At 40.5% G+C, this 119,280-nt stretch overlaps 2 protein-coding genes across 5 annotated transcripts; both read right to left on the minus strand.

The window, feature by feature from the left end:
• Nucleotides 1-22,391: 22,391 nt before the first annotated feature.
• On the minus strand, nt 22,392-76,755 carry eif4e2 (eukaryotic translation initiation factor 4E family member 2). Of its 3 annotated transcripts, none has more exons than XM_059944553.1 (7): nt 76,682-76,755; nt 70,284-70,398; nt 64,733-64,867; nt 59,966-60,070; nt 52,774-52,926; nt 40,022-40,158; nt 22,392-26,150 (listed from the first exon to the last, which is right to left on the minus strand). In XM_059944553.1, the coding sequence occupies exons 1-7, from the start codon at nt 76,708-76,710 to the stop codon at nt 26,111-26,113; spliced, it is 714 nt and encodes a 237-aa protein (XP_059800536.1). In that variant the 5' UTR covers nt 76,711-76,755; the 3' UTR covers nt 22,392-26,110. The 3 variants fall into 3 exon arrangements, with proteins under 3 accessions (XP_059800536.1, XP_059800542.1, XP_059800547.1); XM_059944559.1 differs by having other exon boundaries at nt 22,393-26,150; nt 76,570-76,734; XM_059944564.1 differs by lacking the exon at nt 22,392-26,150 and having other exon boundaries at nt 40,018-40,158.
• Nucleotides 76,756-81,935: 5,180 nt separating this feature from the next.
• On the minus strand, nt 81,936-118,693 carry capn10 (calpain 10). 2 transcript variants are annotated; one of them, XM_059944600.1, is made up of 13 exons: nt 118,539-118,693; nt 115,765-115,966; nt 113,275-113,406; nt 106,229-106,416; nt 104,832-105,049; nt 104,568-104,709; nt 103,586-103,752; nt 101,313-101,605; nt 100,324-100,526; nt 99,657-99,909; nt 95,720-95,916; nt 94,950-94,995; nt 81,936-83,849 (listed from the first exon to the last, which is right to left on the minus strand). In XM_059944600.1, the coding sequence occupies exons 2-13, from the start codon at nt 115,903-115,905 to the stop codon at nt 83,820-83,822; spliced, it is 2,010 nt and encodes a 669-aa protein (XP_059800583.1). In that variant the 5' UTR covers nt 115,906-115,966; nt 118,539-118,693; the 3' UTR covers nt 81,936-83,819. The 2 variants fall into 2 exon arrangements, with proteins under 2 accessions (XP_059800583.1, XP_059800592.1); XM_059944609.1 differs by lacking the exons at nt 115,765-115,966; nt 118,539-118,693 and having other exon boundaries at nt 106,229-106,830; nt 113,275-113,291.
• Between the last annotated feature and the right edge of the window lie 587 nt (nt 118,694-119,280).

Raw genomic sequence — 119,280 nt, forward strand, 5'->3', positions numbered from 1 at the left:
GTCCTCTTCTCAATACATTGACTTACAGAGACCAATGAGCCAAAAGTTCTCTTCATGACCCTATCTACCTGGGATGCCACTTTCAAAGAATTATGAAAATTTTTCCAGGTGCTTTTGTTCTACCACACTCTTCAGTGCTCTACTATCCACTGTGTAAGTGCTACCCTGGTTTGTATTCCCAAAGTTCAACACCTCACCCTTATCTATATTAAGATCCATCTGCCATTTTTCAGCCTATTTTTTCCAGCAGATCTGGATCCCACTGCAAGCTTTGAGAGCCCTTCTCACTGTCCTTTACACCCCCAATCTTGGTGTCATCTGCATGTCCTCATAAAATAGAAGAGGCTGAACTACTGAAAGAAATGTGACAAGCCATTTCATTATGTGCATCAGATATTCTTACTTTCAGTGCAACTGAATCTGCAAAGCAGAGGGTGATGGATCTAATGCCAAGTCCTCCACCTGATTTCATGTCCACACTATGTTGTGGGTAGGGGGGCACTGGGTTACTTATAACATTATGATTTCATAAATTCCTTATGAGAAGCAATTCTTTCTCATGGTGCTAGTGCTGTCATCTCCTCCAGGCAGATGGGAAAAGCAGATATGAATGCTGAGTAGGGAGGCTATCCCTATTGCAGTCCATTTCCTCCTATTCTTTCTGTTTTGCTTATCTGCAGAGTTCACCTATATATAACAACCATATAACAATTACAGCACGGCCCCTCAAGTTCTTGCCAAATGCTTACTCTCACTTAGTCCCACCTATCTACACTCAGCCCATAACCCTCCATTCCTTTCTTGTCCATATACCTATCCATTTTTTTCAAATGACAGTATCGAACCTGCCTCTACCACTTCTACTGGAAGCTCATTCCACACAGCTACCACTCTCTGAGTAAAGAAGTTCCCCCTCGTGTTACCCCTAAACTTTTGCCCCTTAACTCTCAACTCATTTCCTCTTGTTTGAATCTCCCCTACTCTCAACGGAAAAAGCCTATCCACTCTATCCCCCTTAATAGAGGTATTTTAAATACCTCTATCAAGTCCCCCCTCAACCTTCTACGCTCCAAAGAATAAAGACCTAACTTGATCAACCTTTTTCTGTAACTTAGGTGCTGAAACCCAGGTAACATTCTAGTAAATCTCCTCTGTATTCTCTCTATTTTGTTGACATCTTTCCTATAATTCAGTGACCAGAACTGTACACAATACTCCAAATTTGGCCTCACCAATGCCTTGTACAATTTTAACATTACATCCCAACTCCTATACTCAATGTTTTGATTTATAAACACCAGCATACCAAAAGCTTTCTTCACCACCCTATCCACATGAGATTCCACCTTCAGGGAACTATGCACTATTATTCCTAAATCACTCTGTTCTACTGCATTCTTCAATGCCCTACCATTTACCATGTATGTCTTATTTTGATTAGTCCTATCAAAATGTAGCACCTCACACTTATCAGCATTAAACTCCATCTGCCATCTTTCAGCCCACTCTTCTAACTGGTCTAAATCTCTCCGCAAATTTTGAAAACCTACTTCATTATCCACAACGCCACTTATCTTATTATCATCTGCATACTTACTAATCCAATTTGCCATCCCATCATCCAGATCATTAGTGTATATGACAAACAACACTGGACCCAGTACAGATCCCTGAGGCACACCACTAGTCACCAGCCTCCAACCTGACAAACAGTTATCCACCACTACTCTCTGGCATCTCCCATCCAGCCACTGTTGAATCCATTTTACTATTTCAATATTAATACCTACCGATTGAACCTTCCTAACTAACCTTCCGTGCGGAACCTTGTCAAAGGCCTTACTGAAGTCCATATAGACAACATCCACTGCTTTACCCTCATCAACTTTCTTAGTAACCTCTTCAAAAAGTTCAATAAGATTTGTTAAACATGACCTTCCATGCACAAATCCATGTTGACTGGTCCTAATCAGACCCTGTCTATCCAGATAATTATATATACCATCTCTAAGAGTACTTTCCATTAATTTACCCACCACTGATGTCAAACTTACAGGACGATAATTGCTAGGTTTACTCTGAGAACCCTTTTTAAACAATGGAACCACATGAGTAAAAGGCCAATCCTCTGGCAACATCCCCGTTTCTAATGACATTTGAAATATTTCTGTCAGAGCACCTGCTATTTCTACACCAACTTCCCTCAAGGTCCTAGGGAACATCCTGCCAGGACCCGAAGACTTATCCACTTTTATATTCTTTAAAAGCGCCAGTACTTCTTCTCTGATCATCATAGTTTCCATAACTACCCTACTTGTTTCCCTTACCTTACACAATTCAATATCCTTCTCCTTAGTGAATACCAAAGAAAAGACATTGTTCAAAATCTCCCCCATCTCTTTTGGCTCCACACATAGCTGTCCACTCTGATTCTCTAAGGGACCAATTTTATCCCTCACTATCCTTTTGCTATTAATATAACTGTAGAAACCCTTTGGATGTATTTTCACCTTACTTGCCAAAGCAACCTCATATCTTCTTTTAGCTTTTCTAATTTCTTTCTTAAGATTCTTTTTTACATTCTTTATATTCCTCAACCGCCTCATTTACTCCATGCTGCCTATATTTATTGTAGATCTCTCTCTTTTTCCAAACCAAGTTTCCAATATCCCTTGAAAACCATGGCTCTCTCAAACTTTTAACCTTTCTTTTCAACCTAACAGGAACATAAAGATTCTGTACCCTCAAAATTTCACCTTTAAATGACGTCCATTTCTCTATTATATCTTTCCCATAAAATAAATTGTCCCAATCCACTCTTTCTAAATCCTTTCTCATCTCCTCAAAGTTAGCCTTTCTCCAATCAAAAATCTCAACCCTGGGACCAGTCCTATCCTTCTCCATAATTATATTGAAACTAATAGCATTGTAATCACTGGACCCGAAGTGCTCCCCAACACATACCTCTGTCACCTGACCTATCTCATTCCCTATCAGGAGATCCAACACTGCCCCTTCTCTAGTTGGTACCTCTATGTATTGCTGCAAAAAACTATCCTGCACACATTTTACAATCTCCGAACCATCCAGCCCTTTTACAGAATGGGCTTCCCAGTCTATGTGTGGAAAATTAATATCTCCCACAATCACAACCTTGTGCTTACTACAAATATCTGCTATCTCCTTACAAATTTGCTCCTCCAATTCTCACTCCCCATTAAGTGATCTATAATACACCCCTATAAGTGTTACTACACCTTTCCCATTCCTCAATTCCACCTAAATAATCTCCCTAGATGAGCCCTCTAATCTATCCTGCCAAAGCACCGCTGTAATATTTTCTCTGACAAGCAATGCAACGCCTCCCCCCTCTTGGGCACCCCCCCCCCAATTCTATCACACCTGAAACAACAAAATCTAGGAATATTTAGTTGCCAATCACACCCCTCCTGCAACCATGTTTCACTAATAGCTACAACATCATATTTCCAGGTATCAATCCATGCTCTAAGCTCATCCACCTTTCTTACAATGCTCCTAGCATTAAAATAGATGCATTTAAGAAATTCTCCACCTCTTACTCTCTGTTTATCTCTAACAGTGCAGACAACTTTATTATCTTTTTCTTCCTTCTCCCCTACATCTTTGGTCTGAGCACTCCCCTTCTCTATCACCTGCCTATCCTCCCTCACTCACTCACTGTCTACTAGCTTTTTCTATTTGTGAACTAACCTCCTAGTCTCTTCAATTTGAATCCCACCCCTCAACCATTCTAGTTTAAAGTCTCCCCAGCAGCCTTAGCAAATCTCAGTCACACCTTCCCCAAAAGAGGTCCCAATGATCCAGAAACTTGAATCCCTGCCCCCTGCTCCAATCCCTCAGCCACGCATTTATCCTCCACCTCATTCCATTCCTACTTTCACTGTCACGTGGCACAGGCAGTAATCCCGAGATTACTACCTTTGCGGTCCTTCTTCTCAACTCCCTTCCTAACTCCCAATATTCCCCTTTCAGGACCTCTTCCCTTTTCCTACCTATGTCACTGGTACCTATATGTGCCACGACCTCTGGTTCCTCACCCTCCCACTTCAGGATATCTTGGATGTGATCAGAAACATCCCGGATCCTGGCACCAGGGAGGCAAACTACCATCTGGGTCTCCTGACTGCGTCCACAGAATCACTTATCTGATCCCCTAACTATGTGGGATGTGGGAAGTCCCCTATTACTAGTGTCTTCCTCTTTCTTTCCCTACCCTTCTGAGCTACAGGGCCGGACTCTGTACTGGAGGCATGGCAAAAAGTTGCTTCCCCCTTGTAGGCTGTCCCCCCCAACAGTACTCAAACAGGAGTACTTATTGTCAAGTGGTACAGCCACTAGGGTACTCTCTAGTACCTGACCCTTCCCCTTCCCTCTCCTAACCATGATCCACTTGTCTGCCTCCCGTGGCCCCGGTGTGACCATCTGCCTGTAACTCCTCTCTATCAACTCTTCACTCTCCCTGACCAGAGTCATTGAGCTGCAGCTCCAGTTCCCTAACACAGTCTCTTAGGAGCTGCAGGTTGGTGCACCTGGTGCAGATATGGACATCCGGGAGGCTAGGAGACTCCAGGACCTCCCACATCTGACACTGAGAACAGCAAGCTGCCCTCACACTCATAATTCCCCCTTTCCTCAAATAACAGGAAAAATTGAAAACTAAACCTACCTTGCCTCACCCGTTTCCGCCTAAGGCCGTTGAGCCAAAGCCCTTAAACCCTCACTCTGCTCCTGGCTCACTCCGCTGCCCGCTGTAACAGGCTGTGTTCCTTTTAAATCTTCCGCGCTTCACTGCCCAACGTCACAAGCCTGCGCAGTCCCGCCTCTCTTAACTCTGATGAGAAGAAGAAAATATCAAAATGGCTCCCGCTGCACTCCCGTTCTGATTCTCAGACTTCCTTCTCCAAAAGTCCTTCTTCTCCTTCTTTCTCCTCGTGGCTTTCAGATTCTGAAATCATTTCCTCATGAATGTGGTTTTAGGCTGACCTCTCTGATGCGCAGTGGTGATCGACACATTGGGAGTCGGCAAGAGGCTTGCTTGCCACTGTTTAGAAAGACTGTATGCTGAGAAATTAAAGACATGAATTTGATAGGGAGATCAGTTCAGGCATAAGGGTGTGGCCCAGGATATTTCCCCAGAGGATCTCATTTACCTCACTTTTAGGAGCCTTTGCAAAACTGAGTCAGCAAGTTCAACATTCATCAGACTTCAGATAGGATGCAGTGTTTCTGAAGACTCTGTGACTGCACAATCATTGTTGACAAGCTTATCCTTTGCCTGCGCTCCAAGGATCCCTGACTCACCTCAGACAATCAATCATTTCCAAGAATGAGAATTCCAGTACTAGATAGCTGCCAGTAATGAGTATGCCCGAGGCCAGATAAAGGGTAAGATGTGACTCCTAGTTAGAATTACATAAAGAAACATAGTCACCAGCTTTGCTGAAGTGCTGTGAAACAGAAGTCATCTGACAATGAGAGTATGTGGCATTATATGTACACCTACAAGTCATTAACAAAGGGAGACTATTTGCAAAATTGTCTTTAGTAGTAACTTACAGATTGTGTATACACTTATACCTGGATACACATATTGCTATAAATACAAAAAATATTACTGAGTTAGTTATTTATTTGAATACAAGTACAAAAAAAAAACTCCCTTATGAAAAGGAACACATGCAACATGCAAAACAATGCTCTGCCTTACCCATTGGCAGAACAAGTGAATACTGGAAATCTTAGGTCCTGATAGAACAACAAAATAGCTCACATTGCCCGAAGTACACAAGCATTAAATTTTAAATCTTTACAATGGCAATCATTATGAAAATTATTTAGTTCTTTGTTCATGAGTAACTTCTATTTCATGCTGTATGAAAGTTTGCTTCTCTATTAGATTTCATACCATACTTTGTTAATGGCAGCGGTTCACCAGAAGAAATAATAATCTTTACTTAATTAACATTTATTTAAAGAACTTAAAGCATCCTCAATTTTTAGGCTGTGCCTTTTAGTATTCAACTTCACCTCATCTCAAAATAGCAGCTTGTGTGGTTAAGTTATAATACATCTGGTTGCAGATTATCTAATAAATAGAATTTTGCAAGATTAATCACATTGATATTGAACCAATTGAATTTCAGATATATGCATATTCTGTTGAGGTATTTGAAATTTGTTTTTTGACAAAAAAAAATCAGAGCATTTGCTTAAAACAGAATTTACCTTCATTCTGTAAAATTGCAGCAGGAAGATATTATATCAAGAGAAACTAAAGAGAATTCTCTGCTTAGAATTCAAGCATGTAAAAACAAATTAAAATAATATGCTTTCTTCCCAAGTAAAAAACCTGTGCAAACATTTACATGTTACGAGCTTGACTCATTCTTGGATGATATAACTCCCTCCTGTATGGGAAAAGTAGCAACAACCTTGTAAATCCTTTTGGCACCCTTTCCATTTGATAACATTCATTCATTATGTGTCATTTCATTTGACAAGGTCAGTCATGGTCTTGACCATGATTGTTCTTGGCAAACTTTTCTACAGAAGTGGTTTGCCATTGCCTTCTTCTGGGCAGTGTTATTACAAGACAGGTGACTGCAGTCTTTTCTCTGCAGCAATTCTCTGCCTGATGTCATTGGTTGCATAACCAGGACTCGTGATATGCACCAGATGCTCATATGGCCATCCACCACCTGGTCCCATGACTACATGTGACTCTGAATGAGAGGCTAAGTAGGTGCTATACCTTGCCCAAGGATGGAATACCTTACATCTCCTTTGTTACAGACGTATCTCCACCCTGCATCCACATCGTTCTTATAACAGGGTGACCCAGAACTGTATACAGTTCTCCAAATGTGGCCATACCAACATCTTGCAAAATGATTTTATCAACATCAGTAATATAATGTCTCAGCCTCTGTACTCAATATTCTGACTGAAGAAGACAAGTGTGCCAAGCATCTTCTTCAACAGCCAGACTCACTATGGCAGCACTTTACAAGTATGGGTACCTGCAACCTCACATCACTCTATTCTATAACACACCAAAAGGCCCAACAATTTACTGTGTAACTCCTGCCCTAGTTTGTCTCAAAATGCAGCCTCTCACATTTATCTGATTTATACTCCATCTGCCATTTGCCAGCCAACTGACCCAGTTGATCAAGATCCATTGTAATCCTTGATAACCTTCTTTACCGATTTTAGTGTCATCCACTTAATTACAAATGATGCCACTTACATTCACATCCAAATCATTAATATTAATGGTAAACAAAAGTGGATCCAGCACCAATCCTCACAGTAAACCACTAATCACAAGCCTCCAGTCAGGAAAAAAAGCCCTCTACCACCACCCTCTGTCATCTACCATTGCACCAATTTTGTGTCCATTTGGCTAGCTCACCCTGGATCCCATGTGTTCTAACCTTTCAGACCAACACACCATGTGGTACCTTGTCAGAAGCTTTGGTGAAGTTCACATGGATGAATTCACAGAAAATGATAAAGAAGCAGTGGTTGGGAGCGTGGAGGTATGGGTTAGTGGTTGGAGGTGTTGTTCAGCTTTACTCTTGGGAAATGTAACTGTTTTTGAGTCTGTTAGTCCAGGCATAGATGCTATGAAGCCTCACCCCTGATGGGAGTGGGACAATCAGTCCTGGAACAGGGTGGGTAAGATTCTTCCTGATGTTACTAGCCTTTTTTCAGGCATCTTTCTGTATACATGAAACAGCATTCTGACATGTGCACTGGTTTTCTAGATGTGTCAGGGCCAGGTGCATGACAGATGCAATGGCATCTGTTGTAGAGTGATTCCATTGGACATTCACTAATACACTTAACAATGTGTCAGGAATGGAGTTTTTAATGTGTGCTGTTATTAGCCATTCAAAGTACTTCATGATGGTTGACATCAGTGCCACCGGGCAAAGGTCGTTTAATTCTGAAGGTGGAGAATTCTTTAGTACCTTCTAGCATTGTGAAACTGAACTGAATCTTCTGGAAAATTTTAAACGACCCAGATTTATTCTAATATATTCAGAATTGTCCTGCATTTCCCACAGTCCTAGTTAGTGTTACTCTGATTACTAGGAAGCATATTGCTTTTTGCCTGATTGAATCTTTCATTATAAAAATAAAATAGAGTGTGTTATAGAAACTCCTGCAAACTGATAAAGAGTGTGAGAGAGTTAGTAAATATAGAACATAAAACAATACAGCACAGTACAGGCCATTCAACCCACAATGTTGTGCTGACCCTTAAACCCTGCCTCCCATATAACCCTCCACCTTAAATCCCTCCATATACCTGTCTAGTAGTCTTGTATATTTCACTAGTGTATCTGCCTCCACCACTGACTCAGGCAGTGCATTCCACACACCAACCACTCTCTGAGTAAAAAAAACCTTCCTCTAATATCCCCCTTGAACTCTCCTCCCCTTACCTTAAAGTCATGTCCTCTTGTATTGAGCAGTGATGCCCCGGGGAAGAGGCACTGGCTGTCCACTCTATCTATTCCTCTTAATATCTTGTATACCTCTATCATGTCTCCTCTCATCCTCCTCCTCTTCAGAGAGTAAAGCCCTAGCTCCCTTAAAGTAATGGTATTCCTGCATTCTCCTTTTTTTTAAACAATTGAGAAAAACCAAGCAGAAAAGTCTGCAGTAATTACACAATTTGTGCCTTTAAGACTCTTAAAAAGGGAGAAGCACATTGAAAATGTGTTAGGACTACCAAAAGGAAAGACAAATAAAGAATACGAGGTATCATTGAATAATATAGTTCTTTCAAATACTCCAAGGCAGCACTCAGACCCTATCGGGACACATTCAGAAGAAGAGAAGGGTTGGTGAAAGCAGGATGTGAAAGAGCAGTGGGTAGGAATTTCTTCCTACAACACATCTCTCCCCAGAGACATGGGGACAAAGGAATATACATGAATCCCCTGCACTGCCATTACTTCACTAAGTCTACCAGCTCTGTATAACAGCAAATGTTACAAACCAAGCGAATGAAACATGCCTCACTTTTCACCTGTAGATTAGATTAGTTACTGTATTGAGTTTAAACGGTTGCAATCTATGTAGAATAGTTAATTGACAGAAGCAGCAGACATTGATTTTAGAAATAACCTATTTTGTATATTACAGTCCATTCTACATCTACATTATTAAAGTTAAAAGTTCAAAGTAAATTTATTATCAAAATACATATATTTGTTGCATACACAGTAAATCCAATAACCATAACAGAATCAATGAACGACCACACCCAACAGGGCAAATAACCAGTGTGCAAAAGATAACAAACTGTGCAAATACAAGGAATAATAATAACAACAATAATAATAAATATATAAGCAACAAATACCAAGGACATGAGGTGAAGAGTCCTTGAAAGTGAGTTCACAAGCTGTGGGAACAGTTCAATGATGGGGCAAGTTAAGTTGAGTGAACTTATCTCCTCTGGTTCAAGAGCCTCATGGTTGAGAGGTAATAACTGTTCCTGAACCTGGTGGTGAGCCCGTAGGCTCCTGTACCTTCTTCCTGATAGCAGCAGTGAGAAGAGAACATGACCTGGGTGGTGGCATCCCTGATGATGAATGCTGCTTTCCTGCAACAGTACTCCGTGCTGATGTGCTCAATGGTGGGGAGGGGTTTACCCGTAACAGACTGGGTCACATCCACTACTTTTTGTAGGATTTTCTGCATTGGTGCTTCTAAACCAGTCTGTGATGCAGAGAGTCAATGCACTCTACACCACACATATATAGACATTTGTCAAAGTTTTAGATGTTACACTGAACCTTTACAGACTTCTAAGGAAGTAAAGGCGCTGCCATGCTTTATTCTTAATTGCATTTGTGTGCTGGGCCCAGGTATACTATGCATCTTTAATATAATGTGTATAGAAGAAAATCACATGCCAAATGGTAGTATGATTAGAAAAGCTGGCAGAACACACAAAGGGGGAATAAGCCAATTTTTTTTTTTTTTGGTTATGTAGAGAAAAAAGGAGATTTCAGATTTTGAGGGAGGTAATAAAATAATGGAACTCTCAAGACTAGAGTCATAGGATTATATGGCACAGAAACTGGCCCATCAGCTCAATTTCTCCATGCCAACCAAGTCGCCTTCCTAAGATAGTTCCTTGCCTAAAATGGCCCATATCCCTCTAAACGTTTCCTATCTATGTTCTTGTCTAAATGTCTTTTAAATGTTGTATCCATCTCTCCCCTTACTTCTTGCAGCTTGTTCCATATACCCTACACCCTCTGTATGAGAAAGGTAAGAGAACAAAATTTCTTGCTAGCACAGAAAGCCCCACAATCAAAGATCCAATAAACACCAGATATTCTCTCTTCTTGCCCCTCCAAATGTGGAGATACAAAAGCCTGAAAACACATACCACCAGGCTCAAGGGCAGCTTCTGTCCCACTGTTATTAGCTTATTGAGTAGTGCATAGTACAAAAAGATAGACTCTTGACCTCACAATCTACCTTGCTGTAGCATTGTACCTTATTGTCCAGTTGCACTGCACTTTCGCTGTTACTGTAATACTTTATTCTGTATCCTGTTATTATTTTCTTTAGCACTTCCTCAGTGCACTGTTTGTAATGAAGTAATCTGTATGGATGACATACAAATCAAGACTTTTCACTTAATCTTGGTACATGTGAAATTAGTAAACCTATTTACAGATTTTCACATTACCATCAAATACGACATTCAGATTTAATCACATCTATTTTGATTTCTTTGCTATATATCTCTTCCTTTCCTTTTGTCAGTCTTCCAAGTTCTCCTCTTCTCATTATGTAGGGACAGGGGACAAAATCAGTATCAATTTTTTTTGGACAACAAATCCAGAGTCATGGATCCATAATGCAAAGAACACATTCAAAGACCATTATGTGAACATTTGAATTTGATTTAAAGAAACTGAAATCATAAAGATGGAAGCAGTTAAAAAGATCATAATATTTATTATTGCAATCCATGCTCCCACTCAACCCCACCTCTTTCCAATTTGTCATGATATTTTAGGAAAGGGATCTGTAGACATTACCCGTCGTTGTCTCCAGTTCCACACCAACCAAATACCCTCATAAATGCTCTCTGAGGTAATTTATTCTCAGTGTTATTTGGTAACAGCTTTTCATGGAATTGTTCCTATTTATGACTTACATGTGATCCTGGGAGGATGGACACAATAATATCTCAACAAGGTGAATGCTAATATGTGACTTCAAAAGGTTACATCGTTAATACCTACAGATGGAATGGATTTTCTTGAGGTGAGCATACATGTCAGAATGGGTGCTTAGACATCACAGGGTCACATAGTGGTGCAGCAGCTTAAGCTGAATTAAGTTGAATCTTGACTTTGTATGGATTCTGTGAACTTTGTACATTTGCCGTGTAAGTGCATGAATTTCCTGGGTGCTCTGGTTCCCACACATATCCCAAGCCAGGTGCTGACTGGTTATCGCTGTTTGGCTATTGTATATTCTGAGTGGCTGGAAGGGAAATAACAGATGGGCATAGGAAGGAGTGGGACTGATGTGAATGTTCTGAGAGCTGGGAGAGGCTTAATGGGCTCTATCTGTACTGTAAGAAAATATGAATATAATAAGAATCCCCAAAAACACTCAAGATAGATTAACAATTAGCTTGCTGTCTTCGTAAACTACAGTAGACCATAAGCCCTAAGACATAGGAGCAGAATTGGGTCATTCAGCCCACTGAATCTGCTCCATCATTCTATCATTGCTGATTTATTATCCCTCTCAATTCCATAATCCTGTCTAATCAAGAGCCTATCAACCTCTACTTTAAATATATTCAATGACTTGACCTCCACATCCATCCATGGCAATGAATTCCACAGATTCACCACCCTCTGCCTAACTGTGCCCTCTGGTCCTAGACTCACATTATAGGAAACATCCTCTCCACATCCACTCTATCTAAGCCTTTCAATATTCAATGGGTTTCAATGAGATTCCCTCTTATTCTTCTAAACTCCTGTGAGTACAGGCTCAGAGTCATTCAAGGCTCCTCATACATTAACCCTTTCATTCCTGGAATCATTCTCATAAATCTCCTCTGGACCCTCTCCAATGCCAACAACTTTCTTCTTAGATTAAGGGCACAAGCTGCTCACAATACTCCAAGTGTTGTCTGACCAATGCCTGACAAAGCCTCAGCATCACATCCTTGCTCTCAAATTGTAGTTCTCTCGAAAAGAATGCTGACATTGCATTTGCCTTCCTTACCACTGACTCAATCCTTAAACTTGAGGGAATCCTGTACAAGGACTCACAAGTTCATTTGCACCTCTGATTTTTGAATTTTCTCCCCGTTTAGAAAATATTCTATGCCTTTATTCTTTCTTGCAAAGTGCATTGCCATATACTTCCCTACACTATATTCCATCTAAGAGCTATTTGCCCATTCTCCCAATCTGTCCACGTTATTCTGCAGACTCCCGTTTCACAACACAACCTGCTCTTCCACTTATCTTTGTATCACCTGCAAACTTAGCCACAAAGCCATCAATTCCATCATCCAAATTGTTTACAATTTCTTAACTCTACCCATAAGGATTCTACACCTTCTGATCCTATGTCACCTCTTTCAAAGGATTTGATTTCAATTTTTACAAACAAAGCCGACCCACCCCCTCTGCCTACACTTTCAATGCAATGTGTATCCTTGGACGTTAAGTTCCCAACTATGATCTTCTTTCAACATGACTCCACGATGGCCACATCATACCTACCATTCATGATGTGCTACAAGATCATCTGTCACATTCCATATATTGTGTGTATTCAATATAACACCCTCAGTCCTGTATTCATCCCCCTTTTCAATTTTGCCCCATGTTACACTTCAACTCATCCCAGTGACTGTAATTTTGCGCAATCATCTATCTTTTCTCACAGTCTCATTGTACAATGCAGTTACTTGTATACTAACTGTCCCGTCCCTAGCCCTTTCACTCTAGTCTCCACCCCCTGCTGAATTAGCTTAAATTCTCCACAATAGATCTAACAAACCTGCCCAGAAGGATATTGCGTTCAGGTTTAACTAGTTTATTTTGTACAAGTCATATCTTCCCCAGAAGAGATCCCATTGATTCAGAAATCTGAAACTCTGCCCCCTGCACCAGTTCCTCAGCCACTCATTCATGTGTACTAGCATCCTATTCCTGCCCTAACACATGGTACTGGGAGTAATCTAGAAATTAGTTCCTTGGAGATCCTGCTCTTCAGCCTCTTCCCTAACCCTCTATATTCATTGCATAGGGCCTCTTGCCCCTTTCTACCTCTATCATTGGTGTTAATGTGCACTACAACCTCTGGCTGCTCACCCTCCCTCTTGAGAATCGTCTGCAGCCACTCTGAAACATGGTGGATACCAGGACCTGGGAGGTAACACACCATCCTGGCATCTCTTTTGAAGCCACAGGATCTCCTGTCCATCCCCCTAACTGTTGAGTCTCCTATCAAGGGGAAGTAAAGGGACACCAGTCCTCATTGAGGGATCAGAATTAGAAAGTGTGAGCAGTTTCGAGTCCATGGGTGTCAAAACCTCTGAAGATATTGATGCAATTACAAAGATAGTATAACAGAAGCTATAGTTCATTAGGAGTTTGAGAAGAATTGGCATGTTACCAAAAACACTCACAAATTTCTACAGATGCATCGTGGAGAGCATTCTTACTGATTGTATCACCATCTTTGGAGGAGCCACTGCACAGGATCAGAAAATGTTGCAGAAAGTAGAAAAGTCAGTCAGCTCCATCATGGGCACTAGCTCCACAGCATCTAGAACATCTCACAAAGGCCACACTTCAAAAAAGCAACATCCTTCATTAAGGACCCCCATCACCCAGAACATGCCCTCTTCTCTTTGCTACCATCAAGGAGTTGGTACAGGAGCCTGAGGACATACACTCAACATTTCAGAAACAGCTTCTTCCCTCCACCATCATATTTCCCCTCACCATTATAGTTAACCCATAAACACTACCTCAATATTTTCCCTCTCTTTTTGCACTACTTATTTAACTTTCTTTTTTTATATGTACTTCCTATTGTAATTTATAGTTTTTATAATGTATTGCAGCACTGTACTGCTGCCACAAAACAAATTTCACAATAAGTGCCAGTGATAATCAACCTGATTCTGATCACTAATGCTCTACTTGATTTTGCATAGAAACATAGAAAACCTACAACACAATACAAGCCCACAAAGCTGCGCTCACCATGTCCCTACCTTTACCCATAGCCCGCTATTTTCCTAAGCTCCATGTAGCCATTCAGGAGTCTCTTAAAAGACCCTATCGTTTTTGCCTCCACCACCACTGCCGGCAGTTCATTCCACGCACTCACCACTCTCTGCGTAAAAAACATACCCCTGACATCTTCTCTGTACCTACTTCCAAGCACCTTAAAACTATGCCCTCATGTGCTAGCCATTTCAGCCCTGGGGAAAAGCCTCTGACTATCCACAGGATCAATGCCTCTCATTATCTTGTATACCTCTTTCAGGTCACCTCTCATCCTCTGCCACTCCAAGGAGAAAAGGTCGAGTTCACACAACCTATTCTCATAATGCATGCTCCCCAATCTAGGTATCATCCTTGTAAATCTCCTCTGCACCCTTCTATGGTTTCCATGTCCTTCCTGTAGTGAGGTGACCAGAACTGAGCACAGTACTCCAAGTGGGGTCTGACCAGGGTCCTATATAGCTGTAACATTACCTCTCGGCTCTTAAACTCAATCCTACGATTGATGAAGGCCAATGCACCTTTGCCTTCTTAACCACAGAGTCAACCTGCACAGCAGCTTTGAGTGTCTTATGGACTCAGACCCCAAGAGACTTCTGATCCTCCATACTGCCAAGAGTCTTACCATTAATGCTATATTCTGCCATCATATTTGACCTACCAAAATAAACCACCTCACACTTATCTGGTTTGAACTCCACCTGCTACTTCTCAGCCCAGTTTCGTATCCTATCAATGTCCCACTGTTACCTCTGACTGCCCTCCACACTACCAACAGCACCCCCAATCTTTGTGTCATCAGCAAATTAACTAACCCACCACTACACTTCCTCATCCAGATCATTTATAAAAATCACAAAGAGTAGGAGTCCCAGAACAGATCCCTGTGGCACACTGGTCACCGGCCTCCATGCAGAATATGACCTGTCTACAACAAACTTGCCTTCTATGGGCAAGCCAGTTCTGGATCCACAAAGCAATGTCACCTTGGATCACATGGCTCCTTAATTTTTCAATAAGCCTTGCATGGGGTACCTTATCAAATGCCTTGCTAAAATCCATATACACTACATCAACTGATCTACCTTCATCAATGTGTTTAGTCCCATCCTCAAAAAATTCAATCAGGCTCGTAAGGCATGACCTGCCCTTGACAAAGCCATGCTAACTATTCCTAATCATATTATGCCTCGCCAAATGTTCATAAATCTTGCCTCTCAGCATCTTCTCCAACAGCTTACCAACCACTGAAGTAAGACTCACTGGCCTACGATTTCCTGGGCTATCCCTACTCCCTTTCTTGAATAAGGGAACAATGTCCGCAACCCTTCAATCCTCCAGAATCTCTCCCGTCCTCATTGATGATGCAAAGATCATTGCCAGAGGCTCAGCGATCTCCTCCCTCGCTTCCCACAGTAGCCTGGGGTACATCCCGTCTGGTACCGATGACTTATACAACTTGATGCTTTCCAAAAGCTCCAGCACATCCTCTTCCTTAATATCTGTATGCTCAAGCTTTTCAGTCCTCTGCAAGTCACCCTTACAATTGCCAAGATCCTTTTCCGTAGTGAATACTGAAGCAAAGTATTCTGCTATTTCCTCTGGTTCCATACACACTTTACCACTGTCACACTTGATTGGTCCTATTCTCTCACGTCTTATCCTCTTGCTCTTCACATACTTGTAGAATCCCTTGGGGTTTTCCTTAATCCCGTCCACCAAGGCCTTCTCATGGCCCATTCTGTCTCTCCTGATTTCATTCATAAGCTCCTTCCTGGTAGACTTATAATCTTCTAGGTTCCTATCATTACCTAGTTTTTTTGAATCTTTCATAAGCTCTTCTTTTCCTCTTGACCAGATTTACAGCAGCCTTTGTGCACCATGGATCTTGTACCCTACCAACCTTTCCCTGTCTCATTGGAACATAGTTACTCAGAACCCCACGCAGATATCCCCTGAACATTTGCTACATTTCTTCTGTACGTTTCCCTGAGAACACCTGTTTCCAATTTATGCTTCCAAGTTCCTGCCTGATAGCCTCATATTTCCCCTTACTCCAATTAAACGTTTCCCTAACTTGTCTGTTCCTATCCCTCTCCAATGCTATGGTAAAGGAGATGTAATTGTGATCACTTTCTCCAAAATGCTCTCCCACTGAGAGACCTGACATCTGATCAGGTTCATTTCCCAATACCAGATCAAGTACAGCCTCTCTTCTTGTAGGCTTATCTATATATTGTGTCAAGAAACCTTCCTGAACATTTCTAACAAACTCTACCCCATCTAAACCCATCACTCTAGGGAGATGCCAATCTATATTTGGGAAATTAGAATCGCCCACCACAATGACTCTGTTAACATTACTCCTTTCCAGAATCTGACTCCCTATCTGCTCCTTGATGTCCCCGTTACTATTGGGTGGTCTATAAAAAACACCCAGTTGAGTTATTGACCCCCTCCTATTCCTAACTTCCACCCACAGAGACTTCACACACAACTCCTCCATGACTTCCTTCTTTTCTGCAGCCGTGACACCTCTGAGCAACAGTGCCACGCCCCCACTCCTTTTGCCTCCCTCCCTGTCCTTTCTGAAACATCTAAAGCCTGGCACTTGAAGTAGCCATTCCTGCCCCTGCACCATCCAAGTCTCTGTAATGGCCACAACATCATAGCTCCAAGTGCTGATCCACGCTCATCTGCATCATTCAAAATACTCCTCGCAGTAAAATATACACATCTCAAACCATCAGTCTGAGCACGTCCCTTCTCTATTATCTGCCTATCTTCCCTTTCACACTGTCTCCAAGCTTTCTCTATTTGTGAAACAACCTCCTTTTCCTCCATCACTTCAGTTCAATTGTCACCCCCCAGCAATTCTAGTTTAAACTCTCCCCAATAGCCTTAGCAAACTTTCCTGCCAGGATATTGATCCCCCTGGGATTCAAGTGCAACTCATCCTTTTTGTACAGGTCACAACTGCCCTAGAAGAGGTCCCAATGATCCAGAAATCTGAATCCCTGCCCCCTGCTTTAACCCCTCAGCCACACATTTATCCTTCACCTCATTCTATTCCTATACTCACTGTCATGTGGCACAAGCAGTAATCCTGAAATTACTACCTTTGAGGTCCTGCTTCTCAACTTCTTTCCTAACTCCCTGTATGTAGTCTGTTTTCAGGACCTCCTCCCTTTTCCTAACTATCTCACTGGTACCAATATGTACCATGACCTTTGGCTATTCTCCTTCCCACTTCAAGATATTGTTGACGCAATCAGAAACATCCCAGACCCTGGCACCTGGGAGAAGCTACCATCCACGTTTCTTTCCTGTGTCCACAGAATCACCTATCTGACCCTTTAACTATAGTCCCCCATCACTGCTTCCATCCTCTTCCTTTACCTACCCTTCTGAGCCACAGGGCCAGACTCTGTGCCAGAGGCGCGACCACTGTTGCTTCCCCCAGGTAGGCTGTCCCCCCACCCCCAACAGTACTCAAGCAGGAATATTTATCGTTAAGGGGGACAGCCACTGGGACTCTCTAGCACCTACTTCTTGCCCTTCCCTCTCCTGATTGTTACCCACTTCTATGGTCCTGGGGTGACTACCTGCTTATAGCTCCTCTCTATCACCTCCTTACTCTCCCTGACCAGAAGGTAGTCATTGAGCTGCATCTCCAGTTCCCTAACACAGTCTCTAAGGAGCTGCAGCTCGATGCACCTGGTACAGATGTGGTCGTCTGGTAGGCCAGGAGTCTCCAGGACCTCCCACATCTGACATCGAGCACAGCAAACTGGCCTAATACACATACTTTGTCTTTATTTTAAACAGATAACCTACCTTGCTTTGACCCCTTATTGCCTAAGCCCCATTGAGCCAAAGCCTTCCTACTCTGTCACCCACTCTTTTAAACACTTCCCGCTGTTGTCACTGGCTGACCTCCACGTGCCCCCTTCCCTGCTGAGCCTCAGTCAGCTACAGTGCCACTGGCCTGACTGCTGCTGCTGTGCCCTGATAGGTCATTCCCCCCCCCCACCCCTGCAGTATCTGGTATTCTTGTTGTTGAGGGTAACGGGCACAGGGAACCCTGCACCAACTACTTACTCCCCTTACGTCTGATGGTCATACATCTATTATCTAAAGTTTGCACTCTGGGTGTGACCATCTCAGTAAGGATCTCAACTATGAGGTTTACAGCCTCATGAATGATCCTGAGTACCTTCAGCTTCAGCTCTAGTTCCTTGACCTTGTCTGGCAGGAGCTGAGGTTGCGTGCACTTCCTGCAATGTAGTCATGGGGAGACTGTTTGGAACCCTGAAATCCTATATCTTACAGGAGGAGCATTCCACTGCCTTAATTACCATCATGCCTCCACTTGTTATATCTCTAACTTCCCAAGCTTAAGCTCCAGCCTGCACCTGTTCTTGCACTAGCCTGAGGAGCCAAAGTAGGCTCTCCAACAATGGCCACTCCGTTTACACCTTGCTTCTTTTTATTGGCCCCTGCTGAATGAATGCCTAAGAGATTGCTATGATTGCAGCCTGCCAAAAAGTTCTGAAAGGGCCAGAGCTCTTTTTAAACCTCGCACTGCGAGGTTTTCTCGAATGAGCGAATGAGTTCTCTTGATGATTGAAGCCTGCCAGATTATAAGTTCAGAGTTGTACAGTACAGAAATAGTCCCTTTGGTGCATCACATCTGTGCTGATTCTTTTGTTCATCTACATTAAACTCATTTACATGCATCAGGACTGTATCCTTCCATGATTTGCCTAGTTGTCTGTCTAAATGTTTCTTAAACATAGTAATTATATCTAATTGTACAACTTCCTTCAGCAGACTGGTCCAGATATCAGCTACCCTCTGTATAAAAAGTATATTCCTCAGATGCTGTTTGAAACAGCTTCCTCTCACCTTAAATCTGTGCCTCTTGTTATCTATCCAATTTATGCCTTATAATTTTATACACAACTATCCTCAGCCTCTCTTGCTCAAAGGAGAAGAAGCCCAATCTATAAATCTCTCCCTATGACTAATGTCCTCTAATCCAGGCACCACCCTGGTGAATCTCCTTGACACTCCACAGCAACCACATCCTTCCTACAGTTTGGGGACTAGAACTACATATAGTGCTCCAAGCACAGTGATTACAATAATAAAGCTTGCTTTTATGGTTGGATTTTCCTCAAATTATTCCTGGCTTCTGTCCTCTTTGTGCAGCAAACTGAAGCATTGCAAGCTTTCAGAATTGAATACTGGGAAACTGTGAGAGCAAAAATTAGAGTAGACTTCATAATCAGACCATAGATAACTAAAGAAAAAGTCAAAGGATTTTTAACCATGTAGTACTGTTCACAACCATAACCCGGCTTTGAAATTTAACCACTGTTAACTTCAGAAATTCAGTACCTTATTTCTCCGCAAATATAAAAAAAAGATCATGAGCAAATTAGTGGATCAGGAATCTATATTGACCAGGATTTTAGAGAAAATTTACCAGCTCTTATTTGAAAAAATGGCAAGGCATACATTTTGCATTGTTAAAATTAGGAATGATTTTTCAGTTAAATGATTCATCTAAAAGAAAGCCTGGCTAACAATTCGGGCCACCATTAGTATTGCCTTGAAATGTCAACCTAAATTGTGTTCAAATCACTGGAGTGAAGCTTGAATGCACAACCAGAAGGTAAGAATATTGCCAGTAATTGACAGCAGAAGCCTATTAATAAGAAAAAAAAAGACTCCTTGGTTAGTTGCAAGTTCTTTTAAAAAATTATGCATTTTTACTGACAGAGAAACTGCTTACCACAACAAAGATCATCTTACTTCCAGTAAGATGGTAGCGTGTGCAAACACAGTGGTCTCTCGGGGCCCAACCAAAGATTCATTTTTCTTTGTAATATTGTGGCCTAGGGAAAAGTACACACTCAGCACAACAACTACTTTTTCAGGTTTTAATTCCTTTAACTGTTTTAGATGTTTAAACACCAGAAAGAGGGTCTTAAAACAAAACGAATGACTTTACAATCAGGTGCTGCCATTACAATCTCTGTTTAACCTTCAATCCACACACTTGTGTATCCACCAATTGCGTATGCAGTATAAAAATACAAAGAAAATCGCACAAAACTAATACAGTACTAATATGGTACTAATACAGTAGTGACAATTCTGAAGAAACACAATACAAACAACACTAGAATCCCCCCAACCCTGTATCTTATACATAGCAGCAAAAAATGTAAGCGATTACATCTCATCTAAGAAGTCTACTACTTTTTAGTACACACGTGCTGAACCCCCTGGAGATTAAACATTCACATTAAGCGGTTACATGCACAATCAGTCATGATACAATGAAGTTAGACAAAAGGTACACTTTGGCACAACTTTTACAAGATATTGCCTGGTAGTTAAATTACAGGAAGACTGACCTACTTGGCTGGTAAAGAACTTCGCAAGTCGCTATCCAGTGTCGAGTTCTTCACTTGTGAAAATCTAAAGCATCTACATGTAAAACATTTCAAATTACCGATATTCTCGAGTCACCAACAAGCATAAACGAATTCACAAGGATATTGTAAATTAAAGCTCACCTTTCCTTACCACGCCTAGCACCTCTAGGAGAACTTGAAAACAAAATGGTCTCCCCACTATCCCGCATGTGCGTAATGACATCACCATCTCCCCTTAAAGGCACAGACACCTATTCTAGCATTACCTGAATGAATGCCTAAGTACACTTTTAACGATACTGAATAGCATACGATAGTCACCCAGTTACAGTCAAATTATGTTTTTTATGATCCAAAGACAATTCTACTCCAAGAATACTGGGTACTTCAGGGCTACGCCATCAGTAAGCTGCTCGTTGATCAGAGTAGCTGGACTGATGGTGGTGGCGGAGCCCACTGAGGTGTCAAAGGGGTCAGCCGAGGTGTTAACGAGACGGTCAGGATATCAGAGGAGCTGGTCAGGAAATCAATGAAAGATAACCACATCAATATATCTAAATATTTCAACTCAATTAAGCGATTCCAGAAATGGCTCTAAATGATTTTCAAGTGTAAAATTAACAATGAACTATTTCTTCCCAATTGTTTTATTGAAAACAATCAACTATTATCCTTAACCAAATTAGAACAATGAACACAAGAAAATCTGCAGATGCTGGTAGTCCAAAGCAACACACATTAAATGCTGAGGAACTCAGCAGGTCAGGCAGCAGACATGAAAATGAATAAATATTATACATTTTGGGCCAAGACCCTTCTTCAGGACGCAGAGCAATTAGAGCAATATCATCTGTATTTTGACTTTGGAATGTCATTGAGTTACAATGTAGGTTTCAAACCTATAGTAATCAAAAATAAAGCAGACCAATATGGAATAAAAAGCAGAAATTTTGAAAAACTCAGCAGACAAGCAACATCTGTGGAAAGAGGCACAGATAATACTTTATATCTCAGATGATTCATCAGAACCAGGAAAACGACTTTACTAAACTCACTCTTTATTTGCCTACATCAGGTAATATCAAATAACTAATTATTTTGGCTTAGTGCTCCTTTTTCTATTTGTTGCTGAGCAGGTTCTATGGCCTTGCTATTAGCGACAAATTATGCAAACAAAGCAGCGTAATTGGTCATAACTGCTATCACTACATTTACTCATTTAATCTATCAGTGATATTCCCTTTGTTTTATCCATCCATTCACCAACTTCTCTGCTACTGAAAACTGTTGTTTTGTAATTCTAAAACAGTAAACTGATTCAAGTGAAAACGAGAACTGAGAAATGCTAGTTAAACTTCATCTTTTATTTTAAATGTGCTGTGTACATAACATGTGGTAGCATGTTGTATGCAATTCATGTATTTTTTACCTCTAATCCATAATGAATTATTGAAACAAGAATGCTTAATCAAACAATATATTTACAATATTAATCAAATACTACTGAAATATTAAATACACAACAATTTTCCCTACTTAGCTATAAAATCCAACACAATAGAGAATTCATCTCAGCTATTTGGTTAATAGATTCTTGATTGGTCAGGGCATGAAGGGATATGAGGAAAAGGCAAGAGATTGGGGCCGAGAGGGAAATTGGATCAGCCATGATGAAATGGTGGGGCAGACTCAACTGGCCAAATGGCCTAATTCTGCTCTTATATCTTATGGCTATATACAAACATCCACAGCATATTAAATTTTAAATTGTCCCATTTAGGTCAAAAAATTTAATCGTTGTGGAGGATTTTTTCATTATTGTGGGCTAACGCCTTTCCTGACAAGGGGGATCACTCTGCTTGGCAGGTGAGATTTGTGGCTGTGAAAACAATTTCAGGTTCTGGAGTCTCCTCTGTGGAGGTTGTAGGAGTTGACTCTGAGACTACAGGAAGTGGTTCTGACAGCTCTGGACACCTTTCTTCTTATAGTTTGTGCATCTTGATCTTGGGAAGGTGCATATAGTTTACTGGAGTATTCTTTTATTAATCCTTCCATTGCTCCCTTTATAATCTGATTTCTCCTCTTGGTTTCCTCATCTGCAACATCCTCTGTTTTTGTATCTCTATTAACTCCTTTCTTTATGGTCGTCCATTCATCCAGCTGGGTTCTGGTCTTTCCATCTACCCTTACAAGCAGCTTTTTGTCTCCCATTTGAAATTCATGCAATAACCTTATTGCACACAGAGTAGATTCTGTTCCTTTATATTCATTCACAAAAGCTAAACGTTTGTGACTTACTTCAAGCTTCTTGAACTCTCTTACAGTGTTTTTCAACTGGGGTCCAGCAAGATATTGTGATTAAAAATATATATCATTATTTGAACTTTGCACTACAAGCAATGCTAGTGCTCGCAGTGGTGGGCAGTGACCGAGCAGCCCTGTTAGCAATCTCGTTAGCCCAGTATTTGGATGGGAGATAGGGAAGCCTGTTGATAATTGGTCAGCGCTGCATTGCATGGAGGGGAGGATGATAGACTGATGAAAGTAAAATGCATTTTCCGAGCATTGAACGGACTTGCCCAACTTGGGCCGTGACATCAGCCTCTCCCTATGTAAAATACACAGGGGTATTTTATTAACCCCTCCACTTTACAAACATGCCTGATGGTCTAATGTGGCAAATTTTGAAGAGGAGGTGCAAGATGGAAGAGGAGGATTCTAGGCCTAAGCCCATGGACAATTCTGATAAGGTTAATGATGAAGAATTAATCTTCTGAGTCATTTCACTGCACTAATGCAACAACAGACACATAAATGAGTTTTGTCTTTACAATGAAAGCTACTTATCAAAGGAATGGTGATCCAAGTTGTCCTATTCCATTGTGCCTAGTCTCCGGCAAACAGCTTACAGATACAGCAGTGACTCCAGCAAAATTGAAGACACTTAACAAGTCACAGCCATATGACATGTAAAACTGCTGATTATTTTAAATGGCTATTGGAATCTCTAAGCAAACAGAGTAAAGTTTTAGTTAATAAATTCAGTCAGTGAAAGGAATCAGGAGCAAGTTATTTAGTAGCAGAACTTATTACCCAGAAAAGGAAAAGTCATAGAGTTGGTAAGATCCTAATTATGCCAGCATGTAAAATTATAGCAGGTAAAATGCTAGCACAGGATATCATATGAGAAATTGAAAAGGTTTCACTCTCAAACAGTATGATAGGTCAATGTATTAATGACATGTCACATGATACTGAAGAGGTTTTGTGAGATAAACTGGGTCTTATTGAAAATCATCTGGAAGAACTGCAGAACAAAATTGAACACCATCTTTCCTCCCTTTCAACACAAGTGTGTGACTGGGTGAGGGATCCTTTCTCTGAATCTTCTGCTCAGCCTGAAAACTTGACTTTGAGAGAAGAGGAAGAACTTTGTGAGCTGCACACCCTGTGCACACCATTTACTTTTGTCTGGTCAACATACTCTTTTGTATGTATTCTACTTTGTTGCACTTTCTATACATTTCATTTTAAAATCTGCATTGATCTGCATTGTATGTGAGCCCCTGCCACAACAGTAACACAATTTGTTCAGCCAGGCTGGTTTCTGTTTACACATTGCAATTTTGTTCATGCTCATTTTCATTTCTGACTGCAACTGAATTGTGTCTCTGTCTGCTGTTTCCACTGAAACAATGATTTCAACTAATGTGAGCTGTGCTTCAATTAGAAACCATTTTAGAATTTTGTCTAAGATGGAAATACCTGCCATAGAGGGAGCACATAGCAACACTGATGGTTGATGTGGTAGATATCCTGAGTGAGAGTAGAGTAAGTAGAGCAGGCCCGTATCCTCCAGTTTGATAAAATGAGTGGAGATCTCACTGAAACTGTCAAATTTCTAACAGGATGGATGCAGAAGTACATTTGTCCTATCTAAGGAGTCCAGAATCAGGAGTCACACCTCAAAATCAAAGCACCACACACAAAATGTTGGAGCAACTCAGCAGGCCAGGCAGCGTCTATGGAAAAGAGCACAGTTGACATTTCGGGCCAAGACCCTCAAAATCAAAGTTGGCCATTTAACACTGAGGTTTCTTTTTTATGTTTATTGCATGGTGAAACTATGCAATTGAATATGTTCATAAATGAAATCTTAGATTACATTCTTTGCTAGCATTGAACATTAACAGAAGATTCTGCTGATGCTGGAGGAACTCAGTAGGTCAGGCAGTATTTATCGAGAGGAATTAACTGATGTTTCGATCTGAGACCTGATGAAGGGTCTCAGCCTGAAATGTCTACAGTTTGTTCCTTTCCATTGATGCTGCCTGACCTGCTTTGTTCTTCTGCATGTTACAAAAGAAAATCCAAGTATACTTTGTAAGCATGCTGTTATAAATTACTTCAACCATGGTACATTACATTTCAAGAGTACAGAAAGACAAAAATGAATAGCTGCAAATTCCCCATCATACCACATACATAAAAACGATGATACTGAAGTCCTCTATTATCCAAGATAATATTGCCTTTTCCGTATTGTTAGAACAAAAGATAAAGGAATTGAATAACACCACAGATATGATCTAATATTATGTTCTCCTTAAAGTAGCATTTTAATTACATGTAACCATTTAAATAAAAGATTAAATAGTCTTTTCCTTTGTCATGGTTATTTGGTTGTCTTTTGTAATAACTGTGCAACTTGTCATTGAAGACCTCTAGGCTAAAGTAAACAGATGTCAGAATTAACACACAACACAAAGCTTTCAGTCATAAAGTGCTGTTTATTGGGAAATAGCACCAGACAAGTAATGTGGTATTCTTTCTGAGTCCAGGGTAAAGATTTGAGTTGCAGCAATTTTTCCATTAAAAAAATTGAGAAGTTAACAAAATAAATGATGAAAATAACTTACAAAGATGAATGACAATGAAATGATAGGAATTAGGTGAAACCAGCAAGCAGACTCATTTTCCCCATATCTAACACAATGTATTCACAAAACACCAACATTTACAATAGTCACAATTTTTAAAACTAAGGAAGCAAAACTCAATAGAAACAGTATACATTAGCATAACAGACCCAGCCTGGCTTTAAACAAAAATGCAATTCATTTTGTGAAAACAACTGAAAATAGAGTAATTCTTCCCAGAAATAACAATGTCCTGTTGTTATTTTCTAGGATTCATATTGAGCACCATCCCATTCTGAAGTATTGTTAATTTAAAAAAAATATGGTTACTTCTTTAAAACAAAGCATGCCATACCTTCCAAATTAACAAATAAGTGTAATGAAGATCTCATAAAGTGATTTTTGTATTTCGAAAGCTTGAATTGTCTCTGTAAAGGAAGAAGAGAATACGTTATTGCTCTTTACAATTACATCTCTGCCCGAGACTTTAATTACAGAAATAAACTACTAATTGTTCTAAATATTAACTCATTAATAAGGTATGGAATTATATTCACTATTGTGAGAGACTTAAAAAGAACATCAGTAACAGCTTCTTAATGCAAAGGAGGCTGCGGCTTTGGAATGATCTGCCAGAAATAATGGTTGAAGTGGGTACATTAGAAATATTTAAAAGTCATCTGGATAAATACATGAACAGAAGTTTAGAGCTATGGGTTAAATGCAGGCAGATGGTGCTATCTCACTGGGAAACACAATGGGATGAATGAATTGGGCAAAGGGTCTTCTTCCATGATGTATGACCATCACAGCATGAGATTTTAATTACAGATGTAAATTAATGATGATTACAATATTTATGTATTAAAATGCATTCAATTTTACCAGCTAACTTAAGAATTTTTCAGATTGTTGAATTCTATTTGCTAGTTGTTCAGAATTTCCCTGGCATAGCATGCTTAAATTATTTACAAAAATAACGAGTATTTGAAGATTTTCAGTCAAAATGCATTCCCTTCCAGCCACATTAGATAATGCACTGTAAATTGACTAAATTATAATTGAATTGTAAATTTTGAATAACATTCATCAATAAATAAAAGTTACATCTTACTCTGGAGAGGTGGTATCGGAAAAAAATAATAAGATGCCTTGTCACAGAAAATGAAATTGAAAGAATCCTCCAGAATTTGATATTATACAAATTATGTCCCAAATTTCCATGTAGAATACCTCAAGTTACATCACTGCTCTTGGTTCCTTAAGGTCATTAAAGCCAGAGTGGGGGCTAATGGGGATAAGCTCCCACTACCTATTAAATACTCCCAGTAGAGCGCTTCTTAAATTGTCTTTGCCTACCAACTCCAGCTCCCGGTCTTCATGTGTGGCTTAGTTACTAAACCCAGCAGAACTGTTTCTACTGACAGGAGATTGGGCAAAGGCAGGTTATCTGAACCTTAAAACCAGTTGCTCCCAGCAGATGGGGCTCATCAGTCATGGTTGGCAACTCATTCAGGACAACCTTGATCGCCATAATTTACCGCTCTGGCTTGCGGATTATGTAAACAGCTAGGACACCATGACCAATGGAGGGCCTCTCTTATAACTGCTCCTTATCATCATTATTTCCATTAATTCAAAAGGGAATAAGCTATTATCACAAAGCACGACATAAATATTTCATATTTCCTTTGACACGTCATTGGCTCATCAATTCTATACCAGATCACAAAGCAATTCTATTTCCCAGCTAATTTACTCCGCAACCTATTCTCTCCATATTCACATCAACTGACTACCCCCAGTCCGAAATTCTACTGCTCATCTATAAGTTCAAGTTTAATTGTCATTCAACCGTACAAATGAATACAGTCAAACGAAACAGTGTTCCTCCTGAGTCAAGTGCAAAACACAGTTCCAAAAGCACACAGCACATATTGTTATGAGAGCATAAAAATATACAGTCAACAAAAAAATATAGCCCAAGTCCCTGAGTGGCATGCTCTGAAGGTTGATGGTGCATGGGATGTTTTCCTGGTACAGCTCGTTTTTCACCCAACGAACACTGGAGAGCAGCACCACTCACAATTTACAGTGACCTGTTAACCTACCAGCTGACACCTTTGGGGTATGGGAAGACACTGGAGAATGGAGGAAAGTTATGCAGCCACACAGAGAGCATTGGAAGCCAGGAATGAATCTGGGTCACCACTCCTTTACATTGCAGAATGTCCAAGGCTCTTAAACAAGAGTGATGTTATGTTTGTCATTAAGAATACTCCCTTAAAGAATACTGAAGCTAACAGTGTGACATGAGAATACAAAAGAATATATAACAGATGGCTAAGCGAATTGAGTGCAAATCCAGAAAGGAGGTGATGAAATAAAGCCAAGAGGAGTCACCAGCTAAGAGCAATTTTGTCTGATTTTACTGAAAGAATAGCAGTGAGAAACAAAGGAGTTCCAGGACAGATCGTTGAAGTACTTCCGAGATAACAGTGTGGCAATGGGGAATGGAAATAGAGACAACTTATTCTCTCCTTCATGGTGTATCATGCCAGATTTGTTTAATAAAAACACATTAAAGAAATGCCTCAAGGGAAAGTGATTCCAAATTAAAGATAAGTTAAGACAGTTAAGGTAGGACAGGGCAAACAAAATATTTGTAGTATAAATTCAATGAAGGAAAAAGATCCATCTAGAAGTTCAATATTTAAATACATATTTCAGCATATACACCTAAAAAGTTGTTTTCCCCACAGTAAAACATGATAACTATTTCTGGAATGGAGTGAGGGTAGGATGTTATGGAACCCTAGAAATCTTTGGTAGCAAGTTACCCTGCACCCTAATGCAGGGTAACTTAGGGACATATGGAATATCACCAATTATTATGCCATGTCCCTTTGGAATATTTTGCAGTATGTGAAGTAAACACTGTTGGATACTACAAGGGCACTAGGGTCTTCCCAGCATAGCACCAGAACACAACATCTGCAGGTACATACTCCAAATACATATACTCCCATTTCTACCTTACTGCACTGAATCCTCCTACAACTAACACTTAAATTTTGGGGAAGATGGTGGAGCTATCCACTGGCATGTGTTTATGAACGAGAGTCCATACAGCATTTTCTTAAATTAAAGGATATGAAGCACAATAACCTAACAAAACAGTATTAGTGCAAGTTTAGGCAGACACATATAACAACATCTTAAATGTGAGTTATATTTGAGTAGTTCAACAAGATGATAATTACCCAATAACTGAAATTCATATTTGACTATAAAAATATTCTCAGAATAAAATAAAATATCTAAATCAAATGTTTCTGAATGCCCAAGAACACTTGATCTTAATGTTCACAAATGGGGATATAGTAAACATTAACAGGAGCTAAAAATCTTAAAGGATTTAATTTTGCATAATCAAGAACTTGAAACATATCCCTATGGTAAATAGAATGCATTGGCAATCAAGTGCTCTAAAACAGAATTCTAGAAAATAAAGATTGTTAAGAAATTTCACAACAAACAAAAAAATTTAACTTGTCCACTTTCTCAATGCCATTTTCTAAAGGTTACCTTTTCAAAAATTCTGCAAATTGCACCTCTCAACATGCAGAATAAAAAATTTAGTAGCATGTCTCACATTTTTAAAAGGGATACTCTACAATAATATAATGAAGTGCTGATGAATCGCTGAAAACTTCAACTGAACCCAAAAGTACTAATTGTTAGTTACTAACAGAACTGTACAAAAGACATTTTGCAATCTGCACTCATGTAAGTTTCCAACAACTGAAGCCCTTTTGTTTACTAAGAAAATTTCTGCATGCCTTAGTCTTATATTTTTCCTCAAGTGTTACTTGTCTGGCCAGGATCACAACCAGGTAAACTAGCCATGACAGTTAAGCAAATGTTGGTGCCGCAGGGAAACAAAGCTTGGAGCTACAATATTATCCCATGTCATTTAAGATTTCCATAATATGATTAGTGTCCACAACATTAACATAAGGTCAATCATCAAAATCCCTCTATCCTTTTGATTTTATTCTGAGATTAAAGTATAATTGAGGATTTAGCTGATTTACAAATTGCTGTTTATCTTAATGTAAAAACAAAACTGCAAGTGTTAGGAAAGCAACACAAATATAAATAGCATTTTAACTTTTGCACTGTAGTATCTCCAAAGGAAATTCTTATGCTTCTGTTGTAATCTCATTACATACTGTGGCATGCAAAAGTTTGGGCACCCCTGGTCAAAATTTCTATTACTGTGAATAGTTAACCAAGTAGAAGTCAGCAGCCATGGGTCCTCTGAGCAGCTGCCTAGCACTCTGAAAATTAAAATAAATGATGCCCACAAAGCAGGAGAAGGCTATAAGAAGATAGCAAAGTGTTTTCAGGTAGCCATTTCCTCAGCTCGTAATGTAATTAAGAAATGGCAGTTAACAGGAACAGTGGAGGTCAAATTGAGGTCTGGAAGACCAAGAAAACTTACCAAGAGAACTGCTCTTAGGATTGCTAGAAAGGCAAATCAAAATCCCTGTTTGACTGCAAAAGACCTTCAGGAAGATTTAGCAGACTCTGGAGTGGTGGTGCACTGTTCTACTGTGCAGTGAAACCTGCACAAATATGACCTTCATGGAAGAATCAACAGAAGAAAACCTTTCCCGAGTCCTCACCACAAAATTCAGCTTCAAAAGTTTGCAAAGGAACATCTAAACAAGCCTGATGCATTTAGGAAACAAGTCCTGTGGACTGATGAAGTTAAAATAGAACTTTTTGACCACAATGAGCAAAGGTATGTTTGGAGAAAAAAGGGTGCAGAATTTCATGAAAAGAACACCTCTCCAGCTGTTAAGCACGAGGGTGGATCAATCATGCTTTGGAATTGTGCTGCAGCCAGTGGCACAGGGAACATTTCACTGGTTGAGGGAAGAATGAATTCAATTCAAAACCAGCACATTCCGGAAGCAAACATCACACTGGCTGTAAAAAAGCTGTAGCTGAAAAGAGAATGGCTTCTACAACAGTATAATGATCCTAAACACACCTCAAAATTCTCAATGGACTACCTCAAGAGGCGCAAGTTGAAGGTTTTGCCATGGCCCTCACAGTCCCCCGAGCTGAACATCATTGAAAATCTGTGGATAGACCTCAAAAGAGCAGTGCATGCAAGACGGCCCAAGAATCTCACAAAACTAGAAGTCTTTTGCAAGGAAGAATGGGTGAAAATCCCCCAAACAAGAACTGAAAGACTCTTAGCTTGCTACAAAATGCTTTTAAAAAGCTGTGATACTTGCCAAAGGGGGTGTTACTAAGTACCGACCCTGCAGGGTGCCCAAACTTTTGCTTCGGGCCCTTTTCCTTTTTTATTATTTTGAAACTGTAAAATGAGGAAATAAAAAAGTAACCTTGCTTAAAATACTAAAGAAATGTGTCATCTTTAACTTTATGCCTTTTGGAAATCAGGTCATCTTTTACTCGATTAGCTATTCACAGTAACAGAAATTTTGACCAGAGGTGCCCAAACTTTTGCATGCCACTGGCTTCATACTGTGTTATAAATTTTCTATGATTCTGTGACCTTTTAATTTCAGAATCTTAAGATTTACAAACCTGAGCTTACATGGATCAGTATCAAAAGTAAATTTCAACCAGACCAAAATATGTTAAGCAAAAAGCAGCCTGCATCTGCAGCAAATCACCAACACATGGCAGTAATTACAGGCAGTCCGTGGGTTATGTACAAGTTACGTTCCTGAGTCCGTCTTTAAGTCGGATTTGTATGTAAGTTGGAACGAGTACATCGGTATTATTTAGCGTCAGTTCGTCAAATGTTTGGCTTAGTATATAGTATATATTTTACCTTTCTATGTATATATAATACTTAAGAAACATATGTATTCCAATAATTAAACCACTGCGTTGCTTAGAAATAATTGTAGCTTTCATCGGGGCAGGGCCTTTCACATGCTCCATTATTCTCACTTTATCCGTTATCCTTTAAAATTGTTCCGATCGTTGACCGCCTGTAGCCTAATGCTTTTCCAATGACCAATGGCGTTTCACCTCTTTCCAAATGCTTTATTATTTCCACTTTATTTTCAATTGCGATCGCCTCCTGTCAATGGAACAGGAACACTGCAGGTGGTGGGTCCCAAGCTCCGCCGGCTCCCAAGGTCCGCTGGGTCCTAAGGACCACCGCTCTGAGACAGGTTAAATGGGACAAGTGGGGGCTGTGCTGGGTTTGGGTATTTGATCCTCCACAATATTCTGCGTGGAAATTTAAACTGGAGGTGGCAGTGTTCTTACTTTTGGGGTCAAGTTGCAAGCTCGATATCAACCTGGCACAGATGGTACGGGAGTCACTGGATTGACATCAACCCGGCACGGGAGTGGTCTGTCACTGGATCGAAGTTGGGAACCCCAGCGCTGATCTCACTGCGCCACCAGCCGACCGGAACGGGGGTGGGGGGGGGGGGGGTGGGGTCAGGGTGAATCTTACTAAGAAAAGTTTAAGCCAAATACAAAGTTAAACACTCAACAGTGTCAACGGCAATGATTTAAAATGACGGACGGCGTCGTGATCTGACTTAAAATGGCAGACAGCATTTTCCGTCCTCGGTTAAGTATGAGTTGTCTGTAAGTCGGACGTTCGTAACTCAGGGACTACCCGTATGTAATTTGTTGGTTTGTAAATCAAATCACAAAGCAAATCCAGTCTCAGAAAGATCACTATATTTTTTTGGAATAAATCAATGCTGCGAAAGAACAAATTGAAGATTAGACCCTAATATTTTAAGAGTGAAACGTCGTATGCAAAAAAAATCACAGTACAGGCCCTTCAGTCTTCCTTTTAACATACTCTGACATCAATCTAACCCTTCCTTTCCACATAGCTTTCCATTTTTCTTTCATCCATATGACTGAATCTTTTAAATGTACCTAATGTATCTACCTCTAAACATCACTCCTTGCAGTGCATGCCACTCTGAGTGAAAAAAAAAACTACCTCTGACATCACCCCATTCTTTCCTCCAAACATCTTAATATGGCCTCTCTTATTAGCCATTTCCACCCTGAGACTAGATGGGGTAGAGTTGTCAAATGTGTTCAGGATTCTAAATTGGAAAAAGGCCAATTTTGATGGTATCAGAAATGATATAGTAATGGGTGGATTCGGACAGGCTGTTTTCTGGCAAAGATGCACATGGTTAAGTGGGAGGCCTTCAAAAAGTGGAATTTTGAGAGCAAAAAACTTGTATGTGCCTGACAGAATAAAAGGTAAAGTGCAGGGAACCTTGGCTTTCAGAAAATATTGAGTGCTTTGTAATGAAAAAGAGGTGGTACATAGCAGGTATAGACAGGGAGGAACAAATGAGGTGCTTGTGGAGTATAAGTATTGCAAGTGAACACAGAAAGAAATCAGGAGGGCTGAAAGAATGCATGAAGTTGCCCTAACAGACAAAGTGAAGGAAAATCCCAAGAGATTCTACAGATATATTAAGAGCAAAAGGATTGCATTGCAAGGAACAAAGCTGGTCCTCTGGAAGATCAAAATGGCAATTTTATGTGTGGAGCTAAAAGAAGTGGAAGGAAATCTTAAATAATTGTTTTGCATCTGTAGTTACTCAGGGACAGACACAGAGCATATAGAAGTGAGGAAAGCAGCACCAACTTCCATGGCCCCTACACAGATTACAGAAGTGGTATTTACCGTCCAGGGGCAAATCAAGGTGGATAAATCCCCAGGGCATGACAAGGTGCTCCCTCAGACCTTATGGGAGGCAAGTGCAGAAATTGCTGAGGCACCTGCAGAGATATTTAAATAATCCTTAACAACAAGAGAGGTATTAGAGGATTGGAGTACAGCCAATGTTCCGCTGTTTAAGAAATGCTCTAAACATAAACCAGGAAATTATAGGCATAGTGAGTCTGATAACAGTAGTGGGAAAGTTAATGGAAGGTATTCTAAGGGACTAGATATAGGTATTTGGATAGACAGGAACTGATTAAGAATAGTCAGCATGGCCTCATGTATGGCAAGTCATGTCTAACAAATCATAGAGTCTTTTGAGGAAGTTACCAGGAAAGTGGATGAAGACAAGGCAGTGGATGTTGTCTGCATAACCTTTAGCAAGGCACTTGACAAGGTCCTGCATGGGAGACTGGTCAAGAAGGTTCAGTTGCTTGGCATTCAAGATGAGGTGGTAAACTGGATTAGACATTGGCTTTGTGGGAGAAGCCAGAGGATGGCTGTTGTTAGTCATCTATAAAAACAAGTTGGATGTCAATGTGGCTAACTGGATCAGCAAATTTGCAGATGACACCAAGACTGGGGGTGTAGTGGACAATGAGAAAGGCCATCGTGGCTTGCAGAGGGATCTGGATCAGCACGAAAAATGGCAGATGGAATTTAATACAGACAAGTGCAAAGTGTTGCACTTCAGTTAGACCAACCAAGGTAGGTCTTACATAGTGAATGGTAGCGCACAGGAGTGTGGTAGAACAAAGGGATCTGGGAGTACGGGTCCATAATTCATTGAAAGTTCCATCATAGGTCATAAAGGAAGCTTGGCCTTCATAAATCAAAGTACTGAGTGCAGGCCAAAAATGCTGGAGAATTCAGCAGGTCAGGCAGCATCTATGGAAAAGAGTAAACAGTCGACGTTTCAGCCCAAGACCCTTCTTCCAGCATCTGTGGATTTTCTCGTGTTTGTGATTGAGTACAAGAGATAGGATGTTATGTCAAAGTTGTATAAAATCTATCCATTCTATCCTTTGGCCTTAATAGTCACATACTTACAGATACTAATTCCAATGTTTCAATGGTAAAAATCAAATGTCTTCCTCAGAGACAAGTTAATTAAATGTCAAGTCCCCTTGGAGACACCTCCTTATATACCCTCTCAAGTGAGCAGTGCATGGGTGGGGGCTTAATGCTCTATCCTGATTGGCTAGATCAGGATTGCCTATAGCTGATTGGTTAGCTTGAATTGACCTTGTTCCGATTGGTCGATTTTTTTAGGCTAACCCCTCTTTAGGAATGTGTGGTCCCAACCTGGAACTATTTCTACATTCTTAGAGCCTACATTTGGGTCCCCCATATGCTCCATCTCTAGTGATTCCCTAATCTTTCTCTTGTAGGCACAGGCATTCTCTGTCTTGCCAAAGATCTTGGCCTCATCAAACCATGGTCTACATGAGCATGACAGGCAGTGTTCAGTGAACCCACTTTGTTCTGCTCTCAAGTTTTTAAAGGCACTCTGATGTTCTGCTATCCTGGTCTTCAATGACCTTCCAGTCTCATCAATGTATTCTTTTTGGCATGGTGATAGAGGTATGGAGTATATACCTCCCTGACGCAGTTCCTTAGGCCTCCTAGGTGCTACTTGGTTTAGCCTTCTTCTAATTGTGTCCTCACTTTTTTCCTATTAACTAGACACTATATTTTGGCAAATTTGTCTTTGCTTTTCAGTTAAGTTGCCACTGTGTGGCACAATTACCATCCTATCTGGAGTCTGGAGGTTGTCTTTGTTGTACTCCATTCCTTTCTCAATTATGTGCATAGGGTAGCCATTTTTCTTGAATGTTTCTCTGACCTTCTTGCACTCTTCCTCCTTTGCAGCTCTAGTTGTGCACAAGATATTTGCTCTTAGTGCCATGCATCGAACAATGCCAAGCCTTGTCTTCTATGGATAATTTGACTGGAAATTCAGGTACTGGTCTGTGTGAATCTTCTTCCTGTCAACTCTCAACTCCAGCTTGTCTACCATCCATTTTACCATAACATCTAAAAATGGCAAAGTAACTTCACTTTCTACCTCCATGGTAAACTGTATGGCCTTGATCTGATTGTTTAAATGTGTTAAAATGTCTCTAATATTCCTCCTGGCTAATGTTTCCATAGGATAAATGTGTCATCCACATAGTGCAGACATAAATCTGGCATTTTAGTTGTCGTAGCCGAGGCTTTTGTTTCAAGAGCAAACACAAGGAAATCTGCAGATGCTGGAAATTCAAACAACACACACAAAATGTCAAGTCCTGATGAAGGGTCTTGGTCCGAAACGTCGACAGCACTTCTCCCTATAGATGCTGCCTGACCTGCTGTGTTCCACCAGCATTTTGTGTAAGGCTTTTGTTTCAAGGCTGTCCATGAACAAATTGCAAAGTACAGGAGATACAGGAGGTCCCAAGGCCATTCCATCCTTTTGTTTGTGGAAATTTTCACCAAACTAAAAAACTATGCAAGATGCACAAAATAGAATCAACTCCAAGATCTGGTCTAAATTCAATGATGTCTTTCCTTTCCATGAAGCATTTTTTATTCATTGCCTCTTCTCAAGCACATCATTCCCTGGTCTATTGGCGCACTGGTGAATAAGCTAACTACATCAAAGATCACCATGCACATTTGTGGATCAATTCAAAGGTCTTTAATCTTTTCCCCAAAGCTTCTACCATTTGCCACATTTGATGCAATGCCACTCTGCAATGGATTTAACACCCCAACTAAGTATTTGGCAAATGGGTGTGTTGTTGTTTCAATGCAACTCATAATTGGCCTTAATGTTATTCCAGGTTTGTGTATTTATGGCAAACCTTAAATATGAAGTGATTTACACTTCCCTCTGATCTGATTCCAGGAAGCCAATCAGTAGTGGGAGCAGAGCAGAGCAATGAGCTTTCTCACTGGTCAGCGACGATTGTTTAAAAGGAGAGCTTCGCGGGCATTCAGGCTCAGTCAGGTGGGAACTTGAACATCATAAAGCTCTGTCATACTTTCAAGGAAGTTTGAAATATGAAATACAATTTCTATCTTCTTTTTGGCAACAATGAATGCATTCAAATAAATATGCAAACACAAACACTAAATAATGCAAACATTCAGTAGGTCAGGCAGCAGTTAACATTTCAGGTCCACGACCTTTCATCAGAACCAAGTACTTCCAGATATAGTGGTGCTTTTTTCTTCAGATTTGGAACACCAGGTCTTTTTTGTTTTGATTGCTGATAAGTTTAGAACTTTGTTTAATGATAGGTATATAGATTGTTTACAGCAAAAGCTGGAGTTTATACACTCATCCTCTATCAAACAGAGGTTAAATGACATATCCGAAGAGGTAATTATTCTGACAACTATCAGACTATGTTCAGAGTGAAATACTATCAGCTGCACTGAATTTACATGCACTTAGTCACTAGAGCATGAAGATGAAGTACCATAATTAAACATTCAAGAAAATTAAACTACTTTCATGATGTCAACATCACCATTGTGAATAATAATGGTGCCGTTTCATTACTAAATAAGTGTTTAAACAAATTACAGCTCACTTGTTTTTAATTATCACTTACAGCTATTAAAATACTCGTATACCCTTAGTTCTGATTACTTTGAAAAGAGTACGTTGAGTTAAATAAGTATAAAAAGAAACTGACATTTTTTGCAAAAATGAAGATCCAAATTGCAACTTTATTTTAAAAAATTCTAAAGATTGATATGCCATTAAATTTCTAAACATGCATATTTTGTTTTTTTCATTATACTTCATTCCACATACCATGAGTTGATTATCCCACTTGAAAATGAATGACACCTATTCTCTCAAGACTGAGTCATCTGATCCTGTACTTCCTAAGTAACAGTAGACCCAAGAAACCATCTCCCAGTTTAGCAGTTCAGTTTTCTCTTGCTGTTAGATAAAAGTCCTATTGCTTTGCTGTGAAGATCATATCGAGTATTATATATGATACTTGATATGATCCTCACAGCAAAGCTACAGAACACTGCAGAACGAAAAAATGGCAACATTTAAAATGTTGGAAAGCAGTGACATCACAAAATCTTCCATGCAGTAAAATGTAAAATTTATTCCTTAGATTTATTAAAAGTTGCACAATAACTTAAAGCAAATTATAACCTACATCTTATGAACAGCAAAGTACAGAGTTAATATCAGTTGTTGGCAAAATTGTTATGTGAAGCATTCCCATACACGTTACCTCTGTATTGCTATTTGCACCTCTGAAACCAGACCCAGAATGTTTTAAGCCCAATGAGAAACAAATCTATTCCAAGCAAGGCATGCAATTAGTTCATAAAAGTGAATTAATCTCTACTAAAATGGGAAACAACTTCTTTTTAAACCACTCAAACATGGATTTAAAGATGCCCTAAACTTCAAACCTAGTCCTATAGAACACAAAGGCCTAGATTTCCATAAGAAATGCTAGCAGGCATTTTTTCATACTTTTGTTTTAGGAATTTGGGAATTGTATTTGCAAGAATACACAAATAATTGGATGATGGCCTTACACTGAGGTTTTGCTGATTACATCTCTTTGCTGGACTCCTCATGAACCCCAGTTACAGAACATTAACATCCAGCAGGCTTTGACACTTATAGCATTGATGTTTGTTGAACTTTGTCATTAGGCAGAATTACTGTATGTAAAAAAATGTCAATCATGTTCTAAGCCAATTTGAAATAACCTCTAATAATGGAGATTTAAGTGCTTAACTTTTAAAAACAATTGTTGTTCTTGAAAGATTCCAAATGTTGGACATTTAAATATTCAATGTTCTTGACAGCTAACTAAAGCCGTGGCAAGGCTTAGCTGGCTGTTAGTTTCTCAATGTATGTAGGCTGTGCTCATTCTAGCTCTGCGACATGATGGCCTATACATTCAGAAAGTCGTGCACTGCAAAACACTCTGCTGATGATGTGGGAGAAGTTTCGTTGAAGCTACAGCTGGAAAGTCTGTTAAAATAAATGCAAGGTGAGTTGTGATTTTTCAACTATTTGAAAAGTTTTAGCTATTCAAGTCAGTATATTTAAATTGAGATACTTTGTATAATCTAATTGAGCAACTGAGAAACCCTTAGGACAAAAATAGGATTTTAAAAAGAAAATGAACTATTAACAGGATTAACACCGCCTGACCTGGTGAGTTCCTCCAGTATTTTGTGTTACTCCAGATTCCAGCATCTGCAGTCTCCTATCTCTCTATTCATGGGATTAATTAGCTGAACATAAACAAAAATAACTTAGCAAAGCTACATTCCTTTACAACAGTTTGAAGACTGTAACATCTATTGGCTCACTGAGCAGATAAAGAATGAAAGACCTGCAATTTATATAGCAGGTGTAATAAACTCACATCATCCAAAATCACTTAACATCGAATGAAGTACTTACACAAACATTTGCAACTAAGAAATGTCGATTCAACCCTTTAGATATGTTTCTCGCAAGTGACAAATGTTTTAAGTCACAAGGGTTCAGCTACTTACGTCATGCTTTTTTTTCCTTATCTGTCATGTTGTCAGCTTTCAGTGATCTCCAGCAGCACTTATAATTTCTGTATTTATACTGACGACTATTAACCATCCCTTCAATTTTGTTCAGTTTCCGGTTTATTCCAACAGAGTATGAAGGCTAAGATTATTGGGAAGGTGTGAGAAAATGGATCATGTCCATTTGAGTTAGCACCTGCAACGTAATCCTTCATCACTCAAAAGCCAGACAGTAAAATTACTTTATTTTACTGAACTGAAACAATTGTATGCCTCAGCCCAATTGGAGAAAGACATTCTTTATTGACAACATTCTCTAATTACTCCACAAATATTTCCATAAATTCTGGAGTAAGAGGATTTAGTACCATGTCTGATGCAGGTTTTTCTTCCCCATAACAATGGCTACTGGCTACCATGAAGCTTAATAGGACTACAATACTCACATTCCAAATAATGCCTGTCTTTCTAGTTTGGCTGAAGTTTCTTCTGACATGAATACGTTCTGTGCTACTACTTGCAGGAGCTACACTGAGAATATCTAAACTATCTTGAAAATACACGAGGTTTCTATTCAATTATTTAACCATATGTTATACATTTGTAGGTTACTTATAAAACAACTCGTGACTGATTAAAAACTACATTCAAAACAGCACAAATGAAGTGAACGTCAGACCCTTAAGGCTAGTAATTTGAAATGGATTACAACACAAGAAAATGAAATAAATTCATTAGTTTCATTGAAGGAACAGGGTGAACATTGGGAGAATGAACACATCAACATGCGTCTGTCATCTAGTCTCAATGCCCATGATTTCACTGATGGAAATGCATAACAAAGAATTTCTTTTTGCTATTTGCTTTCACACACCTGCACATGAACCAACTTGTGCATTTTTGTGCAATGTTAAATTAAAAATATTGAAGACAATGGCCAGTAAGCATATTTATCAAGGAATTCTGCTAATAGGTCATACTCACTTGATACTGTCAGTGTGAGTCTTGTATTCCATTATGGTATTGGGTGGTAAATTTAGAACACGTCGCAATGTGTCCCGTATGCGTGCTGTTGTAGCTTGATCACTTGCAGTTTTATTCCATATTGAGATAATATCTTCCTAATAATGAAAGAGAATTCTGAGTGAGTTCTTGTAACGCATTCGTTGACTATTGTGTTTTGCTGCATGCAAACTATCTGCAATCAAACCAGCAACTATGCACATCTATATAGTACTAAAGTTTTTTTTTCAAAAAAAAATAGAAAACCACAAACAGACCAGTAGATACAAGAATGTGAAGAATATGTGACTTGGACACAATGATGTTTCCCCATGGAAGTTGGGTCAAGTATAAGAGTCTCCAAGCTGGAAATGGTCACCTTAAGTGGATACTAATGTTGGTATGTATATCCTGCTGCTGGATTTGATTGAGTTTATAGGATGCGGCAATGGTAAGATTTCTCCAGTGCTCTGTAGTTAACTGCATCTTTGGTCCATACAATCACTCACATTCTGTAGACTGTGACCAGAGTGCCAGTTTAAGGCCTTGATCTTTAAATGCTTTCATGGCCAAAGGCAGTGCTGAGTGGCAGACTGATAAATTCCACCACTGGACTGTTTTATTCCAGCTGGAAGGTGGCTCCTTTGATATGGAAAATGACCATGGTGTGATGGGGGAGGTCACAAGGGAGAGATAGTTGTGTTGTGCAGAAAGGATCTTTGTCTTCCAAATGCTTAGTCTGGTCCAACTCTTTTTCACACTACTGTAAAAGAATAAATAGTGTTTTTAAGTTCTGTTTCCAAATGTGCACATTCATATTGCAGTCTGCATACCATTGACTTGATGCCCAAGACTGTTTCATCACAAACAAAATTGCTTCAAAATATTAAATATTCCCACATGCCTTCTACATCAATTTCACTACTGCAGGATTTTTTGCTGGAAATAAGTGGTGGGGGTGGCAAGGGAAGGTGCAGGGGGGGGGGGCGTAAGGGTTAAGCCTTATAGCAAGGAAGACTGAAGAGAATTAGTCTGACATGATTTTGTTCTACCCCACTCTGCACCATGACTGATACTGTAGTGTATGCATCAGTAAAAATCATGGAGCAAAAGGAAAATGGTGAAAACTTCATTTTGTGGAGAGCCAGATTTGAGCACTATTCTTCCTAAGGTGCGAGAGACAAAAGCTATTGGAAGGTTAACTATCCCCTCGTATAGCAGTTGATATAGTTTACTACATCACCTTTTGGTTTTCATTTGTTGCACAATGAATATCATGTTTGGCATATCCCTATTGACCCTTCCCAAGTTTTACTGATGCACCAAATTAAACATTCTGTCTGGATGTATAATGGCTCAGTATGGCAACTGCTCTACACATTACTCAAGAAACTGCAGAGTTGTGGATACAGCTCAGCACATCATGGAAACCAGCTGTCCCGTCTATACGATTTGCTGCTTCAGTAACGCAGCTAGCATAAATCAAAGATCCCACCCACCTGGCATATTCTCTGTTCTCCCCTCTCCCATCATGCTGCCTGAAAGCACATACCACCAAAGTCAAGGATAACTTCTATCCTGCTGTTAGAAGATTCTTGTATGATAAAATGGACTCACAATATACCTCATTATGATCTTGCAATTTATTGTTTACCTGCACTGCACTTTCTCTATCTTTTACACTTTATTCTGCATTGCTATTGTTTTATCTTGTTCTACCTCAATGCACTGTGTAATGATTTGATCTGCATGAACAATATGCAAGACAAGCTTTTCACTGTATCTTCATGTAACAATAAGAAGCCAAAATGTCGAATTCTGTCTTCTGATGGTCAAAATCCACACTGCAACTCTGGAAGAAGCTCATCATCTAAGGGAGATTGGTGGCCAAGGAGAATTCTTGCGATGATTCCCCCGTGGCAGACAGCAGAAAGACTCCTTCATAATTAATGTGATTCAATTTTTAAAGTTGGTGACAATTACAGGAGCTGAGATCTACTAACATGCCCCCCAGTCCCCCCAAAGAGGACATGAGTTTGTCCCAGAAATGCTTCCCCACCATGTCTTAGTACTTCAGCAGAGATTTTGTTTGTTCTAGAGACCTTGTTTGCCAACTACTGGATTTCCTTTTCAAACACTTGCCAGTTTGTTTAGTGCCAACACAGCAGCAGTGTGCTTTGGGTGGAATCAAGGGCATTCGCATTAGAGGCAAAAGTTAGAGTTGAAACTTTCAAAGTACTCTGACCCACAGGCTTTGGAGGCATTGCAAATTTTGAGTCTTTTTCTGTACTTGACATCTGATGAGTGGGTCTTCAGTCTTTGGGCCACAGACAACACTTTAAAATGCATGCGTGTTATGGCTGTTGACTGTTTCTGGCTCTCCTGGACTCTTTACTATAGCCCATCAGTTCTATATATTACAAAGGAAACAGTCCATGTCTGCATCCAGCAACAATGAGACACAAGTCGATAAGTACTAAGGAACATTCATGGCATGAAAGTGCTAGATAATACCAATGCCATAATGGCAGCAGTATGAACTTCTTGGCAGGAATCTTTTATAGCACCGAAACACCAAGAAACTTCTGCCACTTACTATTTTAAGACAGACTTTAGTTTCAAATGCTACACCTAATACTATATGGGATGGAGTCTACACACAGGTCAGAGATGAAGTTTTCAAAAAATGCATTTATTTTTTTGAGATCTGGGTGGTCAATAAGTACTTATTGACCATTTCCAAATGCCCTTTTGAAGGTGTGGAAATTAATATTGCACGACCTTCAAGTATCCAGGAAGGTCATTGATACAGCTGCTCAAGATGCTAACATATTAAAGTGCTAGCATATTATCCCAAGGACACTTCATGAATGGAATAGTTGGCCTTCAAGTACCAAAACCAACCTTATTTTTTGCCATGTATGAATTCAGTCGCTTGGGTGTTTTCCGTTGACACCCATTGACTTCAGCTTCACCATGGCTCTATTACTCCTCCCAAACATTATCATTTCAATTTTTTTCTAGATGAAATTTTATTTGTTGTTGCTCTTCTCATTTTAGTTATTCATCAATATTGTTCTGTCATCAGACTAATCTTCCACACCAATCTCAATATCACCAATTTTTGTGCCATTTGCAAGTAGGCCAAAGGTCATTCCTCTTACAGTGATTTTCAGATTAATGTATGTAGCAAACAGTAATGGTCCCACCTCCAATCCTGCTGCATCTCTGGTCACGTGCTACCAAAAACAAACAATCCTGAATCACACTCTGGCTGTGATGAAACCAATTATGCTAAAGTACCCAGGATCCCAAAAGGCTTTTTTAACTTTAAGATCAATCTTTGCCAATAGCCTTTCTGAAGTCTATGTAGGTTAAACAGAATTAATTTGCAGAATTGTGTCTTCAGACACAATAAGACATGATATTCACCATCCTTGAGTAATCTTCACCTTTCCAAGTACAGATTAATCTTGTCCCTTTGGAAGCTTTTCCCCCAATAATTTCCATTCAACTATGGCCTAACAGGTCCCTACTAAACACAGCATCCTCCCTGCTAGCCCCAGTTGTTTGCATTTGGCCTTTAACCCTCCAAGCCCTTTCCTTGGTGTACCTATCAAAGTGCTTATTAAATATTGCAATCGTACCCACCTTGATCAGTTCCTATGATGGCTTATTCCAGGTACTCACTAAGCCAGGATGGTGTGTTGCCTCCCAGGTACTAAGGTCCAGAATGTCTCACAGTGGCTGCAGAAGATTCTTAAAAGGGAAGGTCAGCAGCCAATGACACAAGTAGAAAGGGAGAAGAAAGGCACAGTGAGTATAGGGAGTTGAAGAACAGGACCTCCAAGGCAGCAATCTCTGGATTATTCCCAGTGCCACATGTTAGTCAGGTCAGGAACAGGACAACGGTACAAGTGAATGAGTGGCTAAGGAAGTGGTGCAGAGGGTTGGGTTTCTGGACCTTTGGGATCTCTTCACTGGAAGGTATGACCTGTACAGAAAAAGATGAGTTACACTGGAACCCAAGAGGAACCAATATCCTTGCAGGCAAGTTCGCTACAGCTGTTGGGAAGGGTTTAAACTAATTTAATAGGAACCAGAGTGATATGGCTGAGGATGGAGCAATTGGTATAGAATGCATTGTGTATTGAGATTGTGAGGAAGAATAGGCAGATGACAGGGCAAAATTGCAAAGAGTGGGATTAAGTGAAGTGTAACATGACGGCAAAATTGAAAAGGATGATGAATACAGGATTGAAGGTGTTATATTTGAATACATACAGTGTAAGGAATAAGGTGGATGATCTTGTAGCACAGTTAGGATTGGCAAGCATGACGTTGTAGGCATCACTGAGATGTTCTGAAAGAAGGTCATAGTGGGAGCTCAACATCCAAGTGTACGCATTATACCGAAAGGACACACAGGTAGGCAGGGGGGTGGGGAGACTCTGTTGGGGGAAAGAAATCAAATCCGTAGAAAGAGGTGACATAAGATCACAGCATTTAAAATTCTTGTGGGTAGAGTTAAGAAACTGATGGGAATTATACACAGGCAAGTAATAAGCGCAATGTTACAATAGTCATGGGGGATTTCAATATGCATTTAGATTGGTGCAGGGTCCCAACAGAGGGAATTTGAACAATGCCTTTAATATGGCATTTTAGAGCAGCCCACGAGGGGAAGGCAAATCTGGATTTAATGTTGTGTAATGAACCAGATTTGTTTAGGGAGCTTAAGGTAAAAGCGACCTTGGGAAACAGTTATCATTATATGACAGAATTTACCCTGCAGTTTGAGAGGGAGAAGACAGTCATATGTATCTATTTTTCAGTGGAGTAAAGTGAATTATAGAAACAAGAGAGGAGCTGGCCAAAGTTGATTGGTAGAGGACACAAGCAGGGTAGCTGCCTATGGTTCAGGAGGACTAGGAATTGCAAATGTCACTGTACTCTTTCAGAAAGGAGGGAGGCAGAAGAAAGAAAATTATAGACCAGTTAGCCTGACTGAAGTGGTTAGAAAAATGCTGGATAGGATTGGAATATATAAAATCCATATTAAGAAACCTCAAGTGTAAAAAGACCCCGATGGGAGTTATATGCAGATCTTCAACAATAGCCAAGATGTGGGGTATAAATTTCAACAGGAAATTGGAAAGGCAGTGGTTGAGAAGTCCATTATTAAGAATGAGGTTTCGGAGTATTTGGAAGTACGTAATAAAGTAGGCCAAACTCAGCATGGTTTCATTAAGGGAAAATCTTGCCTGACAAATCTGTTGTAATTCTTTAAGGAAATAACAGGCAGTTAGAGAAAGAAGAATCAGTGGATGTTGTTTACTTGGAGTTTCAGAAGGCCTTTTCACAGGGTGCTAGGCTGCTTAACAAGATAAGAACCCTTGGTATTAAAGGAGGGATACTAGCATGGATAGAAGATTAGCTAACAGGCAGGAGGCAAAGAGTGGGAATAATGGGGGCTGTCAGTGACCAGTGGTGTTTGTTCCACAGGGATTAATACTGAGATCACACGTTTTCATGCTTTTGTCAAATTGGATGACAGAATTGATGGCTTTGTGTCCAAGTTTGCAGATGATAAAAATAGGTGGATGGGCATGTAGTACTGAGGAAGAAGGGAGTCTGCAGAAGTTTTGGAAAATGGGCAAAGAAGTGTCAGATGGAATAAATTGTAGGGAAACATATGGTCATGCACTCTGGTAAAAGGAATAAAAGGTGTAGACTATTTTCTAAATGAAGAGAAAATTCAAAATTCCGAGGTGCAAAGGGACTTGGGAGTCCTTTTGCAGGATTCCACCTCATCAGCTCCCCCCGAATCCCATGCTACCTAACCTTCCAGATCAGTCTGTCATGCAGGAACTTCTCAAAGTGCCTTACTAAAGTCCAAATACTCAACATCCACTAAGCTACCTTCATCCTGAGATACCTGCATCTTAATGAACACATAAATCCGCCTTCTGCTGCAAAACCACAAGCTCTCAAGAACAGAAGCCAGGTACAAACTAGTACTCTAAGAAGCTAGCTCGTAATGCACCTTTTGCCCTTGCCCTGGTTACATATCAATTACATCAAGTTAGTATGCAAAGAGTGACTCAAACCTGCCCTCTGCTGACCATCTGTAAAAGTGAAGCAAAGCAACATCAGCTTCATGTACTCTATACAGATTACAGAGGAGGTGTTTGCTGTCTTGAAGCAAATTAGGGTGAATAAATGCCCAGGGCCTGACAAGGTGTTCCCTTGGACTTTCACAGGTATTTAAATCATCCTTAGCAACAGGCAAGGTACCTGAGGATAAGCCAATGCTGTTCCACTGTTTAAGAAAGGCTTTAAAAATAAACCAGAAAATTATAGGCCATTGAGCCTGACATCAGTTGTGGGAAAATTATTGGTAAGGACCAGGTTTGAGTACTTGGATAGACATGAACTGATTAAAGATAGTCAGTATGACTTTGTGCATGTTGAGTCGTGTCTAACCAAACTTAGAGTTTTTGAGGAAGTTACCAGGAAAGTTGATGAAGGCAAGGCTGGATGTTGTCAACATCAACTTTAGCAAGGCATTTGACAAGGCTCCACACGCAAGTTTGGTCAAGAAGTTTCAGTTGCTTGGCACTCAAGATGAGGTAAGTAAATTGGATTAGACATTGGCTTTGTGGAAGATACCAGTGTGTGGTAATAGATGGCTACCTTTCTGACTGGAGGCTTGTGACTAGTGCAATATTGCCGGAATTGGTACTGGGTCCATTGTTGTTTAGCATCTATATCAATGATCTAGATGATAATGACGTTAACTGGATCAACAAATTTACAGATGACGCCAAGATTGTGGGTGCAGTGGACAGCAAGGAAGACTATCATGGCTTGCAACAGAATCTGGACCAGCTGGAAAAATGGGCTGAAAAATGGCAGATCGAATTTAATGCAGATATGTGCGAAGTATTGCAAGTCAGTAGGACCAACTAGGGTAGGTCTTACACAGTGAATGTCAGGCACTGAGAAGTACATTACAACAAAGGGATCTGGGAAAACGGTCTACAATTCATTGAAGGTAACATCCCAGGGTCGTAAAGAAAGCTTTTGGCACGTTAGCCTTCATAAATCAAAGTACTGAGTACAAGAGATTGGATGTTATAAAAGGCATTGGTGTGGCCTAATTTGCAGTATTGTTGCAGTTTTGATCATCTACCTACAAGAAAGATGTAAATAAGGTTGAAAAGAATACAGAGAAAATTTACAAGAAAGTGGCTCTGTCTGTAGGACATGCGTTGTATGGAAAGATTGAATAGGTTAGGACTTTATTCCTTGGAAAGTAGAAGATTGAAAGGGGATTTGATAGGGTAAATGCAAGCAGGCTTTTTTCTACTGTTAGGTGGGACTGCAAAAAGAGGTCATGGGTTAAGGATGACAGGTTAAAAGTTTAAGGGGAACATGAGGAGAAACTTCTTTACTCAGGGGGTCATGAGGGTGTGGTATTTAAGCTGCCAGTGAGCTTAAATTCAACATTTAAGAGACGTTTGATTAACTACATGGATGGTAAGGTTATGGAGGGCTATGGGCTCCATGTAGGTCGATGGGAGTAGGCAATTTCAAGAGTTCAGCATGAACTAGATGGGCTGAAGGGCCTGTTTCTATGCTGTATTTTTCTATGACTCCATGTGCTGACAACAACTGGTGATTGCAAGAAGCTGATCGAGCAATATAGTATCTTAAATTCTTCTCCTCGTTCAGACCCAAGGCCAGAGCAGAAGGAAGATCTTACATTGAATTGAATTTATTTCTTACATCCTTCACATATGAGGAATAAAAATCTTTATGTTACGTCTCCATCTAAGTGTGTAATCATAGTAATTTATAATAATTTATAATAAATAGAACAGTTAATGTAATACAGAGTACACTCAAGTCAGCGTGAGTTCATCAGTTTGATAGTCTGTTGGAAGAATTTGTCCCAGAGCCTGTTGGTCCTGGCTTTTGTGATGCGGTATCATTTCCCAGATGGTAGCAGCTAGAACAGATTGTGGTTGGGGTGACTCGGGTCCCCAATGATCCTTTGGGCCCTCTTTACACAACTGTCCTTGTAAATGTCCTGAATCATTGGAAGTTCACAACTACAGGTGCGCTGGGCTGTCCGCACCACTCTCTACAGAGTCCTGCGATTAAGGAAGGTACAGTTTCCATACTAGGCAGTGATGCAGCCAGTCAGGATGTTCTCAATTGTGCCCCTGTAGGAAGTTCTTAGGATTTGGGGACCCATACCAAACTTCCTCAACCATCTAAGGTGAGAGAGGCACTGTTGTGCCTTTTTCACCACATAGCTGGTGTGTACAGATCACGTGAGGTCCTCAGTGATGTGGATGCTGAGGAACTTGAAGTTGTTCACCCTTCCAACCCCAGATCCATTGATGTCAATAGGGGTTAGCCCATCTCCATTTGTCCTGTAATCCACAACCAGCTCCTTTGTTTGTGATATTGAGGGAGAGGTTGTTTTCTTGACACCACTGTCAGAGAGATGATTTCTTCCCTGTAGGCCACCTCATTATTGTTTGAGATACGGCCAATCAATGTGGTGTTGTCATCAAATTTAATTAGCAGACTGGAGCTGTGGGTTGCGATACAGTCATGGGTGTACTGGGAGTAAAGGAGGGGACTCAGTACACAGCCCTGAGAGGCTCCAGTATTGAGGGTTGGAGGTGAGGGAGCCCACTCTTACAACCTGCTGGCAATCTAACAGGAAGTCCAGGATTCAGCTGCACAAGGCTGAGGTCTCTGAGCTTCTTGTCGAGCCTGGATGGAACTATAGTGTTGAGGCTGAACTGTAGTCCAAGAGCAGCATTCTCATGTAAGCATCCTTCTTCTCCAGATGTGTGAGGACGGTATGTAGAGCATTGGCTATTTCATCATCTGTCGATCGGTGTCAGTGGCGATCTATCATGGTGATCTATCATATCTATCATGGCGATCGGTGTCAGTGGCGAATTGTAGGTGGTTGTGATTATGGTGAGAAAGATAGCAATTAAAGGATACTTACAAGCCAAAAAGAATTTTGTGATGAGGGTAAACTGGGTTTTGAAGTTCAAGATTGTTTAATGTCATTGCCATTACACAGGTGTAAATGAAAACAAAATAATTGTTATTCCAGATCCAATGCAACACAAAAAAAAGTTAGATAAGGTACACAATAATAATTTTTTTAAAACACAATAAATAAGATAGCTTGTATACATAGATGGATTGTATGGCCATATAGTGACACTAGGCATAGGAGTGCCTATACATAAGGTGACAGTCAGAAATAATAAAGTAGTGGTGATTGGGGGTGTAGAGGAGTGGGTTCATGGGTGGAGGTGTTGGTTAGCTTTACTGCTTGGGGAAAGTAACTAAGTCTGGAGGACACTACATAGCCTCCTCCCTGATGGGAGTGGGACAAACAGTCCATGAGCAGGGTGTGTGGGATCCTTCATGATGTTACTGGCTTTCTTCCAGCACCTCTCTATATATTCATGCTTGATCGCAGGTAGGCTGGTGCCAGTGATGCATTGGGCAGCTTTGAATAACAGTTATAGAGACCAGCTGTCCGCCGTAGTGTAGCTTCCATACAGTGCAGTGTTGCAGCTTGTTAAGATTATCTCTAATGTGCATTTGTAGAAGGACCCAAATATAGATGTACATGGTGCAACTGTCTTCAGACTCCTCAGAAAGTGGAGGCATTGATGAGCTTTCTTCATTGAGTATGATGTGTTCTGGGACCATGAAAGGTTGTGTGAGATGTGCACTCCCAAGAATTTGAAACTGCTCACAGTTTACATTGCTGTGCCACCAATGTAAAGTGGGATGTGAGTGATGAGTTTTGAGGATTATGCAAGACAGGAAGTTATCTTTCTATGATTACCGATTCTGTGCCTGCAGTCTAGTAAAGACCAATACCATCTTCTCCACACCATTCCATTCTTGCATAGGAAAATGTCACCATTACTCTGTTGTTGGTGATAGCTTTGTGTCACCTACTTGCATAAGAGAACAGGATAACTTAATGATTGCTGTGTAACGTATCTCCATGGCTTGACAATTGGAAGCATGAAAAACATGATAGACATATGAGTGAGATTGCTGGAGTCATTCTAAGTCTGAATTCAAAGTTCAAAGTGAATTTATTATCAATGTATATATGTCACCCTATACAACCCTGAGATTCATTTTCTTGTGGGCATACTCAATAAATCATACAAGAATAATAACCAAAATATAATCAATGAAGGACCGCACCAACTTGGACCCTCAGTGTGCAAAACCAACGAACTGTGCAAATATAAAAATAAAGACAATAATTATATATGAATAAGCAACATGCATTGAGAACATGAGATGAAGAGTCCTTGAAAGTGAGTTCATAGGTTGTGGGAACATTTCAATGATGGGGCAAGTGAAGTTGAGTGAAGTTATGCCATTTGGTTCAACAGCCTGGTGGTTGAGTGGTAATAACTATTCCTGAACCTGATGTGAGCCCCTGTATAGTCTTCCTGATGCTTGGGCGGGGTGGGGTAGGGGGTACCTGATGATGGATGCTGCTCTCCTGCAACAAAGCTTCATGTAGATGTGCTCAATGGTCAGGAGGGCTTTACCCATGATGGACTTTTTCATGACTTTTTGTAGGATTTTCTGTTCAAGGGCATTACTGTTTCCACACCAGGCTGTGATGCAGACAGTCAATATACTCTTCACTACACATCTATAGAAGTTTGTTGATATTTGAGATGTCATGCCAAATCTTTGCGAACTCCTAAGTAGAGGCGCTGCTGTGCTTCCTTCGTAATTGCACCAGTCCTCTGAAATAATAATGAGGAATTTAAAGTTATTGACTCTCTCCATCTCCGATCCTCTGCTGAGGACTGGCTCATGGACTACTAGGTTCCCCCTCCTGAAGTCAATGATCAGCTTCTTGGTCTTGCAGACATTGAGTAAGAAGCTGTTGTTATGGCACCACTCAGCCAGATTTTCAATCTCACTCTTATATCTTGATTCATTATCACCTTCAATTTGGGCTATGACAGTGGTGTCATCAGCAAACTTGCATATGGGATTGGAGCTGTGCTTAGCCACATAGTCATAAGTATAAAGCGAGTAGTGCAGGAGGCTAATCACACAGCCTTGTGGTGCTCCTTTGCTGATGGAAATTGTGGAGAAGATATTGTTGCCAATCCAAGCTGATAGGGGTCTGCAAGGTAGGAAATTGAGGATTCAACTGCACAAGGAGGTATTGAGGCCAATGTCTTGAAGCTTCTCAATTACTTTTGAGGGTATAATGGTACTGAATGCCGAGCTGTTGTCAATAGTGAGTATCTTGAAATATACATCTTTGCTGTCCAGATGTTCCAGGGTTTAGTGAAGAGCCAATGAGAAGGCATCTGCTGTCAACCTGTTGTTAAGCAAATAGGCGTGGATCCAAGTTGCTTCTTAGGCAAGACGTGATATGATTCATCACGAACCTTTCAAAATACTTAATCACTGTGGATGTAAGTACTACTTCATGATAGTCATTGAGGCAAGTTAACACATTCTTCTTAGACACCAGTATAACTGAAGCCTGCTTGGAAAAAAAAATGGGTAACTCAGACTGCTGAAGCATGAGGTTAAAGATCTCAGTGAACACTCCAGCCAGTTGATCAGCACAGATCTTAAACACTTGGTTAGGTAGCCCATATTGGGATGGATGTTTTTCGTGAGCTCATCCTCCTGAAAGCTGCCACATCAGCTTCAGAGATAAAAGATCCTTTTTAACATGGACACTGACTACAAAATCTGAGCATAGTATTGCCAGTTAATGAACTTTCCAACAATGTTAAGAACTTCAACAAATATTCCATGTACAGGACATCTCCATTTTATGAACTATGAGCTGCAACTCAGTGACAGAAACTAGAATCAGCAAATGAGCACAAAAATTGCTGAAAAGGACAATCAGTGCTGACTGGATATTGCAAATGATGTTAATGCAACACACTCCCTGGACTTCAAATACGAAACACACCACAACAAACAGGCTCAGGCCGGTTGCTCAACTCTCCCAGCCAACATCTTGTCTTTAAGTCAGATCACAGAAACTCTTGTCATAAGAACATGTAGTTTCTAAAAAAAACACATTTTAATATACTTTGTTTCATTTTTGGATGAGCGTTAACTAGTTAAGCAGGTTTTACTTCTGAAATATGTACAAATAAAAGAACTGTTCTATTAACATATGTACCTGAATTGTTCAATCTATATTTTTAATTTATTTGAGATCGAGCGCACAGTATGTCCTCTAGCCCTTCAAGCTGTGCTGCCCAGCAACCCCCAATTTAACCCTAGCCTAATCACAGGACAATTTGCAATGACCAATTAACCTACCAACTGGTACATCTTTGGACTGTGGGAGGAAACCGGAGCACCCAGAGGAAACTCATGCAGTCACAGGGAGAACATACAAACTCCTTACAGGCAGTGGCAGGAATTGTGCTGGGTGGAATCTTAACGCACATTGACTTTTAGTTCTTACATTCTTCCTGTTCCAGCATAGTACTATGAATTAATCAATCACAATTTGAGTTCACCCAAAATGCACAATTTCAAGCAAAATGTCTAATTTAAATCGCTGTTTTGCTTTATAAAACATAACTGCTATTGACAGCGACATCATGTCATACATCAAAATCAAAATTGGCAAACAATTTTCTTCAGAAGAGCAATACCTGAAATCGAACTGAAACAACAGCTCCACATATCTCCTCTCCAACCATGAACTGTTCTCCCAGCATTGCCAAAATCAGATTTTCCCAACAACGTGATGCTAGTCCTTTTCGCAAACGGATAATCCATTTTCCACCATTCTTATTTGCTTCATCCTAGAAAGACAAAAATGAAAATGTTACACTTAATAAAATAACATCCATTTACTTAAACCACTCACCTACAAAGTAAGTGACTGGATGGCATGACTACCTTGTGGCTTTAACAGCCAAAAACCAGCTCTCCCATCACTCCTTGATCAATAACTTAGGATCCGACCTCCATAGCCCAAACTCAACTGCTGAAAGCCAACAATATCATTGTGTGTGACTGAAATTACAATTCTCATTATTTCTTGCAGCTTGAAGCAATAGTATCTCATTCTTCATTACACTCCAGTATGAGCACAGCACGGTAAACTCTCAGTGGTACTTCGATGTGGTAGTTTTGTCAAACTCGTATTCCCCCAACCTTGAACGTGTAACAATCAAATGCCAAAGGCATGTCACCAAGCTCTTATAGAGCACTGGTATAATTGAAGCAGGTGGATACCTCAGACTGTTGAAGCGAGAGGTTAAAGATCTCAGTGAACACTCCAGCCAGTGGATCTGAACAAGTCTATAGTATTTGGCCAGGTACCCAGTCAGAGCTGGATGCTTTCTGTGGGTTCATCCTCCTGAAGGTTGCTCACATGTTAGCCTCAGAGACTGAAATCCTACAAAATCTCCATCAACACAGGCGCATCACAAGCCTGTGTGCTTAGCTCCCTGCTCTACTTGTTTTAAACTTGTGATTGTGTGGCTAAACACAGCTCTAATCCTATATACAAATTTGTTGACGACACCACCGTCATTGACCGATTCAAAAGTGGTGACTACTCAGCATATAGGAGGGAGACTGAAAATCTGGCTGAGTGGTTCCACAACAACCACCTCTTACTCAATGTCGGTGAAACCAAGGAGCTGATTATTGACTTCAGGAGGAGGTAACCAGAGGTCCATGAGCCAACTATGACAGGGCCAGCAACTTTAAATTCCTCGGTGTTGCCATTTCAGAGGACCTGTCCTGAGCCCCAGACACAAGTGCAAATACAAAGAAAACATGGCAGCACCTCTGCATCTTTGGGAGTTTGTGAAGATTTGGCATGGTATCTAAAACTCTGACAAAATTCTACAGATGTGTGGTGGAGGTTATATTGACTGGCTGCATCACAGCCTGGTATGGAAACACCAATGCCTTTGAATGAAATATCCTACTAAAAGTAATAGATATGGTCCAAACCATCACAGGTAAAGCCCTTTCCACCACTGAGCACTGTTGCAGGAAAGCAACATTCATTATCAGGGACATCCACCACCCAAGTCACGCTCTCTTCTCACTGCTGCCATCAGGAAAAAGGTACAGGAGCCTCAGGACTCATACCAGCAGGTTCAGAAGTAGTTATTACCTCTCAACCATCAGGCTCTTGAACCAAAAAGGATAACTTCACTCAACTTCTCGCCCCATCACTGAAACGTTAAAACATATGGACTCACTTTCAAGGACTTTTCATCTCATGTTTTTGATATTTATTGCTTATCTGTTATTTTTCTTTCTTTTTGTATTTGCATTGTTTATTGTCTTTGGCACACTGGTTATTATGGTTATTATTCTATTATGGATTTACTGAGCGTGCCCACAAGAAAATGAATATCAGGGATGTATATGGTAATATATATCATCTTTGATAATAATTTTACTTTGAACCTTGTTAAAATCCTACCCAGAGGACATGAAAAGTGTTAACACTCTCATTACAATGTTTTTTAACCCCCATGTACCAGAAGTCTTCCATATTAAATTTATCCAAACTGTTCTTGCTTCCATTCTCATGTATCACTTCACTTGCACATCACCCATGCTTATGCAGCTGACTCATCTAACTCTTTAAATACCTCCTTCACCTGAAATCTCCCAAATAACTATTATCATTTCTCTGACTTTTATTATCTTGCCTTTTTATCCCCATGTACCAAATTTGGTTCCAGTATCAGCTACTCATTCCTCAATTTCAAATTACCTTCATAAATCCTACTTCTTGCCACCTACCCCATCACTAGAGGTTCGGAAGAGAAAAAAATGCATGAATTTATGAATTCCTCATGACCCTTCTTTACTGTTTCTCCTTCCATTTTCTTTCTTACACTAGAAATGTTTTGAAGCCTTTCACCTTTGAAGAAAAGAAAATATATATAACGCAGATTTATTTAATGCTCACCTTACACAAATTCGGCTTTACTTTAAAAACTCCTTTTTATGCAGATTTTTACAGTAACATGCATATAAGCTTGAGCTAGTTGTGCCTACTTGAATGTATTATGCAATCATCTTTCATGTCACAATGCATTGGGTTCACCCTTTATGTTGCTGTTTAGTAAACTGAAGTTTGCAATCAAGACCTAAAGATGATAGGAAAAATGCAGTCAGGCTAGAAAGAAGAAAAAACAACTTGATATGGCGACATTACATGAAAACAGACAAACATTAACATGTACAAAATGCTGCAGGAACTCAGCAGACCAGGCAACATCTATGTAAAAAGAGAACAGTCATCATTTTGGGCCGAGGCCCTTCATCAGGACTGGAGAAAAAAAAAGAAGTCAGTAAGAAAGTGGGAGGGAAAGGAAGGAAAAAAAAACACTAAGTGATAGGTGAAACTGGGAGGGAGTGGGATGAAGTAAAGAGCTGGAAAGCTGATTGGTGAAAGAGATACAGGGCTGGAGGAGGGGGAATCTAATAGGAGACAACAGAAGGCCATGGAAGAAAGAAAAGTGAGGAGGAATACCAGAGGGAGGCCATGGGCAGGCAAAGAGATAAGGTGAGAGAGGGAAAAGGGGATTAGGACTAGTGAATGAGAGTGGGGGGTGGCATTACCATAAGTTTGAGAAATTGATGTCCTTGCCATCAGTTTGGAGGCCACAGATGGAATACAAGGTGTTGTTCTTCCAACCTGAGTGTGGCCTCATTGTGACAGCAGAGGCGGCCATTTATAGATATATGGGAATGGGAAGTGGAATTATAACAATACATGACCCCAACAAAATCACAGGTGAAGTGTTGCCTCACCTGGAAGGACTGTCTGGGGCCCTGAATGGTAGTGAGGGAGGTGTAGCACTTGTTCTGCTTGCAAGGTTAAGTGCCAGGAGGGAGTTCAGTGGGGAGGGACTAATTGACAATGGAATCATATAGGGAGTGACCCCTGCAAAAGAAAAGACAGAAAATGGGGTCAGTGGAGAGAGATATGCTTGGTGGTGCCATAGATGCTGCTTGTCCTGCTGAGTTCCTTCAGCATTTTGTGTGTGTTATTTGGATTTCCAGCATCTGCAGATTTTCTCGTTTGTAATTGAAACATTAATATGAGTTGAATTTAGCCAAACCCATTTTAATAATGCAGAACCCCAGAACAAGGATCAATACCAATAAAATCTACTGAGATTACAAAGCAAGAAACTGAAGTCTTTTTGGAAATTGAAATAATATTAACTGTAGATATGGAATCAAAATCAATGTTGCTTAATGTTTAGCCTTGCTATGATCCAGAAGGCAACTAAAAAACTCTATACAGAATCTAAAGTTAGAAAGATAAAACACAGGAAATGCTTACAGCAGATCATGGTGTGGGGCTGGAGGATTTGCTGGTTTGAGGCTCTTAGGTATTTGCATAATTTGAATATCAGCAGTGAAGCTGCTGATGAGAGGGCAGCCAAGCTATTTCCAAAATGGTGGATAAGATCATATATCACGGTCAAATGATCACCAGCACCTTCAACTTTGACAGCAGTGACACAACTATCCTCAGCCTATCCTTCTCCTCTTCTTCTAATTAGCTAGAATCCTACCACCACTATAACCAATTCTTACAATGAAGCCTTACAGTATTATTATTTGTACAGCTCATTTAATCAAGTTTTTTTTATTTTATTGCAGAATACAATGTATTCATACAGAGTATGTAAAATGATTGAAAATAGGAACCACTGAAATCCATATAGCTTCAATAAAATTCACCTTCTGGAAGTGATTCCTTATACAAGTCCAAAGCCTGCTATCTAAAATTTATGACTATAAACACTGTCTTTTGTGAATTATTGTTAATCGATATTCAAAGCAACAAACATAATTCAGACTTATTAAACAAGTTCACACAAATACTGAAGGAGAATTTTAACAGTTAAATTATATTTTTGCACAATAAACTTGAGACATTTGACTACCTACCTCAAAACATCTCGCCTTCCTGTGCAATATGGTGACAATAAAAATGACCTTGTATTTTCTGGAACATGAAAATACAAGCAGAGAAAAAAATAGAACCATCTGGCTTCTCGTGTAACCCAGGTTTCAATTTATCGTCTGTGCCATTTTCAAATAGATCTCAATTCCCCACTTTTTCAAATATCTATCCAACTTCTTTAACAGTGATCTACGATCCACAGTCCTCTAGATTAGAGAATTCCAGAGATTCACCATTCTCCAAGAGAAGAAATTCTTATGCACCTGAAGTTTGAAATCTCTGCATTTTCATCTTTACAACTGTGTAACTGTGTACTCAAGTCTCTCCTAGTAGAAACATTTCAACATCTTACTTCCTTCTGAACTCCTAAACTTGAGGTCAAACATTAGTTTTCATATAATCGATCATAGAACACCCCTCATTCCTAATGAATATCACCAGGACAACCTGCAATACTAGCATATTGATAGGAACCAAAACTATACCCAGTACTCCAGATGTGGCCTTACTAACACCCTGTTAATAATAACTGTGCTTTATTTTAAACTCCAACACCATACCAATGAAGACTATTATACAAATTGCCTACTCAAATTACTTTTTCCACTTGGATGTTAAATTTTTGTACTTAAGGACACCAAGATCCCTATGTACTCCCCTTTTAAACTTCTAGCATTTCTTTGGATTCCTCTTACTCAACTTCATGCTCTCATACTTTTCTACATAAAATTCAGCTTCCAAGTTTTTGCCACTCACTCAACCTATCCTGTTGCAGATTCCGAACTGTAGAGTACCTAAGATCATGTTGTCAGCAATCGTACAAACTAGAAATCAGAAAAAATAGAAAATGCTCAGAAGATCAGGCCACATCTACAGGAGCAGCTAATGATTCAAACTGAATACCCTTCATCAGAACTGATGAAAGTTCCTCAACCTGAAATGTTCATTCTGCTTTTCTTCTCAGATGCACTTCAGTATTTACAGCATTTTCTGCTGTTTTTACCAAAAATTATGTACACCCACCTCCTCCAAGTTGTTAATATTATTATCAGATAATCGAAGGCCAAGGATTGAACTTTAAGGCACTCTTAAGTTAGAAAAAACCACAATCGATTACAAATCCACCCTGTGTGTCAACAACACTTTCCTTCCTGTTAGGCCAAATGCCTCTTATGCATGATCTGAAACAACAGATTATATGACATCAAGGAAAGTCCCCTTTCCCTCTGAGGAACAAGCACCCTGTCTGGCCGCAATTGAGGTGAGGGAGGTTCTTAGTCAGGGTAAACCTACTCAAAGCTGCGGGGCTGGACAAAGCACCGGATTGGATGCGGAGGGATTATGCGGCCCAACTAACAGAGGTCTTAACTGACATCTTTACTATCTCTTTGCAACAATTCACTGTCCCTGCAGTTGACATCATTCCTGTGCCCAGAAGAGTGATAGTAACTGGCCTAAATGATTACTGCCCAGTGGCACTAACCTAAATAATCATGAAGGGCACTGAGCATTAGGCAATGGATAGCATAAAATGCTGCCTTCCGACTACATTGGACCCTTTGCAGTTCGCCTACTATTCAAACTGGTACATTAATGATGCCATAGCCTCAGCCCTCCACTCCATCCCATCTCTCCTAGAAAACTATGTCTTATACGCCAGGTTGTTGCTCATCGACTTCAGCTCAGCATCATCCCTCACATCCCTTCACAATCATCCCTCAGGGGCTCATGGGTAAACTGTCCTCATTCATACTCAACACCACTCTCTCTAACTGGATCTGGGACTTGTTAATGGAAGGACCCCAATCAGTTAGATTAGGAAGCAATGTTTCAAGCTCCACCGCTCTGAGCACAAGTGCCCCACACCCCACCCAGGGCTGTGTGTGCTTAGTCCACTGCTGACTCATGACTGCACTGCCAGATCCAGTTCAAACTGCATCAAGTTTGTTGTTGATACAACAGTGGCTGTCCTCATCAGCAACAATGATGAGTCAGTGTACAAAGGGGAAGTAGAGGGGCTTGTCTAATGGCGTGAGGGAGCAACCCAAGTCTCAGCATGAACAAAACAAAAGATATGATTGTGGTCTTCAAGAAGAGGCAGGTCAACCACTCTCCATTGTACATCAATGGCGCTGCCTTGGAGAGAGTTCCACAGTGTGCACATACGGATGGACCCACAACACTTCCTCACTTGTCAATAAAGCACAATCCTGTCTACATTTTCTGAGGAAACTGATGCGTGCGAGGCTCCACGCCCTTATTCTAACAACTTTCTAAAGCAGCACCACTGAAAGTACCCTGTCTGTCTGTCTGGATGGTGTGGTAAGCAAGCTGCAAGGCATCAAAGAGTACGGTAAAAAACATTGAGAGGACCTCCAGGGTTTCTCTCACCCCTATTTGTGCCATCTACCAGGAGTGTTGTACATGAAGAGCCCAAAGCATCGTTGAGGATCCTACCATCCATCCTACAATCTCATTGAACCACTATTATTCAGAAGGATGTAAATGAGCCAGAAGGCTGGGAGTGCCAAACTGGGTAACAGTGTCTTCCCCCAGGCTGTGAAACTAATGAATATCCTGCCACCACTGAGGTCTTGTCACTAGGCCAACAAGCTGTTTACTTTTTCCTGTGCTGCGGACTACATGCACTTTGAATTATAGTTAACTTATTTGCTGTAATATTTTGTTTTATGTGCTGTGTGATATAGGCTTTGTGGGTGCACCATGATCTGGAGGAACATTGTTTCATTTGGTTGTATATATCAGAATCAGACTTAGTATCAGCAATAATAATTGTATGTTGTGCAATTAATACATGTGCAGTCATATTACAATAAACTTGAACTTGAAATTAACTCGACCAAAGAATGGTAGCTGCTCACCTCCCACATTGGTTTAATGCCATCTTTGAATAGGTGAAAGTCACTGTGGCCTGTGAGATCACCAGGTCGAACTAAATGGCTATAAAACCTCCAGAACTGTTCAACCTTTTAAAAATAAAAGGAAAAAAAAAGTCCGATTATATTTAATCACATTTGTTTAAATTCATAGCAGTACTCTGAACTAGTCCAACATTATGCTGTATATTAAGAACAGAGAATTTTGTACTTTATTTTACAGTCATTTGCAGGGCCATGACTTCAACACCAAAGACTCCTTCTGTGGATATTAGAGACAAAGGAGGATATCTTTTCATTCTGAACAAACTGATACTGATGGACACATACAGTATAGAACACATGACTGTAGGATTTCTGTGCTTTTGCAAGTTAAGATCTCCTAGCATAAATATTTTCAAATAAGTCATTTTATTCCAAAGTGGAAAGGGTGAGCAGTTGCAAGTTCCTGGGTGTCAACAGCTTAAGAGAATCTATCCTGGGCCCAACATATTGATGCAATTACAAAGAAGACACAACAGTGGCTTCATTAGGAGGTTAAGGAGATTTAGTATGTCACCAAAAGACACTCACAGGTTTCTACTGATGTACCACAGAGAGCATTCTAACTGGCAGCATCACTGTTTTATATGGAGGGACCAATGCACAGGATTGGAAAAAGCTGCAGAAAATTGTAAACTCTGCCAGCTCCATCATGGGCATTAGCCTTCACAGCATCCAGGTCATCTTCAAAAATCCATACTACAAAAAAAGCAGCATCCATCAAGGACCCCCATCATCACCCATGATGTGCCCTCTTTTCATTGCTACCATCAAAGTGGTGGTACAGGAACCTGAAGACACACACTTCAATGTTTCAGGAACATCATCTTCCCTTCCACCATCAGATTTCTGAAAGGACAATGAACTCATGAATACTACCTCAGTATTTTTTTTCCATTTCTTTTTCCACTGCCTATTTAATTTAATTTTCTCTTTTTTTTATATAGACTTATTATTGTAATTTATAGTTTTTGCTATTATTATGGACTGCAATGCACTGCTGCTGCAAAACTTTCATGACATATGCTGGTGATATTACACTTGATTCTGATCAGTAGTAGACTGGACAAGTAAAAGATAATGGCAAAATATTTGTAATCTTCCATTTAGGATTTTACATAACTGCCCAGAAAAACCAACCATTGAAAAAAAATTTACTTTCAGCGAGCTAAATACATCTCCATTTAATCTGCAGATCCACTTCTGTTGAATACTTCTTCACTGTATAACTAGTGTGTCAATAACATGAACAGTAATGATTATACCACCTTCTACCAACAAATTGAAGATAACAGTGTACATTCAGTTTCACCACACTGTTTCTCAGCCTGCAACTTTTCCTTGGTTTAAATAATAACCACATTTTTGTAATCATGTCATCTCTAGCCTTGCTACTTTGTATAAATTCCCAGGTTTTCCATTTCTATCAATTGGTGTTATTATTTCTCATAATACTGTAGTCCACATCTTTTGTGTCTGTTTTAAAGAGATCTCACTGCTAGTATGGCATGAATCCAGGCAACATCCCTTAATAAAAGGAGAGATGCGGTGTGGCAGGTATGGGTAGTAAGGGAGACAGAAAGTAAAAGCAAAAACCTGATTAAGTGTTCAGTACAACTTGAACAGACCCAGTTGACAAACTCAATCCTTCCAGTCCTTTTACAGTATGGGTGTCCCAATCACTATGTGGAAAGTTAAATTCATGTACTATCACAATCTTGTTTCTTGCAACAGTCTGCAATCTCCAGACAAATTTGCTCCTCTAAATTCTGCTGACCTTGGGTAGTCTATAATATCCCCTTCTTACTCCTCAGTTCTGCCCAGTAAACAACCTCTCCAGACTATTATCTCTGAGCACCACAGTGGCATTTTTCCTGACTAGTAATCCCACCCTTTAACCCCTCCTGCTTTATCACATCCAAAACAACAGAACCCTGCAATATTGAGCTGCCAGTCCTGCCCCTCCTGCAACCAAGTCTCATTAAGGGCTACAGTGTCATAATTCTACATGGTGATCCATGTTCTAAGCTCATCACCGACTTCAGACTCATAGAGATTGTGCCGTATGTAATTAATGGGCTAAATTTAAATAAAAAATTTAACACAAACTGGTAACGCCCATCGGATGTTGATGATGGCAGAGAGTTGACATGGATGGAACAATGGTAGTGGTACGCAAGAGGAATGGCATGGTGAAGATGAAGACGATTACGACAGTGAAAATTACGTTGACAAGGATTCAGATTGGAATCTGAATGTTAATCGGGATATAGCTGGTGTTCAGCAAGCTAACTTTGTACTATTCCAGTTAGCGTGATTGACTAATCACTTAAGGTTTCATAATCCCCAAAGATGGGTCTTAACCACACATATGAAGCCGAGGTCGCTTTGAACACCCCAAGAGAAATCCTTGGGGTTAGCAGGTTCACTGCTTCTATTTCATCGTCTTGTTCTGACTAACACTGTATTGTTGCATAATTTGTTTTCTGTAGATCTGTAGAGAAAGTTAAGAGGGTGTTCCTGACTTACTAGCTTACTAACTGTTAATTTGCATGAACTCATTCTGTGCCATGAGTCGAGGGGTACTGTTAGACACCCAGGTTGCTCATTTATGCATCCCAAATTATGTCTGCTTGGTTGGATAAGATTGCCAAAAAAAACATTTAAAAACATCAAACACCCAATGTGCGAAGAGGGAAAAAAAAATCATGTAACCAAGCAAGCAAATGGTATTCAAAACTGAAATTTTATGAAAGACACAAGGCCAAGTATCACTAGCTGGAGCACGCCACCTCATCAGTTCATCACAGAGCTGAGTAAACATCACAAATCCACAGGTATGAAAGCAGGCATTTCTGCAGCCGGGGCAGGCAACAACCTCAGTTCAGCGCAGAGTTGGCTAAATGTTGTGGATCAGCGAGCAGAACCAGCCTGTTCCTCAACTCTGGACCCGACACCCTGACCTTCTCAATCTGGCCGGAACTTAAAATGTCCAAACATCGGGTTGTTCCTTGCTCTTGGACCACTCTGGGGCCTGGATCCCAGCACCACGAATCAGCCCGTACCCGACCTTTCCAATTCAGCAAGGTGCTCAAGTCAATCAAATCTTCCAAATATCCGGACCCGACTTGCACTACCTTACTTTCCCTTTTCTATTTTCTAATTATGATTTATAATTTAAATTTTTATTATAGTTACTTTGATTTGTACTTCAGGGAGCACGAAGCACAGAATCAAATATCGCTGTGATGATTGTATGCTCTAGTATCAATTATTATTGTTTGGTGACAATAAAGTAAAAGTAGTAAATCTCAGGTCTTTCCTCACTTTCAGAGACACCTCTATTCTGCCTCAACACTACTTAGCACCCACCTGCGCTCACCTCAACATTGCCTCACACCTGCTTTGGGCTCGCCTCAGCCCCCACCCTGACCCACACCCACTTCATCTCTCTTCACCTCCACCTTGGCTCCACCCCACCTCGCCTCCACTCCACCTCTCCATTGTTTGCAGTGATCATTATTAATCAAATGTTTATTGATAAAAGTATTTAGTAGTCTTCTTTTTTTTTGTTTGCCGCCATTAAATAGCCACTGGGCTTCATCAGCGCCACCTTAAACTGGAAGCCATGTACATGTACATCTCTCTGCAGACCCTCCACATTCTCTATGTTATTTGTTTTCCCATTCAAGTGAATGTCATTAGCAAACTTAGATATGCGACACTCAGTTAATTTATAGTGTGAATAGTTACAGGCACGGCATCAACCCCTGTGGTGCTACACTCATCACTGACTGCCAGAATCAGAAAGAAGTCTAATATTATTGGCATATATTGTGAAATTTGTGGTTTTGCAGTAGCAGTGCATTGCAATACATAACAATAAATTAAGTATATATAATATAAATAGAAAACTTAAATAAATTGTGCAACGAGAGGGAAAAATACTGAGTTAGTGTTCATAGGTTTATTGCCCATTCAGAAATCTGATGGTGGAGGGGAAGAAGCTGTTCCTGAAACATTTAATGTCTTTAGGCTCTGTATTTCCTCCTTGATGTTAGCAATGAGAACCCAACCAGAGAAAGACCAATTTATCCCAACTCTCTCCCTTCTACTGGTTAACCAGTCCTCTACCCATGCTAATACATAACCCCTAACTCCTTGCATCTTTTGGATAAGTTTTTTATGTGCTACATTATTGACTACCTTCTGGAAATCCAAGTATGAAACACCCAGCTGGTCCCCTCTGTCCACTGCACTCATCATATCCTCAAAGAACTCCAATAAGTTTTGTGAAACTGGACATGCCCTTCATGAATCCATGCTGTGTCTGGTTGACAGAACCACTTCTATCCAGATGTGTCACTGTGGCCAATAGTTACCCACCTTTTGCCTGCATCTTTTAAAAAACAGTGGCATGATATCTGTTGTCTTCTAATCTGCTGGATCTGTCCAGAGTCCAAAAAAAATTTCAAAGCACCAGTTCTCTAATATTGTATCAAAGATTTAAAAACCATTAAAACATTTTCCAGCAACCAGTGTGTCACAAAAAAAATACTATATTCTTTTTGCTAAAAATTATCCTCAACTTCTTAAGCAACAATCTATGCAATCCAAACTAAAGACAAGCATAAAGAAAATCTGTTAAATAAAACTTCCCAGTCAACAACTTGAAAATCATTAATGGTTAATGCAAAAGGCATTGCTTACAGAAGCAAATGTTCCAATTTGTTTAACATTTTGTTCATAGCTCTGTGAGCTGGTGGGTCGACCTGGAGTACGCCTGGAATACCAAAATGTATAGTTGTACTGTAGCGGATGTTCTCCTGGGCCAGGGACAACAGTCTGTAAGGAATAAAATACTTGTGTAAGAATGTAGTATTTTGTTAAATTATTATGCTGATTTATAAATGTTCTGTAATATTTTGTCTATAGCACACAGCCTTAAATTTTTATTTCTTTGTTACACATTTCTCTACATTGCTGTTGCTATCTGATTAATTTAGGTTTATTCATATTTCAGCAGTCTGAGAACATTAGCTAAAATGCAATTTGCAGCCAGTAACTCCCAGAATATATTTTAACCACAAGTTTTAGAACTCGGCTCTCTCCAGTAAAATGTTTGTACTAGATTTAGAACAAAAACACAGAATAGTAAAGCACAGAACAAGCCCTTTGGCCCATAGTTCTGCTGACCTTTTAACCTACAAGATCAATCTAACCCATTCCTCCCAAGTAGCCCTCCATTTTTCTTTCATCCTGTGCCTATCTCTTAAATATCTCTAATGTATTTGCCTATACCATAACCCCTGGCAAAGCATTCCATGTACCCACCATTCTGTGCACAAAATACCTACCTCTAACATTCTAACCCCCCCCCCCCCCATTCACCCAATACAAACACCTTAAAATCATGCCCTCTCATATAAGCCATTGCTGCCCTGGGGAAAAAGTCACTGGCTGTCCAAACTATGGCTGTTATCATTTTATACACCTCATTCAACCTATCCTCATAAGACATGCTCTTTTTTTTCAGGCAGCATCCTGATATATCTCTTCTGCACCTTTTCTAAGCTTCCACCTCGTTCCTATAACCTCTGAAACCAGAAATGAACACAATACTCCAAGTGTGGTCTGACCAGCATTTTATAGAACTGCAACATAACCTCATGACTCTCGAACTCAATATCCTGACTAAAGAAGGTCAACACACCATATGCCTATTTAAGTATCTTATCAATATACACTGCAAGTTTAAGGGATCCATGAACATAGGCCCCAAGCTACCTCTTGTTCCTGCACACTGCTAAGAATGCTACTATTAACCCTGTATTTGTCCTTCAAGTTTGATTTTCCAAAGCACATCACTTCATACTTTTCTGGATTGAACTCCATCCGCCATTTCTCTGCATCCTACCAATACCTCCTTGCAACCTATGAATTTTTTTTTTACACTGTCCACAACACCACCAATCTTTGTGTCATCTGCAAATCTACTAAGCCGCCATTCACTTCGTCATCCAAGTCATTTCTAAAGATCACAAAGATCAGGGGTCACAGAACAGACCTCTGCAGAACACCTCTGGTTGCTGAGCTTCAGGCAGAATATGTTTCATCTACTACTACCCTTTGCCTTTTGTGGACAAGCCAGTTCTGTATCCGCGCAGCAAAATTTTCCTGGATCCCGTGCCTCCTTACTTTCTGAATGAGTTCACTATAGGGAAACCTTATCACCTTATTAAAATTCATATATATTATATCTACTGCTTTATCATCATCAATTCGTTTGTCACTTCCTTAGCAAGTTCGATCATGCTCGTGAGGCATGACCTGCTCCTCAGAAAGCCAATTTAGCTTATGCTTGTTCATAAATCCTGTCTCCAAGAAAGTTTCCAATAATTTTCCTACCACTGATGTAAGACTCACTGGTCTACAATTCCCAAATTATCCCTATTACCTTTGTTGAGCAAAGGATTGACATTTGCCACCCTCCAGTCTTCTGGAACTACTCCTGTGGCCAGTGAGGATGTAAACATCAGCACCAAAGGTGCAACAATTGCTTTTTTTGTTTCCTGTACTAACCTGGGGTATGTACCATCCACTTCCCCAAGACTTACCTTTCCTAATGTTTTTAAAAATTTCCAGCACATCCTCTTTTGCAATAGTGACATGCTCTAGCACCTCAGCCTGTTATATGTTATCCTCAGATTCGTCATGGCCCCTCTCACTGGTGAATACTGAAACAAAGTGTTCATTGAGAACAATCCATACCTCCTCTGACTCCAGGCACGTTTCTTCTTTTATCCCTAGTTGGTCCTACCCACACACTCCATATATTCTCCTGTTCTTCACAGACATGTAGAATACCAGAGGTTTTCCTTATGCTATTCACCAAGGCCTTCTCATGCTTCCGAGCTCTCCCAAGTCCCTTCTTTAGCTCCTTCCTGGCCACCTTATAACCCTCCAGAGCGCTGTTTGATTCTGTTTCCTAAACTTTTAAGTTTCTTTCTTTCTCTTGACTAGATGTTCCATATCTCTTGCCAACCACGGATCCTTCTCCCTACCACAGTGGGACAAATCTATCTAAGACCCCATGCAAGTGCTCCCTAAAGCATTTCTGTTGTGTATTTCTATGAATACATCCATTCCCAATTTATGCTCCCGAGTTCCTGCTAACAGCATCACAATTCCCCCTCCCAATAGCCCTGCCGATAGTGATTGCTCCCTTTCTGTTTCAGACTTCCATCCACAGACTCAGTAGACAATCCTACCATGATGTCCTCTCTTCCTGCAGTTGTGACACTATCCCTAATTAGCAAGCCACTCCTCCACCACTTTTACCTCCCTCCTGCCCCTTTTGAAAAATCTAAACCTTGGAACATCCAGCAGGCATTCCTGCTCTTGTGATATCCAAGTCTCTGTAATGGGCACCACATTGTATGTAGTTCAATGTATTGATCCATGCTCTAAGTTCATCACTTTTGTTCCTGATACTTCTTGCATTAAAATAGGCACAAATGTTCCATCCTCTGACCAATCACATTGGTTCCCATCTGCCTGCCAGACTGATTTAAACCCTCCCTTAACTGCTCTGGTACTCCTACCCACAAGGATACTGGTCCCTCTCAAGTTCCAGAGTAATCCGTCCCTTTTGTATAGGTCATATCTGCCCCATATCTCAGTGATCCACAAATCTGAAACCCAATCCTTTGCACCAATTCTTCAGCCACACATTCATCTGCCATATCTTCCCATTTTTACACCGCTTTTCAGCTTTCTACCAAGCTCCCTATAGTCACTCTTCAGGATCTCATCCCTTTTCATATCGATGTCACTGTTACCAATATGTACTATGGTATCTGCCTGCTCTCCCCAGCCCCCCCAAAGAATGCTGTGGACCTGATCTAAGTTGTCCTTGACTCTGGCACCTGGGAGGCAACATACCTTTCAGTAGTTTCTGTCATGTCCACAGAATCTCCTGCCTGCTTGTCACCACCACCCTCCTCTTCGTTCCCTTCCCTACTGAACCAGAGCCAGACTTCACCAGATAGAGCCAGTGGGAGCTGCAGCTTTTTTAAGTCATCCCACACATCTCCCACCTCCAACAGTAGCAACCCAGGTGATCCCAAGCTCTGCAGAAAGCCTCAAGAGGTCCCTGTTCATTTTTTTAAATCTGGTGCTACTCACCACAACGTCTCCTGCAATCTCAAGCTCTGTATTATGTCCCACTAAGCCCTGCTCACTTTAAAAAAGTGATTTACACTGGATTTGCATTTCCTACAAGTTATCTTTTCTATAAAGCATCATCTACTGTTGTCAAAGTTAATCTTACAAACCCAACACTGGAGTTATATTGTCATGTGCCATCATAAACAGAAGGTGTTTCAAAACGACATAAAATTGAAAGTACAAAGACACCAAGCAACATTCATCTGATATTCTACACAAACCTGGGGTGGGGTGCGAAATCAAACAGGCCACCACTGCATATTTATTTATATTTTAATTTGCCTTCTAAATTGGATTTCAGCTAATATTTGTACTCAGCTTTCAGGGACAGTGGCTGACAGTGGCTATTTATAGCTACATTAACAGGGGATGTGACTGAATAACAGCCAGTTTTGTGGTCCACATATCCAGAAATTGACCAAAACTTTAATTAAACACAGCATGCCAAGGGTGAACTAAAGGCACAGTGCATGTACAAGCTGTGAGAAAGAACAGATTAAGTGTACAGTCTAATCATAATATTAAACATAATGACTAGTAGTAGGCATGGTCCAGCATTCATCAGGATCATGGCCAAACTGTTAACTAGTTTTATTTTCTTGTACTAATCCCATAATACAATTCCTTTTTGATAAACTCAAAGACCAAGTCATAACAGCCTCCAGGTAGAGGATTCTAAAGATTTACTACTTTTTACTACTTCATCTCAGCCTTAGATGGCCTATACTTTACTCTGAGACCATGAACCCTGGTTCTTTATGATTTCCACATCCGCCAAAATACTGTTTAATAGTCTGGCAATTTGGCCACTGAACCATCACCCCTTTTGCTCTCTAAACCCAAGTTTTCTTTCATTGTCCTGTAATATTCATTGTACAGTCACAAGCTCCACATGTCCACGTTTCTTTAGCCAAAGCCTTTGGCAATACTAATAGTCAGAGGTTACAGTTCTTTTAAAAAGAAATATAAAAATAATTTCAGCAATTGAAAAAAAAACAAGAGTTCTTTTATGGGAACCCTGTTGCGAGTCTGAAGGCCTTGATCATTTGCATATAGCATGTCATGTCATAGGTGGCTAACTCACTTCAACAAAAAAACATGGGGGTTGGCAAATATTTTGAAGTTTATATTTTATATATCTGAAATATAATTCTACTAAGATGGTCTTCCCACTTGAACTATCAACTCACTGCAACTACTGAGAATGTGTATGATACCTGAAATGCATTGGAACTGTACTATGAGGCTGCTGGCACAGACACGAGACAGAAAAGGGCAAAAAGAACAGAAACCTCATTTGCTCTGAGAAGAGGAGGAAAAAAGTGTTTGAAATTTTTTTTAAAAAGCAGCCATTTCAACTGCCAATAATTATTGGGATTTATCTTAAAAGTGAGACCTCAGCCATGAAGGTACTGCAGTTGGCAAAGGTAGTTCACCTGAAACTGGACAGTTGCTAAAACAAAGGCTGAAGTATGGAAAAAGTGATCTGGTTAGTCATCAAAAGCAAAACAGATTATCGTCAGGTTGAACGCCCAAATATGTGTGGCTCAGCTTGTAGCACTGAAGAGTAGAAAGGAAGGCAAGAGTATTACAGTGTCCTATGTCACATTAAACTTAATATAATTTCTCAACATCAAGTTAGAATGCATCATCACTGTTTACGGAATTTTGGCTTCTTGTCACTTATCGAAATACCTAATCAGATTCTTACAACTGAATGCAACTCATTTCCTATCCCATTGAAAACATAAAAGAAAACATCATTCATACATTGACATTAAAACCCAATTTTCCCCTCTTGCCCAGAAACACACTACAGATAGCTGGACAGAGAATACAAAGTATTAACTACATCTGGCGCAAATTACAGACATTACCCCTGCAACAAACTGGCAAATAAAACTCGCCTGAACCCAGAAAGATCAACTGTCCACAGCTTCTTGCTTCACAGAGAAGAGTACAAGTGAGACAGCTGGCTGTTGCTTCAGCTCTTTCTCCTAAAGCACTGTGCAGGGTGTACTTCTATACTCACCTTCCTTTTGGTAATATTTTGAGGCTTCTCTTTGTCTGTTTTCTCTTTCTCATTCTCTTTCTGTGTGTGGTTTTCCTCATGTTGATCCTGGTCTCCACTGTCATCGTCTTTTAAACTGCAAACAGGTAAAGAGTTTAAGGTTTAGCCACTACAGTTGAAAGTTCTCTTCAAAAAGTGTATAACAATCATTTTCCATTATATAGAAAAAGCCATGATTTTATAGATAGGTTATATGGCTTTTGTTTATGACATCATCTGGCAAACAATCAAATCAAGTTTAATTTTCATTCAAACCATACATAGATACAGCTGAATGAGACAGCATTCCTTTGAGGCCAAGGTGCAAAACATTCAAAATAACAAGCAAACATTCAAAAACAACATTTAACATAATTCACAATAGCAAGCAAAGAAGCGTATTCATTAAAAAAAAACATATGTAGCCCAAGACCCTGAGTGACAATGTCCAGCAATAGTCTCCTTGCAGTATACAGATGCACGCAGTCCAGTGTGCCATTTCACTACTCGAACATGGGAGGGCATTACTGATGGGAGAGGCCAGGCCCCAGCCAAGCTCATATGCCACGCTGTAAACGCTTCCGCATCTCTCACCTGGTCCGCAGCAGCGGGAAAGCCCAAGGCTTGAGGCCTAGTTCTCCCTACAACCAAGGCTACACAGCTCCCTCCACCAGACAAGGGTAACAGGCCTGTGGCAATTGACATCATCACTGTCCAACAGAGTCTTGTGATTACAAGTGAAACATCCAAGACAGTCTCCCATGGTTATACCGCACTAACTGTGATGCTTCCAAGTAGTGGGCAGCAACATGGTCTGCAGCCAGGTCAGCTACTCTGACACACTGGCGGGCTCCTCCACCATCCCAGTCACAGCTGGCTCTCTTTCCAACATCATGGCCAGCCTCCTTGCTATAGGCAAGTATCACAAATACATAGCCAGAGGCTCTGGCAAAAGTGTTCCACACGAGTGACAATGAACATGTGTGTGCAGGCTAACTACTGGATCATTCAATCAATTGACTCATAATTCTATGGCAAAATTAATCAAGTGAAGGCATTCACTGGACCCTAATCTCTCTGTCACTGATACATAGATGGCAGTTTTAATAACTGATAACTGTTCATTATGATTTTTTAAATTCTTAAAACAGCACATTAGAATGGAGTTATACTATTGATTATTAACCTTACCCACCATTTACCCATCAATTTCATGTTTAATTAAGAACACTCATTACTATTTCACCAAAACTAAATAGCACAGCAGGAAGCTTCCTGCATCTCATGAAACAGGTAACAAAGTTGAAGTGTGATTCATGTCAAGAACAAAGATGAGGCTTCAATGTTCTCTATTTCCAAACAATATTTCAGCCTATTAAGTCTGTATTGAATCACTGGACAATTCCACTCCACCATTTAATTTTCCCTGTAATCTATTCTCATCCCCAGATTCTTCTATCCACAAACACCAAAAGCAATTAACCCACTAACCTTCATGTCTTTTGGGATGTGGGAAGAAAACCAAAGCACAAGAAGGAAACCCACATGGTTACAGGAAAGTTGTGCAAATTCAACTGAGACAGCAATGGAAATCAGGAGTCAATGGAGCTGTGAAGCAGCAGTTCTACCAGTTGTACTACTGTGTTGCCCAGTGATGAGAAATCTGAACGAATCTGTAGTATTTTCAATGGGGCAAGAGATCTAACAAGACCAGAAAAAATGGTTTTATGAGTCAGTGAACAGCTGTTTTAAAAAAAAAGGATATCTAACCTCTTACCAGAAATAGTCATGAGTGCAGAATTCAAGACAGCATATAAAATGGATGGATAAATATTCACTTCAAGTTCCTGGGCATCAATATCTGAAGATTTATCTTGGGCCCAACCTATTGATGCAATTACAGTGAAGGCAAATCAGCAGCTATATTTCATTAGGAGTTTGAGATTCGTTATGTCACCAAAGACTCCAGCTAACTTCTGCAGAAATACTATGGAGAATATTCCGACTGGCTGCATCACCATCTGGTAAGAAAGCACCAATGCACAAGATTGTAAAAAGGTGCATTGGACTATAAACTTCGCCAGCTCCATCATGGGAACTAGCTTCTCCACCATCAAAGATATCTTCAAAAGGCAATGCCTCAAGTTGGCATCCATCATTAAGAATCCCCACCACCCAAGACATGCCCTCTTCTGATTACTACCATCAGGAAGGAGGTACAGGAGCTTGAAAACCCCTACGTTTTATGAAGAGCTTCTTCCCCCCCCCCACCATCAGATTTCTGAACGGTCCACGAATCAGTGAACAATACCTCAGTATCTTGCTTTCTTTTTGCACTGATTTTCTATTTTTCTTATGTAGCTTAGATTATCTTTCATGTATTGTACTGTACTGCTGCCACAAAACAACCTATGTCAAGGATCATAAACTTAATTCTGATGAAGAACAGAGGAAAAAATACATAGGAAAGAAGTTTGTGAACAGCACTTACAGAAAGTTATAAAACATGCAACTTCTATGGTTCAAAGTTAAAACACATCTCTTCAGTGCATAGAGTCCAATAGTCTCAAAAATACGAGCTTTAGAATATAAAAGAAGTAGTGCCAGGTTCAAGGCTATGGACAAGTTAGAAGCACGAGAAATAATACTATGACTCACCATGAATGCAAAAGGAACAGTCATAATATAACTTGGTTTCAGCAAATGGCTTGAGCATATTATATTCATTCATGATATTGCTTGGAACACCTACCAACAATAGAGGAGGAGAGGGAGTAATGGGGTTTGACAAATAATGGATTCATTGAGTGTTGGCAGTAGTATGATGAAATACTAGATAAAAACAGTCCAATGAGGTGGCAAGAAACAGAAACCCAGGAGTGGACCATAATCTCCAGACTTTGTTTTCTTCCATTCGACAGAATACCACTGAGTTGCGGGTTGGTGAATGGAGCAAATAAAACTACATCTGCAGCTGGACTTTTAAACAAGCAATGCATCAAATGAATGGAAACAATGAAAGGTGGATTTTCCTTTCTTTTGAGTTGGCAATAGCTAATGAAGGGATAAACTAAAAAGGTACTGTTAGAAAATTTGAAAAAACAGGTGTAGGCTACTCCACCTTTTTAATATTCCATGATCCCTCTGGGCCAAAGGGGGGAAATCTAACTCCATTTCTGGCAGAGTAAGTTCCTCTATATATCAGTTTTAAAATACTTACCTCTTGATCCTTACACTATGTGATATCTGCTCAGTCAACAAGGCAAAGAACTCTGTGTATTCTACTGATGAGGGAATCAAGGTGGTCCTGAAAGCCTTTGAAATTCACTGCAACCCACAAAGTAATAACCGTGGACAATTCTAGTTTTTCAGAAGGTTTAAGGACAAGTGATCAAAGCTGGGATTAATAAGGATACATCCCACCGAACAGCGCAAATGTGGTGGGCTGAATGGCCTAATTCCCATGATGTACAGCTCAATGACATATATTAAATGTCTGTAGTTGTTAGCTGACAATTGTAACTTCAGAGCCCTGAAGGATGATAGGATTGCACACAAAGTTTGAGATGCAGGATTATAGATTCATTGGGGAAAAATATGCTAAATACCAAAATATTTCTGTGCAGGGCCTCAAAGCTGTCCAAAGCCACACTGAGCAATTGAAGATGGGTAGCACAATTCTATCGACAAAATCAAGTAGAAAGGAAAGAAAGGCAAGTTCTAATTATGAAAATATCATGGGAGAGAGCAGTATTATTAGAAGCAATGTCCACCCATCACAATTACTATTCCTGGGAAGCACAACTGAAGTTGTAATATTGAACCCAGTCAGAGAGAAATAGAAGAGAATTGATTAGAAGAAAAGTGGTATAGTTCCTAGTAGATAGCAGTAAACCATGTAATATTATTATTTATCAGTTTGCAAGGAGGCACAGAGAAGCAAAACAATACTAATAAAAATACAACCATACAACTGTAGGAACAACTGGGCAAATGAGAGGAGAAAACATGTAATACAAAAGAATAGCTTTGTTGTACTCCAAGGGAAACATGTGCCAATCCACAGTAATTGTAAGGCCTTGCAATCAAATTGGTAACCGTAATCAGGGAACCCATCCAGCCTCGTCAACAGGCAGCTACCTAGATAAACATATCAAATATTTGAAGAATGAATAAAGTTAGAAGGTAAACATAATTTACAATGGGATGGGAGTAGCAGCAGTGCATCCTCCAGTTCAAGTTCCAAAAGCTGGTAAAGAAAAACAAATCTAACACAAGGCAGGTATCATCACATCAATAGCTATGCTCACTCCTTGCAAAATAAGGCTGCTACATCTGGTTTAGCCAAACCAGGCAAGAAGCCAATGATCCATTTGGATCTACACAATCTGAATAAAAGGCACTGAAGAGGAATCAATATCCAATGGAAACAAAATAACACATTCTGTGAGATCCAAGCAGAGAAAAAACATTTTCAATGTGCCGGATACCAAGAACGGATTTTGCCATATGGCACCCGACAATAAGAATACATTTATAATGAGCATGAACATACCTTTTAGGAGATGATACCTTTTATATCTACACAATGAAGTTTCAGTGAAGGTTGGATTAGGTGCTAAAGGAGCCTGCTTGTACACAGAAAAACAACAGACGATATTCTTGTCTTTGGACAAGGTTGGGTTTAGTGCAGAGGCAGAGAAAGACCACAACAAAAAGGCTTAATGAACAAATGCAAAAAGCAATTGAAGTGCAACAGTGACATTTCTACTGGAGTTCATCCACATATCAACCCCAAGGGTCATGTCATCATGGAGATTCTCAAATCAGAACCCCATAAAGTGAACACAGTGACAGAAATACCAAAGCTAACAGGAGTTAGAAGTAATTGCATTGGAGAATCTCCGCCAAGCCCAAAAGTGAATGCAATGACTGATTTTTCAGTTGCAGATGGATAGTTCCACTGTCCGCCAACCAGGCAATAAGATACAAAACTGCAAATACTCTGTGCTAACCTTCCTGAAGGAAACAGACACACAAAACTGGAGCAAATGAATATACTGAAAAATATACTTATAGAAAAGACACAGAGTAGAGCAGCAGGCTAAGCATGCACCTTCAGTTGCACCTGTGTTGATCATCAGTGAGATGTTATTTCTGATTGGCAATGCTGTGGTCTCCTAATGAGGAAGTCAAGAATCCAGTTGCAGAGGGAGGTACAAGCAACCGGGATGTGAAGCTTGATCAGTACTGACGATGTGATGGTGTTGAACACTAAGCTGTAATCAATAAACAGCAGTCTGGTGTAGGTACTGCTGTTGTCCAGGTGATCCAAGACCAAGTAAAGAGCCAGTGAAATTGCATCTACTGTAGACCTATTGTGGTGGTGGGCAAATTGCAGAGAGTCCAGGTCCTTGCTTAGTCATGATTCTTGTACTTTCCCCATGACCAGGCTTTCAGAGCACCTATCACAGATGTAAGTGCTACTGGGCAGGTGAGAACCTCTGTCTGCAACAAAAAGAGACTGAAGATGTCTTGAATACTCCAGCCAACTGATTGACACAGGCTTTCAGTGCCCTGCCAGGTACACCATTGGAGCCTGATGCTTTGTGAGAGTTCACCCTCTTGGAAGATGTACTGAGGAGGGCAGCTGATACATATTACAGGGTTGCCAGATGCTACAGGGAACCACAAGGCAAAATGGTTATTCATCAATTCTGTTGGACTCCTCCTGGGAGAGTTGTCAGTTCCCACATTGGGTCATCATCAACATGCCATCTCAGACGACCACATTTTGGCATCTATAAACTCTATACTGGGGAATTATCAAAACTTAGAATTATCAAAGGAAATGGCATGAAAAAAAACGAGCTATTTGTCTAGACCACACTTAAGGGTTATTTACAAATAAAACAATATGCACTAAAATACCTCACAATTTGCATTAGGCTTGATTTACAAAATAAAAAAGCAGAAATTCCATTTACGGGCTGCATGCAATTTTAACAAAGATGTTGCTAAAACATTAGCTTTCTAGAAATCGAGTTGTTAGACCATTGTTCTGCATCCCGCGGATGTGGGGGTGCGTGCATGCATTCGCCTGTCAGAAAGAATGAATGAATGAATGAACGCGAGTGCAGCAGATGCAAGCAGCCGCCGGCATTTTTAAAGGGACCCGAGGGACTTCGGGAACAAGGCCGCCAGCGTTGCGCGGAGCTCGGCTGAGCGGCAAAGGAACTAAGACGGGGGTGAGAGGCCATTGACTCACGCGTCGAACTTGTTGTTCATGGTGTCAACACCGGGGGGGATTGGGAGGGGTTACTCTCCACACGGACTCGGAGACACTCCCCTTCGAGCAGCGGCTCCGGCGGCGCCTTTACCTGCGGGGCTGGGGCTGGGGCCGAAACATCCGGGAACAGCGTGCGCGCCACCCGCCCTGCGCAGCGGCGCGGAGCGCGCGATCCCCGTTACGTCACGAGGGGGCGGAGGCGCGTACAGCGGCGTCGAGAATGCCCCGCGCAATTAGCTCTTGGAAACATATTCCTCGTTAACGTGCTGACTGATGATCGATGGAAACGTGTACCCGTATGCATTAGAATAACCGATGGATTGAGGAATAAGCATTGAACACGACCCATTGAAACACAGAAAACATACAGCACAATACAGGCCCTTCGGCCCATAAAGCTGGCGGACCTTAGAACCACCTAGGCTTTACCCATAGCCCCCTATTTTTCTAAGCTCCGTGCAGCTATCCAGGAATCAAACGACCCTACCGTTACGCCTCCACCACCGCCACCAGCAGCCCATTACACACGCTCATCACTCTCTGTGTAAAAAAGCTTACCCTGACATCTCTGTACCTACTTCCAAGCACATAAAACTGCCCTCTCGTGCTTGTCATTTCAGCCCTGGGGAAAAGCCTGACTATCCACAGGATCAATGCCTCTCATTATCTTAAACACCTTTATCAGGTCACCTCTCAACCTCTGCCACTCCAAGGAGAAAAGGATGAGTTTACTCAACCTATTCTCATAAGGGATGCTCTCAATCCAGGCAACATCCTTGTAAATCTCCTCTGCACCCTTTCTATGGTTTCCACGTTCTTCCTGTAGTGAGGCGACCAGAACTGAGCACAGTACTCCAAGTGGGGTCTGACCAGGGTCCTGCATAGCTGCAACATTACCTCTTGGTTCTTAAACTCAATCTCACGATTGATGAAGGCCAATGCACCATATGCCTTCTGAACCACAGAGTCAACCTGCGTAGTAGCTTTGAGTATCCTATGGACTCGGACCCCAAGATCCCTCTGATCCTCCACACTGCCAAGAGTCTTACCATTAATGCTAAATTCTACCATCATATTTGACCTACCAAAATGAACCACCTCACACTTATCTGGGTTGAACTCCATCTGCCACTTTTCAGCCCAGTTTCGCATCCTATCAATGTCCCATTGTAACCTCTGCAGCCCTCCACACTATCCACAACACCCCCAACCTTTGTGTCATCAGTCAATTTACTAACCCATCCCTCCACTTCCTCATCCAAGTCATTTACAAAAATTACAAAGAGTAGGGGTCCCAGAACAGATCCCTGAGGCACACCACTGGTCACCGGCCTCCATGCAGAATATGACCCATCTACAACCACTCTGCCTTCTGTGGGCAAGCCAGTTCTGGATCCACAAGGCAATGACCCCTTGGATCCCATGCCTCCTTATTTTCTCAATAAGCCCAGCATGGGATACCTTATCAAATGCCTTGCTAAAATCCATGTATACCACATCTACATCTACGGCTCTACCTTAGTGTGACTCCTTGTTTTTTTGAAGAAATAAACAACGTGCAAGAGGAATTTAGCAGTCAAGCAGCATTCAGAGGGAGAGGGGAATTGTTGACATTTCAGCTGGAAACCCTAAGTCAGAACTGCTCTTTTTTAGGTTGGGCCAGCTGCTCAGCTGAACTGGGATAGAGCTGGTGTCTTGCTCACAACATTTCATCAATTTTGATTTTAACTCATCAGTCAAAGCTGAGCCACATGGTTGTCAGTCCAGAAAAAAAATGATTCAAAGACCTTCCTTGATTAGCAGGTGGTTCCCAATTCGATCCTGACCTCCAGTGCTATTTGGGCAGTTGCACCTTGTTCCCTAGTTTCCTCTAAAATGGCAAATGTCTGTTGGTAATTTGTCAGTGATTCTAAAGTTTTCCTTCATGATAATAATCCCAATGTCTACTCACCATGATGACGTGTGCACTTCTTTAGCACCTTTGTTCAAAATCAAAATTATCTACAGTGCTTGAGAGAAAACTAATGTTAAACCCAGAGAGGAGAGTCAAAATAGCCTGCCTCAAACTCCAGAGCCACACCTAAGGGCCTAATTCATGTGGTGGTTCTGCTGTGATTGTGTAAGTTTCCTTTGGATGCTGTGGTTTCTTTCACATCACAATGATGTCCATGTTGGTAGGTTAATTGGTGAGGAAATTGCTTGAGTGTCTAATTGAATGGTTGAAATAGAGAGAGAGAGAGAGAGAGAGATGGTAAATTGCTGGGAATGTGGGGAACATAAGATAGGAATTGGTGTAAATGTATGCTTGATGGTCAGTCCAGATCAGTAGGCTGAATAGCCTGTTCCCTCTTGCATAACGACGAGACAGTAAGAGAAGTTTTCCCCTCAGCCCAGGGACCTGTTCTGTTATTAATTGATTGAAATTGTAATTTTCATGTTATTTGACTCCATCCATCTCAATTAGCTCTAAATTGAACACAAGAGGGTTTTGGAAAGAATTTGAGATGGTAAAACTGAAAGCTTACAACTTGTGACGGGCAAAGAGAATGGTTGTTGCAAAAAGAATCAGAGGAACCAAGCGCAATGGAAGAGATTACATGCTACAGAAGATTACATAGCACGTGGGCTGAAGCCACAGAAACAAAACACTTAGATGTGAATTTTACTTTTGGATAGCACGTTGAGGGTGAAGATTTTTTCCCCCCGAGTGGAAGTAAATGGTGATGGATCCCAAATCTTACCTTCAGGATTTTAAGACTAAGATTCCTTCAGGATCTTTCAGTACATTATGCAAAACTTAATTAATTTCTGAGGATTTTATCTATAAAATGGTTTCTTATTTGAACTAGATGGATCATTCATTATAAATTTAGACACTGGATGTGACTAGGCCATTCCCAGCCTAATTTTTGAGTAGTAAGGGTGTCAAAAGTAAATTGGAGAAGGCAGGAGAGTCAGGTTGAGAGGGAAACTAAATCAGCCATGTACATATGATGGAGCAGACTTTATGGGCCTAATTCTGCTCCACTTATGGTCTAACTCAGTAACCACCCCCCCACCACCACCTCATTAGCTACTGCTGAAATCAGGTATGCTGTCCCTAGGATTAGTCATGAGCTATAGTTGTCAGCCAACATCCCAGACTACTCACTACCTTACCAAAATTTAAAAAAAATGCACTTGAACATCATATGCAGTGAAGGCAGGATCCGGTAACTTCGGGGGGGGGGGGGGGGGGGGAACGGGTAAATGTAAAAGAAGGGCTGTACAGTGGCGGAGCAGGTAAAATTGCTGCCTCATGGTTCCAGGAACAAGTATAATCCAGAACTCTAGTGTCATGTTTGTCGTCGTAATTCACATGGTGTTATTCCAGTTTCCTCTCATCATCCCAAAGGCATCCTGGTAGGTGAACTGGCTGCACTAAGTTGGTGGGTGGTGAGATAATCGGGGGAACTAAAGGACGTAAGAGAAGAGGAGCTGCAGGGAATGAGTGGAGAAATGGGATTCCTCTGAGAACTAGCAAAGACGCAATGGGCCGAATTTTCATCGTCATTGAAAGGAAAATATAAAATAACTTAGAAGATCATAAAAAAACATGTAAAAGGAGAATGGTTGTGATAATTTCTTTGAGTAAACTTCTGAAAACAGGCAAGACAATTTTTGACTTGTATACCATAAATTTTAACCTGATCTTCCAAATTGGGGCATTTGTCACAATCTGGAGGGTCCCTTTACATGGCATGATGGGGATCTGACTGCTATGTTCACTAGTAGCCTTGAAGGAACCGATGGAACATGTGGCCTACCATGTCTATAGACTGACCATGATGCCAATCTAACTAATGTCATCTGCCTGCACATGATCCTTACCCCTCTATTCTTTGTCTTTTAACAAGTTTATCTAAATGCCTTTTCAACATTGCTGTTGTATCTCCTATCACCTCCTTGGCAGTGTATTCCAAGCACCTATCACTGTGCAAAAAAATCTTGAATCACAGAGAACTTAGTGGTTAGAGATTATCTGTGTATGTGAGTGGACGTGTGGATGGGTGAGATGAAAGGGGCTATTTTGCTGCTGTTCTGTTGAGTACTGTGGGCATGCTGTGCTGGTGTTACTATGAGTGTCGCCCCTTGCAGGCTTCTCCCAGTACATCCTTAGGTTGTGTTGGTTATTAACACAAACAATGCATTTCACTATACGTTTCAATGTACATGTGATAAATCTGGATCTCCCTTAAACTTCCCTCCTCTCACTAAAACTTGTACTATCTGACATTTCCACCCCGCTGTTAGGGCATTTTCTGGCATTTAATATATAGCAAATATTAACTTCAGCAACCAATCTTTAGACTTGAGTGTGGATTGTAGATTAAATTTAAGATGTAACTCTGGATACCAATTAATTGAAAACCAGACTTTGCTGATTAACATTAATTTTGGGTATCTGGAGTGTAGGTGCAAAGAAGGTGGCTTGAAAATTATATGTAATTCAAAGGAAGCATTGTAGATACAATCTAACTATAGAATTGTCATGCTACTATCTTTGATCTTTAGCATATAAAATGTCAGGCACCATTGGCTCATACAGGTTTCTTCCTCTGAGTGTCTCATTTTGTTGGAAACAACACTTCTGTGTCCACTAGCTTCAGTGTTTCTCCTGTGACTTTGTTTACTTAACAAACCTGCTAAATTGATTCTAACGATCTACTCCTTCTATGTCTCTAATAACAGTTTGCCTGGATGATCCAATAAATGACACAGCACAGAGAAAGATAATCTTGCTTTTAAAATTCCCCATTTGTTCCGTTCCCATCACACTCACCTCAAATTCCTCCAAACATTTACCCCTTCAGCAGTAGAATCAGCTAAACAGTTTCAGCCAAGCACAGCTGGTACCAGGGCCAAAGGAGGGATAATTTAAAACAAACATGGGTCCAGACAAGCCAAACAAAGCTTAAATCTTCCTCTGTCCCAGGCCTCCCTCCTCGACAATGAGATCCTCTAAAGTGCTTCTGAGACTTCTTACAGTACTAAGCACTGACCCAAATTCGACCACCAGCCACCCAATGGAAGTCCAGGTCTGTGTTCACTCCACTTTAGGCATCTCGTAACAACTCTGTTAGACTTAACTTGGTGCAAGAAGTCTTCTGTTACAAGTAAGTGCAGTCACTGTTGACCTTGAAGAAACTGGTCTATAAATATGAAACTGACCTTGTGCAGGGGTTTTCACTTTTCCAACAGTATTTGCAATATAGCAACTTCAGCAGGGGATCAGTTACATTAATCAATAATGATGTCATCAAGCTGGCTGAATTATCAGAATGAAGAATTCTCAAACAGCAAAATAAAGTAAAAAGTACTAATTTTATTTATTAAACATTATACGAACAGGAAAAGATGGAGACATACAAATGGAATTATGGTAAAATTAATATTAAACATTAATAACAGATTAATCTTCATTAAAACTACTTAGTTTGGAGATGTTTTTCCAAGGGGAGAACAACTACACATTTAAAAATTTTCAGACCTGGAGGATGTAGCTTGCTCAGCTTTTAGCTCAAGTTTCATAATTGTACAAGTAAAACACAAACAATGTTTACATCTAATCATTGAAATGACTGCATTTGACAAGAAATGCAAGCAATTATTTTCTGGAAGAAGACAGTATCAGTTATAACAATTTTTGGATTTGCACTTTTAACTGCTCTTGTACAACTTCCAGGTATTGGTGGACATAACACAGACTAATGATGACATTTTTATTGCCGGTTTTTCTGCCATCTTCTCAATGTTGTGACAGGAATTTCTTGGGTTTGCTGTTTTCAGATTTACTCAGAATAAATTCAACTAGTTTAATAAAATAACTTAATAAAATGACAAATTTCAGACTTAAATTTGTTCAATTTCACAGCGCAGTAGTACTTAATTACCTCTTTACAAAAACTTAAGATTTTAAATACTCAGTTGCTAAATGTACCTCTTCATAACATACGCCTAAAGGTACACATGAATCTGTAAGCAAAGAATAATATTACTTTCAGGAACAATTGGTATTCCTTAATACCTCCAATTGGAGAAAAGCAAATTTATATTACTGACAAAAAACAGGAATACAATTATGCTTCTCTCAAAGGTTTAACTTGCACTAACTTTGTATTGTTAGATTACATAAATGGGTTAAATTGTTCCTAAAATATTTTAGAAAGGGTGGAATCAATTTAGAAGACAAAATGAAACTCAATTCTCTTATTGTACTCTACAACCTATGCTGTGTTTCTCCTTCATTTTAAATGGATTGAGTTTAAGGCTAGCAAGCTTGAGAGCCAGGGGTTAATATTTGAAGAGAAACCTCTCATCAGTTCTGAAAATTTCACTTAAAACTGGATCAAAAATTGATACAATTTGGCACTTTACAATGTAGAAACTCTCTATCTGTTATTTATTGATTAGAACTACACTAGGTAGATAATGTTTGCCAATACTAAGTCAGTACCAGTTGAGATGATTCAGATGTGTAATGTAGTGCAGGTCACTTGTTGAAATTAAGCAAAACCAAATACTGTCACTGTACCATGGACACTGAATTAAAAATAATGAATATTTCATTATTGATTATTTCAACATTTCTGACCAGCACAGAATCTGGTCAGACTGCAAAAATAATGTAGGGCTGTTCATGCACTAAAAGGCACTGAACCTTATATCTTAATACGATCCAATGTCAAATAAATTAGGAGAAAAATACAATGGCATCAATGAACAACAGCCCAAGTTCCAGTTTTGCTAAAATGATGGAAAAATCCAGCCCAGAGGAGGTCACAACACAGCAGCTTTAAAATTCAGTGAACTGTGTAATACAGTGTGTGCTGAAAGTACAAAGTGAATTTAAATGTCATTCTCATTTACCTTCAATAACATCAAAGCAGCAGGAGACTGATCGGCTCTTTGTCCATTACTTCGTGCAGCGCTGCTAACCCTTTGAAGTAGCGTCCACTTCTAGGGCAGCTTTTGTTCTTCCTCCTGCGCAACAAGCTCATTGCCAGCTTGCTTAAAGCACAATTGCTTATTTACAATGATGAGTCCTGTCACATTTTATTAATGCAAAACAGGGGGTGGGCATTGTGATGTGAACATTGTACAGCATGAATATCTTCAAAATGGTTCTCCTCTGATTATTTTTTAAAAATTGTTTTCAGGCAGGCGTTTGTGGGTTTGAATTTGGTATCCTACCTCTGCATCACTGAGGTATAGGAGACCTCATGGAAACAAGAGAAAAAGTTATTTATTAGTATTCTTGTCAATACATCAAAACCTATTCACTACAGAAACATCACAATACAGGTATTGAAGTAGCAAAGTCTTTTCACCTTTGGCCTTTTAAAATGAACCACCTCATTCACAAACTCAATTTTGTTAATACCAAAGTAGAAAAAAAATTTCTTTAACATTGCAAAATCCATGTTAAAAAAAAGTTAATCTCAATCAGCAGGAGGTCCAAACCAGTTCAAATTCACAATAGAGGTAGGTAGTAAACTGTTTATCTTGGCTTGTTTGTTCATATTCTACCTTAATGCAATTCAGCAACTGTAGACTCTCTTGTGTTTATGTTTATCTTGTTTGTCTGGTTCATGGTTGAAACTTTAGTTAACTTATTTTGCAAAATTTATAGGCCGAGATACATGCAGAGCTTAATATAGTTGGAAATACAAATCCTCAAAGAATAATAACCATATAACAATTACAGCACGGAAAAAGGCCATCTCGGCCCTTCTAGTCCGTGCCAACGCTTACACTCACCTAGTCCCAGTGGCCCACACTCAGCCTATAACCCTTCATTCCTTTCCTGTCCATATACCTATCCAATTTTACCTTAAATGACAATACTGAACCTGTCTCTACCACTTCTACTGGCAGTTCATTCCAAACAGCTACCACTCTCTGAGTAAAGAAATCCCCCCTTGTGCCACCCTTAAACCTTTGCCCCCTCTCAAATCATGTCCTCTTGTTTGAATCTCCCCTACTCTCAATGGAAAAAGCCTATCCACGTCAACTCGATCTATCCCCCTCTTAATTTTAAATACCTCTATCAAGTCCACCCTCAACCTTCTACACTCCAAAGAATAAAGACCTAACTCCTAGATCACTCTGTTCTACTGCATTCCTCAATGCCCTACCATTTACCATGTATGTCCTATTTGGATTATTCCTATCAAAATGCAGCACTTCACATTTATCAGCATTAAACTCCATCTGCCATCATTCAGCCCACTCTTCCAACTGGCCTAAATCTCTCTGCAAGCTTTGAAAACCTACTTCATTATTCACAATGCCACCTACCTTAGTATCATCTGCATACTTACTAATCCGATTTACCACCCCATCATCCGAATCATTAATGTATATGACAAACAACATTGAACCCAGTACAGATCCCTGAGCCACACCAGTAGTCACCGGCCTCCAACCTGACAAACAGTTATCCACCACTACTCTCTGGCATCTCCCATCTAGCCACTGTTGAATCCATTTTACTACTCTTATCAGTCTATATATCTATATAATCTCTATCAGTGTTTCTAAACTAAAGAATTTCCAACAAGAGAAGCTCAGAAGTTGTGTCTTCATTTTACAATTCTTGATTTGGTTTATGAATTCATCCATGCTGCTCCCTAACTCATCTTTAGCTCTACAGCCCTTTCAATATCTGCACTCTTCTAATCCACTTCTTTCCTCCTCTAGGTTGCTCCTTAAAACCAAGATATTGGCCATTTGTTTTACTGTACCTTAGTGCAGATTGGTATCTTTTTTTTAATATTTGGTTTGCTAACACTGTTTACTTGTGAAAATTATACTATATAAATGGAGACACTTCCTGATTCTGCAGTGGAGTTAAACATGATGCAAAATGGCACAATCAGGGAAAATTATTAACTTACTTCCTGAACAGTTCCTCGGCAGAGGGAAGTTACTTCCATTTGTGGGTTCAAATATGGTCAATACAGATAACAGGTAATTCTACAGATGGCCCAGGCAGACCCTGACAAGGCGCGTGGGAAGTTTGTGAGATAGTGCACTCCTTCTACTACTTATATAATATTTGTGCACTCCTAGTACGTAGCCTTGAAATTTTCAACGCTATGCCTAATGTTCTCTCTCCACTTTGCGTGGTCACAGGCCAGCCAATCTCAGGAGTAGGTGGGGATGTTGCATTTCTCCACGGCAGCTTTGAGCACAACTTTGATTGTTTTCCTGTGATAGTAAGTGGAATAAAGTCTCTGCTTTGGAAAATTTGTGTTAGGCATGGAAATGATGTGGCCTGTCCTATGGTGCTCAGTGTAACTTGTGCATCAATGCTTTAAGTATGGGAGGGGATACTGATTTTGGTTCTCTTATCCTTTCAGAAAATTTGCAGGACTCTGCAGAGGTAACAGTAGTAGTATTTTCCAAGTGTCTTGTGATGCCTGGTAATCCAGGTCTCAGGAGCACAAGAAAGGCAGTGATCACTTCCTGCCAGATAAGCAATTTTGTGTTAGGTTGGAGGTCTGGATCTTCAAATATCTCTTCCCTCAGCAGCCAAAGGCTGTGCTAGTGCACTGAAGGCAACAATAAATTTCATCAGTCTCATATCCAGAGAAAAGGCCTCTTAAGATACAGGAATTGGGTCAGGTTTTCCAGTGTGACGTTGTTAAGGTTTGTTGTTGGAGGACTTTATGTTGCAGTCAGAAGAGTTTTGTAGAGGATGAATCAGCTTTACTCTGTATTTGGCCTCCAACCGTGCAAGAGTATAAGCATTACCTGCATACTGTGGTGCAAACACTGCAGCTCGGTGGGTATAACATGATTACTCCATTCTTACACTTTACATCCTTCCAAACTACCATTCTACTTCCAAAATATCTTTCCTCGCTGAAGTCCTTTACCATTCTACCGCCATCTTTACAACTCCAACTGCCCTTGCCCTAGCACATAAAATTCCTGAACCAGACATACAAAATGCTCCTGATTTTTGGTAAATTACAATTCCTCTTCATTCTCAATCTGACTGCAGTGTTTTACATTACTCAGGGGGAAAAAAATGCTTTAAATCCTCCTTACTGTACAAATCAGTGGGGCTTTCCTCACCATCATAATCAGATTATCAGATGCAAACTGTTCCAATTGAATGGGAAATCCTACAGTTTCAGTGATCTCAAACACATCTTAACAGATCATACAACTAAAATACAGCACTTTATTCAAATACCTAATGGCAAAACAAAGACACTGCTGTGCTTTTTCACCCTGACAATTTTAGTGTACCAAATCTTGGGCTGCAGTGCACTCCTGTGGTGGAAGTAAGGAATTGTTAGAACATAAGAAATTTATATCTACTAATGCCAGTAAACCTGTCAGGACTTGCTGGTTATTGTAACAACCCGTTTTAAAAGGCAGACAAGTAATCTTTTAAATTAAAAAAAAAACTTCAATTTTAGATTCACTACCAGTGGGGGAAAAATACTTTGAACATTATATGTTGGTTTACTTAAAAGCTCATTACTGATTTTTTTTCTGTGCCATTCACATCACACTGGAGTAACAAAAAAACAGCAAAGACTAACAACTAAAAAGAACAGAATTCTAACCAACAGAATATCAAAATTTTAAAAAATCATAAATGAGAAAGTGCACAGCCACCAACTCTGAATTTGCATTTTGTTATGGAATTAATAATGAAATGTACTTTTATTTGTATCTCCATGGTCATTATTAGTAAAAGTAATTTATGTGATTAAACTGCAAAAGGCACACATCTTTCTATCATAGAGTTCAAATAAGAATAACAGGCTTGAATTCCAGTAACTTATTTTTAAATATTGCTATGCCATTGAAGAGTTATTATATTGGAGCATATTCTTGTTGCTAAGACTGTCACTGAAATAAAATAATTTTACATGATACCCTGGCCATGTCCATAATGTGATCACATCCATATTTTCACTTTGCTCCCTCAGTTGACTCAGCAAAATTAATCCTGGGAGCGATTCTCATGAATAAACTATATTTTCTGGATATTGCTCCACTTCCAAAATACATTTAAGGCCTGGACACCTATATTTAAAACTTGCTGTTTTATCAACAAAACATAAAATGGACATATTCCACTATATTGTGTGTGCGTGCACGCATGTGTGTAATTCCACAAAATCAGAGGAAGCCTGGTGAGGCTAAAAAACACATAGACACACAACTGGACAAGATCCAGAGACACAATGTTTTCATTTTAAAGAAATGAAATATCATTTCCCGTTATAGTCTGAGATAGATTTTTGTTCAATCCAAAGGATAGCCTTGATAGGGCCAATGAGCGGGTTTCCATTAAGAGCGTTCCTTGAATCACCTGAACACATCGCTCCTTCAGTACTCTGATCCTTGGAGCAATACAAGTAGGACGTAAGGGACCACAGCTGGTCCCAGATTTGGTCACCTCTGAAACCCATGTAATGCCCTGGTTAAGATTTTTACTGCTATGCTGTAGGTATTTCATTTTAGCAGTTCTGTAAAAGCAGTGTTTTATGGCGACCCACTTTCTGCACAGGCGAACTGGCTCACAAATAGCCAGCGCGCAGGGGGAGACTTTGGTAATACACCTCTGACATCATTTCCGCCCGGAGAGGGTGGGCGCTAGGGATTAAATGCCAGCGCCGCGAAGTTTGAATAAACTAGTCTTAAAACAACTTACCGACTGCGTGTCGTTATTTCAGCGCTGTGTGTAGCACATCGCTACATTGGTGACCCCGACGGTCCAAACAGGATTTGGACCAAAGATGACCAACTCTTCATCTGTTCATGCAGTTTCGCTAAAACTGCTGACTTTCTGGACGCTGCGACCACACGTGTGGTTTAGCCAAACAGAAGCCCAGTTCTGGATTCGGCAGATATCTTCTGATTCCACACGTTACTATCACGTGGTGAGTGCCCTTGACCAGGAGACGACCGCCCAGGTTGCGCATTTCATACAGTCACCCCCAGAAGAAGGCAAATATGAAGCATTCAAACCGCTGCTCTTTGACCTCTCACAGTGCAAGCGAGGTGTCCGCCTGCTTCACCTGGACGGTTTGGGAGACAGGCTGCCGTCAGCATTGATGAACGAGATGCTGATCCTGGCTGATGGACACAAGCCCTGCCTCATGTTTGAGCTAGCGTTCCTGGAGCAACTGCCCGAGGACATACATCTGCTGCTGGCTGACGCAGATTTCAGTGACCCCCGGAAGGTGACGGCCTGGGCAGACATGCTGTGGAAAGCCAAGAGGGAGAGCATGGCGCCCGTCAGTCAGATTACCAGGCCAACACGCCCAACAGCAGACCAGACCAGGCCCGTCAGGGGGGCGCACACAACACAGAGACAGGAGTGAGGAGGCCAGTGAACAGTGGTGTTTCTACCACCAGCAGTGGGGCACAAAAGCCCACCGTTGTCACCCACCCAGCAAGGGCCAGCTGCCGCTAATGACTATGGCGGCTGGCCACCAGGACAGCCTCTTGTATGTCTTGGACAAACAGTTGAGACGCAGCTTCTTGGTCGACATCGGAGCGGAAATCAGTGTCTTGCCCCTGATGGGCTACGACACCCACAACAGGAAGCCAGGACCCACCCTGAGGGCCACAAACGGCAGCACGATACAGACCTATGGCACCCGCACAGCGCAGCTGCAGTTCGGTGCCAGCCGGTTCACGTGGGACTTCACACTGGCCGCCATGGCCCAACCACTCCTGGGGGCAGACTTCTTGCGAGCTCACAGCCTGCTGGTCGACTTACAAGGGAAAAGACTGGTACATGTCGAGACTTTCCAGACATTTGCCCTGGGTGAAGCCAAGTTGCCAGCCCTACACCTGGACTCCATCACGCTGTCGTACAACGAATTCATCAGAATCCTGGCAGACTTTCCATCGATTCTGGCACCGCAGTTCACGGCAGCCATGCCCAGACATGGGGTTCAGCACCACATCCCGACCAAGGGAACACCCCTCCATGCCCGTGCACGAAGGCTCCCCCCCAGAAAAGCTCCGCCTGGCAAAGGAGAAGTTCAAGAGGATGGAGGAATTGGACGGAGGTCCAACAGCCCATGGGCCTCCCCCCTGCACATGGTGCCCAAAGCATCCTGGGGTTGGAGACCATGCGGTGACTACTGCAGACTGAACGAGGCTACAACTCCAGTCTGCTACCCTGTGCTGCACATACAGGACTTTGCAGCAAACCTGCACGGGGTAAGAATATTTTCCAAAGTAGACCTCGTCTGGGGATACCATCAAATCCCGGTGCACCCTGAAGAAATCCTCAAAACAGCACTTATCAACCCGTTCGGCCTGTTCAAGTTCCTCCGCATGCCGTTCGGCCTGAAGAATGCCGCACAGACGTTCTAGCGGCTATTGGATGCGGTGGGATGCGACCTGGACTTCGCATTCATCTATTTGGACAACATCCTTATCGCCAGCAGTTGTCGTCAGGAGCATCTGTCCCACCTCCACCAGCTCTACTCCCGCCTGAGTGATTTCGGCCTCACAATCAACCCGGCCAAATGCCAGTTCGGTCTCGATACCATCGACTTCCTGGGCCACAGGATTACCAAAGACGGGGCAACACCTCAGCCCACCAAGGTAGACGCGATCCGCCACTTTGCCTGGCCCAACACAGTCAAAGGCCTACAGGAGTTCGTTGGTATGGTGAACTTCTACCACCGTTTCCTCCCGTCAGCAGCCTGTATCATGCACCCTTTGTACACCCTGATGTCGGGTAAAGGCAAGGACATTACTTGGGACGAGGAGGCCACAGCCGCTTTCATTAAAGCCAAGGAAGCTTTGGCAGATTCCGCAATGCTGGTGCACCACAGAATGGATGTTCCAACCGCCCTCACAGTGGACACATCTGACACAGCAGTCGGTGGGGTGCTGGAGCAGCTCATCGAGGGGCGCTGGCAACCCCTGGCGTTCTTCAGCAAGCACCTACGACCACCCGAACTCAAGTACAGTGCTTTCGACCGGGAGCTGTTGGGCCTGTATCTGGCAATCCGGCATTTCAGGTACTTCTTAGAAGGCAGGCCGTTCACCGCATTCATGGACCACAAACCGTTGACCTTCACGTTCACAAAGGTGTCTAATCCCTGGTCAGCAGCGACATCTGTCCTACATCTGCAAGTGCACGACGGACATCCAGCATGTCACAGGAAAGGACAACGTTGTGGCAGACGCACTCTCCAGAACAGCTATCCTGTCCCTGGGGGTGAACTATGCAGCAATGGCGGAGGCGCAGCAGGCAGACAATGAGATGCCCAGCTACAGGACCGCAGTCTTGGGTTTGCAGCTGCAGGACTTTCTCGTAGGCCCAGGTGAGAGGGCCCTCCTGTGTGACGTGGTTACCTGCCAACCTTGCCCCATCGTCCCAGCAGCCTGGAGGAGGTGAGTTTTCGACTCCATACACGGTTTAGCACACCCATCTATCAGGACAACCGTCCGGCTGGTCTCCAGCAAGTTCGCTTGGCACGGACTTCGTTAACAGGTCAGTGAATGGGCCAGAACGTGCGCACAGTGCCAAACAGCCAAGGTGAAGCGGCACACTAAAGCCCCGCCGCAGCAGTTCAAACCCACCCACTGGAGGTTCAACCACATTCATGTGGATATCATGGGCCCCCTACCAGTGTCCCGAGGAGCGTGGTACCTGCTGACTATGGTAGACCGGTTCACAAGGTGGCCAGAGGCGGTCCCGCTCACCGACACATCTGCCAATTCCTGCGCCCGAGCACTGATTGCAACCTGGGTAGCACGCTTCAGGGTTCCAGCCCACATTACCTCCGACAGAGGCGCCCAGTTCACTTCCAGCCTGTGGTCGGCTGTGGCCAGCCTGTTGGGAATGCAGCTACACCACACTACTGCCTACCACCCACAGTTGAATGGACTAGTGGAATGCTTCCACCATCACTTGAAGTCGGCTCTCATGGCCTGCCTGAGAGGACCTAACTGGGTGGATGAGCTTCCCTGGGTCCTGCTTGGAATTCGCACAGCGCCCAAAGAGGGTCTGCACGCCTCGTCGGCCGAGTTGGTGTACAGCACACCCCTGGCCGTCCTGGGAGAGTTCATACCAGCCCCCAAGAGGAAGAACCCGCAGCAGTCCTGGACAGACTATGTGACAGGCTCAGCAACCTGGCCCCCACACCGACTTCACAGCACAGACGGACCCCAACCCATGTACCCAAAGACCTGCAGAACTGTAAGTTTGTGTTTGTACGAAGGGGCGGACACCGGGCACCACTACAGCGGCCGTACGAGGGGCTGTTCAAGGTGATCAACAACAACGTGTCCACGTATGTTCTGGACATTGGGGGGAAAGAGGAGGTTTTCACGGTGGACCGACTCAAACCAGCCCATGTGGACTTGGTGCAGCCGGTCGAGGTTCAGGCACCGCGGCGCAGAGACAGACCTCCCAAACAGAGGCTAATCCAGACTGTGGACATTGGGGGGGTGTATCGCCGGTTCTGGGGGGGGGGGGTGGTTATGTGGCGACCCACTTTCTGCGCAGGCGAACCGGCTCACAAATAGCCAGCGGGCACTAGGGATTAAATGCCAGCGCCGCGAAGTTTGAATAAACTAGTCTCGAAATGACTTACCAACTGCGTGTCGTTATTTCAGCGCTGTGTGTAGCAACATCACTACAGTTTTCTGCTTTTAGGATGTTCTGGTTTCAGCTAAAAGGTAAGGGATTATGATGTTCAATTTAGGAATGTTGTGTCATTCAATCAGGATGGAGGAATCAGGAGAAAGTTCAAAACAGTGGGGCGTTGAGAGATTTGTGATGGACAGTGTGGTTCGAGGGTCGGAGGAGCTACGGAGAAGACAAGAGGGAAGATGACTGAGGATGCTGTGGGAAGGAACATCCCTGTCGCATAAGGTGCTTCGTGCAGATGAACAGCTCCAAGGAAAAAGAGCTGATACTCCCAAGAGAGAACCTGTTTGTTTGAGATGGATGTCGAGTGAAGTTCAGAATGTGGTGTGTGCTTTCACACAAGCCGTGGGTCCAGCAAGCGAGTAAAAAGACAACTTCAAGATGAGCTGCAACGATGTGCACATTTAGACTTGTCTTCTGTAATGGGCCCTTTTATATTCCCCCCCCCTTTTTTCTTTTTTCCTACCGACTGTTTGATAAAGCTTAAGTTTGTAAATATACTTCCTTTATAATGTTATGTGGTGTATCGCTTGTTATTTCTTGCTGACTGACAATATGGTAATTAATATGGTAGTATTTATGCAACATTCACTCAAATTGAGATTTCTTTAATCGCAACATCACAACGTTCTTGTTCAATTGAACCCCAGGTTACACTGACCCTAGACACCTCTTGCTTATGAAAAGTAGACTTCTCACCGCTGAGCCCCGTGGCTTGAGCAGGGCTGGCTAACAAGCCAAGTTTCGATATGAGCCTAGTGAGGGGCTTCACATGCAAGAAACAGTCAGTTATAAACAGACTCAAAAAATTATTTCACAAGGCAGCTTAACCTTAAATGATAGTGTAATACCAAGTCTTCTTGTGATCCCCATGATTAAGTATACAAGAAATACCCCATAATGCCTGTCAGAAATATTTACAATGAATTATTCCACTTTGAACTGAGATATTTTTGATTGTTTCAAAGACAATTGTCACCTATGAAGTAGAATACTTTATTAACAGTAAGGAAATATTAAACCTCCAATTTACAATAAGAAAAACTGGCACCCTTTGGACTTTTCAGACTATTGGATATAATTCTCATTAACACCCATAGACATTCCCCAAAACATGCTACATGGCAACTGCTCTGTCCGTGACCACAAGAAACTTCAGAGAGCTGTGGACACTGCTCAGCACGTCACTGAAACCAGTTTCCTCTCCATGGACTTTGTCTGCACTTCTCACTATCTCAGTAAAGCAGCTAACATAATCAAAGATCCCACCCATCCCAGACTTTCTAACTTCTCTACCACCCCCATTGAGAAACAGACACAGAAACCTGGAAGTACCAACCACCAGACACAAAGACAACTTCTAGCCCACCATTATAAGACTTTTGAATAGTCCCCTAGGTATGATAAGATGGACTTTTGACCTCATCATGGCCTTGCACCTTATTCTCTACCTGCACTGCACTCACTCTGTAAATGTAACACTTTATTCTTCATTCTGTTATTGGTTTACCTCGTACCATCTTACTGCACTGCTGTGAATTGATTAATATGCAAGATAAGTTTTTCCACCGTATCTCGGGACATGTGACAATTTACCAAAAATAAATTTCCCAGTTAACCTGTTGAGTTTAGGAAGTTCTTGGCTGTGGCTGTGGCTATACACCTCACACACATCATGGACAGATGCACAAGCCAAATGCAAACTATCAGGATTTATAAACAACCAGATGCCAAACTATTAGGAGTTTTAGTGCATTATGTAATTAACCTCCCACAAACACTTAATTAGTATTGGGCACAAGATTAACTGTTCGAGAATAACATAAACACAAGAGATTCTGCTCAGCCTGAAGTCAGCTCTTTATTCCTCTCCACTGATGCTGCCTGACCTGCTGAATTCCTCCAGCATTTTGTGTGCGTTTGAGAATAACATTTGCTTAAATTTCTTCACCCTGTCAGAAGACTAAATAATTGGTTTGTTTACAAGACCATAACACATAGGAGCAGAGTTAGCCTATCTGGCCCATTGAATCTGCTCTGCTATTCTATTATGACTGATTTATTTTCCATCTCAACCCTAATTTCCTGCCTTCTCCCCATAACTTTTGACACCCCTACTGACCAAGAACCTATCAACCTCTATTTTAAATATACCCAATGACTTGGCCTCCACAGCCAGCTTGTTAAAATTAATTCCACAGAATCACTACCCTCTGACTAAAGAAACATCTGCTTATCTCTATTCTAAAGGGTCATCCACTTATAGGTTTTTCAATATTCAATAGGTTTCAATGAATACCAACCTCCCACCCCCCCCCCCCCCATTCTTCTAAACTCCAATGAGTATAGGCCCAGAACCAACAAACACTCCTCATACATTAACTCTATCATTTCTGGGATCATTCTTGAGAACTTCCTCTGGACCCTCCTCAATGGCAACATATGCTTTTCTCAGATAAGGGGCCTAAAATATTCAAATACAGAACTTCACAAAGATATTCAAATAAAGAATGTTTTTGTATTAAGCATTGGCTTAGGAGAAATGCAGAAATAAATTAATGACATCTCACACTTTCCAGGATAGTTAACTGCCAAATAATATAGATCCATCTTTTCTGCATGATATACAATTGCATTTCTCAAGAGAATAAAAGATGCATCATACCTCATTGATCATTTGTCCTAAGTTTTCCTGACATTGGAATGGCCTCCTAAATCCAGCAATAAATATAACATTACTTCACATGAAAATAGAATATTGTAAAATCATACCCATTATTAGAATAAAATGTTAGTTAGCACTGACTTTAATCCACTCCAGTTGCAGTAATTGAGTGTTCTGGGGGCTATGACAACAACAACTTGGTAGAAAATGGCTGAATACACTGAGCTCATTGCATTCTCAAGGAGTGGGTTCAATTAAGATTCAGACTAAGGCTTTTGAAGTGTTGAGGCTTGATTGTAAGTGCAGTTTCAGTAACAAAGATGGGTATTAGTAAAAAGAAATTAACAATGGACTTGCCCTCTTGACTCACTTTCCTATTTAGTTGAGCTGAGATGAATACTTGCTCTCACTGAAAGCTATTAAGATCATCACGTATTGTCTCAGGAAATAAGTATAAATCAATGACAGACACAACAAAATGAAATTGTTCTCTCTCCCGGAGTGACTGGTTGAAACTAGGTAATCCTACTATCATTAAATCTTAACAGGATTCTTATAACACGTTAGATTATTTTACGTGTACTTTTAAATTAGCATATGGTTTGTATTGGCAAATGGTGTTTGGCCCTTAATTATGTAAATAGAAGGTACTCATTGTTTATCATAATAACACATTGGGGGAAATAATAATTTCACATTTTAACGTAATTTAGAAATTAATACCACATAACAATAAAAATATATACATTCAACAAAATTTGTATTCTCACCTGTCTATTTTTATTTCTACAGTGACTGTGAATTGTGCTTCACTATCAGGCAGATATGTGGAAGGAATGATCACATAATTTCCTTCCATCAGAGTGCAAAGTTGGGTCACTTCCTGTGTGTATCGATGAGGCACACAAGTCACCACTGGCTCCACAAGCTGACCAGATGCATGATTTACATTTTTACTGTTGTGGACCTGCACAATAAAGGCAACACACACAAATCTCAGAAAGGATGTGCTGTCATTGGAAGAGTCCAGAGGAGGTTCACCAGGATGATTCCGGGAACAAAGGGGAAAATATGAGGAGCGTTTGGCAGCTTAGGGCCTGAACTCACAGTAATTCAGAAGAATGTGGGGGGGGGTGGGATCTCCTTGAATGTTGAAAGGACTAGATAAGGTGGATGTGGAGAGGATGTTTCCTATGGTGGGGGTATCCAGAACTAGAGGGCATAGCCTCAAAAATTGAGAGGTGACTCTTTAGAACAGAGGTGAGGAGGAAATTCTTTTAGCCCAAGAGTAGCGAATCGGTGGAATGCTCTACCACAGACAGTTGTGGAGGCAAAGACCGTTGGTATATTTAAAGCGAAAATTGATAAAGTTTCCTGATTGGTCAGGGCAACAAAGGTTATGGCGAGAAGACAGATGTATGGGGTTGAGTGGGATGCGAGATCAGCCATGATGGAATGGCAGAGCAGACTCAATGAGCTGAATGGCCTAATTCTACTCCTATGTCTTATGGTCTTAAAAACAGGCATCACCAGTTAATGCTGAAGCAGTAACTTCATAAACTGAGGATGAAAGAACCAAGGAGAAATTAGTAGTGCAAAACTCCAAAAGGAATTAAATAAAGTAGGAATACACACAAAATGCTGGAGGAACTCAGCAGGCCAGGCAGCATTTATGGAAAAGAGTACAGTCAACGTTTCGGGCCAAGACTCTTAAGCAGGACTAGAGAAAAAAATAAGGAATGAGAGTAAAGAAGTGGGGGAGGGGAGGAAGAAGAACAAGGTGGTAGGTGATAGGTGAAACTGGGAGTGGGGGAAGGGTGAAGTAAAGAGCTAGGAAATTAATTGGTGAAAGAGATAAAGGGCTGGAGGGGGAATCTGATAGCAGAGAGTAGAAGACCTTGAAAGAAAGGAAAGGGGGAGGAGCACCAGAGGGAGATGATGGGCAGGTAAGGAGATAAGGTGAGAGAAAAATGGGAATGAGGAATGGTGGTGTGGGGGCGCGGAAATCATCGTAAGTTTGAGAAATCCATGTTCATGCCATCAGGTTGGAGGCTACCCAGAAGGAATAGGAGGTGTAACTCCTCCAACATGAGCGTGGCCTCATCATGGCGGTAGAGGAGACGATGAACTGACATGTCAGAATGGGAAGTAGAATTGGAATAGGTGGCCAGCGGGACATCCCGCTTCTTCTGGCAGACGGAGCATAGGGACATGGCAAAGCAGTCTCCCAGCTTATCTCAGGTCTCACCGATAGACAGGAGACCACCCCGGCAGCACTGGATACAGTAAGTGACCCCAACAGACCTGCAGGTGAAGTTTTGCCTCAGCTGGAAGGACTGTTTGGAGCCCTGAACTGTAGTGAGGGAGGAGGTGTAGAGGAAGGTGTGACACTAAGAGGGAGATCAGTGGACGAGAGAGTTGCGTAGGGAGCAGATCAGTCCACTCCAGCAGATCAAAATGACTGCAATGTAGATTCAAATAATCTGATGGAAGTTGTCTGCTCAATAATTAAACATTTTTTTTCAAAATTCCTAGAGGGTTTATTATAATTTGCTGTGGAAATATTTAGCAGTATTCTTTTATCCACCTCACATTTCTATTGTTACAAAGGAAAACAGTAGGTATTGCAAGATTAGCAATTCTATTCACTCTAAATTCAAAAAAATTACTTTCAATCAATGATGCTTTCGATTCCAAAATAGAACACAGCACAGTACAAGCCCTTTGGCTGACAATATTGTGCCAACCAATATAAACCTACTTCGCAATCAATCTAACCCTTCCCTCCTCCACAACCCATAATCCTCCAAGTCTCTTAACGGACTCTATTGCATCCTGTGGCCAGGAAGGATGCAAAGATCATTGTCAGCACCCCAGCAATCTCATCTCTCTCGTCCAGTAGTAACCTGGGGTATATCCCATCCGGCCCCAGGGACTTAAGCTATTCTAATATTTTTCAGAAACTCCAACACCGACTCTTCCTTAATCTCTACATGCTCCAGCACGGTAACCTATTCTATGCTAACTCACATTTATTAAAGTCCCTCTCCCTGGTGAATACTGAAGTATTCATGAAGGATCTCCCCTACCTTCTCCTACTCCAGGCACACATCATTCCCCCCTCCCACTTTTAACTCTGAGTAAACCTATCCTCACTCTAATCATCCTCTAGTTCCTCAAGTACATAATGACTTGAGGTTTTCCCTAATCCTATTCCCAAAGACCTTCTCATGTCCCCTCTTAGTCCTTTCTTATCTCCTTTCTGGCCAGCTTATAATTAAGGACCCTTATCTGAGTTTTGCTTCCTAAATCTGTTTCCTCTTGACTAAATGTTCACCTCCCTTGTCAACCGTGGTTCCTTCATTCTACCATCCTTTCCTTGCCTCGGTGGAACAAACCTATCCAGAACCCTATTCAAGTGCTCACTAAACAACTTTCTACTTTCTGATTTATGGTCCCATGTTTCTGCCTGATAACATCATAATTAACTCTCCCCCAATTAAATACTTTCCCCATATCATCTGTTCCGATCCTTGTTCATGCCTGTGCTAAAGGTCATGGATTTGTGGTAACGAGAGATCTATCACCTGACCAGGTTCATTACCTAGTACTAGATCCAGTACAGCCTCTTCTCTAATTGACACATCTACATACTGTACCAGGAATCTTTTTTGGACACACCTAAAAAGTTCCACCCCATCTAAATGTTTTGCACTAAGGAGATGTCAATTGACCATGACAACAACACTGTTATTTTGTTCCTTTCCAAAATCTGCCCACTGATCTGCTCCTCAGTGAGCCTGTTGCCATGTGGGGTGTACGGAATATTCTCAATGGAGTGATTACTCCCTTCCGGTTTCTGACCCACCCATACTGACTCATTAGATGATCCCCCCCCCCCCCACAGGTCATCCCTTTCTGCAGCTGTGATTCTATCCCTGATTAGCAATGTCAGTATCCTCAAACAGTCACAGCTTCCTCAGAAGAGATACCAATGATCCTCAAATCTGAAAATTTGTCCCCTGCACCAACACTTCAGCCATGCATTCATCTGCCAAAGTATCTTCCTCTTACCGTTTCTGGCACGTGGCACAGTCAGCAATCCATAGATTACTACTTTACAGATCTCACTTTTTAGCTTCCTTCCTAAATCCTCATTCACTCTTCAAAACCTTATCCTTTCAATGTGTACCCCAACATCTGGCTGCCCTCCCTCCCTCTGCCGAATGCCATGGACACTACCCGAGGCATCTCTGGCCCTGGCACCCAGGAGGCAAAATCCATTTGGCAGGCACATTCTTGTCCACAGAATCCCTTGTCTGTTCCCCTAACCAGTGAATCTCCATCACCACTGCTTTCCTCTTCTCCTCCTTCCCTACTGAGCCACAGAACCAGATTCAGTGCGAAAGACCTGGTCCTTGCAGCGTTCCCATATCAAGATCCCCTCCCCACCCCAACAGTATCCAAAGTAACATACTTGCTATTGAGGGAAAGACATAGGGGACCTACACTGACTGCCTATTGTTTCCCTGTCCTGATGGTCACCCAGCGACCTGCCTCCTGCAACCTAGGTTCCCGAACGACCTGGAGTTAATCAGCTCCAGTTCCCTAAGGAGGTCTGCAGGGAGCTGAAGCCGGAATCACTTCTCTGTTCCAAGATCTCTTTTCAGCCCAGTTATATTTCCAACATCGTGCAAAATAGATTACCTGATAAACATGGAATCCTATTGGCAGAAACTGTCCATCAAAATTTTCCTGGCACAGTGTTATCCTAACGTTTCCAGCGCCAGTATTGGAGAGGATGGAGAATGGGAAATGTGGATTAGTGCTGTATGTCTGAAAGTTCCTGCTTCCACCTGCACTCTTTCCTTGGATCCACGAATCAGTGAAATGTATCATCTCCCACTCCCCTTCAGCACTTCCCACTAACTTGGTCAGTGGATGAGCTGTTTTCATTGCACTGAGGGCAGAAAACATCTTTTGAATGTCAATATTTGATTTCCTTGCAAACAATTGTTTCATACAACACATGCAACATACTAAGTAACTTGAAGTGTGAATTTAGATCCCACTTGTTAATAAAAAGTGATATTTTCTAACATTTCTCCATAAAACCATCCAAGTATTGTTTATTCTGGCATCATCCTGACATATATTCTTTATTTATGTCAAAACTCTGGAGTTCAAGAACTAGACATATAAAATTGGTTCTTAATTATCAGTAGCCTATAGTTCAGCTCCAATAATATTAAACAGATCCTGAAGAGAAGCTGGAATTGATAGTATTATCCTTCTATTAATCCAACAACAGTGTTTAAAAGACAAGCTGTTATTCCAGCTGTCTGTCTGTGTAACTGGATCTCTCTATTCTTACCTCAGTGAAACTTTAGATGTTGAAAATGCACGCAGTAGAAATTCTCCTTCTTCATCTTTCATGAATGTACTGGGGATTACTAGATAGTAGCCAGGTGTAAGGTCACAATGCAACTTTACTTCTCTGTCATATGTATGGCATTCTGTTGAAATGGTGGGTGGTTTGGCAACAGTTTTCTGCAAATTAAATCGTTTTTTCTCCACCTAAAATTTCACACAGAACAGAAAAGGAAAGGATGATAAAGGCCATATCCTGCACATTAAAATAGTCTACACTCAGCTCTTGACCAGGCTTTACATCTTCCTGTGAAAGATAGGTTATGCTGCCCTTGGTGTATTGCACGCAGTTCTGGTCCACAGGTAAAATTTGATTGTGCTGGAGGGTGCAGAAGAGATTGATTGGGTGTTGCCTGAATTGGAGGACTTTAGTTATTGAAAAATGCAGACTTGTTTTACCTGGAGTGAAGGAGGCCAAAAGGGTGATCTGATAGAAGTATATAAGGCAAGGAGAAGCACAGATAGATAAAATAGTTAAAATCTTTTTTCCCCATGGTAGGAATATGAAAAACAGGAAGGGATAGATTTAAGCTCTGAACAAGGCATTTTTAAATGGAATCTGAGGGAAACAGGTTTTTTTTTAAAATCAGTGAATGGTTGATAACTGGAGGTAGTGGAATCAGATGCATTTAAATGGACCACGACAAACACTTAAATTGGCAAGATCCTAATGTGGGCAAATGGGATTAATGCAGACGGGCAAAAGGGCATGATGGGCTGTAAGGTTTGCTCTGTAATTATATATTTTTAAAAAAAGCATTTTTGCTCTGTTTCTATTCAATTAGCAGCACTAAACTTAAATTTACTCTTTTAAAAGTTTAGGAACATTTTACTGCTATATTAGAACAAATGTCAAAAGTGATGGTTTCGATCTACATTTGTCAAATAAATATTTACTTCTGGCATGAGCCATCTGGTTGGATCTACAAGTACCTTCCAGACGTGTAGTCCTATTGCATGGTAACATTTCCGTTGGAGGGCATCTGCAGCAAGCCCTTCGTTATCAGGACAATGCACAGGAGCGTCCCGAGCCCGAGATGTCTTGCCAGCTTTATTGCTTGAATCGAGCTTTTTTTGTAAAATTGTGATGACTATTTCCCCTGGATCTAGAATTCGCAGCCAGAACTTAGGATTACTATAGAAACTGCTGTTATTACGGCAACCACCAGCTGATTGGCCTTTCACCCAGTCTCCTGATATTTGTAGTGTATGGCACAAAATTTTACCTAAAAGAAAAACAGAAGTATAACTGCAAACTATCATCTGTAGATCAGAACAGGAAGACTGCCACATACATAGTTGGTACACAATTCCTTGGTGTTACCATTTCAGAGGACCTATCCTGGGTCCAGCACGCAAATCCAATTATGAAAAACAAAATGCAGCACCTCTACTTCCTTACAAGTTTGCGAAGATTCGGTATGACATCCAAAACTGTGACAAACCTCTATAGATGTGTAATGGAAAGGGTATTGACTGGCTGCATCACAGCCTGGTAAGGAAACACCAATAGCCTTGAATGGAAAATCCTACAAATAGTAGTAGATACATCCCAGTCCATCATGTATAAAGCCCTCCCAACCATTGGGCACATCTACATTGTCACAGGAAAACAGCAACCATTATCAGGGACTCCCACCACCCAGGTCATGCTCTCTTCTCTCTGCTGCCATCAGAAAGAAGGTACATGTGCCTTAGGACTCACACCATCAGGTTCAGGAACAGTTATTACCCCTCAACCATCAGGCTCTTGAACCAAAGGGGGTAACTTCACTCAACTTCACTTGCCTCAACATTGAAAAGTTCCCACAACCAATGGACTCACTTTCAAGGACTCTGTCTCATGTTCTCGATATTTAATGCTTATTTGTTTATCATCTCATTCTTTTTGTATTTGCACAATTTGTTGTCTTTTGCACATAGGTTAAACACCCATATCGGTGCAGTCTTTCACTGATTTTTTTTATGATTATTATTCTCTTATGGGTTTACTGAGTATGCCTGCAAGAAAATGAAACTCAGGGTTGTATATTTTGACATACATGTACATTGATAATAAACTTACTTTGAATTTTGAACTCAGTACAGTATTACTACTGACTTTTCCATTCATTGAACACTAGTACAAACATTTACAAAGTTGTCATTATGGCATCTGCGGGGAACAGAATATCTTACTGACCATTTACTATTCATATATTTTGATTATTCATAATAATGATTATTAAATAGGAGGTGATGTCACCCACTATCTCTTTCAATAGATATATAATTAATCCTATTGCCATGTTCTTTCTTAATGACTCTGCAAGTGTTTTCATTGTCCTCCAGGATTTAAGCTTATATCCTTTAGATTGCATCCAACTGCTAGTTGGAACAGATTCCCATTATGTAATCTATGCAGCTATGAATCTTTCCACAAATGCAAATAATCCTCTACATAAACTTGTAAGGGAAATTACACTGGCACAAGGAGAAAGCTGGCTAAAGTGGACAAAGCATAATGATTAACAGGTAAGCCATTTGGCAGTGGCAGACATTTAAAGAGATGATTCAGGACTTCCCACAACAATGCATCCCAAATGAACTACTCTTAATTTGGTTGAACCAACCAAGAAACCTGGAGAGTAAACATGAAAGGTGGCAAAGATTAATGGCAGACCCAAAGACTTGGAATAAATTCAGAAAAGTGGGACTAAATGATAATAAAAGAGAAAATGAGTATGAGAGCAAACTATCAAGAATGTTAAGAGTTCCATTAAATATATAAAGATAAAGAAAGAAATCAAAGTGAACATGGGCCCCATTTGGCATTCAGTTGAGTAAGTGGTTATGGGAAATAAAGTAAATGCACAGAAGTTAAATGTGTATTTTGCATCAGTATTTTACAGCAAAAGTGACTACAGATATCCCACTGATACTTTTCACTGTATCTCAGTACATGTGACAGTAATAAACTAATTTACATACAGTGCTACATTAATTCTTAGTAAGTTCACTACATTCATGAGACATGCTATCAAGTCTATTAAAAGCATTAAATGAGTATTGTGAAAAGATTTAAAGCAGCTGAAGAGGTTAGTTTTCTATTTCTTAAAGACCCCCTTCAAACTTTCAGATGACAGGCATTTATCACTGCCTTTTATGAGCCTCAAGTTCTTTTTCATTCATCCAGTTGCATCAATCATTTAAACATCTCATCTTACCTGTTAGAAGACTGAGGATATGTCCATCCGTATTTATTGGATAACCAATGGTCACCTCATCAAACTCCTGTAAAAACTCTTGCTCCTCCACCCAGAACTCTCCCTCTTCTGCCAAAGACATCAGCTGTGCAGCCACAGCTACATCAACTTTGTTCCAACCATCACCCCTATTAACAAAAATAGCACCAATTATAAATATGTTTATAATGAACAACCTGTTAATCTAGCTTAACATAAAAATTCAATGTAGATTTAGGAACTCTAGGTGGAACAGAGGATTTAAAGGTACAATTCAATTTCAATGCCTCCTTACTTTCATGTAATATTTGAATTTAGTTATATTAAGATCTTAAAAATCTTACATCTCTAAAGGCGAGTTACAATAATTACAGAATGGTTGGGAACTGGGAAAGTGATAGGAATGTCCAATAATAACTAACTTGTACTGCTTATAGGCATGAGAAAATAAAGATTGACACAGTTTGGCTTTCTGAGATGGAAAGGGGAACAGAAATCCCAGTTCTGGTTGCAAAGCTGCTAAATTCGGCAGAATAGTTGAGGCAGCAAAGATGTACTCAAGAGGAACAAGGGAGATGGAAGAAGTTTGGACATCGATTACTCTGTGAAAAGGTGAGGAATTCTCCATTACAGTAGTTCATTGCAATTAGATCCTTTGCGCACTGAGGCATTAATTTTCAGGTAATTTCCCTGGTTGTTCTTAGCTGAGCAGAGCTTTTGCCCATTGGAGCAACATCTGTTTTTAAACAAGTAAGGTTTCTTTGCTGAGTGTGTTAGAACAACAGGGTGTATTGAGATGAAGTAAAGTTCCAGTAAAAACCTTCTCAACAACCTCCTCATGCTCTGACTTGATTAATATTAAAATGCTTGTGGGTGATTATTGCCTGGGTGGTGTAGCATTGAAATAAAATGAATGGCAAAACAGCTTCTCAAAACATTTGAAAGACAATATTTACTGTGTTACCCTTCCTGCCAGGAGCCATTCCAACATCTTCTATCCCACATGTTTCTTATCCTTAGCAAATTGATGCAATCACCTTCGAGTCCGACAACTTGCTTCACATCAGTAACAGTGAAGGCATGAAATTCTGCACATTCATTGGATCCTGCAGGCCAGATGGTATAAAATAACTTCATACTGTGTCAAATTCGATCCGTATCAATCACCTCACTGACTTCTTTCAATCCAACTGTAGTTACTTTCCAGTTTTGCAACTATTGACTTTACCTTTGGTGGATTCGTGAACAGAGCAACTTATAAAGCTTTTATCTTTCAAATCCTTCATCAACTTTAATTTTGATTTTGCTGAGAAGTTGACGTGATCACTGTTCTCACTGTTATTTCTATAACTCTTTAGAGTCCATCGATCAGCCAGGCTTCCTGTGATGTCCACCAGAGCTTCACCAACTTGTCCAGCCCAGAGCATTTCATAGCAACCATGGAGTCTTTAAAAAGTACAGTATATAGATACTTGTATAAATATCATCGCCATATACTATGTAATTGAAATTCATCTTGTGTCCAAGATACAACACTAATCATATTTGAATTATGCCCACAAAATACTTTAAAAATAAAAGGCAGATTTCTGAGTGATAAACATTGGTCAATTTTACCTTGAAAATTGAAAGTAGTAAGCTTCAGGTTTTTAAACTCCTAACAAGGATTTGTACTCAAGTCATTTGTACTCAAATTTGTCTTAAATAGCAGGGGTTCCTAACTTGGCGTCCATGGACCCCTCAGTTAATGGTAAGGCTCCATGGCATAAAAAAGGTTGGGAACCTCTGTTAAAAAGGAATAGGTCTTATCTGCAGAATTAGAAGGGCTAATGAATAACCCTTTTTCTACAAAGTAGTGGAAGGCCAGTGTCAATAAAGTAATTAGAAATGGTAAAAAGGTGAAAAACCGGAAACAAAATAATCACTTTTTGGTAAGAGAAACATAGAGATCATAAAGCAGCAGAAAAGATCAAGGTGTGGAGATTGAACAAAAACCTCATTCATCAGGGACACATTAAATTTATGATACTCCACTGGCCATGCTGATCTGTAGAAAAGGGAAATTCTGAGACTTTAAGGACAAAATAAACAAGATTTAGATATAAAATATGGCCAAAAATTACCATAGCCCAGCAGAGTGCAAACAGTAAAATTTTGAATTTTAATCTTGGATGCATCAGTGCCAGCTTCAAATTAACATAGAGGTTAGTCCTAAAATGAATGAAGTACAAAATCAACAAGCCTCTTTTCCATCTGTCCCATTTGGTCCAATAAGACTATAGTTAACACAGGCTAACCCTTTGTATTAGCAGATCGCAATTATTTGAATTCCCTCACCAATATATTCTGACATCAAAATTTTGGCGAGCAGCTGTTTAAAAACTCAGATTCTATATTCTAATAAATACCACACTAAAACAAGCATGCATCAGACTAACCAGAAAAACTTGGTTAAAAACGTTATTTTCTCATTTATATAATGACAAGAAAACAATAAAGATTGTATATCTACAGAAGATCCATTCAAGGATGTGAACTCTTTCAGATGATCTCAATTCAAATGTGTTAAGTGTGCTGTAAAATATCACAAATAAACTTTAAGTCCGATTGCTAAAAGTTCCTTACTTGGCATATGCTTTTTCCAATAATGGTAACCAAAACACCTCTTCAGAGCGACAACGAGAAAAACAGAGCCTGCGATCAATACACGGCAACCGATCGTCTATTATAACTTCAACCCATTGCCCAAACTTCCAAAATCTACATTTTAAACATCCTGATTGTATCCATGAATCCTGGCCTGGGGGTATCACCTGGGTTATATGTAAGAGGATAAGATGTAGCATAAACAACATGAAGTTAAAAGCATTTTGACGAGAATGTTAACAATGTAATACTATTAAACAAGGAGCGAGGTCTTTGAACAGCAAGATAATTCTAGAGTTTGGATGTTAGTTAGCATCTCCAACTCACATATTTTCCTAATTATATCACAGCTTGACTGTATGCCTATCCTAAAGCCTAATTAGAGCAAAGAGAAGCTGTTGAGAGGAACTCAGTGGATTAAGCAGTATCTGCTGGAGGGGAAAAGGTAGGAATGGTTGCAGGAGGGAAATTGTTGATGCTTCAGTCAAAACTGTCAAGCCTGTGTCCCGTTGTACCGACAGACTTGCTTAGTGAGCCAATGGACGTCAAAGACATTCACAGCATTCAAAATTGATCGGGACCTGTTAAAATATAATCAATAAAAAAATTGAAAAGTACAAGACTGAAAAGCAGAGAAGCACAAATGGCCATTCATGTAGAAATGTTTAAAAATGTTAATTTAAATAAATTAAATCAAATCATTAACCTACCTTGAAGAGGCTCAATGGGAACATTGCCAAAACTGAATGCTGAGAAATCTGTGGACAGACTGCATGATACATCTGCCAGTGCAGCCCCAGGCTAGCACTCCGCTGAGCAGGAGAATGCACATCAGTCTCCATTCAGGAACAGCCCAATTACAAGCTTATGTGCAAGCAAGTTTGGTCAGATTGCAGCATTAAATTCCAATATGAAGGGAGTCTGATAGCACATCTATTGTAGTTTTTCTCTAGTGATTTACAAATGCAGAATGCTGCCCATGTTCCATTTTATCAATCATATCATTGGAGTGGATACCCATGTCACATCAAATCATGAAAACCAGCTTCCAAGATACAAGCAGAAGCTTATCTGGACCACTTTACTGACCCACGATAAATAAAATCACATGGCATTTCCTGCTAACTTGACATCTCCAACAAATATTAAAACATGTGCCATGTATTTGCAATTCATGAAATTTACTCTAAGTAATTAAATCAAATTTAGATAGTCTTACAGAAAGTTTGAAGGTTTTTTAAACTACCTGATCAATTATTGTATTATTAAATCACTTCTGGTTTCATTAGTTTCAAAAGTACCTTCCTTCTCTTTTGTAAGCTGCAGCTTGAACTGTACGAGCTGATATCATTGTCAGTATTGAGTTAAACAGTGAGGATGCTACAAAAGTAGTTCATTTAATAATCATGAATTAATCCCATCATAAATTTAAAATGGGAAAAGTTACATTACTGCCAAAACCAATCTGAAGCCTCATTAGATGATATCATATACAGTCTAACAAAAAAATTGTTTTCCAGCTGCATTCATTTTCTACTGAAACGACATTTTACGTAGAGAATCCAATTTAATCCAAGATCTCAACTGCATCAACGAGTTAATATTGCAATATTTTTAATTATTTTCTTAAAGAACAGACATAGTTAAAAGCTGAAAAGCTATAAAGCATTTCATATCAATATGTCTTACTTAAGTGAACAGCTTTTGAACTGTTGCCACTCTTAATAAAGATACATGGCAGACAGCTTGCATAAAAATCTCTCACAAACAGCAATATGACAGTGATCAGGTAACTCTTTTGGGTGCTGGTTGAAGCACAGAATGATAGAAACTTTATGTCTTTCTGCTGAAAAGAGTATACAAGCTGTCTTATGTGCACAATAACATTTTCAACACTACACGCTCCCTCACAGAGCAAGACTAGAGTTTGTGCTCAAGTTCCTGGACAAGTACCTGATTTACAAATGATATACCTCATATTGTTCATATTTGTTTCACTGTTACAAAATCATCAGCCAGACAGAAATGGTTTTAGGCTTCACAGTAAGTTCTAAATATATAAATGATATTACAGTCCTTGAATGCTAAAAAAGTACATGATAATAACCTATCATATTATTTAGTAGGACTAATGATGGAGTTAAATGGAAAACTCATTTAGAAGCAAATTTTATTTGAGTTCAAAAGACTGAAATGCGAAGTTTTGTTTGAAACTAAATATGCAGTTGGAGAGAGAGAAGATAAAGTCAGATGTATCAGTATTACAGTGGAGTGAAGGGAATTAAAGAGGCTTGAGAGAGGAACTGGCCAAAGTTGATTGGAAGGGGACACTAGCTGGGATGAAGGCAGAGAAGCAATGGCTGGAGTTTCTGGGAGCATTTTGGAAAGCACAGGATAGATACTTCTGAAAGGTGAAATAATTTCCATTTCCATTTTAAAATCTTTTTATTAATTATTTTGAAGATTAACAAAAAAAGATACATTAAGTCAATATGTCATTATGTACATTAAAGAATTAAATTAACAAATAACTGATTAACAAAGCTAAGCAATATATCAATAATAAGAAAAAGTAAGGTGTTAAGAATATTCTTTTTGAAAGAAAAAGAAGGAAAAAAAGAACCCTACTAACTGAAAAAAAAAACAAACAAAAACCCATTGGGAGCACAACCCCGGAGCTATACATCATACAAGCTTCCATAAAAAAAATCAATCCGCCAACTCAAATCCATTTAAAGAAAAATCGGAAGGAAACCATATTAATTAACTCAAATCAGATGATAGTAGCGGGCGAATGAACCCCATATTTCTCAAAATCAGATCGAGGATCAAAAATTCGACTTCTGATTTTCTCCAAACTAAGACATAACATCACCTGAGAAAACCACTGTATCAGAGTAGGAGAAGAAGCATCTTTCCATTTCAACAAAATAGCCCTTCTGGCCAGTAATGTAACAAATGCAATTACATGTTGGTCTGATGGAGAAATACCATGAATATATTGAGGTATTATACCAAATAAAACTGTCAATTTATTAGGCTGTAATTTTTTAAACTTTAGAAATTATAGAGAAAATAGACTTACAAAAATGTTTTAGTACAGAACACAACCAAAACATATGTGCCAATGTAGCTGTCTCGGTTTTACATCTGTCACACTGACTATCAACATTAGGAAACATTTTAGACAGTCTCTCTATTGTCAAATAGTAACAATGTACAATTTTAAATTGAAACAAATCGAAGAAGAGTTCACCAACTTCAAAATGTGCAACCAATCTTCTGTTATCAGGATCATGTTAAGCTCTCTCTCCCAATCTTGCTTAATCTTAAGTGAAGAGTAATTGTGCTGTTGTAACAATAAATTATGTTTTCCCAATAAAACCCTTCACTAAAGGATTCATTTTTAAAATAATATCTAACAGGTCAGAATCTTCTATATATGGAAAATCACTTAAGTATTTTTGTAAGAAGTGTCTGATTTGTAGGAAGTGTCTGACCTGAAGATATTGCAGGAAATATGAATATCAGAGAGAGTATTTAGTTACTAATTTCTCAAAAGACAACAATCAGCCATCTTGGAACAGATCAATGAAGGAATAAACTCTTATTCCTCCAAAGAAGATAGGATCACTTAATGAAGGTTTAAATAAATAATTTTGATAAATTAAACTAAAAAGTTTAAATTTTTTGAGATAAAAAAATTAAGAAACTGAAACCAAATTCATAATGACTGCTTAATCACAGGATATAAATTTAAATTAGTAACTTTGGCCAGTTGTACAGGCAGAGAAGCTCCTAATAATGAGGTTAAGTGAAACTGTTTCACAGCATTCAATTCCAAATCAGCCCAATATAACCAAAAACACATATAACGTATATTAACAACCCAATAATACATTCTTAAATTAGGTGAAGCAAGACCTCCATCTTTTTTTAAATTTTTGTAAATGATATTTAACAATTCTTGGTCTTTTATTATTCCAAACAAAAGATGAAATAATAGAGTCAACCTGATCGAAAAACTTCTTAGTTAAAAAATAGGGATATTTTGAAATACATATAAAAATTTTGGTAAAATCATTTTAACTGCATGAATTCGGCTGGCTAACGAAAGTGTAAGTGGATTCCATCTACAAAATAATTCTTATGGGAGGATAAAGCTACTGTGGCTGACAAGGGAAGTCAAAACAGCATAAAAGCTAAAGAGAGGGCATATAATATAGCAAAAAGTAGTGGGAAGTTAGAGGATTGGAAGCTTTCAAAAACCAACAAGGCAAGTAAAAAAGTCATTAAGAAGGTAAAGATGGATGTGAAAGTAAGCTAGCCAGCAATATTAAAGAGGAGACCAAAGGATGGATGAGGAATGGTTAGCACCAACAATATATGAGCTTGGGTGAGGCAGGGTTGATGTGGTGATAAGCAATTGACAAATTAACACTGGGATATAGTAGTTGCTTAATCAGAGCAAGTTGACATGTATTCCCCACCTGCTTTTTCACCCCTTCACACATCTGCTCTTCCAACTTCCACCCTTCCCTTTCCCCACCTAACTCTTCTGACCATCAATCTTCACCCTTCCTCAGTTCACCTGTCTCGTGTCAGCCCTTCCTTTCTCCTCTTCATACCAGCTGTATTCCCTCTCCATTCTCAGTTCTGAAGCACGATCTCAACCCGAAATATCAACAAATCCTTTCTCCCCACAGATACTGCTCAACCTGCCGACTTCCTCCAGTAGTTTGATTTTTGTTGATGAGCGTTTCAATCACTTTCTATTTTTAGTTCAGATTTCCAGCATCTGCCATTTCCTGAATTTCACTTTTGAAGGATGGGTACTTCCCTTCGGCCCACAATGCTGCACCAACCATGTAACCTACTCTAGAAACTGCCCAAAATTTCCCTACCACGTAGCCCTCTATTTTTCTAAGCTCCAGGTACCCATCTAAGTGTCTCTTAAAAGATCCTATTGTATCCACCTCCACTGGCATCACTCTGTGTGAAAAACTTACCCCGTCATCCCCTCGGTACCTGCTTCCAAGCATCTTAAAACGATGCCCCTCATGATAGCCGTATCAGCCCTGGGAAAAAACCTTTGACTATCCACACGATCAATGCCTCTCATTATCTTATACACCTCTTCAGGTCACCTTTCATCCTCAGTCACTCCAAGGAGAAAAGGCCAAGTACACTCAATCTATTCTCACAAGGCATGCTCTCCAATCCAGGCAACATCCTTGTAAATCTCCTCTGCACTCTCCCTATACTGTCCACATCCTTCCTGCCGTGAGGTGACCAGAACTGAACACAGTACTCCAAGTGGGGTCTGACCGAGGTCTTATATAATTGTTACATTACTTCACGGCTCTTGAACTCAACACACCATACACCTTCTTAAAAACACTGTCAACCTGCACAGCAGCATTGAGTGTCCTATGAACACGGACCCGAAGATCTCACTGATCCTCCACACTGCCAAGAGTCTTACCATTAATACTACATTCTGTCTTCAAATTTGACCTATCAAAATGAACCACTTCACACTTAACTGTGTTGAACTCCATCTACCACTTCTCAGCCCAATTTTGCATCCTATTGATGTCCCGCTGTAACCTCTGATAACCCCCCAACTATCCACAGCACCCCCAACCTTTGTGTCATCAGCAAACTTACTAACCCACCCTGCTACTTCTTCATCCAGATCATTTATATAAAAAAAATACAAAGAGGAGGAGTCCCAGAACAGATCTCTGCAGAACACCACTGGTCACCAACCTCCATGCAGAATACAAATCATCTACAACCATCCTTTGCCTTCTGTGGGCAAGCCAATTCTGAATCCACAAAGCAAGATCTCTTTGGATCCCATGCCTCTTTACTTTCTGAATAAGTCTTGCATGTGGAACTTTATCAAATGCCTTGCTGAAATCAATATACACTACATCTACTGCTCTACCCTCATCGATGTGTTTTGTTACTTCCTCAAAGAATTCATTCAGGCTCATAAGGCACAACCTGCCCTTAACAAAGCCATGCTGGTCAGATTATGTCTCTCCAAGTGCTCATAAATCCTGCCTCTCAGGATCTTCTCCAACAAATTGCCTACCACTGAAGCAAGACTCACTGGTCTATAATTTCTGGGTTATCTCTACTCTCTTTCTTGAACAAGAGAACAACATTTGCAACCCTCCAAATCCTCCAGTACTTCTCCCATCCCTATTGATGATTCAAAGATCATCAGACCAAAGGCTCAGCAATCTGCTCACTGGCTTCCCACAGTAGCCTGGGGTACATCTCGCCTGGTCCCAGTGACTTATCCAACCCAGTGCTTTTCAAAAGTCACAGCATATCCTCTTTAATGTTTATATGCTCAAGCATTTCAGTCCACTGTAAGTCATCCCCACAATTGCCAAGTTTTTCCCTGGTGAATACTGAATCAAAGTACTCATTCTGTACTCCACTACCTCCTCCAACTCCATGCACACGTTTCCACTGTCGCACCTGATTGGTCCTACTCTCACACGGCTCTTCCTCTTGCTCTTCACATACTTGTAGAATGCCTTGTAGTCTTCCTTAATCCTGCTCGCCAAGGCCTTCCCATGGCCCATTCTGGCTCTCCTAATTCCATTCTTAAGCTCCTTCCTGGCAACCTTACAATTTTCTATAAAATCTAGAAAACAATACTTCCTCATCAGTGCTTTATAAAGTCTCAACAAAAGTGCAATCAGAGAACTACACAATCAAAGAGTGATTGGATATTATCTGCCCTCACTTGTTCTTTTGCTGATTTTGAAGGATGATGCTCCCCTACCAGTGGTGTTCATACATTTTGAAGATAAGAAGCTGTGGGCAAACTAACATACTGCCTACAGCATCAACATATTATTGGTTTCCTAACTACAGCAGCCTCTAACTTGGAGTCTCTTATCCCCAGCCCCAAAACAGCTGTCAAGGTAGAAAGTAACAGAATCACAGGTAAACATTTGCATTCACTTTATCAGCAGCATTATTAGATTCAATTGAAATACCTTTTCTAACAAAAATCTGTTTTTATGCAAAGTTTCACAAGCACACAAGAACCAGCAATCTCCCAAAAGGCCTTGCTTGATCTGTCCATCCTGCAGTTTTTTGGGGAATAACTGAGGAGATTTGGAGATTTCCTAAAAAAAATTCCAAGCAAACAAAGTCGAAGTCAGCAGAAAACTCAGACTCTAACATTTATTAAATAATATAGAAAAATACCTCTTTAACCAGTCCTTAAAAATATGTACATAAAAATAATGCAATTCTTTTGTGGGTTCAAGATTAGAGTCAAAATTAAGCTGATTCACATTTCAACAGCTTACTTTATTCAGGCATTTGAAAGATAGACATGCAAAGTTATTCCTTGTCAATTAAAGTATTATCCACATGCACGAAGACTGTAAGCCCAAATGTGCCTTTGTAAGCTGATGTGTTCAATTGTCACTCACCTGATACTTCCAATAAATTTTGGAAATCTTCTTAACTATACATGTACATTTTTCTTCAGCTCCTACTGATTTTGTTTTCATCGTTCTTTCTGGCATATATACAATTTCTCATCATCTCTAGATTCATTTGACAGTTCCTATAAATTTAGTATCTTCATTTCAGCCAATAGAAAGAGCTTAACTTTAATCATAGACAAAACTCACTATGATTTTGAACATCATAATTAAATAACTCCATAGTAGAGTAGGGTTTCCCTTGGTTAATGATAAGGCTCCGTGGCATAAATAAAGGTTGGGAACCCCTGCAGTGTAGAAGAGAAATCTCAGCTTCCCTCACTAATTATATGTTGTTTTTATTTCTGTTAGATTGCCCTGAAATCCTCTCCAATCTTTTGGAATCAAGTTTAATATCATGGAATGTGTCATGAAGTTTGTTGACTTCGCATTACGTAATAATAGATAAGTTGATTTCTTTTTCCTCCTCTCCTCACCCCTTATGGCTGGTGTGTATGTACGAGAAGCCTGGGAGCTTGAGGGTTCACGCAGTATCCTTGCTGTTCTTAGTAGTGCGCTATTCTGGAACTAGATCTCAGATGTTATTATTGGGATTTGTTGGAGCCACTCTCCCAGTCCAGATGTCACAGCTCTAAGTGCTCCTATTACCAATGGGATTACTCTGGCTTTAAACTTCCACATCCTTTCTATCCGCCCTTTCAAGCCTTGGTATTTCTCCAGCTTCTCATATTCTTTCTTCCTGATGTGACTGTCATTTAGGAATGCCACATCTATTACTATTGCTTGTTCCTATGTCTGGTTCGTTGACCAGTACCTGCTTTATCAGTCTGTGTTCAGAAGTCCCACAGGATCTTAGCTCCGTCGTACTTCACTACCTTTTCAGGCGTTTCCCCATTTGGACTTGGGAGTGTCCAATCCATACTCAGTGCAGATATTCTTGTACACAATTCCTATAACATAGCTATGCTGTCCCTGCCTGCCTCTTGCTCGCTGCTACATTGTGCTGGATGGTTTCAGCAGATTGCTTGCACAGTCTGCATCTCGGGTCTTGTTTGGTGTGATAGACCCCCGTTTCTATTGCACTTGTACTCGGTGCCTGTCCTTGTGCAGCCATGAGCAGTGCATCAGTGCTGTCTCAGCCCTGCCCTTTCTAGCCATTGGTAAGACTTTCATAGGTCAGGTACCTCTGATATCTGGTGATAGTACATCCCGTGCAGTGGCTTGTCCTGCCATGGCCTCTGGTCCTCTGGCTCTGCTTCCACCCATTTCCATGTCCCCTACTTCCTGTCTGAGGTGTTCTCCTAGCAGATCGTCTTTAGGGGCCATCTTCCTGACATACTCATGGATATTTCCCATTTCTTCCAGGATTGTGGCTTTGACACTTTGGAAGGTGAGAGTTCAATTCCAATGGTATCTATAAGTCCCCATGAAAGGCATGGATTTCCTTGGTGTGCTCTAGTTTTATCCCACAGTCCAAAGATATACTGGTTAATAGGTTAATTAGTCATTGTAAATTGTCTCATGAACTAGGTTTAAATTGGGGTTTGCTGGGCCTATTCCACGCTGTATCTCAATCAATCAATACATACATAGAGTAACTCTTTACTTCCTGAGAGGTGGGAGTGAAGATTTGATCCTCCTTCTAAAGGATGCTATCCATTACCATTCATATGACAATATTTTACTATCCTCTTCTATATTTCTAAGGTTTCTTTCGCCAGACATGTTAAAATTATGCCATGCTTGTGTAATCAAGAGAGAGGGGGGCCAGTGGCACTGTGTAATTAAATTATTTATGTGTTCTACACCCAAGAGTAACATTATGACTTAAACTCTTCTTTCTCTGGGAAGATAATTCGATCAGCTCAGTATCATTGATACCATTCAATCTGAGACAGCTATTGCACAATAAGCTATACAAAATGTATTACAGTATGCTTACAAAATGCATTTACATGCAAGCAACGTAACCACCCAATAACCTCGCAAGCTCTTAATCATGAAGTACGTTCAAACCATACAGATTCACACCTGTGGTCGTAACCATGTAATTTTTTCACTGAATCTGGCAATGGGTGTAGAACGACTAGAAAAAAGTGACTTGCTGGTAGCAGGGAAGTCAACATCCTCAAACTGCGATCTCTTTGGGATCTCCATATCTGAAATTATCATTGTCACCGAGGCTCTCACACAAGTTGAAAGGAATCTCAGCAGAATGGGATTTTGTTTCCATCTGTTAGGTTAAGGAATAAAACATTATGATGTTAAAAGAGATAAAATAAAAGGTTAATTTTATTTGTCACATGTCCGTCGAAACAGAGTGAAACGCATCACTTGCATCAACAACTAACACAGTCCAAAGGTATGCTGGCGGCAGCCTCTAAGTGTGGCCAAGCTTCTGGCACCAACTTACTAACGCTAACCATATGCCTTAGGAATGTGGGAGGAAACTGCAGCACCTGGAGGAAACCCACACGAACATTGTGTGTGACCAGAGGGCACAGCCTCAGAAGGACGTCCTTATGTCAGGGTGCTGAATCCGTGGAATTCATTGCCGCAGACCGCTGTGGAGGCCAAGTCATTGGGCAAACAAAGTGGAAGTTGATAGGTTCTTGGTTCATAAGGGTGTCAAAGGTTACAGTGAGAAAGCAGAAGAATAGGGATGAAAAAAATAGATCAGCCATAATCGAATAGCAGAGCAGCCTCGATGGTTTGAATAGCCCAATTCTGCTTTGTCTTATGGTCTTAACTTTGTGGTTTAGCAGAGATCTGAAGCAAATTGACTAAATACTTGTCCCCTCCAATATGCATTTGAATGTTGAGCTAAATGACCAAGGCAGGAAGGTTCTCTAATGCAAAAAGCATCAGTTACATTAGCTTTACTATCCAAATTTCTCTGCCATATCTCTCCATATAATGTTTACATTACAACTTTGTTTCAGTTGAACCTATTAATATGTGTCAAGAACTGTGAAAGTTTTAAACAGTTAATATGTATGGGTTTATATCTTTTTTAAGCTTACTTGGTTAAGGATGGTCTCAGGAATAGAATTGCAAAAGTCCAGATGCAATGTTAAAGGGGGAATGTATTGGTCACAAAGCTATTGTCTTTGACTTAAACAAGAGCAATTACAAAGCAATGATGGAAGAGCTGGACTGGCAAAATAGGCTATGGAGAAGTCACAGATATTTAAGCAATCGATTCACAACACTCAAAAGAAATTTATTTCAATCAGGAGAGACTCAAGAAAAATGAACTGTGGTTTGAAAAACTAAAGTATATAAAGCAGCAAAAACTGATGGTCAAGCAAGTTACTCTGAATCTCTCAGGAACAAGCAGTGGAGATACATTGAGCTAATAACGTGTGAGAGGTATTTATGAGTGAACATACATGAAATATTATAGGCATGATATATAAAAAGAGGGCAGCTAAACTAAGTGAGAGCACTAGGAGTGAAGCAGAGAAAATAATTTATTTAGTTACACAGTGCGTGTAGGCCCTTTCAGCCCCTTGAGATATGCTGCCCCAGCAACTTCACAACCCAATTTCACCCAAAGCTAATCATGGGACAATCTACAATGTTCAATTAAACCACCCGGTGCATCTTTGGACTGTGGGATGAAACCGGAGCACCCAGGGAAAACCCATGCATTCCACAGGGAAGAAGTACAGAGACTCCTTACAGAACGGAGCTGGAACTGAACCCCAGCTAGCCCAGGCCATGACAGCATCACGCCAACAGCTATGCTACCATGACATCCATGATGAAAATAGATGGGAAAAAAAGCTGCAGTGAGGGTATTTCAAACTCTTTTCTCTTAAAGTCTCTGCTCCAGAGACTGACACACAAGAATTATTAAAATAAAGATTTGAGAATCGAGGGATATGTGGAATTGGCACTGAAGGGATGAAGCTGGAATAGATCAGCCATCATCAGGCATAATGGCAGGGCAAGCCTGAGGAATCAAGTGGCCCATGTCTGCCTCTATGTTCTGAGGTCTTGTTTCCGGTGAATCACTGCAGATAACAGATAGCTGCACCTTCATCCCAGTAAAATTGTGAACATCACACTGTTTAAGGCATCTTTAAATGACTATTTTGCAACCACTTCTTGCATCTTTTCTGTACTGGCTTTACATTAGAACTGCAAGTCATCATTGTTCTAAATCCGATCATTTAAGTCTGCTGCCCAGTATGATCTGACATACCCAAAAAATGAATTACTAAAATGAAATAATCATACGATGGAAATAAATTAATGTGTAGAGATTTTTGCTAATACTATCAACCTGTTGCAAGGACTTTTATATTTTTTCTAATGCTTAATCTCCTTCAAGTCTGAGATATATTACTGTATCCGCCTGCATCACATTTCATCCCGTGTATTATCTAGTGTAATGCAATACTGGGCGTCAGCAAATGACCCTTTATCGAATATTGTAATATCTTTGTTAACGTAAATATCCTTTTCAGCGAAACAGTAGGAATGCACGTTAATTAGACAGTTTGCCCCGGTTTTCGTACAGTAATAATTTGCAGTTGATATAAGAATGTACTGGATTATATCTTTTATTATCTAACGTTTCTGACGGCGCACTCTGTTAACATTAAACCCTACAGCATCGACTCTCGTTGGGACCCGACTCCTCTCCGCATCCTACCCGGCTCGCAATCACTCTAGCGCCAAGGATTCGGGGCCCGGAATTCCTTACGCTTGCAGTCTGTGACGGATCTCTGTATTAACCTCAGTTCAAACAGGACAAAAGAAACAAAGCTTAAGATTTTAAACACGAAATCGATTACCTGAGGTGGTAGCGACAAAATCGGAGCGCACCTCCACAGACACTTCCCTGGTTAGACGGCAAAAACTTTCAGTCATCATGATCCACAGAGATGGAGCTTGTGCAGCGTTCTTAAACATACCCACAGCTCCGCCTGTTGTAACCGCGAGCACAAAGTCCCCCCGAAGGCCAGGTGCTGACGCTAGCGGAATATCCACCGTGATTCATCAAAAATAATGGGGCGGTCTCAAACTTGCATTTAAATTGGGAGAAGGCGCATCCATCCGTAAGAAAGTTCATAGAAAACAAATGAGGTGCGGTATTTTCTGTAATTTAGCAAATATGGCAGCGAGCTTGTGCTCAGCGGAATTCCACAAGTAGCAGGGAGATGACCACGCAGAACTTCTGAGCCGTTCAAGTGCCAAATTTATATTTCATTTTAAAGGATTCACTAGTGGCAATTTAATCGGCCGGATCAAAGGTGATGACGAATCAGCATATAGGAGGGAGATTGAAAATCCGGCTGAGTGGTACCACAAGGACTACCTCTCACTCAGTGTTAGCAAGACCAAGGAGTTGATTATTGACTTCAGGAGGAAACCAGTCTTCATCGCGGGATCAGAGGTGGAGAGGACAACGACATTTAATTCATCTGTGTTATCATTTCAAGAGGGTCTGCCCTGGCTGGGCCCAGTATGTAAGAGGAATTACGAAGAAAGCGCCGCTACTTCCTTAATAGTTTAGGAAGATTTGTCATGACATCT

The sequence above is a fragment of the Hypanus sabinus genome, chromosome 2, assembly GCF_030144855.1.
Source record: "Hypanus sabinus isolate sHypSab1 chromosome 2, sHypSab1.hap1, whole genome shotgun sequence".
Taxonomy (NCBI): Eukaryota; Metazoa; Chordata; class Chondrichthyes; order Myliobatiformes; family Dasyatidae; genus Hypanus; species Hypanus sabinus.

Excerpts from the sequence above, each read along its gene's own strand:
- capn10 (XM_059944600.1), bottom strand. The coding sequence starts at position 115,905 with ATGATAATTTCAGATATGGAGATCCCAAAGAGATCGCAGTTTGAGGAT. Across the intron at positions 104,710-104,831 it reads TGTTCACGAATCCACCAAAG|GATCCAATGAATGTGCAGAA; the intron begins GTAAAGTCAATA and ends TCTGGCCTGCAG. Across the intron at positions 99,910-100,323 it reads ACATCTAAAGTTTCACTGAG|TGCAATGAAAACAGCTCATC; the intron begins GTAAGAATAGAG and ends TTCTGCCCTCAG.
- eif4e2 (XM_059944553.1), bottom strand. The coding sequence starts at position 76,710 with ATGTTTCGGCCCCAGCCCCAGCCCCGCAG. Across the intron at positions 70,399-76,681 it reads CCCCAGCCCCAGCCCCGCAG|TTTAAAAGACGATGACAGTG; the intron begins GTAAAGGCGCCG and ends ACCTGTTTGCAG. Across the intron at positions 52,927-59,965 it reads GCATTAAACCAATGTGGGAG|GATGAAGCAAATAAGAATGG; the intron begins GTGAGCAGCTAC and ends TTGTCTTTCTAG.